At 42.3% G+C, this 138,994-nt stretch overlaps 19 protein-coding genes, 2 long non-coding RNA genes, 1 other non-coding gene and 1 pseudogene across 29 annotated transcripts in view; 11 read left to right on the forward strand and 12 right to left on the reverse strand.

The window, feature by feature from the left end:
* Nucleotides 1–6,647: 6,647 nt before the first annotated feature.
* On the reverse strand, nt 6,648–10,533 carry LOC4342232 (probable WRKY transcription factor 57). Its single transcript, XM_015790231.3, has 3 exons — nt 10,103–10,533; nt 8,892–9,035; nt 6,648–7,457 (listed from the first exon to the last, which is right to left on the reverse strand). Exons 1-3 carry the CDS (start codon nt 10,387–10,389, stop codon nt 7,016–7,018), a joined length of 873 nt encoding a protein of 290 aa, XP_015645717.1. The 5' UTR covers nt 10,390–10,533; the 3' UTR covers nt 6,648–7,015.
* Nucleotides 10,534–24,085: 13,552 nt separating this feature from the next.
* On the reverse strand, nt 24,086–25,004 carry LOC107281663 (uncharacterized). Its single transcript, XR_001547418.3, has 2 exons — nt 24,438–25,004; nt 24,086–24,364 (listed from the first exon to the last, which is right to left on the reverse strand). It is a non-coding gene; the product is annotated as an uncharacterized lncRNA (long non-coding RNA).
* An 8,458-nt stretch (nt 25,005–33,462) lies between these two features.
* On the reverse strand, nt 33,463–33,835 carry LOC107281557 (mitochondrial import inner membrane translocase subunit TIM17-2-like; annotated as a pseudogene).
* Nucleotides 33,836–35,049: 1,214 nt separating this feature from the next.
* LOC4342233 (probable inactive purple acid phosphatase 2) lies at nt 35,050–39,418 on the forward strand. The gene is made up of 2 exons (XM_015791999.2): nt 35,050–35,811; nt 37,925–39,418. Exons 1-2 carry the CDS (start codon nt 35,119–35,121, stop codon nt 39,191–39,193), a joined length of 1,962 nt encoding a protein of 653 aa, XP_015647485.1. The 5' UTR covers nt 35,050–35,118; the 3' UTR covers nt 39,194–39,418.
* A 1,231-nt stretch (nt 39,419–40,649) lies between these two features.
* On the forward strand, nt 40,650–43,284 carry LOC4342234 (flavin-containing monooxygenase FMO GS-OX-like 8). The gene is made up of 2 exons (XM_015789353.3): nt 40,650–42,326; nt 42,822–43,284. Exon 1 carries the CDS (start codon nt 40,865–40,867, stop codon nt 42,293–42,295), a length of 1,431 nt encoding a protein of 476 aa, XP_015644839.2. The 5' UTR covers nt 40,650–40,864; the 3' UTR covers nt 42,296–42,326; nt 42,822–43,284.
* Nucleotides 43,285–49,405: 6,121 nt separating this feature from the next.
* Nucleotides 49,406–52,583, forward strand: LOC4342235 (flavin-containing monooxygenase FMO GS-OX-like 8). The gene has a single exon (XM_015790181.3). The coding sequence runs from the start codon at nt 49,446–49,448 to the stop codon at nt 50,874–50,876; it is 1,431 nt and encodes a 476-aa protein (XP_015645667.1). The 5' UTR covers nt 49,406–49,445; the 3' UTR covers nt 50,877–52,583.
* Nucleotides 52,584–53,325: 742 nt separating this feature from the next.
* Nucleotides 53,326–55,237, forward strand: LOC4342236 (flavin-containing monooxygenase FMO GS-OX-like 8). Its single transcript, XM_015790302.3, has one exon. It carries the CDS (start codon nt 53,741–53,743, stop codon nt 55,178–55,180), a length of 1,440 nt encoding a protein of 479 aa, XP_015645788.1. The 5' UTR covers nt 53,326–53,740; the 3' UTR covers nt 55,181–55,237.
* A 6,447-nt stretch (nt 55,238–61,684) lies between these two features.
* LOC4342237 (flavin-containing monooxygenase FMO GS-OX-like 9) lies at nt 61,685–65,182 on the forward strand. Of its 4 annotated transcripts, XR_010742274.1 has the most exons (5): nt 61,685–62,427; nt 62,544–63,107; nt 63,211–63,538; nt 63,633–63,790; nt 64,336–65,182. XR_010742274.1 is itself a non-coding variant. In XM_015789946.3 (4 exons), exons 1-3 carry the CDS (start codon nt 61,744–61,746, stop codon nt 63,493–63,495), a joined length of 1,533 nt encoding a protein of 510 aa, XP_015645432.1. In that variant the 5' UTR covers nt 61,685–61,743; the 3' UTR covers nt 63,496–63,538; nt 63,633–65,182. The 4 variants fall into 4 exon arrangements, 3 of the variants coding, with proteins under 3 accessions (XP_015645432.1, XP_015645433.1, XP_025882478.1); XM_015789946.3 differs by having other exon boundaries at nt 63,633–65,182; XM_015789947.3 differs by having other exon boundaries at nt 63,639–65,182.
* LOC107275470 (3'-5' exonuclease) lies at nt 63,698–65,310 on the reverse strand. Its single transcript, XM_066312036.1, has one exon. The coding sequence runs from the start codon at nt 64,814–64,816 to the stop codon at nt 64,337–64,339; it is 480 nt and encodes a 159-aa protein (XP_066168133.1). The 5' UTR covers nt 64,817–65,310; the 3' UTR covers nt 63,698–64,336.
* A 993-nt stretch (nt 65,311–66,303) lies between these two features.
* Nucleotides 66,304–66,612, reverse strand: LOC136357275 (uncharacterized). Its single transcript, XM_066312316.1, has one exon. The coding sequence runs from the start codon at nt 66,610–66,612 to the stop codon at nt 66,304–66,306; it is 309 nt and encodes a 102-aa protein (XP_066168413.1).
* Nucleotides 66,613–67,815: 1,203 nt separating this feature from the next.
* On the reverse strand, nt 67,816–69,441 carry LOC112939625 (3'-5' exonuclease). Its single transcript, XM_066312131.1, has one exon. It carries the CDS (start codon nt 68,884–68,886, stop codon nt 68,143–68,145), a length of 744 nt encoding a protein of 247 aa, XP_066168228.1. The 5' UTR covers nt 68,887–69,441; the 3' UTR covers nt 67,816–68,142.
* A 40-nt stretch (nt 69,442–69,481) lies between these two features.
* LOC112939598 (uncharacterized) lies at nt 69,482–71,275 on the reverse strand. The gene has a single exon (XM_026026861.2). It carries the CDS (start codon nt 71,177–71,179, stop codon nt 69,689–69,691), a length of 1,491 nt encoding a protein of 496 aa, XP_025882646.1. The 5' UTR covers nt 71,180–71,275; the 3' UTR covers nt 69,482–69,688.
* Nucleotides 71,276–74,011: 2,736 nt separating this feature from the next.
* On the forward strand, nt 74,012–75,409 carry LOC136357322 (uncharacterized). Its single transcript, XR_010742575.1, has 2 exons — nt 74,012–74,838; nt 74,959–75,409. It is a non-coding gene; the product is annotated as an uncharacterized lncRNA (long non-coding RNA).
* Nucleotides 75,410–76,156: 747 nt separating this feature from the next.
* On the reverse strand, nt 76,157–77,103 carry LOC4342240 (mavicyanin). The gene is made up of 2 exons (XM_015792165.3): nt 76,821–77,103; nt 76,157–76,732 (listed from the first exon to the last, which is right to left on the reverse strand). The coding sequence occupies exons 1-2, from the start codon at nt 76,987–76,989 to the stop codon at nt 76,365–76,367; spliced, it is 537 nt and encodes a 178-aa protein (XP_015647651.2). The 5' UTR covers nt 76,990–77,103; the 3' UTR covers nt 76,157–76,364.
* Nucleotides 77,104–79,247: 2,144 nt separating this feature from the next.
* LOC4342241 (eukaryotic translation initiation factor 5A-4) lies at nt 79,248–81,733 on the forward strand. Of its 2 annotated transcripts, none has more exons than XM_066312290.1 (6): nt 79,248–79,333; nt 79,464–79,620; nt 80,706–80,828; nt 80,918–80,974; nt 81,069–81,216; nt 81,377–81,733. In XM_066312290.1, exons 2-5 carry the CDS (start codon nt 79,495–79,497, stop codon nt 81,210–81,212), a joined length of 450 nt encoding a protein of 149 aa, XP_066168387.1. In that variant the 5' UTR covers nt 79,248–79,333; nt 79,464–79,494; the 3' UTR covers nt 81,213–81,216; nt 81,377–81,733. The 2 variants fall into 2 exon arrangements, with proteins under 2 accessions (XP_066168387.1, XP_015647652.1); XM_015792166.3 differs by having other exon boundaries at nt 81,069–81,143.
* A 3,381-nt stretch (nt 81,734–85,114) lies between these two features.
* Nucleotides 85,115–95,043, forward strand: LOC9272471 (uncharacterized). Its single transcript, XM_015790969.3, has 13 exons — nt 85,115–85,269; nt 85,349–85,425; nt 85,527–85,588; nt 91,878–92,032; nt 92,122–92,395; nt 92,480–92,889; nt 92,960–93,038; nt 93,128–93,351; nt 93,437–93,591; nt 93,670–94,210; nt 94,297–94,376; nt 94,457–94,537; nt 94,628–95,043. The coding sequence occupies exons 8-13, from the start codon at nt 93,331–93,333 to the stop codon at nt 94,644–94,646; spliced, it is 897 nt and encodes a 298-aa protein (XP_015646455.1). The 5' UTR covers nt 85,115–85,269; nt 85,349–85,425; nt 85,527–85,588; nt 91,878–92,032; nt 92,122–92,395; nt 92,480–92,889; nt 92,960–93,038; nt 93,128–93,330; the 3' UTR covers nt 94,647–95,043.
* On the reverse strand, nt 94,685–96,444 carry LOC136357276 (uncharacterized). The gene is made up of 4 exons (XM_066312317.1): nt 96,147–96,444; nt 95,671–96,075; nt 95,166–95,372; nt 94,685–94,693 (listed from the first exon to the last, which is right to left on the reverse strand). Exons 1-4 carry the CDS (start codon nt 96,438–96,440, stop codon nt 94,685–94,687), a joined length of 915 nt encoding a protein of 304 aa, XP_066168414.1. The 5' UTR covers nt 96,441–96,444.
* A 2,649-nt stretch (nt 96,445–99,093) lies between these two features.
* On the reverse strand, nt 99,094–102,745 carry LOC4342242 (uncharacterized). The gene is made up of 3 exons (XM_015789732.3): nt 102,605–102,745; nt 99,822–99,934; nt 99,094–99,736 (listed from the first exon to the last, which is right to left on the reverse strand). Exons 1-3 carry the CDS (start codon nt 102,704–102,706, stop codon nt 99,598–99,600), a joined length of 354 nt encoding a protein of 117 aa, XP_015645218.1. The 5' UTR covers nt 102,707–102,745; the 3' UTR covers nt 99,094–99,597.
* Nucleotides 102,746–102,911: 166 nt separating this feature from the next.
* On the forward strand, nt 102,912–103,852 carry LOC107276909 (uncharacterized). The gene is made up of 3 exons (XR_010742607.1): nt 102,912–103,047; nt 103,195–103,316; nt 103,500–103,852. It is a non-coding gene; the product is annotated as an uncharacterized protein (transcript).
* An 8,379-nt stretch (nt 103,853–112,231) lies between these two features.
* LOC136357370 (uncharacterized) lies at nt 112,232–115,236 on the forward strand. 2 transcript variants are annotated; one of them, XM_066312608.1, is made up of 4 exons: nt 112,232–112,424; nt 114,381–114,460; nt 114,802–114,859; nt 114,921–115,236. In XM_066312608.1, exons 1-4 carry the CDS (start codon nt 112,287–112,289, stop codon nt 115,002–115,004), a joined length of 360 nt encoding a protein of 119 aa, XP_066168705.1. In that variant the 5' UTR covers nt 112,232–112,286; the 3' UTR covers nt 115,005–115,236. The 2 variants fall into 2 exon arrangements, with proteins under 2 accessions (XP_066168705.1, XP_066168704.1); XM_066312607.1 differs by having other exon boundaries at nt 114,802–115,236.
* A 3,917-nt stretch (nt 115,237–119,153) lies between these two features.
* On the forward strand, nt 119,154–121,362 carry LOC4342243 (pentatricopeptide repeat-containing protein ELI1, chloroplastic). Its single transcript, XM_015790226.3, has one exon. The coding sequence runs from the start codon at nt 119,203–119,205 to the stop codon at nt 121,105–121,107; it is 1,905 nt and encodes a 634-aa protein (XP_015645712.1). The 5' UTR covers nt 119,154–119,202; the 3' UTR covers nt 121,108–121,362.
* Nucleotides 121,363–125,719: 4,357 nt separating this feature from the next.
* Nucleotides 125,720–129,403, reverse strand: LOC136357382 (putative F-box/FBD/LRR-repeat protein At4g03220). Of its 2 annotated transcripts, none has more exons than XM_066312615.1 (2): nt 128,354–129,403; nt 125,720–126,193 (listed from the first exon to the last, which is right to left on the reverse strand). In XM_066312615.1, the coding sequence occupies exons 1-2, from the start codon at nt 129,389–129,391 to the stop codon at nt 125,843–125,845; spliced, it is 1,389 nt and encodes a 462-aa protein (XP_066168712.1). In that variant the 5' UTR covers nt 129,392–129,403; the 3' UTR covers nt 125,720–125,842. The 2 variants fall into 2 exon arrangements, 1 of the variants encoding a protein (XP_066168712.1); XR_010742720.1 differs by lacking the exon at nt 128,354–129,403 and adding an exon at nt 126,918–127,049 and having other exon boundaries at nt 126,056–126,193.
* Nucleotides 129,404–129,941: 538 nt separating this feature from the next.
* Nucleotides 129,942–138,994, reverse strand: part of LOC4342244 (suppressor of RPS4-RLD 1) — a 9,727-nt gene continuing 674 nt past the window's right edge. The window contains exons 3-23 of one of the 2 annotated variants that reach the window (XR_001547739.3): nt 137,188–137,783; nt 136,890–136,934; nt 136,706–136,807; nt 136,550–136,630; nt 136,383–136,449; nt 136,146–136,246; nt 135,686–135,793; nt 135,460–135,530; nt 135,309–135,365; nt 134,529–134,637; nt 134,250–134,330; nt 133,591–133,677; nt 133,308–133,514; nt 132,221–132,522; nt 132,014–132,100; nt 131,799–131,906; nt 131,291–131,382; nt 131,116–131,154; nt 130,946–131,036; nt 130,583–130,680; nt 129,942–130,495 (exon numbers count right to left, since the gene is read on the reverse strand). Coding sequence is in view for 1 of the 2 variants with exons in the window: in XM_015791940.3 (XP_015647426.1) it covers nt 130,207–130,495; nt 130,583–130,680; nt 130,946–131,036; nt 131,116–131,154; nt 131,291–131,382; nt 131,807–131,906; nt 132,014–132,100; nt 132,221–132,522; nt 133,308–133,514; nt 133,591–133,677; nt 134,250–134,330; nt 134,529–134,637; nt 135,309–135,365; nt 135,460–135,530; nt 135,686–135,793; nt 136,146–136,246; nt 136,383–136,449; nt 136,550–136,630; nt 136,706–136,807; nt 136,890–136,934; nt 137,188–137,783 (2,810 nt within the window). In the remaining variant the exon portion in view is untranslated. The remainder of the gene's footprint in view (nt 130,496–130,582; nt 130,681–130,945; nt 131,037–131,115; nt 131,155–131,290; nt 131,383–131,798; nt 131,907–132,013; nt 132,101–132,220; nt 132,523–133,307; nt 133,515–133,590; nt 133,678–134,249; nt 134,331–134,528; nt 134,638–135,308; nt 135,366–135,459; nt 135,531–135,685; nt 135,794–136,145; nt 136,247–136,382; nt 136,450–136,549; nt 136,631–136,705; nt 136,808–136,889; nt 136,935–137,187; nt 137,784–138,994) is intronic. The other variant, XM_015791940.3, reaches the window with a different exon arrangement.

The raw sequence follows: 138,994 nt of genomic DNA on the forward strand, positions 1-138,994 counted from the left end.
GTTGAGTCATGAAAGGTATTTTGGTCAGTTTGATTAATAATGTGATTTTTTTCTTTTCCTAAATGAAACCCTAACGGTATAATAGAAATAGGGTCAGACGGTAACTTCATTTTTGAAAAGCAGGATCAAATAAGCAAACTAAAAAAAAAAGGTCAGATTGGTAGTTAGGCTCTGAAATAGGGTGAAATGAGCAATTGTCCCTAAACTGATAGTATGAAAGACCTACATCCAAGGCCACCATAACGACTCAACATTGGTAGAATTCACCTTGTAATTGTCCTTTCAACTGGTGCCAAGTATCAAACCCTAGGATAGATAAACTGATACTAACTGGATTAAGGATTTGAGTTGTGATATTTCCTATGCTTTTCTCTATCCCAACTCTGCTCTGAGCTCTGAAGGACTGAAGGTGCTCAACTGTTGATCCATTATTTTCACTACAGAATTGCGACAACTACTCCCGCCCCGGGACGATCTAAGAAACCCTTGTAGCACTCCAGGATGAGGATGGAGTCAGGATGGGAAGGGGAGAGTACCTTCACTGGATTGGCGGTGGTGGTGGGTTCGCCGGGGCCGGTTGAGGGCGTGGCCGCCATGGAAGAGGCGCGGCGCGGGCACGACAGGGAGGCGGACTGCCGTCTGGATCTCCGCCGCCATGCCTTCCCTTGGGTGGGTGTGTGTCTCCGGCAACAAGGCGGCGGGGGCTCGCCGGCGGCGACGGCGGCGTGGCGAGAAAATGAAGAGGTGAGGATGATGAGAATCTTAAAGCAATCCCAGCCGTTGTAAATCGCTTGGTTTTTTCCCCTTAATAAAACCAAAACAAAAGGAAAAGCTGGAGAAATCCTTGTAAATGTATGGGCCTGGGCTGAATTTCAGGGGGCCACCTACAAATCATGCCTCGGTGTCATCATCGTGTTTGGATCTCCTATGACATTTCTTCCGCGTTTAGCTACCAATGTCGATTTTGGGGTTGGTTTTATAATAGGTAAAATGAAGCAAACAAAAGAAAATACACATTGATTGAGATAAGAGTACTAGAAAATTGTTGGCATGCAAACAATACTTTAATCCGTTCAAATGGGGCGCTGTTTCACCAAGTAGATCAGAATTGTTTCACTAAGTAGATCGAAATTGTTTCAATATTTTAAAAATCTGAAACACAACCAAATCACCTCGTGAAACATTTTGCTACAAGGTTTGAAACAATGGTTTCCAAAAAAATCGGGCATTGTTTCACTTTATATAAAAACAATGTTTCAGCAAATAGCGAAAGGATGTTTCAATTTGCTGCAACATTTGATCCATAGATAGTGAAACATCATGAGTACACTTGTAAAACATTGTTGGTGGAAAAAAATGAAACAGATTCACTTAATAGAGCGTTTCTAATACGTGGGTAATTTGTTGCAATGGCGCGTGTGGTGAGGCGCGTGGTAGGAACAGCGCGGAGGCGCGGGAAGCGGTGGGCGCCCGATTTTTTTTTGCCACTGATCGGGCGCCTGATCGCTGGCATTTCTGGGATTTCAGTCCAATCATATCTCAGTTCCAGATACATGTGCATCAAATGTACTGCTCTATTGGATAAACTTTCTTTTATAAAACTTATACGGATTAAGGAGTAACATTAATTTAAGGTATGTTAAAAATTGTAAGTTTAATAAAAATAATAAGAACAAAGTCTTGTCTATCTCTTTATTGATGGCTAGCTTACTTTATAGTTTATACAAGAGCTTCTCAATATAGAGATGTAGTAAGTCTTATTTATCAGGTCGTCGATAATTACATCGGTGATGCTAGCTTTAGTGTTCAGGACACCGACTTATTCCGAGCCATTCGTTGTGAACTATAATAGCGGAAGAATACATAAATTTACCTTGGGAGCCCTAACTTCTCTGTAATCTCATTCTCACTAACTAGGAACTCACCATGATCTACTGCCAATGGGAGGCTTGTCTAACTTTGCATTTGCTGGGCTTTGCACCATTTTAGTAGCAAAGCAACAAAGGTTTGGTCCATCTAACATAACACTTCTACGAGCTTTGCTACGAGATGATGCGTATTTTAATATTATATATATACTAGATAATGCTCCGCGCTTTGCTACGAGATATATGTAAAATCAAAGGTGTTTTTGATTATTATTCTGTGATGAATAATTGGCCATTGGAGATTATTGGTTTTGTTATTTGGAATTTATTCACGAAGTGGTTTTGGAGATGATTGGATTTCACAGGTGAATCTACAGGTTATCATTTTATGTGACCGGTCAGACTGGGCTGTGTATGCCGGTCAGACCGGCGGTGATCGAGCGGTCGGACTGGCTAGCCCGCGGTCTGACCGGCCGACACTGTGTCGGTTTCGGTGATGGACCGGGAGTCGGCTTGGGGATAAGACGACGTCCGTGGTGGTCAGAGATCATGCGGGATACTTAGGCTAGAGCTGATGAAAGTGGTTGATGGAGATTCCATATGGCATACGATGGAGTTATTGTGTGCGTATGGGATGCGGAGTCGAATTTGGAAGGAGTCCAAATTTGGTACGATTGGTCATGTAAAGTTTCTTTCTTGTATTAGTGGGTTTCCTAAGGTGTTTAGGACTCCTAATATGAGTTTGGTTCATGGCTTTAGGCTGCCTATCTCATGTATAAATAGAGGGGGAGCGTGAGTGTCACGCCCGGAATTTCTATCCAAAATTCCAAACGCTTACATGTGTGTGAACCCTCGTCCAGGAATCAGCCGAGGCACACAATAACAAATTGATAATAGAGTACAATTATTACTCTAATTAATAAGCGAATAAAATGTCATTACAGAGGTAGATAGTTCCTCTCAATCAATAAAGATCTAAGCAGCGGAAAAATAAGAAAAACGGCGCAGACGACTCCACTCCACAGGCAGCTTGACCAGGGCTACACCTAATCCTCCACACCATCAGCATCACTGTAGAACTCTTCCTCTGATAAATGATTGCAAGGTGAGTATATGACATACTCAGCAAGCCACGCAGCAAATATGCAAGTGCACAAGGATACCAAAGAATGGCATAATATATGGCTCATTTGCAAAAGCAGCATTTAGCAAACATTTGAGAATTATAAAACAGTAGAGTAATTAATCATTAATTTTAATCAACACTAAACAGCACACCCATGCTGCTCAGGCCCAACCATCCTGAACAACCATACCCGGCTGTACATATCTATCTCCAAACCAGGAATATACCATTCCAAACCAGGAGGCTAAACAAATTATTACCAGTTATAGCATCTTTTATTATGATGAGAAGTGTGAAACTAATCACGAAAGACATTGTTAGACCCGCCCATAACCGCGGGCACGGCTATTCGAATAGTTTTACTCTGGCCAGAGGTGTACCACTGTACCCACAAGACACAGCCCCACAACATGTCACCATGTGCCTCAATACCACCACGGTACCTCGGAAAGGAGCTGTGACAGTACCCCTCGCACAACACAATCCACCACAGCGCACCTTTCCTGGATCATAATCACCCTTATAAACAAGGCATGGACTCCCCAGCGACCCCCGTGGGCTTATCTCCGCCACTTCTCAGTCTGGTGCCCCGCAATGAACCATGTTATACAAAAGGTAAAGCCGTTGCCCACGCTGGCTTGTGGTTGGCACGGTTAATGTTTCACAACCGAAACTCGTGAACCGGTCCTTAATTGTCATGAGCACGACCATCAAAACCATGTGCTCACAACCCACCATTATCAAGTTTTAGTTGGCAAATTAATTAATTAACCAATCACGATTAACCATCATGAGCTATCATTAAGCCATCATTAAATAATAGTGAGTCATAAGTTATCCCAATAGTGTGCTAATGTTTCTAAGCATGGCTAAGCAATCATATCTACTATCTAGCTGAACCAATATATAAAGCTCAACTAGTCAAGTTATGATAACCCAAGGTATCAAGGAATAAAGTAATCAAGAACAAAAGGGCTATAACAAACATTAGGTTAATTCCACCCAATGACATTCGAAAATAAATGCAATAGTTGAATAGAAACAATAGCTTTAAACGGGATCAACATGCTCAAAGGGATGTTTGGGATCTGTGTGACTTGCCTTGCTGGCCTTGGAACTCTTCAAAATCTTCTCCTGCAAAAACGGACTCTCCGGAAACGTCGGAATCTAAACAGAAAGGAGCAAAATCACCAAAACAGCACACAAACAAGCATGAACAGTACATGTGGATATTTTTAACATGTAGATCTCTATTTTAGAAAAAATTAGAAACTTGAACCAACTAAATTCGAGCTAAGATGAATTAGTTATGAATTTTCAAAGATTAAATCAGATTAAATCATTTATTTAGATTTTAATTGAATTATGACGCAATAATGAATTATTTTTGAAAAGGAAAAGGGAATTATTGCGTCAGCGGCTAGGGTTCACGGTGAACCGGGTGCACGGCGGCGGCTCACGGAAACGAACGGCCGATATTGACCCATCCAAAACGGACGGCCAAGATCCATCGGTCCACGGCCAGACCACGAGAGACGACGACGATGACGTCAGCGGTGACGTCACCACCGGCGGCGGCTCAGGCGCGCAAACTCGCCGGCGAACGACGGCACGACGACGCGAACGGAGGACACCAACACGTAGAGGGCGACGCGGCGAACTCACCGGTGACCAAAACAACGGCGGAAGATCAACGGACGGCGATGGCGTCGAGGAAGAAGCGGCTGCAACCTTCGGCTTGACGACGGCGACGGTCCTCCGGCAACCTACGGCGACGACGGAGGGGCGGACGAGGTCGGCGACGGCTTGGCGATCACGACGGCAGCCTTCCCGAGCGACGACGACGACAGGATCGGCGGCGGCGCACGGCTGGACGAACGGCTACGACGGCGGCGCTAGGCTACACGGTGCTAGGGCTCTACCGGCGACGAGAGGCGAAGGCGAGGGTGGCGACAAGTAGCGGAGGACTTGGGGGGTCCTTTTATAGGGGTTGGAAGGCGGCGGCGAAGACCCACGGCGACCGGCGACACGAAGGAAAGTCTAGGGTTCGGAGGAGAGAGATCGATCCGAATCGAACTCGAATCCACGGATTTCCAAACGATTTAGCCGACGATTCCAAAAGAGAAAAGGTAGAGGAGATCCCGAAGATCTTTTCCCCTCTATTGATTTCACCGGAGAAGGAAAGGCACGAGCGAATTTGGAAGGAGACGGCGGCGCGGCTCGGCTAGGGTTCCGGCCGGGCGACGGCGCGAGGAGGACGACGAGTCCGACAGGTGGGACCCACCTGTCAGCGGCCGAGCGCGCGCGCGGGCGGCTGCGGGCGGACTGGGCCAGCTTGGGCCGGGGAGAGGGAGAGAGAAGGTTTTGGGCCGACTTTCGGCCCAAAGCCAAAAGAGGATTTTAAAAACCTTTTTCAATTTAAATTATTCATGAAATGCAATTCCATTTATTAAAAATACTTCCTTAGCTCAAATAAATCCCAGAAAAATCTAGGAATTATAGAGTTAAGCAAAGTATTTAATGAAATTTTATCTGGCCCCATTTTATATTGGAATTTATTATTTAAAATTAGATCTTCTTTTCTAGGCTTTTAAAATAAATTCTAATAATTCCAATTAAACAACAATTTATATGTTTAGGATTTTTAGGGTGTGACAGTGAGGCTTCCCGGTATCGCTTTAGAGAGCAATTGAGTTGAGTTTTGAGTTAGGGTTTCGAGTTTAGTCGAAATTTTTGTAAGGTGTGATGTTGGTGCACTTTGTAAACACAGAGAGAATCAATAAAGTCATCATCTACTTTAAGAGTTCTTCGATTTGTGTTTCACCGGGTTTCGGCGGTCTAACCAGCGGTGCACCGGCGGTCAGACCGGCGGGCACACGGCGGTCAGACCGGCGGCGACAGGAGTCGGCGGCAGGCATTCTCGACAGTTCGACCGATCGATCTACATCGGTCAGACCGACGTTCATCAGGCGGTCAGACCGGCGCAACTACTTCGGTCAGACCGCGATCCATCGATTTCGAGGGTAACTTTTATTTTCGCTAAAAGTTTTTGGTTTTTGGGTATACCAACCATTCACCCCCCTCTGGTTGGCTTAGTTCTTGTGATTCGTTCCTACAATATATGTTAGATATTGTAGAAATGATTAAATGATTTGAATTGAAATATTTTGAAAATGATTTAAGATTGATGATTTAGCATGTGTATGTTTAGCTTTAGAATGAAATAAATTATAGATATAATTACTATATGCTTGCATGTTGAACTTTGTGTGCTTAGTGGTTTTATAAAGATAATACCCACTAAACACATGCAAACATAGTATTTATTAGCACTTCTAGAATCAATATGTAGCCACATATTGATTCTAGAAGTGCTAATAAATACTATATTTGCATGTGTTTAGTGGGTATTATCTTTATAGAAAGAAGAGATATGAACATGTGTGTGGGAGGAAACTAGGATAATGTGGCCTACATGTCAAAGATTGTAGGATCAAATTTAATTTTAGAGTCAAACATGCATTAGCATGAATTATTTTATTATTAATTTTATCATCACACAAATCTGCTTAAGTCCGGGGGTCATATCAAAGGCTTACTTCTGCTCTTATATTACTTACCACTATACACACCACGTTTGTAGAACATCGATCGACATTCAAAAACCAGGTCGTTGTCATATTACCAATGAAAAATACAACTTATGGCTGTGCTAATCCCATCAAAGCAACTAATTCACCAATTAATAGAAATTACAATTAGAATGAACATCAAACAGACAACTATATATAAGTCAATTATTGTTTATTAATTTCGAACTATATTATATATATATCACCCATATTCATATATAGCTAATATATATATCTCTATGTACCCTATTAATTATTATCTTTCCAGTGATCTCAACACGAATAAGTAACTACTTACCGTGCTAATTAATCCATCGAAGCAGCTAATTAAGATTAATAATTAGGCTACAAATTAACCCCAAATTAAATCGATGGTGTGCATGCTTGTACTACCCATCATGCCTCATTGCCCTAGGCACCATGTCATCAAGGAGCCCCTTGTCGACGGGAAGAACACTCGCCGGCGGCGACGACGACGACGACGGGTAGCCGCCGCAGCTGGCAACAACCTGCAGCTCATGGTTGCAGTGCAGAGGCAGCTGTAGCAGCGACGACGACGACGCCGGAGTAGTAGCAGCAAGCGGCATCGTCGGCGGCGGCGGCTGCAGGTTGCTGTACAGTTGTTGGTGCGCGGAGAAGGGTGCGGCGGCCAGGGCGGCCATGGCGTGGATGTGCGAGAAGCCGGCGGCGGTGGCGGCGGCGCGGGGGAAGGTGACGGTGTGGTGGGAGTGTTGGCCCTCGTAGGTGGTGATGACGACGGAGGGGTCGTCGGAGGAGCGCTCCACCCGCTTCTTCACCGTGCACTTGCTGTTCGTGCACCTGTAGTAGCTCCTGTTTTTTTTTTTATATATACACACACATGTTAATTAATTAATTTAACCAAGAGATTGATTGATTAATTTATTTGCAAAAAAAGTTTGGGGGCTAATTAATTACATTTGCAGAAGAAATATATACATGTTGGGGGGAGATCAGCCAGCTTATATTAGCTTGTTACATTTTAGGGTTCAAGGGTTTAGGACCAATGCATCATCTAGAATACTACTATAGTAAGTAGTAGTAACTACACTTAACAGGTATACTCTCTCCACTAAAAAAAATATAAGACTTGGTTTGATTTGGTATGGTCTCCAATGTCAAACTTTGACCGTCAATTTCTCCCAAATTACATTATTATTGGTACTGAAACTAAAAAATAGATGAAAGTGCAAGCAAATACGAATTCAACGATTATCTTTTTTTTTGTTTCTAGACATATACATGATTAGACTACTTGTTGATCAAAAGTTGTAAAATTTAAATCTTAAAATACGTGTGTGCGCGTCTTATATTTTTAAACACAGAGAGAGAGAGTGTGTGTGTATACGTTATGAATAAAAGCCATCAAAACAACTGCACATGCTTTATATCCGACTAGAAAATTTGTGCACAAGAGCATATAGAAGAAAATTAATGGTAGTTGCCTAATAAGGTTATGGTTGTATTATTTAATAAAATTACAAATAGTCTTTACTCTAGTGCTGAAAGGAGTAATTTGGGGGATATTTCTAGCTTAAAACATCATTCACCGCCATTGTAACAGCCAAAAACCATTGGAGTTTGCATCATAACTTGAGAAAGATACGACTACCTAAGTCAATTTCTATTTAATTAGATTATGTGATATCATGTTATATATACATACTAGCATTCCTTTAATTATAGCAGTCGTCCTAGCTATACTTACTGCAACCAATAGTTATTAACATGATTGGACACATTTTTGTTGCATGCGTATGTGGCTCACCGAAATGAAATCATAGAAAATCAAAGTATACAATGTTAATCAAATCCAGAAAATTAATCAACGCATTTCATTCCCTGAGTTGCTTAATTTGCTTCGTTGGCATATTCATGTTCAGAATCGAAGTACCGTGATTGTAATTATGAAAAATATTGGAGTAGATACGCTTTTACAACACACGCATACAACTAACTAAAAGTACGTCGTCCTTTTCGTTCAGCCCACAACTTTAATATGTGAACCCACTGTGCTGATACTCACTCATAGTTGCTGCACTACTGTATCAATTAATCGAGAATGAATGTATATATGTGCTGAATTAATTATATTAATCATGCATATCAGGAACTATTACTTAATTAATTAGAAGAAGATCGAAATTAGAGAAACCAAATTAAAGCAAAGACATCTTATTACTACAGCATGCATGCATTTGTAATACTCCATATATGAATTTATATGTATAAAATGTAGGTAGGCACCTTGGAAAAGGACTGTTCTTGACGGCTTTCTGGCCATACTTTCTCCAGCGATAGCCATCCTCCAGGTGATCGATCTCGCTCTTCGTCATGAACGCGAACCGCGGTTGCCGCGCCCTCTTCTTCCCAGGCGTCAGCGACTTGCTCCTGAACATACATAACCACACGATGAAAATTAATATTGTAGAGAATTTCCGTCAGAAAGGTATATAGTTCAGATCGAGAATTTAAAAGTTATGAAAAGAAAACTACTACTATAAGCCATCAAGTAGAAGTAGCTAGGCAATAAGAAATTATGTTACTGACGACTTGCAATGAAAATGTCCTAACTCGATGCCTAATACTCCTATATATTCATGATCCTGTCTTAATTAATTAATTAATTACGTTTGTTCTCTCACCAGATCGACCTCTTTTGCAATTTAATTCGCAACCTAATTCCAACACGTACTCGTACGTACGTATTCGTACTTCCTTTTGTAGCTAGTGCGCATTATCTAGGCTACATGCATGCACCGATCGATTAATTGGCAAATAGTAGTATAAATTAATGAAACATAAACACTTCCAAGGTACTCATAGATTTTTGCTATATAATATGAGAGATTGAGAGTATATATATATACACGTATGTAGAGTACGTAGTACGTGTCTGAAAAATATACACTACTCCAGTACTTAATTATCTCTAGCAAAAAAAATGAACATAAGCTCACCTAAAAGCTAGCATATATATGTAAATAAAGACAAGACAATTCAATTTAAGAGGAACACATTAAATTAATTAGGAAATTATAAGCACATGTGCGATGGAGGTTTAGCACGCGAATCCCGGCGCAATGTTCGAAGAAGATTAACCACACAAACACACTCCCTTGGCTAGAAGCTAGTAGCGTCTTTTTTTACCGTTTTGCCCCTCGGAGAAATGCGTAAATTAATTAATTAATTATCCACGTAAACGAATTGGCCACCGTTAAATCATCTCCATCCAAACAAAATGCAAAGCAAAAAAAAAGAGGAAAAACTGAAAAGGAGATAGAAGAGACTTGAAAAGTTTTAAATTAATTAGTTCCTTGTTTCGAATTCAATTCAATTTTATAGTATGCTAAGAGAACCATAATTTGGATAATTTGGAGGGAAATAACAAGCGATTTATCGAGTAAATTAAATTAATCTCTTGCAACAAATTAACTGCGATTAATTATTGTACTTACGCTGCCTCGGTGGACGCGGCGGCCGGCTTCCCGCCGTCGGCGTCGTCGGTGGAGCACGACGACGCGGCGCCGTCCGCGGAGGACCCGGCCGGCGTCTCCGGCAGATCCAGCGGCGGCGGCGGCGGCGTGGCCAGCTCGCCCGGTGGATCCAGCGGCGGCAGTAGCTCCCCCACGGCGTCGACGACGGCGAGCCCGTTGGCCCAGCCGAGCTCGGCGAATATGGCCGACGAGTCGGCGTACGCTTCGTCGGCGGCGAACGGCCAGTCGCCGGCGCCCGCCATGGCCATGGCACACTCCGGCCGGCCGGCCAGCCGGAGGAGCAGCAGCTAGCTAGTAGTGCAGCAGAGAGAGAGAGAGAGAGAGAGAGAGAGAGAGAGGTCACTTCACTTGCTTGGCTTAATTAATTTCTCTGGATTTTAATCAACACCGCTTGGCTTGCTTTGCTCCCCATGAGCCTTTTTATTTTGTAGTAGTAGCAACTCCAGTGTCCTCCCTTGTGTCGTTAGTGAGCTGCTAGCTAGCTAGCTGTGGTCTCTGCATTTATTTCACTCCTCTCTCATACGTTCTCTCCGTCGTAAAATAAATAAATCTAATATATGATATGGTATATTTTATATTTTTAATATGGATAGACACACCGTCTAGATTTATAATACTAGAATATAGAATGTGTTACGTTCCGTATTAAGTTTGATCGTTTCAGAACGGAAGAAATACTTATTCATATTATTGTCTCTATTTCCTTATGATGAAAGTTAATCCAGCCTCTTTATATAGTCTGGTTCAATTGGTTGAGTAACCGTATATTAGTAAAATATACAAACAACGAAAAAAATATAATTAGAACTTTTATATCTATATTATTAGCACGGTTCAATTAAAAGATAAGGCTTGAAAATAAACTATGATAAAATAAATCTCTATCTAATTTAAATTTTTTATTGCGGTTAATAAAATCAAGCAGACGACGTCATCTCTACAATTATATATACCCTATATTTTCAATTAAAATAATTTCAATGCATGGAAATCTAATTAAACACTTTTAGCTAATCAGATGTTTAGGAGAGGAATTACAAAATTTAAAATTTAACAAGTAAGATAATTTAGATGGAATTTCCAATCTTATAATTAATATTTGCTAAACAACTTAAAAATATCTAAATATTTAAGAAGGGACGAAGGTGAATTGGTTATAGCTGGCGCGCGGTACTTTTTCTTCACTGCGAAACAGCGGTCATGATAGTGAAATAACGCAAGTATATATGTGCACCGTCGATCTTCATTCTGTTCACACAACTACTCAGCTATAGCTGCTACTATCATAAATTTATTCATTTTTACAATTTTCAGATACTGTTTGAATAGCATATTGGCTATATATATAGCACGTATACGTAGCTAACATTATTCTAGATAATTTATATAGCAGCTAATGCATTTATCAACTAGCTAGTAGCCTAGTAGTAGTATATTAGCTAGCTCTCTACAGTATTACACATATAATTAATTAATCAATCCGGTAATTGAAGTTGGGGACAAAGATATAGTTCAACTCAAATCGTTTAGTTTCGCTTAAGTCAACTCAAATCATTGTCATTGTCATATATACATCAGCTCTCGCTAGCGTCCACCGCTCGTCACTTAATTTTACTCCACTGTTAATTTTCATATACTAATATCATTCTGAAATTAAACTGTCAAACCCAAAACCTTAATTAGAACTAACTTGTTTGTATTTTGAGATAAATTACTTCAGTCTCTCGTCATCTTGCATCGATCTTTGGACCTCTAACTAGCTAGCTGGCTGGATCTCTGTAGTAATTATATTAATTACTACAAATACGTACAAGCATGGGACCAATTAAGAGCAAGTTTAATATTACATCCAACTACTAGCTTCAAATTATCTATAGTCAATTTAATAGCCAATTAATATAATAGTTATCTATAAATATATATTACAATATTAATATCTGGTCTCATCTGTCATACACACATTACGTCTGAGAGTCCGTGCTGATCGCTACAAATCTGTAGCCCGCTGCTTATCTCCCTCTTCTTTTATCTTCTCGATATATGTTTATAGCTGGCTTATCGTCCACTATTGTACCTGCTCTTAAAGGGGTGTTTAGATCCAGAGGTGTAAAGTTTTAGCGTGTCACATCGGGTATTATATAGGGTATCGCATAGGGTGTTCGGACATTAATAAAAAACTAATTACAGAATTTGTCAGTAAACCGTGAGACGAATTTATTAAGCCTAATTAATCCGTTATTAGCAAATGTTTACTGTAGCACCACATTGTCAAATCATGGAGCAATTAGGCTTAAAAGATTCGTCTTGCAAATTAGTCGCACAATTTTTGTAATTAGTTATTATTTTTCATATATTAATACTTCATGCAGATATTCAAACGTTCGATATGATAGGGTGTAAAGTTTTAGGACGTGATCTAAACAGAACCTAAATTAAATCATGCATGCAGTACTAGACCAGTGGACCAAACAGCATCGAGTATTTGCAGTTCATTCTAACGTAACGTACGTACTAGCCGATAATTATTAGTACGGTATTTTATGAGCAATTAACGCCACCGGCTACAAAGAATAGTACTACTCCCTCCGTCCCCCCCAAAAAAAAAAAACCAGTCCTAAATACGTTTCAGTGCCCTAATTGCGATCGATCGATCTAAGTTATATATATATATTGACCATTTAATTATAGTTGATAGGTCCGGCTCTTATCCGGAATCTCAGATTAATTTTCTGGATGTCGATCGCTTTGTCCTCACGTCCACCGATCGAGCGGCGCCACACGTTAATATTATCAAAATATTATAAACCGAATTTTTAACCATATTAAACAATTGGTGGAACCAATTGCCAGAACCCATATATAAGATCAGATTATTACTGTATATATGAACGTACGGCCACTAGCTAGTTCATCAAAATGGTCAGAATATATTGAGACAAGTATATATTGATATTCTCGTATGTCTTTGTAAGATTGTAAAGGGTCTATATCTTTGCACCATCATTAAGGGTCTTTCCCACACACGTGGGACTATTCAATAATATCCCCTTTTACACATTGGTGTCTCTTAACCGTTCATCGCCCCTTCACCGTTTCCTCAGGGTTCCTCAGGTATACTGGCCCCGCAGGCACCCACGGTCCATCAAGTCTTCACACACTTTGTCCCTTGGGTCAGATACGTTGAACTAGCCAGACTCTGATACTAATTGTAGAATCGTAAAGGGTCTTTCCTACCCATAAGCTAGTCAATTAGGTGAGAGGCTCTTCCACTTATATATTTGGTCTCTTACCCTTTCATAACCAATGTGAGACTATTCAATAGTCTTGTTATATATAAGTGCTCCCTCCATCCCAAAAAGAGTCCAATTCTAGAGATGAATCTGGACATGCTAGCTACTAGCTATATGTTTAATTTAGACATATAATTAGAATCAAGTTTGAGATTAAGTTATGGAATGTTTATTCCATTATTAAAAAAAAGGAATGTTTACACACGTCTATATATATATGTGATTTCGAATAATTGAATTGACCAAATTTAATAGGTCGTTGGAATTAATTTGCATTATAAATTTCTTATTAGGTACTACGTATGTACCATATATATAGAATTGTACTATATAGTAGTGTATATATATTAAGCTAGCTAGCTAGCTAGTGAATTGAAACACAACTACCTTCCGTTGGTAATTGTTAATTAGGGAAAATATAATTATATCATTTCAACGCTAAACAAAGTTATTGCTAAGACATGTACTCCCTCCATTTCACAATGTAAGTTATTCTAGCATTTCTCACATTCAGATTGATGTTAATGAATCTAGATAGATATATATATGTTTAGATTCATTAACATCAATATAAATATAAGAAATGTTAGAATGACTTACATTGTGAAACGGAGGAAGTATATATGTATATTTAGCTACAGCTAGCTTCTCTCTAAAAAGAATAGTACTCCCTCCGTTTCACAATGTAAATCATTCTAGTATTTGTACATTCATATTGATATTAATGAATCTAGATAATATTAATGAATCTATCTAGATTCATTAATATCAATATGAATGTGAAAAATACTAAAATGACTTACATTATCGAACGGAGGAAGTAGCTAGTAAGTATATATGTAGGTAACCGAATATATAGATATATAATGATGATTTGAATAGCTGAAGAGTACTGCGATTAAGCTGTTGCCTGAAAATTACATTCGTGAATTCTACTGAAATTTGATTAGCTGCAGAGAGTACGTACTGTAATCGTCGCGTCAAGCTGTTGTGTGAAAATTACACTAGTGAATTTTATCTGTGACGTACAATTATCTTCTAGCTAGAGGGGCGGCCGGGAATCTCTAGGTGAAGGATTCGATGCTTTCAGCAATCAAATCAAAGCCGACACTCCAGTAGAATATTGCTGTCAGGTTGTGCGCGCATTTTATATATTGAAAGTTACTGGAAATTCAACGAATTACTTTCACCCTCTCAAAATGTAAACCTTTCGAAAAAACTACTCCTTCCAACTACTTTTAATAGCCATTCTACTTAATTAATTCTACTTATCATCTATTTAAATATGCTACGAGTCATTACTCGTAAATAAGCGATTCATTAATATTTACATTTCTCAATGCCCATGTAGTCAATCTTGCGTGAAGGAATAGAGAGTCATGCATTAATCCGAGAAAGTCATTAAGATGATATGTTGTTGGATTGAAATATGCCTATCAAAATAAATTTTTCAGATTTGAAAATATGACTATAAAAAATAGATGGAGGGAGTAAGAAATAATCATTTTTTGAGTTACTTCAATGTGGTCAAATGTTGATCGAGTTGCTTTTCCAGGAAAAATAGTTGAATTGCTCTGATTTTCTTTCCAAGCATTTCATTGGTTGAAGATTTATATAGCTTTTCATGTATTGGAATTAGTATACAAAATACTTATATTGTGATAAAAAATTAAATAATAAAAATACTTATAGAACAGTGGGTTAATTTACTACTTAACACACACAACATTTACGTATATATACGGTTCCGGAAAAATCTCATCATTTAAAAAACAAGGATAAATTAATTGGCAGATATATATAGAGAGATAGCTTAATTAAGTAAAAATCAGTGATGCCTACTGGGAATTAAGGGATTATTTGGTTGTGGCCTAACTCAATCAAGGCAACAAATTAGCAAGTCAAAAATAGTGTCGTCTGTGGTTTTTAGCCGAAAAGTTGACATCGCCAAATTGTTTTGGTTTATTTGAATACCTATGCAACTTTGATAGCAAGCCAAATAAAAACGTAGCGAATAACTTTATCAAAATTTTTGGCAATCAAATAATCACCAATTAGTTTTTGCCATTGCCAAAAATTTGCAAAGGTTACAAATATTGCAAAGAACCAAATAAGCCCTAATTAAAGTTAACATCAACATCCATCCGACTCTTGTAAGATTTACATGCAATCGCCGGAAGGAGGAGGAGGAGGGGGAGGTGATTTAAAGATATTTTGCGGTATGTGATGGTGATCTTTTTACTACTACTACTATGCAAGTACATGTCCTGATGTCCATACACTAATTAATTAATCACCTAGAGAGGCAATGCACATGGCGATGATCCCGCGGCGTGAGCGGTGGTTAATTAAATTTGATTTGCTGTTCATTTGATGGACTAGAATTTAAATTAGTTAGTAGTATTACTACTACAAATCGATAGAGACTTGTTTAATTATGTGTGTAATGTAGTAGATTCGGGGCCTCATCGGTCGCCCATATATTCTGTAATAAGCTAAAACATTTTATTATAAGATAAAAATTAATTTATATGTAAACTTTTATATATTTGTTTGTAGTGATTAAATGCTAATATTAAATAAAAATTATATTGAAAACATCTTAAAATAACATTAAAATCAATTTTAAAAATTTTAAATTTTAGCTTATTAGGTGAGAGACGATGCGTGGGCGAGGGTGATGATATATGGATTTGATTGGTGAAGCGAATTGTGATGGAAAGGGATGTACAGCGCGATGGGGCCCAAGCACGAATCTTCTGGCAGCCTAACTTGCCTATCACGAAACCTTTCTTTTTCATTTATCCTTCTATACTTTTTTTTCCTTTCCCGAATTTTGCGCTACACTTTTGGCTCTATTCGGCTGCTTAGTGCAGCCGATCCACAATGCAGCTACAGACACAACATATTGTACAGCATCACGATAACAAGTGAGGAATAGGGCCTTTAACTCGATGCCATATAGGAGTATACAACTGCTTTAACCATGGTCCATGGTTAGTGATAGTATATTATGAGTATAAAAATAATTCATTTTCAAGAAAAAAAATGATGAAAGAGAAGAGGATGAATGAAGCTGTTTATTAATCCCATGTCCCTACAAAACAATATATGAGATGTGACGCATCTAATATTACGAATCTAGACATAAGTCTATTTAAATTTATAATATTATGATGTGCCATCTTCCGTACTAGTTTTTTATTTTTATGGGACGAAGGGAGTACTTCTTTTCTAAGAACTTATAAATACATATATCTAGTGATAAGCTAGAATAGTTAGAATAATTCAAATAGAGATGATGTACAACACTCGTGATGAATGTTAGTGAAAATAAGGGAAAATATTATATTAAGAGATGTATTGATCGGGGTACTATCTCTCTACACCACTTCCCCATCCCTTTCTCACCGATCTCCGCTCTTTCGTGTGTGCGTAACCACCGATCCAGTAATTTATCCTCAGTTCACCCCACCCAGCTAATCCTCAATGTTATGGGCATGACCTATTGTAAAGCACAGATATATTACTAACTATATTTAAACTACTACAATATTACTTTATGCCAGATGTCAAAAACAATTTATACACGAGTAAAATCAAACGCACATATACAGTCACATTATAGGCAATGGAAGGACAATCATCATCACTACATTATGCATGATAATTAGGAGTACAATGCAAAAGTGCATCATATATACTCTCTTCGTCCTTAAATATTTGACGTCGTTGACTTTTTGAACATACTTGACCGTTTGTCTTATTAAAAAAATTAAGTAATTATTAATTATTTTCCTATCATTTGATTCATTGTTAAATATATTTTTATATATACATATAGTTTTACATATTTTTTTAAAAAATTGAATAAGACAAACGGTCAAATATATTTAAAAAAGTCAATGGCGTTAAATATTTTGGGACGGAGGGAGTAGTGTGTGTGTGTGTGTGTGTGTGTGTGTGTGTGTGTGTGTGTATATATATATATATATATATATATATATATATATATATATATATATATATATATATATATATATATATATAATGCACGTATACGTAATATATTCTATCTCAGGTATATTCAGGTAGGATATTTTGGGACGGAGGGAGTAGTATATATATATAATGCACGTATACATAATATACTCTATCTCAGGTATATTCAGGTAGGTTAATTATGAACATATACGTACTGCCAGCAGTGTTGTACCAGCTATGTACATGTGTTTTTGTACGTAGAGTACGTAGCATGTCTAGGTTGGCCGAGTTGGCTTCGTGTCTGCCACGTACGTACTTTAATTTGTAATTATACCGGCCACAGACAGCTCAAAATAATTAAACACTAATAACTAGCTATGCATGGGTGTTTTTGTGTGGTGGTTTAATTTGCAATTTTTTTTTTTGCCCATGCAGTGATGTTTATTTAAAGGAGTAACATTGTTTCAATTCCCAACTGTATTAACTATATTGTGTTCTGGAGTGAAGTTTACACACATGATCAATCCATTCTTATTATATTTTTCTGGTTTTCCTCAATGTAATCGTTATTATCAAATGGCTAAAATTTCTCCGAGTTTTGGCTATCATTGGCCAAAACCACACCTCATCCTAATCTCGCTATATATGTTTTGCTACTAACAATTGTTCCTCATCAATGATTTATAGAGAGGAAGAGCCCAAGTGGACGCCTGAGTCCTGACCAGCCTGAGAGCTAGCTCTGCCGCTGCTTGCCCTCATAATTTCTCCTCACCGGCCAGTTGCTATGGCCCTCTTCTTTTCTCCAACAAAAATCAGATAAAATTTTGGATACTTATGACATATTTTTTGAACTGCTAAACGGTGTTTCGTGTAAAAAATTTCTATATGAAAGTTGCTCTAAAATATCAAATTAATCTATTTTCAAGTTTGTAATAATTAAAACTCAATCAATCATACGTTAATACCCCATCTTTTTTGTAAAATACTTAATCTTAATCTTTATCTTAATCTTCATATTAGTGTATATGTTACCTAACCTATTCATTGCTTTTACCTTCCGACTATGGCCCGATTTAGATCCATGGGTAATTTTTTAGCCCTCCCTCAAATAGCCCAAAAGTTTCAAACATGTGAGCTATTTCAGGGCTATTTGGAAATAACCTACCAAAAAAACTATCCTCCTCAAGGGGTGCTAATTGGGGCTATTTCGGATGGACCCACTGAAAAAAAGTGCCTTCTCTCTTCATGGAAAAGTGCATTAAATGCTAAATAGCTCTCAAAATAACCCTTGGATCCAAACAACTTAATTAGGGCTATTTTATTAAAGGGTTATTTCCTTGTGCTAAAAAATAGCTCTCAAAATAACTCTTGACTAGTTCTCCAAACATGCCCTGTATATCATTGCGCCGTCACAGAGAGTGGTAAAGCCTGGGCTTGGCCAGCATGAGCGGCTTCACATCCCCTGTCTTTGGGCATTACGGCAAAGTTTGCTGTTCCTCCATCCCAAACGTCCATTCCATACCTACAGCTAGATTTTGCTGGTCCATACATATATCACCTCAAAAACCGTCTTCTTCTCAAAGGAAGACCTCTTAGACGTCATGGTTGTGTGACCCACTGTAGTTCAATTTTGTTGAATGTGACCATCATGAATAGCTGAATCTTCAAGCTAGACTTTATTATCCACAATACAAGATCATTAGGGATTATATGTGTGTGCGTTTAACAAATGTATCAATTTTTTTCCCAGTAGACATGGAACAAATGAGTCTGATATCAAAGGCAACTCTAGCAAGCGTTTAATCAACGATGTGTATTTCGTTACGTTTTGCTGGAGAAGGAAAGCAATTTCTTAATTGGGAGGGCCAGCAAAATCCATCTGTAGGTATGGAATGGACGCTTGTGATTGACGAACGGTAAACTTTGTTGTTATGCCCAAAGGCAGGAGATGCGAACCCAGCACGGGCAAGTACGTGCCTAGGCTCCGCCTCATGAAGCAGCAGGATATATGATAAGTTATTTTACTGCTTAATTAACCTGCTATAGTGATAGTTCTAAATTCTAATGGAGTGCTTTATCTATTATTTTTATACTTAAATTGTTTGCACTCTGTTGCTTGAAATTAAAGTTAAAGCGGTAGGATTATATTCTCTACCACCATTGTTAGACTTACCTAGGCTCAAGAAAATTTTTGGATATTCACATATACTATATTATTGGATTATGACACATGCACATGAGCTAAATCGTTAGGAGATCCAGATCGAGGTAGGATCGATTAAATAATTATATATTAAAAGAAAATTTGAAAAAGTTAACCGCGAAAGGATTGACTTACAAGTTTACAAGCAGCGCTAGTACTCCTCAAGAATTCTGAGACAGATCAAATATATAAACCCGTCCAATTAATGCAGGCATTCGTCCAAATTAAACTTCCATTTTTGAACGGTTCGTGAATTCAAATCTTTTCAAATATGGCATATAGGAGTAACATGCATGTCAAATTGCACTAACACAATTACATGATGAGTTTATAGTACGAGCACTTTGTGTACAGGAGTATATATATATACGATATGATATCTAGAGTACATATATTTTTGCTAGTTAGATATATAGCCTCTTCAATTCACAGCCGCAGGTCCAGCCGTGCGTACGTACATGCGCATTAACATTAATGAAATAATTACTCGCTTCGCCGAGCCAAATAAAAAGGGTTTAAAAGTGAACAGTAATTTCGATACTACTCCATCCGTCCTTAAATATACGGGGTTTTAGGACACATCCTATATAATATGTGGGAGGGAGGGAGTATTTGCTATATATTCGATATGGCAGCACCCAGCGCCCGCACCATCCGCGGCCCTTTCAGTTTTCCGATCGATTATGGGTATAGTACTAAAACAACGAACAGAAAATTAACGAGATATACGGTAGTGATTGCTTTCGATATAGTATTAATTATCTCCGTTCCATATTGATTATAGATTAGCGTGCTTTTTGAAAGAATGAAGTGAAATTAGATAAGAGATAATTATAGTTAGTTGAGAATAAAAAAACAGGTGGAAAAGTATCTATATACTCACTTCGTCCCAAAATATATATAAGAAATTTTAGATGGATGCAACATATCGTACGACAATGAATCTGCTCCTAAATAGATATGGAGGTAACAAAGTTGATGATATATATATATATATATATATATATATATATATATATATATATATATATATATATATATATATATATATATATATATATATATATATATATATATATATATATATATATATATATATATATAGCAAACATCTATCTATTATATAATAAAAGTCCATTAAACTTCCTACAAACGCTTCTAAGCCGTCACGTGGCATCCTACAAATACTCCTAAGTCGTCACGTGGCACTATAATTTAGAGAATTCTCCAGTGGTCCAGCCATTAATTTTCATTAAATTAGTGGACCCATTATTTACCACCATTAGATTTATCAAAAAAAAATTTCCTAACCCCAAACCGGGCCCACCATGGACATGTACGTATTACTATATATTCCCTCCATTCCAAATTAATCTATATATAGTTTTATAAGGTTACTCCTAAATGATCTACATATTTGTATTCATTTATTAAGTCTATTCGTTATTTGTGCATTAGAGTAAATGGACATTGATGCATGCATCCATGCACACAAGTATTTATAACCCACATGTAATATATTGATTTGCTATTGGCTAGAAAATAGTGGGGATGGTGCATGCATCGAGTTTGTTGCTAGAGTAAATATAGTATGAGAGAGTTATTAGCTTTTCTTGGCTTTGGTAAACCTATTAAATATATAAATCGATTTGGAATGGAGGGAGTATATGTATACGTACAACTTTTTTAAGGATAGTACGTACGTACGTACTTTCACCCCTTCTTCCCTCAATTTCTTATATTTTTGCACATATTTATTCTCCTATTATCATACTTTATTAGCTAGAAAAAAAAACTTTTGTGCTGAACAATTCAACAACTATAACATCTAAATCATACCACAAATTTTTAATCCACCGTTGACAATAAAGTTTAACTGGCCTACTTACCGATAAAATTATGGTTCAGGCTCATCTTGAGGAGCACGACTATATCACGGGAATTTAGAGAATTCTCTAGCCATTGATTTTCATTAAATTAATGGACCAATTATTTACCACCATTAGATTTATAAAAAAAATTCCTAACCCCAAACCGGGTCCACCATGGACATGTACGTATTACTATATGTATACGTACATTTCTTTAAGGATAGTACGTACGTACGTACTTGCACCCCTTCTTCCCTCGATTTCTTATATTTTTGCACACATTTATTCTCCTATTATCATACTTTATTAGCTAGAAAAAAAACTTTTGTGCTGAACAATTCAACAACTATAACATCTAAATCATACCACAAATTTTTAATCCACCGTTGACAATAAAGTTTAACTGGCCTACTTGCCGATAAAATTATGGTCCACGCTCATCTTGAGGAGCACGACTATATCACGGGACCCATGAATAAGGCATTAGCGAAAACTCCTTAGCGGCAATAGTCGGCTTCACCCGATCGTCAGAGGAGTATTCATATATAAGTTTAATTGTTTTATCCAATTAATTGGTAGAAGTGGTATTTTTAAATATTTATATATAAATGTGGACATCTGTGAGACATGGGTATTTGGGTATGATGTTGTCGGTGACATGGGGCCGGGAGTATCGTGACTAGAGGCTTGGGTAGCCGCGGTCACCCACGTGGCCTGACCCCCTCGGGGGGGTCGGGCCCGAGGGTGACGTGGCCACCCCTCCCTCTGTCTCCCCGAGGGGTCGGGCCGCTCCCGTTTCGGCCCCGAGGGCTGGGGCGCCCCGACCCCCTGTGGTTTTGGCGCCACGTGTGTGGGTTAGGTGAGCACAGCGGGGCTCACCTAACCGCATTTATAGCGGGTTGGACGAGCGCGCCACGCCGCATTTAATGCGGCGCAGCGCACGCTTATCCGGTCCGTGAACAGTCGCGGCGTGTGACCGGTCACAGACCGGTCAGATCGCGGGTTAGGTGGCAACAGGCGGCCTGTCACACGCCTCGCCCCGTCCCGTCGGAATGATGAGAGCTTCCTGGCTCTCGTCCCTAGCCGGAGCCGGCGTGCTAACTCCTGGAGTTGGTATGTCAGTCCCGGTCAGATCCATTCCAGGCTTCAGCGCAAGCATGGCAAGGAAGTCGCTGGCCATTGAATGAAGGTTGAAACGGGCGTCCACCGGAGAGCTGACAAGCGGAGCAGAAGACGTGCGCTGTGCTTGTCAGAGGTCACTTCCGGTTGTAGACTAGCCCTCATTGTAAAAAGAATGTTTCTTTTCTTAGGCAGCTAGAGGCCCATGTGGTGACCCCTAACCAGATAAAAAGGAGGCCCAGGCCTAAGAGGAGGAGATAACTCTGGCCACTCGGTTCTAGAGTCTGAACTCTCTCTCGCTGTCGAGCTCTCTGTATTCCTTCACACACAGATCCACCAGAACACAGGAGTAGGGTGTTACGCTTCTCAGCGGCCCAAACCTGTCTACGTCGCCCGTGTCTTGTGCGATTCTTCTCGCTGACATTCCTTAGATCGAGGGCGAAGAACCTCACTTAGCGCCCCCGGCCGAACCGGCAAAGGGGGGCCTGCGCGGTCTCCCGGTGAGGAGCCCCAAGCTCCGTCAGATGTGGATATTAACTTTTTTATGGTATTAATAATGTATTTGGTTTATTTTTTATAGAGCTGCAATTCCATCTATGAAAAAGAAAATGAAAATAAGTTGTGGTGAATGCTGAATTTATATATAACCGGAATAAAGTGATTTTTGATTCGATATGATAGCCATTTTGATCATTTAGTACATATCAATGGTCTATTTCTTATAGTGAATATGATGAGATAATGCTTCTTTTAGTATTGTTTTTATAGACAATAAATAAATTGCCCGCGCATCGCACGGGCTTCCGTCCTAGTTGTAATAATAGCCAGTGAGATCTACATATATATTGAGTACTCCCTCCTTTTCAAGTTATAAGACGTTTTAACTTTGGTTAAAGTCAAACTGCTTTAAATTTGATCAAGTTTGTAGAAAAAGTAGTAACGTTTTTAACCTAAGACAAATTTATTATGAAAATATATTCAATTATTGATTTGATGAAACTAATTTAGTATTATAAATATTATTATATTTGTCTATAAACTTAGTTAAATTACAAACTTAGTCAAATTTGAAACAGTCATCTTATAACCTAAAAGGATGGAGTATATAATACATGGAGTAGCTTATCTTTATCTTTACCTATTATAAAAGTTTAAGATGTTTTTGCCAAAAAATTTTCGTACGTTGTCCGATTCCCTCCTCGCGATCTTTTTTTTTTGCGATTTTTCCGTGTTATTTTCCTGTCCAACTCCCTCCCCGTTCCCACTCGTGTCGCGCCACAGCGCCAGTACCACATAAGGCGGATGTTGCACAAATTCAAATACGTGTGGCGCCGGTACCACATAAAGCGGATGTTGCACAAATTCAAATACCGATACAAAATCCAATCGGACATTGAATCTAGAGAAAAAGAAAACGAAACAAGAAGATTAAAAAAACCGCACAAATAAAAAAATCGCACAAAAAAAGCCCACGACCGGCTCAAATCGATCCAATTTTCTTCATTGAGTACTTCAATACCCATTCCCAAATTGAAGATGAATATATGAACAACAAACAATAATCCCCATAACCTTATTTCAAGATATGAACAACACATACAAATCCTTAAGATTAAAAAAACATGAATAAACATGAACAAATCACATGAGTAATTTATTATCATCGCCATCATCACTGCTTCTGCTTCTGGTGTGGGAGGAAGAACAGGAGGGGGCGGCGTCACCATCGCACCTCCCAGATCGGCCCATCTCCGACCTCCAACACTAATGGATCAGACAAGCCACCGCCACCAGAGGAAAGTAGAGGAGAAGAAGGGTATTTGTCGCACCTGCAGCCCGTTGTCGCCGTCAGCTCGCTACCATGGCGGTCGTCGCCGGTTGATGCCGTAGCCGGTGGCGGGAGGAGTCCGCAAGACCGAGTCGCCATCGCCGCCGCCTCGAGTCGCCTCGCCCTTGCCGGGAAGGGTGAGTGCAGGAAGAGGAGGAGATGGAGTAGAAGAGGATGGATCTAGGACGCCGGACCGCCGCCGCCTCCCTTCCCACTGGATCCGGCAGAGGGGAGGGCGCCGCCCCTGCCCACCGCCTCCCCTCCCACCGGAAGGGAGGGCGCCGCCGCTTGCCACCACCCGTCAACATCGAGCCCTCCCGCGGCCCCATGGCGAGGGAGAGGAGGCGAGGGACAGAGAGGCGTCGCTGCGCGGAAGGAGAGCCGCCGACGCCGAGGAGTAGCTTGCCGGCGCTGCTCCCCGGCTCGTTGCGCACCGCTGCTCCTGCTCTCTAGGCATCATTGCCGCGGGACGGCGGGTCGTGTGTAGAGGGAGAGAGGAGGCGTGGAGAATGAGAGAGGAGAGGAGAGGATGTGTGGCTGGCGACAGGAGAGAGACGGGGAAAGAGAGAGAGAGAGTAAACGAGAGAGGGTGGATAGAGATAATGTTCTTTGACTAGAAACAGTCACGATATTTTCTAAGTAACGTACTGTACCAGCTTCTGTTTTTCTTATACTCCGTTTCGAAATGTTTGACACCGTTGACTTTTTAAGCACATGTTTGACCGTTCGTCTTATTCAAAAACTTTTGTAAAATATGTAGAATTATAAGCCTACATAAAAATATATTTAACAATAAATCAAATGATTGGAAAAGAATTAATAATTACTTAAATTTTTTAAATAAGACGAACGGTCAAACATGTGCTAAAAAATCAATAGTGTCAAACATTTCGAAACGGAGGGAGTACTAAAATGGAATCTATGACCTAGATATGCTATTGATTGAATTGAATTCCGCTGAAAAATTACAGTGGGCTGAGATACACATATATACTTAGTGTTGTTCTCTTTAATTATTATTTTCTACTAGCGAAAAGACTCGTGAGTTATAACGGGTGAAAAAATATTTAATCATAATATACGTTTTTCATGCATAACCATGTCAATAACAATGTTTGTATGGATCGTTTGCAGCTGAGACAATAAAAAAATTAGAACATCTTCAATGTAATCTCGCATGTTTTTATTTAATTTTTTTTACCTACGATGGAAATATTTTTTTTCTCGCATATTTTTTTATTATTTATAGAAGACAGAAAACATTATTTTAACGCTTTTTCTGACTTTTTTTCTTACGTATTTTTTAACCGTTTTTATTTTCTCATGCTTTTTTTAAGTTGTAGAATGAAAACTTCTCTTTTGAGTAGTTATATTAGATTAGAGATAGAGAAAGATATATACTGTCTACAAAAACGAATAGAAATCGGACTTCTTTTCCACACTTTTTTTTCCACCTTTTTTCACACGTGATTTTTTAGTTTATACGAGCCATTTTTTCGTCACTTTCTTAGGAAATCGGACAAACTTTTTTTTACATGTTTTTGTGGTTTTTTTATTTTTCGCCTTTTACAAAATCAGACTTTTTTCCATTTTTATGGGAATCGGATCTAGCTTTTTTTTAAAACTTTTTTTCACCTTTATAGGAATCAGATTTCTTTTTCGGTTCGGATCTACGTTTTTTTTTGCCACTTAGTGGAACCAGAATTTTTTTAGTTGTTTTTCGCTATTTTTTTTCTCAGATTTTTTCCTTTTTAGGGGGAATCGGATCTACGGTTTTTTTTCACCACCTTTTTAGGGGAGTCGGACTTTTTTTTTGTTGTTTTTTTTGCTATTTTTTTTATTTTGACGGACGAAGGAAACGTTTTGAAATTTTTTAAGTAGTAGAAATTGCTGACACCAAAATCACCAAAACTTTTCTACTATTATAAAAATTGAAGATAATTTTACCAGTACTCTGGTACGTCATTCGTGTATAAGTTGATTTTTAACCGTATTGAAAAATACAGTTCGTTCGCTTTTGAAAATATAGATCTATATTTGAGTCGGGTTTTAATTTCGTTCGCTTTTGAAAATACATAAGAAGTCGTATAAGAAATCTCTTGAAAAAAAACTCGCGTGCTAACTTAACATGATTTAATCTCTTGAAAAGAAAAACTTGCATGACATGATTTTCTAGAAAAGTATATATCCAAGCAAATTCTCACAGTAAACAATAATAAGATTATAATAGCCTTCACCCGTTGCAACGCACTGGCATTTGTTTTAATATAGCTCATATTCAGACTATATGTTTGCACAGTAGATGTTTATTGATTCTTACGTACACAGTACGTACATACGTATGTGCGTACGTGCATGTACGTACGGTACGCATGCTCTTCAATGGCAGGCAACGCATGTAATATGTATATATATATCCGGCGCCTGCTCGATCTCTCGTACTGAAATTAATTTAACCTCGACGTAAGTACGCGTACTGTTTATTACTTGGGCGCATATATGATGGCTCGTAATTAGTTAGTGGTGGTAAGTGTCAAAGTACACTCCTGTCAGTAGTGTACGTAGTAGTAAATCCACCGTGTGTATATTAACTCCAGTGTTAATTGTGCTATCACTTGTGGAGAAAGAGTTTATAGTCCCGGTTGGCAACCCTCTGTACGAATCCGGGATTAAAAATGTCCATATTTAGTCAAAAATACATCTTTTGTCCCGGTTAATGTAACCAACTGGGACTAAAGGCTTTTTTCTTTTTTTTCTTTTCTCACGTTCAATATCTCCAAATCATTATAAAAATAACAAATAACAAATCACACCACACAACACAAATAACAGATAGCATGAATCACATATAGTTCACATATCACATATCGCCCCATATCATTTACAAATCACAGATCACATCACAAATCGCAGATCGAACAGATCACAGATCGCATAAATTATAGTCATTCACATCACATTAAGAAGGAAAAAAAAGAAAAAAAAGAGTAAAATTTCCCATGCTGGCCACCGCCGGGGCAGCCCTCCGCGGCCCTCCGTGCCTCCGCCGCTTGCTGCCGCCGGGGCGGCCCTCCGCGCATTCACCGCCGGGCTTCCGTGCGGGGCAGCCGCCGCTGCCGGCCGCCGCCGCCAGGAAGACATGGGAGAGGGGAAGGGGAGGAGGAGAAGGACGAAGAGGAGAAGGAGTGAGGAGGAGAACTAATGGAGGAGAAGAAAAGCTAAGGATAAGACTGAGGAGGGACAGACAGATCGACGCGCCAAGAGATAAACATCGCGCCGGCTTGGAGTGATTTTTAGTCCTAGTTGGTATAAACAACCGGAACTAAAAATCCAACCGGGACTAAAAATAATTGGGGCTTGACACGACCTGACAACTTCTTCAACCGGGACTAAAAATGATCTTACCAACCGGGACTAAAGATTAAAAAATACCCCTTAGCTTTTAAACCGGGACTAAAGAAACTTTTTAGTCTCGGTTTTTATTGAAACCGGGACTATTGTGAAATTTGGCCGACCGACCAAAAATAGTTTTTCCACCCGTGTACCATACATGGACACCATCCATGTATACTCCATTATTATTATTAAGCTTTGGCCAGCAGTTTGTAGCCTACCTACCTCTTCGTAATTAATTTCATACTCTAAATTTAGTTAATTACTTATTAGAGGGCGTGCTTATTCCGTTCGTTTCTGATTAACATATAGATTTTACCTTAATTTTCATTAGTATATTTTTTAAATTGCTAAATGGCATATTTCGTATGAAAATTTAAAATATCATATAAATCTCGTTTTTAAGTTTGTAGTTAAAACTTAATTAAATATGTACTAATGACTTTCTTATTTTACATGCATGTTAGTACTTAATCTTCATATTCAGTATTACCGAATGGGGTCTCAGAGGTGCCTATATTGTCTTTTATTATATATATACATGGCTCATGTTGTATTATACTTCATGATGTTCGTTAACATATAGCAGTATTTTCCACCGTCAACTAGCTTACTGACCGCGGGGGGGGGGGGGGGGGGGAGATTAATGTCAGTAAGATATACACATATAAATCGTTCGTGATTTTTATATGACACTCTCTAATTAATTTTCTATATAAGGATTATATACTTATCTCTACTACTCTAAAAGATAGGTTTGTCCATCCACCCCTATCATCTGTTCTATTCAAGGCATTCCCTCTCTCACCATGCATATAGGTCACATGGAAATCAATATGGGTGCAGCTAAAAATTGTCACACACTATGATCATATTCAATCTATGATCGTAGATTCGTAGTGTGTTATATCTATAATCCTGTTACAAATCACGACAGACACCTTAGTCTTAGTAATTTATTTAAATAATATAAACCATTACAAAATGACTACTTTTACTCGGTCATTCGGTGATTGATTAGTTAATCGACTATAGATACAAAGCAATCAGTTTGATTAACTTTTAACCGCAGTCATCAAAACACCGACACTATAATAGGAGGGTTTTTACTTGTAAGTTTTATTCAGGAGAAATGTGAGTGGCCGGAGGAGTTCAGCTTGGAAGCTAGCTTCTGTGTTCCAAGAACCATACAGAAGACGAAATATTCGCCGCGTACTTAAACTTTTCTTAAAATTTTCTTTTACCACCCAACTTTTTATTAATACTCCCTGTCGATTGATATATATTTATTTTATCTTTGATTTGACTGCACACGGATTATTACTAGTACTGCCATTAGTTCCCCTCCTAGAGCAAGCAACATTGTCCCTCATTTCGGTCCCACATTTTGGAGACCTTGCATGGTGATGGAAGATACACGTACATTTGCTCCTCCCTTTTTTTTAATAGAAAACGTTATTGATTTTTCAATAAGACGAATGATCAAACGTGTGACAAAGAGTCATCGACATTATCTATTAAAAAACAAATGTAGTATTTAATTACTACTAGAAACCAGGAAATTACATGCATTTTCGAATGAATTTGTTCATTTCTCATGAAAATCCTTCAAAATTCCTCCTTTCTAATTAAGCTTCTATATGAAATATTTAACATGATTTTTTTAGAAAGTGTACTGATTAATTGATCTATAACAAATAAAAGCCATTTTGTTTTACTCCAAAGCTCTTTGGTCTATGTCTTCAAAATTCCTCCTTTCTAATTAAGCTTCTATATGAAATATTTAACATGATTTTTTTAGAAAGTGTACTGATTAATTGATCTATAACAAATAAAAGCCATTTTGTTTTACTCCAAAGTTCTTTGGTCTATGTCTATATATCTCTACTAATATAAAAATTGAAGATGCTTTTGCCGGTATTTTGGTACATCATCTATATTAATTTGAGTCAGTTTTTAAGTTATTTCACTTTTGGAAATAGAGATCCGTGTATGAGTTGGATTTTAAGTTCGTTTGCTTTTAAAAATACAAAAGAAGTCGTATAAGAAATTTCTTTAAAAAACTTGTATGCTAACTTGAAAGGAAAGTCAGACTTCTAATTGAAGCTCATGATTTTCTAAAAAAAAATCCAAATGAATTCTCATGGTGAATTTCATCCTAGCTAAACCGTATAACAATAATAAGATTAAAATAGCATTCACCTGTTGTAACGCACATACATTTTTTCTAGTTAATATATAAATGACAAACTAAAATATATATGCACGCATGTACAATACTACTAATTGGAGTACCTTTGTAGCTGTGTTGATCGGTAGCATAAGCCAGACACACACATATATGCATCCCTACATATACGAGGCATACAGAAATTATAGAGGCTATACGAACTATAGTACTATCGACAATATAAATATATGAATGTAAATTGAGAAGGTGATAGCCTCTACTCTCTGCCTCAAAATAAATAAATAAAATATAGAATTAATGTGACGTATTCTAATACTATAAATTTAAACAGAAATACTAAGATATATCACATCCCCGTATTAGGTTAATTTATTTATTTTGAGAGGGAAGGAGTTTCTTAGCTGGTTAATTAATTACTAGTAGATATTACTATATCCCTAATCCATGGCCATTAATTTACATCATAGTAGTATTGATCATGACAATCGTCCTTAAAAAAAAATATTGACTGTTACCCTTACGTGCAGTACATTGACAAGTACATGCATATCATGTATTATAATTATTGGGTCATCAATCAATTATATCGATCGATCTCATTACTCTCTCTCTCTCTCTCTCTCTCTCTCTCTCTCTATAGATTTGTTTTTGTGAGGTCTCTATCTCAGAATCTGTTTCATCCCGTAAAATTATATACGCTAGTAAGTAGCCTGCATATATGATGCATTATTCCCAAATCATATACAGAGATGGTGGACTGATGCACATGGGTACGTGTAAACTAATTAAGCCTTCTAGCTAGGTCCTTAATCAATTACCATGGGGGAACTGATGACAAATGAAAGAGAAAATCTTATCAGATCAGGTCTTTTTAGTCAGGGAGGTGTGTGACCTCATGACTGGACACGGAGAGATCTTAGTCAGAAAAATTCACCAATGTGTAAACTCAGCCAGTCATTCTTTAGCTAATAAGGCTCGTTATGAAGCTGGCTTAAAAGTTTGGTTAGAGAATAACTGTGACGAGTTACTACATCTTGTAAGAGTTGATTTAAATCCTGAATAAAGATCTCCCCTTTTACCCGAAAAAAAAATATCAAGGTGCTAGCCATCTTAGATATATTAATTATATATTTTTATTTTTTTCTGTTTGCATCAATTGGTGTAGGTATGGAAGGCGCAAAAATTAATTACTCTACTGAATAAATGTCCAGATTTTTTTTCTTGGTAATCATCAGCTGGGTTGAAAGTTGAAATTAACAAACACTCTATAGCTAGCAACGAGACGATCTCTGAGGCTCCCTATTTCAATATTTGTTGGCTAGCTAGCTTGCTTTCATATACATAAATTTGTCTGCCAATGAAATGAAACTACAGTTCGATCAACTACTTGCTGTTGTACGTGCAAAAGATCGATATATATGTATCACACATCACGTCGGTCGATCGAGAGCGATGTGCATCTTGAAAATTGATTGATCCACCATAGCTAGATGGACGGAGCAATAATGGGTGACAATCATAAAGGAGAAAATTCCATCGATCTATAGCACAAACATCTTATCAGTACCAATATATAGAATTGAGATCTAGTGCAGTCCTAACTGTGACAGCAAGTTAGGAACTACACATCATCTCAGCCATCCATTTTTTCAATGAACGGTCTAGATCTGATGCTATAGTATTGCTGCTACAGTAGTTATACAGTTTTTTTAGACGTGAACAGTATTTTGTAGATTTTGGACCCTCAGATTTGCATCAAAAGGTCCTAGTGTGACTGCTTAGGTTACAGTCACACTAGGTACTGCACCGGATCCAAATCCCAATATATAAATACCATAAAATTCCCCCACCTTTCAAAAAATACGATATGTATCACACATCATGTTGATGATCTATTGATTGAGAGTGATATACATATTGAATTGAAGTGCGATGTAATGTCCATGTATCGCTCCTTGTCTTTCTAGCTGATAATAAAAATTCAGGTGGGAAAACTCTTTCCTTCGATGATATATTGTAATTGATTGATCGACGGTAGCTATGGACTCATGGATGGATCAATATAATGGGTCACGATAAAACGTGTGCCTCGCAACAACGGAAGTAGCATCGAATTGCTCCAACTTCCATAGCTTCCTCACAGACTCCATAGATATGATAGCACGTACTCCCTCTGTCCCATAAAAAACGAATCTAGAATCAGATGTAACATATTCTAGTACAATAAATCTGAGCATATGTATATCCAGATTCGTAGTACTAGGATGTATCACATCCGATACTAGATTGGTTTTTAAGGGACGGAGAGAGTACATCTGTGGAGTAGCAAGCTAGGATGACGTGACGGCACTCACTTGATATTACTTTTTCCTCCGTCTGCGACTTTAGGATCGGATTTATGTATTTCAAACCCTGTTTTAACATTGTCAATATATATTATATGTACTACCTTCATATTTTAATATATGACGTCGTTGATTTTTTTATTTAGACCATTCATCTTATTTAAAATTTTTGTGCAAATATAAAAATATTTAAATCATGCTTAAAGAACATTTGATGATAAATCAAGTCATAATAAAATAAATAATACTTACATAATTTTTTCAATAAGATGAATGGTTAAACGTATCTTATTAAAAAAGTTAATAATGTCATGCATTAGAAAATAGAGGGAGTAATTAATAAAGTTTACACAAACTATTGGAAACATATAAGGTTGATTGTTACTGGATTTATCATGACTGAAGTAACATATTTTCAGACTCTGTCGATTGATGTCGCAATTAAACTCTACTTGTATTTCTTTCGGTTCGAGTCTGAGAGAGTATGCACCTGATAATTAAACTAATGAATAAGTGCATGAAATTATGGAATTACTTGCCCCAGGTGGGGTTTTAAGTAGTATATTATAGTGACAACATGGTTGTTTAAAACATTATCCCAATGACAACAACCATGGAATGATTGAGATGAGAAATATGATTAATTTTAATTAGTTAGCACTACTGTACTAGCATAGCAAATTTGAAGGGAAAAAGTCCACTTAGACTCCCTTAATTGTTCACCGAATCTAATTCGTGAATCTTAACTAGAAAACCGGGTAAGACGACTCCCCGAATTAGTGAAACTAGTCCAATTTGACTCCTCCGGCGGTATTGGAGGTTGGTTTTGCTGACGTGGCGCTGATGTGGCGGTGCTAACCCGGATTTCATGCCACGTGACGCTTACGTGGCATTAGAGTTAAAACAAATATCTATGGGACCTATTTGTCATTCAACCAAAAATTATTGTGGGACCCACCGGCCCACAAAGCATCATTTCTCCATCCTTTCTTCCTCCTCCCTCTCTCTCCCTTCTCTCTTTTCTCTCCCCATTCTCTCTCTCCCTTCCAAATCGGCGGCGGCGGCGGCCGGGGGCCATGGCGGCGGCGAGGTTGGGGTCATCGACGGGGAGAGGCGAGGACGCGGTTGAGCATGAGCCCGGCGCCCTCGATGAGGGCGAGGAGCATCCCGCCCATGAGCGCGGAGCGGCCGGCGGTGTTGAGGCCCTGGCGCATGGAGAGGAAGCCGCTAGTGGCGGCGCCGGCGATGATGGAGTTCCACAGATCCTCCTTCTGGTGCATGAAGACCTTGGTGCAGTCGAAGGCGGAGAAGAGGTCGCCCCACACCGCGAAGCTGTCGCCCACCCGCCGCGTTCATCAGCACGGCCTGCGCGCCGCCAACGAGGCGCTCGCCGTTGGGGGAGTTGTAGGTGCCCTTGAGGAAGTGGAAGAGGGAGCCCCTAACTGTGCCCATCCCGAAAGGCCTGCCCACGTCGTCGGCTGCACGGGTCAGACCGGGCGCCGCATTAGAGGGGGCGGAGTGGGAGCAGCGGCGGGCCGGCTTGGAGACGGGATAGGCGGTGGCGCGGCCGTCACCGGCACGCCGCCGTCACCGCTCTAGCCCTCGCCCGCGCGCCGCCGTCGCCACTCTGGCCCCCGGCCGCCTCCACCGCCGATCTGGAAGGGAGAGAGAGAATGGAGAGAGAAAAGAGAGAAGGGAGAGAGAGGGAGGAGGAAGAAAGGATGAAGGATGACATGTGGGCCCCACGTGTCAGTGGGTCCCACAATAATTTTGTGTTGAATGACATATGAGTCCCATATATATTTTTTTTAACTCTAATACCACGTAAGCGCCACGTGGCATGAAAACCGGGTTAGCACCGCCACATCAGCGCCACGTCAGCAAAACCACCCTCCAATACCGCCGGAGGAGTCAAATTGCACTGGTTTCACTAATTCGGAGAGTCGTCTTACCCGGTTTTCTAGTTAAGGGTCACGAATTAGATTAGGTGAATAATTAAGGGAGTCTAAGTGGACTTTTTCCAATTTGAAGCGCTGATATCAAAGTTGCTCAAAGTGTACAAGCATGTTGCCAATGAATTATGGGCCGTGATTTTATATCTAACTGGGCTTTAATTTGGTGTTGGGCTTCAATTTAGCTTCAGAGGTTGGGCCACTTCCAGATTTTTAATAAGTAAACTGTACTTTAAAAAAAAAAACAAGCAATACCATGCCAGATGGCAGCATTTTTTTTTCCAGAAGGTACACTAATTTAATCTGCTGCTGCCTAACCTTTGAATTCAAATTAGAAGCAATTCCACTCAATTCCACCCCCATTCATTCAAAAGTGGCTTAAAGAGTTGGTTTGAATTGTGGCCTAAATAGGCCTTACCAAATTTTGTCAATGCTAAATTTTGACAAGTTTTGACATAACTAATTTTGGTAAGGAAAATCGTGTTTGGATTAAAGTTAAAATAGCCTAAGTTTATACTATTGAAATGACTTATTTTCTTAGGCATGTCACTAAACACTATTGAAATTACGAAATATTAGTAAATCTAATTTAGGCTTCAAACCAAACCAGCCCAAGCCGCAAAAGTGGACAATTTGCCATCTTCAATTCGGTATCTCTTCACTTCATCCATTTGCCCTTCCAACTTCCAACATCCAAGGCATATTCCACTTGGAGCTGGACCCACTGACAGTGGGCCCCACCTCGTCAGTGACCTACTCTCCATTAATTACGCTAACTCCTCACGTCGTCTCGCCCGCAAAATGCTTCTCTTCCTCCTCTTCCTCCTCGCCGCCGGCGAGGCCGCGGCGGCGGCGGCGGCCACCACGCTCACCGCGACGCCGGCGAAGCTCACCCAGTCCGACCGCGAGATCACGATCCGGTGGTCGGGCCTCCCGGACCCGGACGGCCTCGACTACGTCGGCATCTACTCGCCGCCGACCTCCTCCGACCGCGACTTCCTCGGCTACCTCTTCCTCAACGGCTCGGCCACCTGGCGCACGGGCACCGGCGAGCTCACCCTCCCGCGCCTCCCCAACCTGCGCGCGCCCTACCAGTTCCGCCTCTTCCGCTGGCCCGCGAGGGAGTACTCCTACCACCACATCGACCACGACGGGAACCCGCTCCCCCACGGCCGCCACCGCGTCGCCGCCTCCGGTGAGGTCGCCTTCGACTCCCCCTCCCGCCCCGACCAGGTGCACCTCTCGTTCGCCGACGGGGTCGACGAGATGCGGGTCATGTTCGTCTGCGGCGACGGCGGGAGGAGGGTGGTGAGGTACGGGCCGGCGAAGGAGGAGGGGGAGGGCTGGAAGGAGGTGGCCGCGGAGGTGAGGACGTACGAGCAGAAGCACATGTGCGACTCGCCGGCGAACTCCTCCGTCGGGTGGAGGGATCCAGGGTTCGTCTTCGATGGACTCATGAAGGGATTGGAGCCCGGGAGGAGGTACTTCTACAAGGTCAATCACTTGCCTCTGCTTTGAATTGATTGTTAATTACTACACTATAAAGATGAATTTCTTTGTAGCGACTTCACTTCTGCTAATTATATGTGTTCAGCCTGCAATTGCAATTTGGGATTTAGGGTAGTATTGTAGGCACATGAAAATTTAGGATTCGAGTCTTGAGAGTGATCTAAAGCTCCTTTTTTATTTCGGATCCAGGGATTGAATTTTGTTGATTTAGCGAGTATGACTTATAGTACGTTTTGACCTACGAATTCAGTTTGAGGTGAAGATGGCTGAATCATCAAACTTTTAGAGATACTAACTTGAGCATGAGCACCCGCTTTGGAAATTATGTTTGATTATCCCCTTTTTAGAACTGAAGTTGGTTATAGTACTACACTAAAGATGAATTTTTATGTAGCGATTTAACTTCTGCTTTATATGTGTTCAGCCTACAATTGCAATTTGGGATTTAGGGTAGTACTGTAGGCACATGAAAATTTAGTGCTCGAGCCCAAGAGTGAGCTGGAGCTGTGTTTTTTGGGCTCCAGGGATTGAATTTTGTTGATTTAGTGATCGTGACTTGTAGTAAGTTTTGGCCTATAAATTCAGTTTGAGGTGAAGATGGCTGATGCATCAAACTTTTAGAGGTAATTACTGGAGCATGAGCACCCACCTCGGAAACTATCTTTGATTATTCCCTTTTTAGAACTGAAGTTGGTTGAAGTTTTTGTCTCAACATTTCATGGGTTATTACATGACTCGATTGGCAATACTTTCTTTAAGGAGGAGTTTAGAGATCAGTTATGTCATCTGAAAATCATGATTTTCTTTTTTCTGACTAGCTACTAAGCTTCTACCAATCAAACATGCTTCAGTTCTTTCCTGCAGTTAGAATACAACTGTATGTGAATTGAGGTTTAGGATTTCAGTTACAAGGGATTTCACTCAAATTTGTTGTTGCTCTATCTTAAGCTTTGGTTGTTATGTGACTTCCTTCTTAACTGTTTGCTTCATTTGAGTGACATATGCATTGCTTAGTTGCTCTTATGGATCATGATTGGATTTTTACGGATGCTCCATTTAAGCACTGTAGTTCATACTATTTTTGAATGTTGGGTGAGTTCTTAAAAGACCTGATGAGATACCTTTTAGGCAGAATTTCAAACGCCAGTTTTTGTTTTTGTTGGTTGGTACTCATTATTTTCAAAATTCTGGTTTTCTAGTACTTCTCTAAAATCAGTTTTGGTTGTAAGTACCTTTGTTATCTATTTGCCTTTTTGTTCTATTATTATTATGTATGGAAAGCATGTATGCTATACTTTTGATGAATGATGATTAATAAGATAGCTGTGGTTATGCGACTTACTTCTTCACTGTTTGCTTCATTGAGTGGCATGTGTATTGTTTAATTGCTCTATGAATTATAATTGGATTTTTACTGGTGCTCCATTTGAGCACTGTAGGTTATAATATTTCTTAAAGTTTGGTGATTCCTTAAAAGACCTGATGAGTATACCTTTTGGACAGAAATTCAAACGCCATTTTTCTTTTGTTGGTTGGTACGCATTATTTTCAAAATTCAGGTTTTCTAGTACTTTTTAAAATCAGTTTTTTTAAGTGCCTATGTTATCTATTTACCTCTTTGTTCTATTATTATTGTGTATATGGAAAGCATACATGCTATACTATTGATGAATGATGATTAATAATATTTGAATTTTTATTTGCTTCTTTTTGCTGACACAAATGAATTGTCATTTTCTTTTTCTTTTTTTTTTTGGGGGGGGGAGGGAATTAGATAAAAAATTTCTCTTATTTCAGAGTTTCAGCTTTGACTTCAGAATTTTCTCCCCAAATTAGCTTAATTTAGACTTACCAAATTAAACAAGACCGAGCCATGTTGTGTTTTTAACTGCCATCAGTTTCATGTTTAATCCCCTCTAAAAGATGTACAAGCTTTTGGACAATGGCTTCTAGAGCAAGTAGGCCCAGTAAAATATGCTAGGGTGCTATTGATGCTAGGCCCAGTAAAATAATAGTGAGTAACTGAGTAGTGACACTTGAGCATGTTTTGTATATGCCTTTTGTTGTTCAATTTGATTGACTGGGCTTTTCTGCATAGGTTGGTAGCAACTCTTCAGGATGGAGCGATACGTACAGCTTCATTTCACGTGACAACGAAGCCAATGAAACTATTGCATTTCTCTTTGGTGACATGGGCACTTATATACCATATAACACCTATGTCCGCACGCAAGATGAAAGCTTGTCGACTGTAAAGTGGATACTTCGTGATATTCAAGCCCTTGGAGATAAGCCTGCATTTATTTCACACATTGGGGACATCAGCTATGCTAGAGGTTATGCTTGGGTATGGGATCACTTCTTCAACCAGATTGAGCCTATTGCTGCCAATACCCCATACCATGTCTGCATAGGAAATCATGAATATGATTGGCCATTGCAACCTTGGAAACCTTGGTGGGCAACTGGTATATATGGAACAGATGGTGGAGGTGAATGTGGCATACCTTACAGCGTAAAGTTCAGAATGCCTGGCAATTCTTTTGTGCCTACTGGCAATGGAGCTCCCGACACCCGAAATCTTTACTACTCCTTCGATTCAGGGGTTGTGCATTTTGTTTACATGTCAACTGAGACTAATTTTGTTCAGGGCAGTGACCAATACAACTTCATAAAAGCTGACCTAGAGAAGGTCAACCGAAGTAGAACTCCTTTCATTGTGTTTCAGGGCCACCGGCCAATGTATACATCAAGCAATGAAGCTAGGGATTTTGCTCATAGACAGCAGATGCTCCAGAACCTGGAACCACTCTTGGTAACATACAAAGTGACCCTTGCACTCTGGGGACATGTCCACAGGTACGAGAGGTTCTGCCCCATGAAAAACTTCCAATGTGTCAACATGTCATCAAGCTTCGTATACCCTGGTGCCCCTGTTCATCTTGTGATCGGGATGGGTGGTCAAGATTATCAACCATTCTGGCAGCCAAGGAAGGATCACCCTGATGTACCTGTCTATCCGCAGCCTGAGAGGTCTATGTACCGTGGTGGGGAGTTTGGATACACAAAACTTGTAGCTACAAAGGAGAAGTTGACACTAACGTACATCGGCAACCATGATGGGCAAGTCCATGATATGGTGGAGATATTCTCTGGGCAAGTATCTAATAACAATGGTGTTCCTGAGGTGATCGATGATACAAAGCTCAGCACAGGGGTCAGCACCAAACTGAAAATCCCTCTGTTCTCCTTGGAAATTGTAGGCAGCGTGATGTTTGCACTGGTTCTGGGTTTCTCTCTTGGATTTCTGATCAGAAGGAAGAAAGAAGCTGCACAGTGGACCCCAGTGAAGAACGAGGAGACCTAAAATCACACACTGTATCTAATGCAAATGCAAATGGTTTTTGATCAACAACCTGTTTATAGGATCGTGCCCCATTTCTTGGGGCTCTACAGTGTTGTACTATAGTGCATAGAGTATTGTAACATGTGCTGTGTCAATCGTGGGCATTGTAGAGTTTGATCAGCATATCTGTTGCCGTGATTCTACGATACATAAAGGTTTCAATAAGTGACATTACGTTCACATCAATTGGTTGGTATGAGTGGTTAACCTGTTCCATAACGTAATGCACGATTCATTGTTTCATCTGTGTTTTTCTGTTTGGGACTGAATCGAGTAACAGAGAAAATGTATCATGCAGCAATTTACAAAATCAGTTTAACTGTATAAGCATTTTTACACCCTGTTATTTAACGCCCCCATTGTTTGGTTTATTTATGGAATAAGCGAAACGACATATTTGTAAACGAGAAATAATTTGTGAATATAACTTTTATATACATGTTCTTAGCAACCTACTCTCTCGGCTTCACAATGTAAGTCATTCTAATATTTCCCATATTCATGAATATATATATATATATATTCATTAATATTAATATGAACGTGGAAAATGCTAAAATGACTTACATTGTGAAACGGAAGAAGTAAAAGCAAAGGCTGGAAAATAAATTTCGATGAAAAAAAATCTTAAAATCAGCTACAAATTTAATGTTAAAAATTCAAATTTTGGCTGATAAGCATAAACGGAAATATGTGTACGTCACGATGTAAAGGTATCATCTTTATTCTGAATGATGATGATTCATGATGTAAAGGTATCATCTTTATTCTGAATAAAAAATGATGAATAGATTTGACACCGATTCAGGTAGGCCAAGAGGTATCCCCGGATTGGATTGTGATCAAATGCAGTAGCTACTAGGACTGCACGGTAACTACTGCACACAATCTGAGCCCTCTATATCAAAATCTAACGGACAAAACGGATTTGGCACAGTAAAATCAGAACAGTACCTTTCCACATTAAATCACTACAGTGTTTTGCTACAGTGCTCGGATATATCTGGGACGTCCATTTTAGATCATGCGATGCTAGTTTGACTGCTTATTTTGCAGTCCCACTGGCTACTGCACCTGAATCGGATCCCCCCGGATTGGGATCCTCTGACTTTACTCAGAGAGCTATAGTACCGTGACTTTGGGAGTATTTCTAGCCGTCCGATCCACAGCGAACGGACAAGATCGATCGCTAGTTCGCTACAGCGAATCGGTGAATAGTAATTCTGAACAGTATTTTGCACTGTTTGCTACAGTAAAACTACAAATCACTATTCCGCACTGTAGCGACAGGCTCATTTTACTGTGCATGTCTGCCGTTCGCTTCAAAAGTCAGAGGAGCCGCTTCCCCCATTTGCACACTGTGAGGACCATGTCTGCACTATACGAGCAGGTACAACAGAACAACAGACTATAAGCCAACTATGAGTATATTTTAAAGAGGTAAAAGAAGAGAAAGAAAAGCATCAGGCTACAGATATATCTGTAGCTAGCTACAGTATGGACTCCAAAACATAATGTATGTATAGCAGATGAGACTAAATATTAATAGTATAGTAAGAGCTAGTAGTGGGCTATACTATTAAACTTGCTCTACTACCATCCATTTATAAAAAAAAATATCTATATGTTCAGATGAGCACGCCATTGAATTTGGAGTTGGAGAGACTGTCCATGTTGAATCCAATCATGTCGTCGGATCGGAGCTCCAAGAAGGTGTGTGTCGTCGGCGCCGGGATGGCGGGGCTGGCGGCCGCGCGCGAGCTGCGGCGGGAAGGCCTCGACGTGACGGTGCTCGAGCAGCTCGCCGGCGTCGGCGGGCAGTGGCTGTACGACGCGGCGACCGACGCCGGCGACCCGCTCGGCATGGCCGGCGTGCACAGCAGCGTGTTCGCCTCGCTCCGTATCAACGGCCCGAGGGAGTCCATCGGCTTCTCCGACTTCCCGTTCCGCCCCACCAACGACGCCGGCGGCGACGCGCGGCGGTACCCCGTCCACGGCGAGCTCCTCAGGTACATCAGGGACTTCTGCGACGCGTTCGGCCTCATGGACGCCGTCAGGCTCAACACCACGGTCACGCGAGTCGCCATGGCACCGCCGCGGCGCGACGGGTCGCTGCGGTGGGCGGTGAGGAGCAAGCGCCACGGCGAGGCGGAGACAGAGGAGGTGTTCGACGCCGTCGTGGTGGCCATCGGGCACTACTCGCAGCCAAGGCTCCCGACCATCGACGGGATGGATAGGTGGAGGAGGAAACAGCTCCATTCCCACTCGTACCGCGTCCCGGACTCCTTCGCCGGCGAGGTCGTCGTCATCGTTGGGTGCAGCGTGAGCGGCGCAGAGCTCGCCCTTGAGCTCCGCCGCGTCGCCAAGGAGGTCCACCTCAGCACCAAGTCGACGGAGGAGACCATCACGTCGGCGATGTCCAAAAGTGTCGCCAGGTACGAAAACCTCCACCTGCGACCACAGGTCGAACACCTGCGCGAGGACGGGACTGTGGTGTTCGACGACGGCTCGTTCGTCGTCGCCGACGCTGTCATCTACTGCACCGGGTACAACTACTCGTTCCCGTTCCTGGACACGAACGGGAAGGTCACCGTCGACGACAACCGCGTCGGGCCGCTGTACGAGCACGTGTTCCCGCCGGAGCTGGCGCCGTCGCTGTCGTTCGTGGGCATCCCGGGCAAGGTGGTCCTGCCGGTGTTCATCGAGGTGCAGGCGAGGTGGGTGGCGCAGGTGCTGTCCGGGCGGAGGACGCTGCCGTCGCCGGAGGAGATGCAGCGCGCCGTCGAGGAGCACACCCGCGGCATGGAGGCCGCCGGGTTGCCGAAGCGGTGGACGCATGACATGTTCTTGAACCTGGAACGCTGCGACGACTACGGCGAGCGCATCTGCGGCTTCCCGCGGATGGAACAGTGGAAGAAGGAGATCTTTGTGTCATCCCTCTCCGACATGGTCGACGACATCGAGAACTTCCGCGACGGCTACCACGACAGCGACCTCGTCCGCGACGCCCTGCGCCGGCACGGTTGGACTCCCGCCGAGGAGGACGACGACGCCCACAAATAAAAGCACTTGGATTGGACTCCAATAAATTCAGGTTAAGATGAAGCAAACCAAATAAATACACGACAATTCAACAAAAAAAATGCTGGCCTGTCTGTCTCAAGAGGATTTTTCATTGTACTAAAAACTGAACCTTTTTATTTTCGGAATTGCTATAAATATGCCGCCATCTTTCTTCTCGGATTACATTCGATTTTCTCACCATACAATTAGTTTAGAGATATGTGCGTGTCCGAAGACTGATAATGCCATCGTTAAGTGCTGATACTGTACGTTTATGTGCATCCCAGTCTCTAGTTATCGCTGGCCATTACTGTTGTAGCAGGGGGTGAACACCATCCCCTATACTCGGCCAAAAACTCGCATGATGAGGAAAGTGTTTTTGAGCTTTGCTCAAATCAAATTCTAATATGTAGCCGTTTCTGACCAAGAATTTGCATTCGCCCAATAGGGCCTGTTCCAAGGAAAATGTGTTCGAACAAGATTACTTGCTCGAATTGGCATCACTAAAGGCATTGTGTTTGAGCAGGTTCTTTGGCTAAGACAAGTGAAGTGACGAGGAGCTAAAAGATGGGAGAGTATTCAAGTCCAGGCACAAGTGTTCGACTCGAGCAATCGAAGTTGAGGAAAAGTACCATCCAGCAAAGCATATATTTTAGAAAAGTGTTATGGGAACCACGTCAACTGCTCTCACCAGTTAGCATCAAATGTTACTTGGGGACCACTAAAATGTTTTAATATGCCCCTAAGGTCATAAACTTTATAAGGGTAATATGATAACTTCATGTAAGCCTGCAATAGCAAACTAGTGAATCTTGGGTACATGATAACTTCCTACGGTCATATTGACTTTGTACCATCTGTAAAGTTCCTTTCTGTTAGATGAAATGTGTTGTTGTATAGGACTTTAATTACAAACGCGCGTGCGTTGCAAACGGTGATTACTATGTACAATTAAAATGTGATTACTATGTACAATTAAAATTATATAACTCCACTGGTGGAGAAACCATCTTTGGTCGGTCCGGCAAAATCCATAATAGTCCCGGATCCAAAAAGAACCGGAACTAAAGATTGTTTTTAGTCCCGGTTATAAAAATTTTGATCTTTAGTCCCAGTTCATCCCCTGTCAAATGTGTGTCAGGAGGCCGAGGATCTTTAGTCCCGGTTGGTGTAAATAACCGGGACTAAAGATCACCACTTTAGTCACGGCTGGTACTACCAACCGGGACTAAAGATCAAGATGATGTTTAGTCTCGGTTGGGAGTACCAACCGGGACTAAAATTAAACACGTAGTATATAATTCCTATCCCTTATCCTCTCCTCCACAGTTACAACGTAGACAGATCGAATCTCACCCCCTCTCCTCAGATCTATCCTCTCTAACTCTCTTCTCCAACTCCTCCCCTCATCCTCTCCTCCCCCTTCCTCCTCCCATTCCCAGCCGGCCTCCCCTTCCCATCCGGCGGGCCGGCCGGCGGCGGGGCCGCGCGCGGCGGGGCGGCGCCCGACGGGGTCGTGCCCGGCGGAGGGCGGCGGGGTGAAGGCCGGCGGAGCCGCGCCCGGCGGCGGGCGGCGGGGCTTCGGGTGGCGGCGGGCGGCGGGGCGTCGGGCGGCGGCGGGCGGCGGGGCTGCGGCCGGCGGCGGGCGGCTGGGCCGCGCCCATCGTTCATGGCGACCGGCGGCGGCATTCTTTTTTTTTAATTTGTGATGATTCACTGAGATGTATTTGACTGAGAAGTTACAAATTTGTGATTCATTGTTTGGATCTGTGATGTATTTGAGTAATTTCTTAGGATATTGTGATGTATTTGATTTGTGAGTATAAATAACTTTATGATTTGTGATGTGGATTTGGTGATGTGAATTTGGGATGTTAGTTAGATTTGGGGATTGATTTGGGGATTTGCCTACTTGATTCGGGAGAAAATGAAAAGGAAAAAAGAAAAAGAAAAAGGGACCATTTGCACTGCCGCTATTGTCTCTTTAGTCCCGGTTGGTAACATCAACCGGGACTAAAGATCCCCTCTCTTTAGTCCCGGTTGGTGGTACCAACGGGGACTAAAATACATCTTTAGTCCCGGTTATTTCAACCGGTCCATCTTTAGTCCCGGATTCTTACTCCCGGTTGGAGAACCGGGATTAAAGGGGTTCCCAACCGAGAGTAAAGATGGTTTCTCCACCAATGCTCATTGCAACGCATGGACATATCGACCCTAAAAATAGGAAATAAAAAAATTCTATTTTTCTTCCGTCCTCCGACTCCAGTGCAAGCCATGAGCTTTCCGATGGGAAGTGCGCAGCCAGTTTCATCATCCGCCACGCCTAGCTCTAACTCGATCTGTTTTTTCTAAGTACATAGGGAATATAAATAGAGGCTATATACCCTAGATTTTTTTCTAAATCCTGCACTCCTCCCGCACCTCTCAGCTCTCTCCCGCACTTCTCCCCTCCCCTCACCTAGCTCTCCTCCTCTCCCCGGTGCTGACAGCGGCGGAGGGCGTGCGGCGGCTACCGGTGGAGGAGGCGGCGGCGGCTACCGGGGGCCACCGGCGCTCCCCTTCCTCGCTCCTTCCCAGATCTGGCCTGAGGGGGGCGGGGGTAGGACGGTGGCCACACGTGTGGCGGTGGCGGCGGCGGCGGCGGGAGGTTGCCAGCGGAGGGCCGCGACTACCGACGGGAGGCGGAGGTTGGCGGCGGGTGGTGGCGGAGGAGGGCGGCGGCCGCTCCCGGACCCTCCCTCCCTCCCAGATCTGGCCCGAGGGGGGCGTGGGGAGGGCAGTGGCCGGCGGCGCTCCCCTCCCTCGCTCCCTCCCAGATCTGGCCTAAGGGGGGTGGGGGGAGGGCGGTGGCCACGTGTGCGGCAGCGGCAGCGGCGGGAGGTTGGCGGTGGCAGGAGGAAGGGGGCCGTGCGCGGCGGCGTCAGAGGAGGTGGAACCAATGGCCTGGTCGGCATCTCGGCATGCGCAAGGAGGAGGAAGCGGCGGTTCTGGGCACCAATCCTCTCCCTTCCTTCGCCCCAGACGTCGGTGCCGGCGGCGCAAACAGCACCGGCCGCTCCCTTCCCAGATCTGGACGGAAGAGGGGAGCCGGCTAGCAGCTACGGCAAAGGCGGCGCTCCCCTCGCCCTCGGACAGCAGCGCCGGACGGAGGTGGAGAGCCGTCGGCCGGAGGGGGATGCCGACGCCGGCGGGTAGCACCGGATTTTTCTTCTGTTTCCTCGCTTTATTTTCGCAGTCAGGCCGCGGACCCGTTTGGATTTTCGCAGGCGTTAGGATAGCGGCGGATGTCTCCCTCACCTACAAAAACTGTTTTTGGCCGCTGTAAAAACTATTTTTCTAAGTAGTGTACCCATCTCACTGGAAGCACGAGAGTCGAGTCCGACTCCAACAAAAACTAGATCGGATCTCCTTGCGTCGGGCACGCGAGCAGGAGCACGGATGCCACGCTAGCTCCGACGCCGGCCAGGAGTGGTGCTGGGGAGGATTTTTTTTTATTTTTTTTAAATTTTTAATTTTTAAAAATAAACCATTTAAAAACTTATTTTTCAAGATCTAAACCTTTTGGCCACGCCAGCCGGACTGACATAGCAAAACAACATTATCACGTCGGTCTGGTTGACGTGACAATGCTATTTAGCCTCATGGGTTTGGCTGGCGTGGCACCGTTATTTGATCTCATCATTCTCGTTGCGTGGCAGGATAAAATTATCACGCCCGTTGTGTGACCAAAAGGTTCAGATTCTAAAAATAAGTTTTAGAATGATTTATTTTTAAGATGTAAAATAAAAAAAGTTCAAAAATCGCTGGGGAGGCAGGCTAATGAGGTGATGAGGGCGGCCAGGTTGATGAACCCGATGAGCCGGACGTACTGGGTGCTATGGCAGTAACACGATGGCTCATCCTCCGGGCAGAGAGAGAGAGAGAGAGAGAGAGATCAGAGAGAGTCCAAGGGGATTGATCGGTCATCCTCTCCTCCGTTCTGCAGCTAGCGTGAGTAGACGACCAGACAAATTAAGTTACGATTGTGAATTAATTTGTGATTAACGAGAAGCATCGATCGTTCCCAATTGATCCAACGCGTTCAAGATATATTAATTGCCGCCGTGACCTAGGCCCTTTTTGAAAGATTAGCACAGGGCTAATATTGAGAGCTAATGTTTAGTCATAAATTGGTAGGATAAACATTATTCTAGGGTGGTATGTTTGGATCCATGGGCTAATTCAAGACTAAAAGGTAGAGAGAGAGAGCTGCTTTTTGATAGTCCCCACACAAAACTAGCCCCATTAGCACCCTTTGGAGGAGCTAATGTTTTGAGGAGGGCTAATTCACTTTAGCCTCAAATTAGCCCACCTGTTTGAATCCTTAAGAGCTAATTCAGAGCTAAAAGGTGAGGACTAGTAATTAGCCCATAGAACCAAACAAGATCCTAGCAACCTATCCACCTCGCCGCCGGCTGCCGTGAATACGATCGAGGTGAGAGCAGCAGCCAATTGATCAGCACACCACGTTGTCTACTTGCCTTTGGCTAATTTGCCTGATTGGATTCGTCAGGTTAGCGTAGAGCCTTGGAGGCTACGATGAATATCACTGAATCGATCATGCAACCACCAGCGCCTAGCGCGTATTGCCGAAAGATTTATATTAGTTTCAATTATTATTAATATGATACTGTTGTACTTTTATAACCAATTCATAATTTATATGAAGTTAACCATTAACGTGTTAATCTTTTCATTTATCAGTTCATCCCAGATACCATGTCATCAAGTGATATGTACAAGGGTATACGATGAAACAACAAATAATATATATTAATTATTACTTTGATATTAATGTCTCTGTCCTAAAATATAGTTATTTCTACCACAGTGCCTTGTTCTAAAATAAAGCTATTTTTTCACCTACCTCTTCTCAACCAATCACAACCATTCTTCTTGACATGCTTTCTCTTTTCACTCAATCACACACTTCCTCTAATTTTCTCACATATTTTCTTAATATCCGTGTCAACTTTAAAAATAGCTATATTTTAGAACGGAGGGAGTATTAAGTGTTTCCACTTTTAGTTTTGTCCTGGCCACTCAAATCTCTGGATTGAGACTGAACGGGGCTACACACGTGAGAAAGGAGGACGAGTAGAGAGGTCGCTGCTACTAGACAGGGAGGCGAGCTCGTCGTGGTACGGTGACAGGGTCATCGCGGCCCACGAAGATGGTGATGGCACCAGCAAGTTAGCTTGGGCTGATGAATTTTTATTTTATTTTTTTTGAACTTTTTTAAATTTTTATTTTAAAAATAAACTCTTCTAAAACTTATTTTTAAAATTTAAACCTTGTAGCCAAGTCAGCCCATCTGGCGAGGAAAAATTACTATCACGCTACTTGCTGCGGGTGTGATAATTTAATCCTACCACGGCAACCAGGATGGTGTGGTAGTATTATTTTGTCACATCAGTTCAAGTTTCATATCTTAAGTATTGAAAAGGTTTATTTCAAAAATAAAAAAAATATGGGTGACTAGCAGACGGTCGAGTGTGGCCATGAAAAAGGAGGTGAGGACGACTTGACGGGTTCCTTTTTCCTTAGATGCATTTTATAAGAACCTTTCCGTGCAACATCGTTCGACCATGTCAGCCATCATGACTACTACATCGGCGCGAGGCATACATCAAACACTAATACCAAAACGATTTTTGTTTGCAGTTGAAAGGGATTTTCGCGTGCGGATCTCACGCCCGTCTACAACAGGGTGCCTGTGAAAATATGAAACTTTTCGTGCGGGTGACGCACCAGCACACGAAAAATCAGATTTTTCGTATGCGGGTGGCTTATGTCGCCCACACGCAACAAAAAAAAAGACCCCCAAAAAAATAAAATAAAAAACATAACCCTAGCCGCCGCCCTCCTCGTGGTTGCCGCTGTCGTCGTTGTCGTCGTTGTCACCGTTGGTGGCGGTGCCATCGCCACCTTCCACCGCTGCCCACCGCCGGATCTGGGCGGGAGAGGGGCGCCGCCTCTAGACCCGGCCGGGCGGGCGAGGGGCGCCGCTGCCGGTCACGGCCGCACGCAAGGACGCGCTAGCTGCCGCCGCCCGCCGCCGCTCCCGGCCGTCGCCAGCCGCCTCGCGCCTGTTGCCCCGCGCCTGTGGAGAAAGAGACGAGAGAGAGAGATAAGAAATAGGATAAGGACAAGTAGGTGGAGAGGATAAGATAGAAATTTTTGAAGTAGTTGAGAGGAAAAAATACCTGAGGAGGGAGGGGATTTTCGCGTGCGGTACTCTTAAGATGCTCGGGTCTTCACGTAAAAATTGGCTTATTTTTTGCGTGCGGACCTCTTAAGGAATCTTAAGGATCCGCACCTAAAAATAGGAGGACGATTTTTCCAAACTCGGTCAGTTATGGACCATCCGGAATCTGACGAGGAGTTCGTCCAGGAAAATCGTTTTTATATTTGTGAAATGCAGACTTGTCTTGTCGGAGCAACATCTGCTTATTGGACTGGAGAATTTAAGGAAGTAACTTTCGTCATTGTCACTATCACCTTCTCAAACGCCGTAACTTGGTTGAGTTTATGTTTTGGATCAAAGTTGTCAAACTGTAGCACATCGGAGAGAAGAAAATTCAGCGAATGAGTTCTGTGGCTAGGCTTCTGCAATTCAAATAGATAAGGATAACATTGATGTAAACTCTAGAGTAGAGGTACAACATCCGACATGAAGGGGTAGCATCACATACCTTGCGCAGAGCAATTTCTAACCTTTTTTTTTATTTCCCGTTGCAACGGACAACTGTGTCTCGCTTACTTGGCCTCTGTTTCTAAATAATATTTGACGCCGTTGACTTTTTTAAATATATAATTATTAATTTTTTTTCTATCATTTGATTCATTGTTAAATATACTTATATGTATATATATAGTTTTACATATATTTTACAAAAGTTTTTAAATAAGGTGAACAGTTAAACATGTGTTAAAAGGTCAACGGTGTCAAATACTCCGACCACGACATATAAAAAGTTAAACGGTGTCAAACACATGTTAAAAAGTTAAACATGTGTTAAACATGTGTCAAATACGTATTTAGAAACGGAGGGAGTAGTACGTAGGATCTTATATAACTGTCTCTCTTGCTCTCGTCGAGAAGGGAAGGATGGTGTCCGACCACGACGACGGCAAGCTGCCGGCGCAGTGGAAGAAGGTGTGCGTCGTCGGCGGCGGGATGGCGGGGCTGGCGGCGGCGCGCGAGCTGCGGCGAGAGGGCCTCGACGTGACGGTGCTCGAGCAGCGCGGCGGCGTCGGCGGGCAGTGGCTGTACGACGCGGCGACCGACGCCGGCGACCCGCTCGGCATGGCCGGCGTGCACAGCAGCGTGTTCGCCTCGCTCCGTCTCAATAGCCCGAGGGAGTCCATAGGCTTCTCCGACTTCCCGTTCCGCCCCACCAACGACGCCGGCGGCGACGCGCGGCGGTACCCCGTCCACGGCGAGCTCCTCAGGTACATCAGGGACTTCTGCGACGCGTTCGGCCTCATGGACGCCGTCAGGCTCAACACCACGGTCACGCGCGTCGCCATGGCGCCGCCGCGGCGCGACGGCTCGCTGCGGTGGGCGGTGAGGAGCAGGCGCCACGGCGAGGCGGAGACGGAGGAGGTGTTCGACGCCGTCGTGGTGGCCATCGGGCACTACTCGCAGCCAAGGCTCCCGACCGTCGACGGGATGGATAGGTGGAGGAGGAAACAGCTCCATTCCCACTCGTACCGCGTCCCGGACTCCTTCGCCGGCGAGGTCGTCGTCATCGTTGGGTGCAGCGTGAGCGGCGCAGAGCTCGCGCTTGAGCTCCGCCGCGTCGCCAAGGAGGTCCACCTCAGCACCAAGTCGACGGAGGAGACCATCACGTCGGCGATGTCCAAAAGTGTCGCCAGGTACGAAAACCTCCACCTGAGACCACAGGTCGAACACCTGCGCGAGGACGGGACTGTGGTGTTCGACGACGGCTCGTTCGTCGTCGCCGACGCCATCATCTACTGCACCGGGTACAACTACTCGTTCCCGTTCCTGGACACGAACGGGAAGGTCACCGTCGACGACAACCGCGTCGGGCCGCTGTACGAGCACGTGTTCCCGCCGGAGCTGGCGCCGTCGCTGTCGTTCGTGGGCATCCCAGCCAAGGTGCTTCTGCCGGTGTTCATCGAGGTGCAGGCGAGGTGGGTGGCGCAGGTGCTGTCCGGGCGGAGGACGCTGCCGTCGCAGGAGGAGATGCAGCGCGCCGTCGAGGAGCACAGCCGCGGCATGGAGGCCGCCGGCTTGCCGAAGCGGTGGACGCATGACATGTTCTTGGACCTGGAACGCTGCGACGACTCCGGCGAGCGCACCTGCGGCTTCCCGCGGATGGAGCAGTGGAAGAAGGAGATCTTTTTCTCGTCCCTCTCCGACATGGTCGACGACATGGAGAGCTTCCGCGACGGCTACCACGACAGTGACCTCGTCCGCGACGGCCTGCGCCGGCACGGCTGGACTCCCGTCGCGCCGCGGCCGCAGGAGGAGGACGACGACGCAAAAGCAATTGGAGTGGCGAACATATAACAAAAATTACCGGGTGCAATACGTACTCCCTCCTTCCCTAAATATTTAACGCCATTGACTTTTTAAAACATGTTTGACTGTTCGTCTTATTCAAAAACTTTTGTGAAATGTGTAAAACTATATGTATACATAAAAGTATATTTAACAATAAATCAAATGATAGGAAAAGAATTAATAATTACTTAAATTTTTTAAATAAGACGAACGGTCAAAACATGTTTTAAAAAGTCAACGGCGTCAAATATTTTGGAATGGAGGGAGTAGTAATTACTCTCTCCGTTTCGAAATGTTTGACACCATTGACATTTTAGCACATGTTTGACCGTTCGTTTTATTTAAAAATTTTGTGAAATATATAAAATTATTTGCCTACATAAAAATGACTTTTTAGCACATGTTTGACCGTTCGTCTTATTTAAAAATTTTGTGAAATATATAAAATTATTTGCCTACATAAAAATATATTTAACAATAAATCAAATGATAGGAAAAGAATTAATAATTACTTAAATTTTTTGAATAAGACGAATAGTCAAACATGTACTAAAAAGTCAACGGCGTCAAACATTTCGAAACGGAGGGATTATCTAATTATTAGTTAGTATATTAATTAAAATGGCACATTTTAGTTATGATTGGATAAAATATCTAGGATCCTGTGATTGAACGTGGAAGCGCCACTGCTTATTAGACTCCAATAATTTCTGCTTAAGCCTAAGGAAACAAAATAAATACACGGTAATTCGAAAAGAAGTGCTGGCCTGTCTGTATCAAGAGGATTTTTTTTTTGACACCAGGTAATACACCTTCATTAACCAGGGGCTCTAGGCAAATCGCCAGAATCCAGCTGGTGGAATACAAGCTCAGGGACTTGGTTGACATGCACTGTGAGAGTTAACAGAACTCACCCCATACTTAGCTAGGCAGTCATCCACTTTCTTGCAAGACCTCGGACAATACCAAATGAGACAGCTAACGAAATGAGAGGAAACAAAGACTTTTATTTGGCGAAATAAGCATCCATCTTGATGACGATCAAAGTCCGCCGATGTGGCGATGTGAGAGCACGTACGCTGCAGTTCTGTGGCATCCGTCTCCAGTATGATTCTTGTCATCCCAAGCTGCACAACTTTCTCGATACTGTGGAGCGCCGCGGTAGCCTCAGCCTACAACGGTGTTCGTACGTACTCACATCAAAAGATGCATCAGTGTTGATCTTATATGTATAAATAGCAGTGGGGGTCTGAGCATACTAGGTAGAGTTACAGTCCCTCCTCCCATCTGCATATGGTAAAAAATTTTAGTGGGGTCTTCGTGGGGTCTCTCATAGTTTTCACGTCAGTAGTGGGGGCTCGAAACTCCGCTGCCCCATGCTGGATCCGCCACTGCGGCCGGTGGCGATTCCCATTTTTCATTCATCATCATACGTGGAGCTCGATCCAACTGCAGTTTTTCAAGGTCCATTGTATGGTAAATGATGGCATCACACACCTCTGAACCCGTGAGCTTCTTGTCATCCGCATTGGCCTTATTCCCTGCATACCACCACTCAAGAGGATTTTTCATTGTACTCAAAACTGAACCTTTTTAGTTTTGTTCAGTTTATCCAATTACTGCTAGTAGTTTATTTCTCCGAGGGGGTGTACCATAATGTAATAATCTGTTCGATCATTGAATGCAAACTAATTAAGCATTTACAAATTAGTATAACTAACTTTTTTATGACATAAACGATTTACATCTGTTAGTATAACTGAATATATATCATATTTGTAGTCGATCGTGTATATGACCATATATATATCTAACTAAAAAATACGGAAGGATTCGGTACTTTTTTGGTTTGTCTTTTTTTCGTTGGTTTCTTTTTGCCCGATCGCTTCCAGGTTTTCTGTCCATCTGGTTTTTCTCAACCGATCCGTTGCACGCACGCATAGCGCGCCTCCCGTCATGGGCTCATGGCCACGTCAATATGTCTTCACGTGTGTTTTCTCCTTTAATTGACTACAAAAATCGATTCTCACTTTCCCTTATCATTTTCCTCATGATTTACCCTAATAGCGATCATAGTGCTTCACTTTATCGCTAAGCTCCTACCAACTATTGTATCACTGAAAAAATATCTTTAACTGTTGCAACGCATGGGTATTTTTTTCTAGTGTATTTAAAAGGATTGTATTTGTTCTTTCTGAAGTATTTAAAATGGATGATGTAATCTTATCTTCTTCATGTAGCTGGTGTTGAGTAGTTTCTTTGTCGAGGGATAACTATGTCTAGTCAATTCTAACATTTATCTTCCCCGCAAAAAAAAAATTCTAACATTTATCTTAGCAATATGTTATTATGATTTGTCTGTGCAGAACTGCAGATATGGGTTCATTTGCACTAAAGAAAAATTAAACCACTCCTGCATGACATTAGGTAGCAGCATCTTCTTGTTGGAAGACGACTGCTAATACAGTAGTCAAGATGCGAGTATTAAGTTTATGACCTCAGAAGGTCAAGATGCAAATGTTACTAAACAATTAAAGAAAGCAGTTGAGCAATGGGATGTTCCAAGATTAAAGAAAGGTGATTACTACTCCTTTGAAGAGCATCTTATATTAACTTTGTGTTGTAAAAAAATGATGAGCAGGTAAGGCATCTCTGACTCTACATGAGAGCACATACTTTGGTCATTAATGGTGATTATAATGATATATTCTGTATTTATTGTTTGCTGCATTCAGTTTGATTGGTTGCTTTGTTCAGAGCTGTTTCTACCAAATCCATTCAAGTTGAAACATCTCCAAAAAAAAATCAATTTTAAACGGACTGGGAGCTGTCCATGCTGACCCATGTTGCTCTGTACAAGCTTTATTTAAATGTGCTGCAAATTTGATTGCAATTCCATCACGATGGCATCCTGCAAGAAGGTGTGCGTGATCGGCGCCGGTGTGTCTGGCCTCGCCGCCGCGCGCGAGCTGCGGCGAGAGGGCCTCGACGTGACGGTGCTCGAGCAGCGCGGCGGCGTCGGCGGGCAGTGGCTGTACGACACGGCGACCGACGCCGGCGACCCGCTCGGCGTGGCCGGCGTGCACAGCAGCATGTACGCGTCGCTCCGCCTCATCACCCCGAGGGAGGTGATGGGCTTCTCCGACTTCCCGTTCCGCCCAGGCAAGGACGGCGACTCCGGCGCCGGCGAGGTCGACGCGCGGCGGTTCCCCGGCCACGCCGAGTTCCTCAGGTACATCAGGGAGTTATGCGACGTGTTCGGCCTCATGGACGCCGTTCGGCTCAACACGGCGGTCACGCGCGTCGCCATGGCGCCGCCGCGGCGCGACGGCTCGCTGCGGTGGGCGGTGAGGAGCAAACACCACGGCGAGGCGGAGACGGAGGAGGTGTTCGACGCCGTCGTCGTGGCGTCCGGCCACTTCTGCCAGCCAAGGCTCCCGACCATCGACGGGATGGACAGGTGGAGGAGGAGGCAGCTGCATTCCCATTCCTACCGCGTCCCGGACGCCTTCCATGGCGAGGTGGTGGTGATCGTGGGCTGCGGCATCAGCAGCAAGGACATCGGGCTAGAGCTCCGCCGCGTCGCCAAGGAGGTGCACCTGAGCGCAAAGTCGCCGGAGGAGGCCATGACGCCGGCGATGTCCAAGATTCTCGCCAGGTACGACAACCTTCACCTCCACCCACAGATCGAACACCTGCGCGAGGACGGGACGGTGGTGTTCGTCGACGGCACATGCGTCGTCGCCGACGCCGTCGTCTACTGCACCGGCAACACCTACTCGTACCCGTTCCTGGACACGGACGGCAAGGTCACCGTCGACGACAACCGCGTCGGGCCGCTGTTCGACCACGTGTTCCCGCCGGCGCTCGCGCCGTCGCTGTCGTTCGTGGGGATCCCGGCCATGGTGGTGGTGCCGCTGTTCAACGAGGTGCAGGCGAGGTGGGTGGCGCAGGTGCTGTCCGGGCGGAGGGCGCTGCCGTCGCCGGAGGAGATGGCGCGCGCCGCGGAGGAGTACAACCGCGGCAGGGAGGCCGCCGGCGTGGCGAAGCGGCGGACGCACGACATCCTGGACCTGGAGTACTGCGACGACTACGGCGAGCGCAACTGCGGCTTCCCGCGGCTGGAGGCGTGGAAGAAGGAGCTCATGTGGTCTTCCTACCTCACCATGTGCGACAACCTCGAGACCTTCCGCGACGACTACCATGACAGCGACCTCGTCGCCGACGGCCTGAGGCTGCACGGCTGGATCTCACCGGCGACGACGCTGACGCAGCAGGGCGACGATGACAAACGGCCCCATCTTTTATGAGAAATTCCGGCTTATTACCAACTTAAAATAATAGTTTGCGAATAAAATTTTTATATATGTGTTTTTAGCTATTTAAAAATAAATAATATAAAATAAACTATAATGAAAAAAAATCATAAAATCAACTTCCACATTAAATTTGAAATTCAAATTTTGACGTATAAGTATAAGCATAAACTAAATGATGGGGCTCAAAGATGTTGGCTAAAAGTGAACGGAAATGAGTTGAGCTGGGTGTACGTGAGTGTGCGTGTGTTATGAGCGTCTGCGTTTTTTTTTTAAAAAAAGCACAATATTTAGCAGGAAAAGGCACTCGATTCTAATCAGTTCAGCTTAGCATTATTGAAAGAAAAAGGAGGGAATGTATAAGTATATTAAATAATGCAACGCAACACATAGGAAGTATAAGCATAAACTAAATGATGGGGCTCAAAGATGTTGGCTAAAAGTGAACGGAAATGAGTTGAGCTGGGTGTACGTGAGTGTGCGTGTGTTATGAGCGTCTGCGTTTTTTTTTTTAAAAAAAGCACAATATTTAGCAGGAAAAGGCACTCGATTCTAATCAGTTCAGCTTAGCATTATTGAAAGAAAAAGGAGGGAATGTATAAGTATATTAAATAATGCAACGCAACCCATAGGATACAGTCTCAAAATGTTGAAAGGTTATGTATGATCGATCTTTTCACAAGATCAACTTTATCTCGAGATAGAACAATACGAAAATTTACGCATGGTTCTACTATTACTATATAGTACTAATTCATAACCGGAGTATATGTCAGAAACTGAGACGATTTAACAAGATTCAAATTTCAAAATAGATCAGGTTCAGTGATTCACACACCAACATCAACATACAGTGCAAACTCTGGCTGCACATACGCACGATGTCGTTGTTTTTTATTTGTTTGTTGTTCTTGTTTGTGTACTGTACTGATGGGCTGGCCATCTAGAGATAGGTCTAATCACATTGGCACCATACCAAACCTGAGCTCACGTGCTGACAACCAGAGGTGAAAAAGGATCGGATTCGAATGGATAGTAGTCATACTATCTCCTGAACCATTATTTTGTAGTAGATTTGGAGCGGGTGTGGATGGTATATGGATGTGGAGAGAATCATTTCGGATTTCTAAAACAATGCAAAGCCAATGTAGGCTCAACTCATAAATGGATTAAAATCATCGGATATGACGTCTATATTCAATCAATGTAACATTAAGTCATCAATTCAACAGGCAACAATATAATAACAATATCCTAAGCATTTAATAATAACATCACACAACATATCGATATAGGACAGCTGGTATCACATTTTAGGTGTCATGGTGGATGAACAAGAAATCAAATTCTAACTTACTATTGATATATTTTTCTAAAATGAAATCTCGATGTCTAATCGCTAAACTTTTAAATCCTAAATCCAAGACTTAAAAAAAGATCCAAATAGAGTGGATGAGCTAAGGAAATTATCCCAAAATTTACTGAATGGGTTGTCTGATGTGAAATGGACCAAATAGAGTGGTTACAAGATATGGGCCAAGAAAATCGCATTGTTTACCAAACCCTCCACCACATAATCTGCTTAGAATATCGAATAATCTGCATCCATCGCATATCATCGGTATCACATCCGGCTTCGTATCCGCATGCTACCATTCAAATCCAACTCTATATGCACCAAATATCTATGAACTCTTATCATATCCTTGCTTCGGGAGGATTTGGAGCGAATAATATCGTCTCTGTTTTGACCTTTATTGACAACTAAAAATGGGCTCTAACAAAATATCAGGGAAATTGTAGCTACATTAGCATGATGGCACACATTCGTGTAGAGGCATAGTTTCAATGTCCAATGATGGCGCATGATATGATTAAATAATCATCATGTGCTAAGCTTGCCCCCATTAAATAGTCACGTCGTTCCAAGGATACTTTATATATATGCATGTTTATTTAAATAATACTATTTCTTAGGGCAAAATGAGCTTTTGTTAGATTAAAGCAGGATTTGCAATATTTGCTTTGTATCCGCATGCTACCATTCACATCCAACTCTATATCCATCAAATATCTATCTATGAACTCTTATCATATCCTTGGTTCAGGAGGATTCGTCAGTTTTGACCCTTACTAACAACTAAAAATGGGCTCTGACAAAATCTCAGAGAAATGGTAGCTACATTAGCCTGATGACACACGTTCGTGTAGAGGCATAGTTTCAATGTCCAATGATGGCGCATGATATGATTAAATAATCATCATGTGCTAAGCTTGCCCCCATTAAATAGTCACGTCGTTCCAAGGATACTTTATATATCTGCATGTTTATTTAAATAATACTATTTCTTAGGGCAAAATGAGCTTTTGTTAGATTAAAGCAGGATTTGCAATATTTGCTTCGTATCCGCATGCTACCATTCACATCCAACTCTATATCCATCAAATATCTATCTATGAACTCTTATCATATCCTTGGTTCAGGAGGATTCGTCAGTTTTGACCCTTACTAACAACTAAAAATGGGCTCTGACAAAATCTCAGAGAAATGGTAGCTACATTAGCCTGATGACACACGTTCGTGTAGAGGCATAGTTTCAATGTTCAATGATGGCGCATGATATGATTAAATAATCATCATGTGCTAATCTTGCCCCGATTAAATAGTCACGTTCCGAGGGTATATACGTGTGATCAGGAATAATAGCCAGAGTCACACCCTTTTGACAATGATCTTGCAACAATATATACATTTTTATAATATAATAGAAATAAATTACATCTCCGATATTTATCATAAGACACACGGTCATAAGTTTGTTAAATATATAAGATTTTTTTCCGGTCCAACAAAAAATATCTCACGGTATCAAATCGTTTCCGATTGATGGATCTAACACTGCTCATCCTGCCTAGCTAGATCTAACGATTAAATACGATTTAGTACCGTGAGGGACCAGTAACTTTGAGATATTTTTTACTGGACCGAAGTAAATCTCTAAATATATACATAGAGATATATAGCTATTCTCGGCTCTTTTATAATGTAGAGTAAAGTATAAAAGGCTATTTTTTGTTTACATCTGCATGTAAATTAGGTGAAATATATTTGTCACACAATAATATATTACCCCTCTGCTAGAATTAATATAGAGTACTTTTCTTTATCTTATATTTCTTAGGGCAAAATGAGCTTTTGTTATATTAAAGCAGGATTGCAATCTTTGTGCAAAATCTCAGCTAGGTCTGATGTGGGCTTCTTGCCACACGTACGCACTTAATAAAACCCATAATCGAAGCAGCGATACTTGCTTGTCACTTGTATCATGAGTTGTCATTACGATGATCGACTTACGAAGTTACGTTTTGTTTGGCATAATTTCACATTCGGTTTCTGTAGTTGGGTATTTTTAATTGAAGAAATCCACGTATATGGATATGTTGATAATATTTGGATGGAGCACTTTATTTCTATTTAAGGTAAAATAAAGAATTTTAAGCCGCTTTAATTTAAATTGCAAAGCTCAAATTGAACGTGGGATTTGAGATTAAAACCGTGTCAACTAGGTTGTAATATCAAAGATATAAAAGGGCCCCGTTAATTAAGCCCCTTAATCTCAGCAACAATGGCAGATCTCCGATCTTAGGCCGCTTGAGGAAGCCCATTAGTTAACTGATTATGTTTGCGGTGGCTCATGAGATTGTTTTCAGCCTACCACAAGGTCCACATTCATCTTTCAAAAAAAAAAAAAAACAAGGTCCACATTCCACACAGTTTTTGTGGCTGTCGCATTTAAACACAAATCTCAGCATCAAGCATCTAGACCAAGTTGTTGGATTCAGCTTAATAAGGAAGTGTTCCCTCGGTCCAAAAATATGTTTTCTTTTCTTTTCTTAAAACACAATACAAATACAGACACCCACAACGCACGCATACTCACCCTGTAACATGTTCTTTTCACATTCCATACAAATTTTGTGACTGCCTCATCTTTATCACAAAACTCACCATAAAGCGTCTAAACCAAGTTATCGGATTCAATTTAGGGAGTTAGTACTCCCTCTCTGTATCTCTAAATATAGTAACTTTATTTAAACTAGAAATGTTGCCATATTTTAGAAATAAGGTAGTCCATTAGTTAGTGAAATTAAGGTGCCATTTTTCAAAACATGAAGAATAGATTCTTCTGTAGCACCACAGAATACGAGATATATGCACAGAGCCAGTGGCGGATCTTGTCTTGTGATGGCGTTGGGATTTGGGCATTGGACATTTGGACATTGATTTCAGATGCTAATCATGTGATCACTACGTTAGTTGGCCACTAATTTAAAGATTTTTGGTGAGAAGATTTGTTGATCGACCTAATTGTCTAACACTAAAGCAAAGGCACAATCGGACCAAAAAAATAATAGAAATAAGAGCAAACACATCTATATAATCATTGTTGCGAAAATTATTTCACTGATAAAAATATTACATGACAAATTTAGTACTATTATAGTTCTCCATTTTATTTAGTGCCATGCATAGTAAGTACAATTGTAGTATAGTTTGTGTATATATAAAAAACAATTCACTAATTGAAAGTACGTTTGTAGTATAGTTTTGTACAATTCCTTTCACTAATTGAAAGTACAATACTCTTCATCCCAGTAATATATAAATTCGTCATAGCTAAATTTTAATGTTAAGTCTGGCACTGCACAGAGACAGAGCTGGCAAAGTTGTCTTGACACGTTCTTTCCACATTCCAGACAAATTTAATTAAGCATCAAAACTCTCCTTACCTTAAATATAGCAACATTTCTAGTGCAAATTAAACATGAAAGTTACCGTATTTTGGAACGAGGACGTCTAGACCGTCAATGAAATTAAGGTGACATCTTTGAAAATTGAAAATATGAAGAACTTTGCAGCACCACAGAATATATGCACAGAGCTGATAAAAGTTGTAGTAAGAATATATGCACATATTATCTTTTTAAGAGACGATATAGTATAAATGCAGACGCACACTACTTGAAGTTAGTACCATGCACACGTGAGACATGTGGGCATAATTTGGCTGATTGCTTCAATTACTAGAACATTAGCGTGCTGGTTGGCACGCTTTCCTTATAGCCCGATACATTGTTCAGTGTGTGTTTGAAACATGAAAATTTTATAAGATATTTTAGCAGTTAGTTCAACTTTCATGTTCCATTAAATATTGTATTCTCTTGCATATCATTCTGAGCATAATCTCCTGTAATGTTAATTTGGGATTGTGTGTTCTCTACGTTTCCGGTGGACGATTAATTATAAATGTTGAGTTTCTAATAATTTCTTGATATAATTAAATACTATTAAGTATTAAAAAAGTAGAAAGTAGGTGGAGTTAAATATTAGACGGACTCTAAAAAAAATATTAGAAGATTAATAAGTTTTCTTAAAAAAGGACTGATTGTAGGAAAAAAAAAGTTATGGGAAAATTGTAAGCTTACAAAGCTTGCTCTCGATGATCTATAATACTCGATCCAACTCCTAAATGCTAGAAGCAGAATTTGAAATTAAGTTTTGGCCTATGGGCGGTCTTTGTGTTCACTCCACCCCTCATTTTTCTAGGTCACTACAGTCTGCTCCTTTCTCTTTTTAAGTAAAAGCAGCAAAAACTTTGTTGGGCTTGAGCTACAGAAAAGCTGAAAAGCCCTGCCAAATTGATCAGTACGTGTCGTAACACTCACCTCTTATTTAATTTTCTTCATGTCTTACTTCTAACCATTCTGTCATTTTCCAACCATATTTTATTTAATAAGGGGTATTGTAGTTTTTTCACTCCATACTTGATCTCCCTAAGAAAAAGGGCAGGAATATTTTATACTTTTGGAGAAAGTACAATTGATTCGCAAGATATGATGATAACAGGAAACAGAAAAACGGAGGAATTGAAATGGTCGATTGGCTTGGTGCTACACAGTGATACGGTAGCCGAGGAGCATGTAGCTCTTTTTTTTTATTTTCCTTTTTTAATAACTCTAAGTTTTCTTCTATCGGATATTTGAATGCATCTAGGAGTGATGTTGCTGCAAAGGGCTATAATCTAGATATATAAATTTGGATCTAGATACTTTAACTGGACTTATTTTAAATTATGATTTTTATTTGATTGGTTCTAGAAGTCTCTATGTTTATTGCAAGTGATGTACAGTTTAGAAGCTAATCTGGAAGCTTGCTTAACTTTTTTTTTCTACCGCATTTATCTGAATATTTAGCTGTGACAAGTGGACCAATAGGCACACATGGAATGTAGATTAGGCGTACATGGGAGCTTAGTACTCCTAGGATTTGCTCTGGTCCAACAAAAAGTATCTCGAAGTATCGGTATCTCATGTTATCAAATCGTTTCCGATCGTTAGATCTAGCTAGGTTGGACAATCAGAAACGATTTGATATCGTGAGGTACCGGTACGTTGAGTTACTTCCTGTTGGACGGAAGCAAATCTCTTATATAAGCTAGCTACTCCAACTCCAAGCTCATTACTGTGTCTCGCTTGCTCTCGTCGACAAGGAGAAGATGGTGTCCAACCACGACGACGGCAAGCCACCGGCGAAGTGGAAGAAGGTGTGCGTCGTCGGGGCGGGCATGGCCGGCCTTGCGGCGGCGCGGGAGCTGCGCCGGGAGGGCCACGCCGTGACGGTGCTTGAGCAGGCCGGCGACGTGGGCGGGCAGTGGCTGTACGACCCGCGCACCGACGACCCGCTCGGCGCGTCCCCGGCGCCGGTGCGCGTGCACAGCAGCATGTACGCGTCGCTCCGCCTCATCAGCCCCCGCGAGGCCATGGGCTTCACCGACTTCCCCTTCCTCCCCGTCGACGGCGCCGGCGGCGGCGGCCGCGACCCGCGCCGCTTCCCCGGCCACCGCGAGGTGCTCCTCTACCTCAAGGACTTCTGCGACGCGTTCGGCCTCATGGACGCCGTCCGCCTCAGCCTCAACACCAGGGTCCTCCGCGTCGCCATGGCGCCTCCTCAATGTCGCGCCCCCGCCGTCGCCGGCGGCGAGCGGAAATGGGTGGTCAGGTCCGTACGCGTCGGCGAGCGCGACGACACGGGTGTTCAGGAAGAGGTGTTCGACGCCGTCGTGGTCGCCACCGGGCACTACTCGCAGCCCAGCGTGCCAACCATCAAAGGAATGGAGGCGTGGAGGCGGCGGCAGCTGCACAGCCACTCGTACCGGCTGCCGGAGCCGTTCCGCGACGAGGTGCTCACGGCCACACATTTCTAATCACCTTGGATGCTCGCTCTGCCGCCACCAACCATGTCAGTAATGGTAACCTTGTATTGTCTTGTGTGCTCCATGTCTGCATCTGCGTGAAGGTGGTTGTCATGGTGGGCTGCGGCGACAGCGGCAAGGACATCGCGCTGGACCTCATCAGCGTCGCCAAGGAGGTGCACCTCACGGACAAGTCGACGGAGGAGGCCACGACGCCGGCGATGTCCAAGCTGCTCGCCAAGTACGCCAACCTCCACCTGAGGCCACGGGTCGAACACCTGTGCGAGGACGGGACGGTGGTGTTCGTCGACGGCTCGCGCGTCGTCGCCGACACCGTCATGTACTGCACCGGGTACGTCTACTCGTTCCCGTTCCTGGACACGGACGGGGTGGTCACCGTCGACGACAACCGCGTCGGGCCGCTGTTCGAGCACGTGTTCCCGCCGGCGCTGGCGCCGTCGCTGTCGTTCGTCGGCGTCCCGAGGAAGGTGCCGGCGCCATGGTTCTTCGAGGCGCAGGGGAAGTGGGTGGCGCAGGTGCTGTCCGGGAGGAGGACGCTGCCGCCGGTGGAGGAGATGCTGCGCGCCGTCGACGAGCACTACCGCGCCAGGGCGGCCGCCGGCGTGCCGGTCAAGTACACGCACGAGCTCGGCGGCATCGAGCCTCAGGTACACAGAAGCTAATATAAAACGGATCTCGAATTGTTCTTGATCGATGATTAATCTTGTTTAATTTGTTGAATGATTGATTTGGCGCGCCATGGATGAGCAGAAGTACATCGAGTTCGGGGAGAAGTATTGCGGGTTCCCGCGCTACGAGGATTGGAAGAGGGAGATGATCGTGTCCACCATCAGTAGGAGGGATGACGACGACATGGAGACATTTCGCGACCGCGTCGACGACGACAGTGACCATGTCCGGCTCTGCCTCAAGAGCTGGCACTGCTCATCACCTGCTCGACATCAAGCCTCTCTTGCTGTTTCTGCTGCTGATGGCCATCCTCCTCCTCCTCGTCTTGCACAGACGGCCAAGGCCATCGCTGCTGATGCTCTGTAGCTCTCAAGTCTAAACGATTGGGGTGTATGGTTTTAATCCTAAGGTTCTGTGTTCAATCCTCAACACGCTTACAATTTCTTTTTAAAAACTCTCCCTCTAAATCTCCTTTTTTTTAAGTCTAAACTGAACATGTTCAGGTTCAGGTTCAGGTTCAGGCCATGGCTGAATTTGAGTCACCCAGATGATATAAAATATCAGGCCATTAAGTTTTCAGGAAGAACATTGGCAGAGGATATACAAGAAATTTTGGCATCCCGTCAGTCATCACTGCTGATGAACAAGGCAGCATTGTAAGGTTTGGTCTCGCTTCTTCTTAAAACGGGGCATCTTCTTCTTATATACAAAACGTCGGCAACGGCCTGACCGTTCGAAAAAAATGCTCTCTAAAGGTAAACAGCTAAACAGACGGGAAGTTGAGAAAGTATTTTATGAACCTAGATGCATGGCAAGTTTGCGTTCAGAGTTTCAGCATTTTGCTGGCTTTTTCATGGCTGCTAATCTGGTGAAAACATTAGATTAACTTTGTGCAGAAAGCTCAGTGAAAAACCTGAGCCTCCAGCCTATGTCACAAAGCTTTTCTGACCCAACAAAAATCTCTAATATACTAAAATTATACTTCATTAGACAGTGTGTGCACTGCAGTATAAGACTTAGCTTGTGCAGATGTAAGACATCTGGTTCTGATTTCCCTCACTGAACACAAAGTTGGCTGCTAATATAACCCAGGCACACGTACACAAAGAAAATAATTGGAACTCAATAATTTAATCCACCCTAATTATGTCTTAACCATATAAAAAACTTTCAGAAACCAAAAGTATTTCTTCTCCAATGCATCAGATTACTCGGAAGAAGAGGTAGACGACGTCGCGTCCGGCTCCGGCGCGGCGACGACATGGACGGCGAGGCGGAAGGAGAGGTAGGCGTCGACGCAGGCGTACTGCACCTGCTCCTTGCTCAGCCTGCGCGCGTCCCACCTGCTCGTCCCGACCTTCCTCGGCTTCGTCGTCACCCCGTCCCACCCGAGGTGCTCCTCCGCCATGCGCTGCATCGACGTGTTCCCCATGCCGGCCAGCGACCGCAGCTCCACCGTGCGCGCCACCTCCAGCCCGTGCTGTTCCTCCAGCTTGCGGCAGTCGGACCGCACGCCGTAGCCGACGAACACGACGCGCTCGTCGGCCAGGAACCGCCGGAGCGCGGCGGGGACGGCGGCGTCGGCGTGCGCGAGCTGGAACACCAGGCACCGGTGCCCCGCGCACAGCTGCAGCGTGCCCGGCCGGATCGTGGCGCGGCGGAACGGCGGCGTCCACTGCACCCCCATGCCGACGGTGGCCACGCCGTCGGCGCGGAGGCGGGGGCCGAGGCGCCACCGCGTGGCGTGCACCCACCGGCGCGCCGCCCGCGTGCGCGGTCACCGTGGCGACCACCTGGCGGCCGCCGACGCGCACCACGTACTCGTCGTGCGTGCGGGTGGAGCGGTGGAGGCGAGTGGACACGGCGGTGACCATGATGGCGCGTCGCCGGCGTGTCGAGCAGGGAGACGGCAGCTTTCAAAGTTGAAATCACACACCGGATTGGATCCAAAATTCCGGGAAATTTACGGTTTCTGTGAAACGTCTATATAACTTGAAATTTGCAAAGACAATTATACATTTTCTCGGTGCGTGTTAAGGCACGATTACAACCCTATTTAATTGCGATAAAATTAAATTAATTGTGACTAACTGACTATGATTATGTGTTGGTGCAATGTACGAATGTGTAACAAAGCTAACACTTGGCACTCTATTTTCTATTTTCCATATATAAGACATACTTATACATACGATTGCCTTACAAAAGTCAGTTACATACTGACATTAGTACTTTATACATGACACATTTCTATGAACTTATTAAAAATTAGTAAAAATATGGTACATTATGGTGTTCACGGACTATCATTAGGATGGCTATATATGTAGGGGATATGTAGAGATTGTTGCCTCAACATCAATACTGTTGTACCGTTTGAAATGCTGCTTTCTTCCCTTAATAAAACCGGCTGGCGTTTCCTTTTGCCGACATGGCAAAAAAAATTGCTATATATTTATCGATAAATTTTCTTCTAAAAATTTAAACACAGTGTAATTACATTATAATTTGCAAATAATACAATGTAATTTATATGTAACTTTCACATAATTTTAAACCATTCGATTTGCTTTAAAATTTTTGCAAGGGAGATAGAAAAAAAAATCACAACACACACATGTGAGGGGATTCGGTCCTATTACCTCTGTTTCACGAAAATAATGTCACCTAGGAATTTTAAAAGTTATATACAAGTTGCACTATATTTACATGCAAGTTACAAATATAATTGCATCACAATTGTAATACATTTACATATGTCAAATTATTTGTTAAAATTTGATGACAAATCTATAGCTAGTCCTAGAAAAAATTACAATTTCATAATACCAAGTCATTCACAATTACATCACATTATTTTCACTTACGTTTATCCACCAATACGAAGTGCAATGAATTAGCACGATTAATAGATAATACAATATACAAGCACACTGCACAACACAAGCGCAGACACAAATTCTCAAACACAAATTATCACAGGTTGGGTGTACAAAAATTCATCTGCACCACTGCATCTAAATAAAAACATCTTTTCTTACATCTATCCACCAAAAGACGCTTGTATTATAGTACTCCGTACATAGTTTTTACCGAAAGCGATCGAGTAAATTTCTCTTGTAGTAAAAGTAAACTGCCCGTACGTACGTCTCACCGTCGTCGCCGGCGTGGGCTTCAGATGTCGCCGGCGTCGAGGTGGACGCCGAGGTGGAAGGAGAGGCATGCGTCGACGCAGGCGTACTCCACCTGCCCCTTCGTCAACCTCCGCGCGTGCCACCTGCTCGTCCCGACCCTCCGCGGCTTCCACACCCCGACCAACCCGAGGTGCTCCTCCGCCATGCGCTTCATCGACGCGTTGCCCATGCCGGCCACCAGCCGCCGCAGCTCCACCCCGCGCGCCACCTCCAGCCCGTGGTGCTCCTCCAGCTTGCGGCAGTCGTGGCGGACGTTGTGGGCGACGAAGGCGGCGCGCGCGTCGGCCATGAACCGCCGGAGCACGGCGGGGACGGCGCCGGCGCGCGCGAGCTAGAACACCAGGCACCGGTGCCCGACGCACAGCTGCAGCGTGCACGGCCGCCGCGCCGCCGCCGCCGGCGCGCGGAACGGCGGGGTCCACTGCACGCCCATGCCGACGGTGATCCCGTCGCCGGAGCGGAGGCGGCGGGCGTGGCGCCACAGCGTGGTGTGCACCCACCGGCGCGCCACGCCCGGGTGCGCGGTCACAGTGGCGAGAAGGCGGCGGCGGCGGCGGCGGTGGCTGCCGACGCGCACCACGTACTCGTCGTGCGCGCGCATGCAGCGGCGGAGGCGCGTGGACACGGTGGTGGTCTTGGCGGCGACCATGGCGCGGCGGCGCCGGTGTGCTTCTTGGCTTCTTCTTGGGGTTTCTTGGGAGACGACGTCGTTTATTTTAGCAATGGAAGCAGAAAATCTTTACCTTTTTATAACTATTGATTGATTGACTTGCCACTTCCAATTTTCAAAACACAAACCTAATACAACCCAAAATTCCGTGAAATTTTTTCAAGTTTTCTAAGAAAGGGGAATATGAAAACCTTTCACAGCACGCGGCCTTGAATTTGCAGAGTATATGTGTTAAGCCGTGTTAGTGTGTACTGTACGTGTAGTATTAGGTTTAGCCCCGTTTCTCGAGAAGATAAGAGACATCCCTATTTCAGTTTATGCATGTACTACCACACTGTTTTACTTTGTGATAACTTTTACTTATCACAAAACGGATACGATCCAAAATCCCAGAAAAATTTTCAACTTTCCTCATAGAAGGGGAGTTTTGCATCTTTTATAGAGTTGTAAACTAAGTATAAATAGGCTTGAATTTTGCAAAGAGAATAACAACTCATCATGGTAGTATGTGTTAAGGCACGTATATGAATGCGTAAAACATTGTTTGCATATGTTCCAGTTTTTAAGTACTCCCTGCATCCTTTTGTTTAGGAAGTTTCTGACAGTGACATGTTTGACAAAATGAAAGAACATTTGAAATGACTTTTGGAAAATGATTTTCAGTGTATATACCAACGTCAAATATTAAAATATTTTTTTGAGTTGTATATCAGCGTCATACAAAAATGGAAGAAGGGAGACAATATTCCCCGTGCAAAAGGAAAAAAAAAACCTTGTAAGTATCAAAACACGATTCCAGATTATGGTGACATCATAAATTTAGAAGCTGGTACTCTAGTTACTTTGATTTTTATATCAAACGTAGTTATATACAAATAATGGTCTTACTATGATCTATCACATTATACTTAAATCACACTCCACATTTATCAACTTAACAATTGTTGAATTTTTTTTAGATAATGTAGCAATTGGTGATACATGACACATCTAAACATTACAAATTTACAATACCAAGTCACCAACAATTACATCAAATTATTCTTCACTTACACTTACACTTATTTTACCACTAGAGTAGCAATTATTATTATTAACTAAATCGGCATAGGTTTACTTGGATATCATATCACTTGGCCTTGTTCTGCTTCACGCCGAGTCGGAAGAAGAGGTCGACGGCGGCGCGGCGCCGACATGGACGCCGAGGCGGTGGGAGAGGAAGGCGTCGACACACGCGTACTTCACCTGCTTCTTGGACAGCTTCGGCGCGTCCCACCTGCTCCTGCCCACCGCCGCCGGCTTCTTGATTCCGGCGAGCCCGAGGAGCTCCTCCGCCATGCGCGCCATGGACGAGCTGCCCATGCCGGTCACGGCGCGGAGCTCGCGCGTGCACGCCACATGAAGGCCATGGTGAGCGGCCAGTTTCCGGCAGTCGGAGCGGATGCCGTAGCCCACGAACGCCGCCACGCCGCCGTCGGCGAGGAACCGCCGGAGCGCGGCGGGGAAGGCGTTGCCCTGAGCGACCTGGAAGACGAGGCACCGGCTGCCCACGCAGAGCTGCAGCGTGCCCGGCCGCGGCTCGGCGCCGCCGGCGAGCGCGCGGGACGGCGGCGTCCACTGCACCCCCATTGCGACGGTGAGCCCGGCGCCGGAGCGGAGGCGGCGGCCGTGGCGCCACCGCGTGGAGAACACCCACCGGCGCGCCACGGCGGGGCGCGCGGTCACGGTGGCGACGACGCGGCTGGCGCCGACGCGCACGACGTAGGTGTCGTGCTTCGTCTCCGAGCGTCGGAGGCGCGCCGACACGGTGGTCTTCTGCCGGCGCGCGGCGGTTCTCGCCCTCTTGGCGGCCGTGTCGCCGGCCGGCGCGTCTCCCGGCCTCTTGCCGGCCATGGCGCGCGCGGCGAAGAGGACGCCAAGAGACGTCGCTTGGTTTCGCAGGCAGGCAACTGAACAAGAACGAGAACCAAACACACTGAAGAAGAAATGGTTAGAGACAGAGTGTGTCACAAACTCACAATTCACACCACCATTATAAACTCCATAATTACGTGTAAATAACTGGCGATAACTACCCCATTAACCCCACTACGCCCAGAATTATGCGGCGGTAAATTTGTTCGCCGGTTGCTGCATGCAAAACTACCACAAGGATTATCTATTAAAAAAAAAAAACTACCACAAGGATATCAATCAAACTGGAGTGGCTGCCAAAGAAAACAGGGTTGCCAGAACACCAGTTGCGTCTGTGATCACTGAATAGAAACAAGTGAAACAAATTGTGCTCATCATCACAGGTTCATAGCAGTTGGCCAATTCCAAATTAGTACTATCAAGCAAGCAATTTATATAGATATTAGCAGAATCAACATATGTTCATCCAACAAGAGTATGAAAATCTGGGACTGGCATATAAAACTCATCATCACAACTTCATATTACCACCAAGCAATCCCTGCAGCAGCATTGTATGTTTTTAGGCATCATATAAGAAGAAGGATCTGAAATCCAGTAGTAGCATATACTACAAGAAAGATTAAAGATGACATGAACAAAATTCACCTAAGAAGATAACCAAATTGGCCAAAGCCAAAATCACCTCCATCACAAAACATAAGGAGCAGATATAAATCCTTCCTAACTAAAATCCCTTGCTTATCATCAGTATCAGCAATGAAATGTGGGTAGAAAATAACTAGTAGAACCCTCCACTTGTATCATAATCTAAAAGCTCCTCCTCATCCTCATCGTACCAATCATCTTCTACATACCCGCCCTCCTCGACATCGTCGAACGCCTGACTGTTCCCCTCAAATGCTTCATACCCACCACCACCCTCATCGACAGTGACCGTGCCGGCTCCGGTGACAATGTCATCTTCCTCCAACTCCTCAAGCGTGGCCACTCCATTTCTGACAAACATTTCTTCAGTGCCAGCCATGTCGTAGTTCTCAACAGTCAGAATTCCAATGCTGCTGTGCTCGTTGTAGCTCTGAACAGTCAGAATTCCGATGCTGCCAGTGTTGCCATTGTAGTCATCGTCGTCGTCGATGTCGATGTTGAGAGCTCCCATCCCCAGGACGAAGTCTTCATAGCCATCCTCATCGTCCGACGAGAGCAGTCCATGGCCGACGAGCTCGAAGTCATCTGAAGAGAAGACATGGTCATCTGAAGCATAGCTTGATGAGTGGATCATGGAGAGGCCATCGTCGTCTTCCTCCTCAATGTCCGAGTCCGACGCGGCGACGCGTGGGCGCACGTTGTCCGTGATCTTGCTGCTGTACTCTGACTCTGACGCGTCGTCGTCCACGGCGGTTGCTACCAGCGCCCAGTGCGTCTGAGCAGCAGCGGGCTCGGCGCGCGCAACCGCACGGTACACCGGTGGCGCCACACGGGCGCGCACGGGAGCGTGGCGAGCGGGCCGTGGCGCGGGGGCGGCGAGCACGGCGACGCGCGGACCGAGAGGCAGAGGGTGGTGGTAGACGGGCGCGCGCGGAGCGGGCGGCGGCGGCGGCGGGGCGCGGAGGACGGGCTGGCGCGCGGGCGCGGGGCAGAGATGGACGGCGAGGCGGAAGGCGAGGTAGGCGTCGACGCAGGCGTACTCAACCTGTTCGATGGAAAGGTAGGGCGCGTGCCAGGCGCTCATGGAGACGTTCGTGGGCTTGGCGATGCCGGGGTAGCCGAGGAAGCGATCGGCCATGGCCTCCATGGAGGCGTTGCCCATGGCAGCCACGGCGCGCAGCTCGCGGGCGGACGCGACGTGGAGGTCGTAGTAGGCGGAGAGCATGCGGCGGTCGTTGGAGGCGCCGGAGCCGACGAAGGTGATGCGGGGGTCGGCGAGGAAGCGGCGGAGGGCGGCGGGGATGGCGTCGGCGTGGGCGAGGTGGAAGACGAGGCAGCGGTGGCCGACGCAGAGCTGGAGGGTGGCCGGTGGCGGGGGAGGGGAGCCGCGGTGGAGCGGGCGTCGGAGGGGGGTCCACTGGACGCCGAGGCCGACGAGGAGGCGGCCGGAGCGGAGGAGGCGGTGGTGGAGCCAGCGCGTGGTGTGGACCCAGCGGCGGGCGTAGGCCGGGTGGGCGGTGACGAGGGCGATGACGCGGCGGTCGGCGACGTGGACGGTGTAGGCGGCGTGGGTCTGGGTGGAGCGGCGGAGGCGGGTGGAGACGCGGGTGGCGGCGGCGTCCATGGCGGCGGCGGCGGGAGGAGGGGAGATGGGCGAGGGTTTTGGGTGTCGTCTTCTCCGCGTCTGCGTGGTTAAGTTGCGAAAACCTCGTGGTTAGGCGGTTTCGCTAACTCGCTTCATCATCACATACTTGGATATGAGATTTTTTGGTTCATTTTTGGCACGCTTTTAGATCCAAGATTCATTATGGATTTAGATTTAATAAAGTTTTACTATTTTTTTTCTCTAAATAGAGACAGCATGGTTCATCCAAAACTTATGAAAGTAATTTTAGATCTAGTTAAATTATCTTTGGATTTGGAAATATACCAAATAGATACATAAAATGATTTAAAAGATATTTATGCTACTCTTAATTAGAGATTGTTTGGTTATCCAGAATTAACGTGGAAGTCATTAATACATACTATCCATGAAGCATTGAGAATTTTACGATCTTCCTATTGGTATAATTGAGGATTTTGTGGTTTCACGCCTTGCTGGAATATAAGCTAGTGTCATATGAGACGTAAAGTCTTAATCATATCGGTATCGTATAAATAACTTAATTATCAAATAGATTATCATATTCTCTTATATTCAGTGACGGAGCTAGGTTTGGAGGAGAGGAGGGGCTCAGCCTTCTTCTTCCTCTTTCAGCCCCCCCCTCTCTCTCCCCCTATTTTCTTCATCCTCTCCCTCTTTCCCCCCCTCCCGCCCCCACGCTGGCTCCGCCGCTGCTTATATTAGGTCAAAATTTACCAAATAGACGCTAAAAATGATTTAAAAGATATTTACGCTACTAAATAGAGATTGTTTGGTTATCCAGATTTAAAGATATTTACGCTAATCCTAGGAAGCATGGTTCATAATATCGATAAACTATTTTTGGTTAATTTCGAATGAATTTTGACAAGTTTTAAATGAAATTCATTAACTCTCAATAATCGAGATGCACATTTCGAGTCGGATCAAGATGATAGTCGAGGTTGTGAAAGGTACACCCTAGAATGGAGCTAGTCATTAAAATAGGTTATCCACAAAGGTTGAGAATTTCCGAGACATGTTTGCAATTGAGGACTCATTGAGTCCTTTTCTCATACTCCGTATAATGGCCTTGTTCATACGTGGCTCTTATCCCGTAAGTCAGGTATAAATTCCCAGTTATCAGTTTCACCAGAAAGAAATTCAATTATCATTTGTCAATTAGATTACGGAATTTTCTTAGTATTAGCTCAATTTTTCAGTGTTCATGAAAATAATAAATCACGTTCTGATGTTCATGTCTATCAAAATACCGGGGAAGGCGCAAGGCTCATCGTACGAATGCTACGACAACATTTTACCAAAGCACATTGCGGCTTACAACTGTAATTAATCTGCTAGTCTTTTTTTTTTTGTTCTTTTCTTTTGAAAACTAGAGCACGTACACCGGTACACGTATGCACGACAATACAAGTGTATTCCCTTTTTTATACATCTTGACATTTTAGATAATAATGATATGGTGTCCAAAATCTATTTATGACTATGTTTTTAAATATATTTTTATTTTTGCTATAGTACTTTGTAAGACAAATCTATATAAATTGTTCTAGTTACTTTAAACTAAACATTTTTGAAAGGGAGTAGCTATATTTATGGCGCCATATTTTTCACTAAAAAATAGTCGGTATGCATTTACATTGTAAGTCCATAAATTACATATGTAATTTTAGTGTATTTACAATGTAAGTTTTAAAATTACATATGTAAGTCAAAAAATTACATATGTAATTTTAGTGTATTTACCATGTAAGTCTCAAATTACATATGTAAGTAGATATAAATAGAAGAGATGCTAGTGCAAATTCAATGGGAAACTAATGTATAATAGGAGCAACATGTTCGTAGTACAGAGAGATCAAATAACTAGAGACTTAGCAAATCAAACGTTCGTTAAGTCAAGCATTAACAGTGCAACACGAATCTACATGATATCCAAGGGTCAAATTAACCGACTGTGATCAAGCTAATTTTGTGTCGCCATAAATATAGCATTGTCCATTTTGAAATTATTGATAGTTATAAGAGTTTCACCCTATTTTTTAAAAAACATTGCTTTTTCACCGAAATTAAATGGAGCTAGCTGGTTAGCTGCGCCCTGAGTGTCATCTTCTGTATATGACGAAAAGGAGTCGGGCTTTTTATAAGGGGAACTGTTTTAATCCCTCGAGGGGATATCCTATCGTTCTTTGCATGTCACTTAAATGGTTATGAAAAAATTTGAAAAAAATTGGAAAGGTGTATTAACATTTGATATAACACTTTACAAACATGCAAGTTCAAATTCAACTTTACATCTCGTAACAAAAAAAAACAAATTGAACCGCAGCTAGTTAACGTATATTCAGAGTCAAATTTGTTTTTTTTCGTTGCAAGATGTAGAAGTAGAATTTTTACTTGCATGTTTGTGGAGTGATATATCACATATTAATACATCTTCTTAATTTTTTTTTAATTTTTTTCATAACCATTTAAGTGATATGCAAACAACGAGGGGATATCCCCTCGAGGGATTAAAATCCTCTTCCTTTTATAAGGCCTTTGTTTGTGGAGGCCTCGATCCTAGAAGGAAAAAGTACACCGAAGGTCTCTCAACTTGTCATCGAGTTACAAAATTGTCCTTCAACCGCAAAACCAGATATCGGACATCCCTCAATTAACAAAACCATTCGCTTGATGTCTTTCGGTGGTGTTGACCCCGGTTTTGTCCGACATGGCAGCTGAGTCAACAGCGGGACCCACGTGAGCCCCACATGTCATACTATCCACGTCATTCTTCTCTTTTCCCTTCTTCAGCAGGTAGGCAACGCCGACGGGGCCGAGACGGGTGGCAGTGCGAAGCTAAGCAGGGGGCGGGCGCCACCGGAGTTGGGCTGCGACGGGGCACCAACAGCAGCCGCCGCCGCCGCGCTCGCCTGCCACACGCTCGCCTGCTGCCACCGCGCTCGCCTGCCAGACGCTCGCCTGCTGCGCTCGCTGCCACACGGACGGCGATAGCAGGAGCGGCGAGTACGCCGCCGCGGCTAGCTTCTTGGCCCCGTCCCTCGGCGGCGGGATAGCCTTCACGATGAGCCAAGTCGGCGTCGGCGCCTTGATCTGGTGGCTGTGGTGGTGGTGAAGCGCCGCCATGGACATCAATCGATGGGGGCAAGGTCGACGGCGACGGAGGCGTTCTTGCGGAGGGAGCAGGCGAGGAGGAGCGGGTAGGAGGACAGGTCGTCGGTGGAGAGGCGGAGGACGAATTCGAGCTGCTCCTGGAGCACCTCGAGGGAGGAGGGGAGCTCGACGGCCTCGAGCTCGCCGGCGGGGTCGGAGGAAGTCGAGCGCGAGCACGCGGGAGACGAGCCACTCCTTCATCGATGGCATCTCGTACTCCGGCGGCGCCGCGGCCGCCTTCGAGGAGAGCGGCGCGACGGGGAGAGCGACGCCTCCGTCGCCCCCTATCGCCGTCGACCTCGCCCCCATCGTCAATGGGGAGGCGCGGGCGTCAACGGGCGGCGGGAAGGCGTGTGCGTCGTGGGTGGCGCGGGCGTCGACGGGGCGAGGTGGGAGACGATCTTTTTCTTCTCCCTGAAGGTTTGAGATCGATCTGCGACGAGGAGGAGCGAGGAATCGCCAACTTTCTTTTCGAGGAAATTGTAAGATCTCGCGCGACCTGTTCTTCTTGGTGTTCTGTCTTGTACTTGGTTTACTTGGTTTGTTTTGTGTTTGATCTATAGTCTTAGATGATCTGTGAAGAATAGTTGTTTTCGGTACAGATGGTAGGAAAGGTAGAGGAGGACGATGCTGCGATGGCCGGCGGTGCGGAAGCACGGCGGCATCCCGGTGGAGCTGCACGTGGCGCGGGCGTCGACGGGCGAGGCGGGAGAGGAGGAGGACGGCGGCGGCTGTTGGCAGGCGAGCACGGTGGAGGCGGCTGCTGTTGGCGCCCCGTCGCCGCCCAACTCCGGCGGCGCCCGCCCCCTGCTCAGCTTCGTGCCACCGCCCGTCTCGGCCCCGTCGGCGTCGCCTACCCGCTGAAGAAGAGAAAAGAGAAGAAAAGGGAAGAAATAGGAGATGACGTAGATAGTATGACATGTGAGGCCCACGTGATCCCACGCTAACTCAGCCGTCACATCGAATAAAATCAGGGTCAAAACCAACAAAGAACTTCAAGCGAACGCGAACGGTTTTGATAGTTGAGGAACGTCTGTATCTGGTTTTGTGGTTGTGGGATGGTTTTGTAACTCGATGACAAGTTGAGGGACCTTCGGTGTACTTTTTTCATCCTAGAATATCCACGTGACTAGGCTGGGCCACATCTATAAAGGGCCGTATTAGAGGCCCAACAAAACGAGGCCTAAAAGGGCTTCACAACTGAGGAAATAGGACCCATTTCTCATTCCGGCCCAATACATTCACAAGCTAACCGACGCAGGGATCCTACAACTGTCGGTTGGTAACCAGTAACAAAAATTACGGCTAGTTTACCATTAATTCAATTGCTGGTACTGGTAGAGCAGCAGTTGTTTGATCCCTGTCACTCACCGACTACATCCTCTTAAGCTTAAGCTTGGTTAAGTAAACCAAAATTAGTGTATAACACAAGCTAACCACCATTAATTAGAGTAATTAAACTAGGACTAATCAATAGGAGTAGTAGGTAGGTAAGTTTACACAAGGTGACAGAAGATGCCAAGCAAAATGAGCAGCTGTGAAGAGAGTGAAGACATGGAGTGGTGGAGAAGCAAAGTGTACAACCTCTTCTTTAACTGTAGCCTGCACATGGCCACATCACATGCTGCATCACTCACTCACTCACCCACTCTCTCCTCTTCTTTTCTTTTTCTTTTTTTTGCTGGCACCAACAATCACATGCACCTCAAAATAATAAAAATAAAAAAGGGGAAAATTACTCTTGCTGAACTCGTGTGAGCTTAAGAAATTACTGCTCCGATATAGAGGGGGGGGGGGGGGTAAAAAATGTACTCTTCTTAATTCACACTTGCTACCTAATGGTAGATCTTTGCAACACAAACATCTCAAAATAATTTTCGATCGATCTCTAGGAGAAAGAAAATCCAACCGGCCGGACAATGCTAGAGAAATCAAGAACAAATGAACTTACAAATTACAAACCGAGCAAGAAAGGAGGCGAGCAGAGGTAGATCAGATCAGATCAGAATCAGAGCATCCTGAGGAAGATGATGGCGACGGCGAGGAGGGCGGCGTAGGAGGGGTTGGCGAGAGAGGAGGCGGCGGCGGAAGACTTGGACTTGGAAGAGGCGGTGTCGGACTTGGAGGAGGAGGAGGAGTCGCCGGAGCCAGAGGAGGAAGAAGATGCGGAGCCCTTCTTGGCGGTGACGGCGAGCTTCATGCCTTTGTAGCAGTAGCCATAGCTGCAGATGAAGTAGTAGTCCTTGGCCTCCTTGAGCTGGAACGCGTAGCTGTGCCCCTTGCTGTAGCTGCTAATGGCGTTCGCCTTGTCGCAGTTGTCGTACCCGACCTCGTCCACCTGCACCACGTCCGACCTCCCGTTCTGGTACTCGAACACTGCTTCCCACACCATTGCGTTGCGTCATCAATGGCGATCGATCGAGACAGATCAAGAAGAGAGAGATGAATCGATGGAGGTGCTTACGGAGCCAGTCGCCCTTGTAGAAGGGGCGGTGCTTCTTGACCCAGGCGGTGTAGTCCACGTCGGGGTTCCACCCCTTCTCGTCGCCCACCGTGTAGTTGGTCGCCACCGCCGCCGCCGGCAGCAGCGCCACCGCCACCACCAGCAACGGCAGCATCCGGTGGCACACCATCTCCAGTGGCAGATCGATCGATCTGAGCTCTGAGCTGAGCTTGCCTTGAAGACGAAGGGGACCTTGCCTCACCTCACTCTGCTCTGTCACTCTGGTTGTCTCTGCTCTGTGTTTGTCTGCAATGATAGCAGCTGTATGTATATATACCTCCATATCTCTTGATATCTCATCCTCAGCTTCAGTAAAAGACAGTAAACTTCACTGTCAAAGGTTGGATGCCCAGCTGCAGCTGGTAGATTTACAGCTTTGTTGTTGTTGTACATTTTGTACACATATGCAAACAGCCATACTCTGTCTCAAGAATATAATGTGATAAATTCACTGCCTTTTTTTCTATTAGGGGGTAATTAACTGAAGTTTGGTGATGATGTACAGTGAGACAAATGCACTGGCTTTATTAGGGGGCTATAAATTATCTTCAGTTTCATGATGCTGCTACTCATTTGTAACTGTATTAGTTACTCATTGCTGACTAAACTTGCGCAATTGAACTATGCACCTTTACAGTAGTATAAGCAGTGCTAGTGTGCAATTGAACTATACTCAAATCATCATTCTATGATTATCATATATGGATACTGAATAATTATGATATCAATGGAGCTAGCCAGGGAAAGTAGTAGCTGCCCAGCTGTATTATTTGAAGTGATTTAGAAGCAAAAGCCCTTTCTTATTCCTCACAAACATTCTTAGTCTACCAAAAGGATTCATAGTTCTCCCTATAAGAAAAGGCAAAATGCCAGCCGTGGTGGTTGCGAAAATATATATTGTCAACTTATGCATTCAAGATTGATAATATAGGCAAAACGACAACTGTTAGTTGATTGTGACAACACGATGATCATATGAAAATCCAATTCAGTGGAAAGCTTTCTGCAAAGTTGGCCTAATAAATACTATACTAGTTTTTTTTAGAACAAATGCTATACTAGTTTAGGTAGCTCTAATCATACAATAAACAGAAATGGTGAAAAGCTCAAACAGCTAGCTAGCTGCATATAAACAATATGTTCAACCATTTTCTATTGACAAAAATGAATTCTAGACCTTGTGCTAGCGTTTCGTATTTTCCAGTACAAAACATGAGTAAAAAACTAAGAACTTCCTCGCATTCCAGATTTTACTCTAACTGTTGTACTAGTAGCCCCATTTGGAGAACAAAGTTTAACTAAAAACTGTATGAAGCAATTAAACTCTCACACAATCAAATCAAGATAGATATACAATTGTAAAAAAAAACATATCTTTAACCTGGAAGTGAGGAGGAGATCCAAGGTCAATGAAAGAAGACAGGTAGGGAGGGCCATGTGAGGAGATGCCTCTCCATTTGCCCCTTTATTTCCGACAATGCCACTCAAGTTGATCAGTATCTTCTTCATGGCACCAGTAGCTGTGTACTCCATGAGTGTAATTAACTTTCTTCTTCTCTCCAACTGCTTCAGCTAACTTTCTTATTAATGAGCACCATTTTTCTGCTCTCATTATATCATGTGGTTTGCTTCTGTTACCTGCTGACCTGTGTTTGTGTGTGATCTACTATCTGCAGACTGCAGCTACCACTTGGGCTTGCTTTGTCACATGCAGTTTTACACCTTTTATTTCTCCTTAATACAAGGTAAGTGTTGGATCAGTAGCTTGCTCAATGCTCACTCATCCTGCCAAAGAGAGACTACAGACTTGTTCTGAACTGTAAAGTCTGTTGTTTGGATCCTCTGCATATTGTTCAGTCTTGTCCTTTTGCTTTACAGCCCTTTTGCAAATGCAGGAACCGTGTGATAAAACAGTAGTAGAAGTTTCATCAGGCTCATGGTTGAAGTAACAGTGAGGATGGAGCCAGGGCGAAGCCATGATTCTTCGAGTGCATGGCTAGAAAATAATAAAATGCATTTTTTTCATTTAGATATTCTTAGCTTAAAATCGCTTACTCTGCATTGGAAAATTCTGCTGCCACATGTAGTGTTACTCTGCATTAGCCAAAAAAAAAGAAGCAAAAGCAAAAATTAACAGGTGCCTCAAGATTTGTGTTAAGTGATATCACAGTAATGTTAACCTATCCAATGTAGTATTAGTTAGTCATATTCTAACTGGATGATTGGATTGATTATGGACAGATTTAAATTTGCTCGTATGGATGAATAAAGCAAGGGACGTGTGAAAATTGTACAAAATTTTGATGGGCCTGATCTGGGCCACTTTGGGCCTTGACACTCTAGGCGGACTAGTGCAACATATGCCCCGGCCCATTTACACCGCCCCGCGATAAAAACTGGGTGAGGGCGACCAAGAACCCTAGGCTGTCGCGGATCCATCCCATCCCATCTCTTCCTCGTCTCCCACTCCTCCGGTGAGCCTTGCCTCCCTTTTTCCTCGATTCAGTTCATCAGATCTTTCGGTAAATCCAATCGAGTTGATAGGGTTTGATGTCCTAATCTATCTATCTCTCTCTGTGCTGCTGCTGTTGTTGGGGGTGGCAGGATTCTTTCTGTTCTTGGTTGATTGCCGGAGATGTCGGATTCGGAGGAGCATCACTTCGAGTCCAAGGCCGACGCCGGCGCCTCCAAGACCTACCCACAGCAGGCCGGCACCATCCGGAAGAACGGATATATTGTCATTAAGAACCGCCCCTGCAAGGTTATACACCTCTGAATCTTGTTATTGGGATAAGACTTTTCAGGACTTGCATCTAACTGTACTGTAGTGTATGGCGACTTACATTTGTGTATGGCGACTTACATTTACTGTATTGTATTGTATTGTATGGTTGTGTTGAGTGTATGGCGACTTACATCTAACTGTATTGTATGGTTGCGTTGGGTTAATGGAATTTGTCATGGTTTATGTCTGCCGTTAGCAATTAATAATTGTAGATTTGGATGTGTTAAAGGTATTAGATCCACTACTCATAGCAAATGGACTCTCTGTTGTAGATGTGGATAGAACAATAGATGTACAATAATCTTTTCTTTTTTTTTATGAGACCCCATTTGCTCACATATTTCTCCTATGCCCATAAAAGTTGTCGTTGGTTGGTGATGTATGCCGTTCTTTAGCTGATGAAAAACCATCTGAATGGTCTCCTGTCTCGCGATATGCTGCACAATTAACTTAAGAATTGTTTTCAATAAATCTTTCTGAGGCATAGTCCTGCATATTTTTTTTATTGAAAATGCAATGCAGAGATAACTCTGTATGTTTGGAAAGAATTCTATTTTTCCTTAGGCTTTTTAATCGTAAAAATTATCATATCTATGGTTCTTGTTATAAGTTAATGATTCACTGATACATTAGTGTTGCTAAGTTTGAGCTATGCCCATGTAGTAGTGCCAGGTTATATACCAGCCAAGTGATCTCTTTCACTTTATAACCTCTGCCTTTACTCTGTCTTTTAGACGTTTTATGCAGTTTTGTCGATGTACTGATTTATTCTTGTTATGTACCAGAATTTGAATACGCTGGTATGGTTTTGCTTGTAATTTTCTGACTTGATTGATTACGTGTTGCCTACTGAGTTAAGGTTTATTTAATTTCGAATTGGACAGATGATGGCAAGAATGATATTTTCCCTTATTTGTACATCTTATGGACAAATAAACTGTCACTTTTTGACCCATCATTTTTTGACCCATCATTCCCTGCGCTTTTCTGCCATAAGAGAGCCATTCGTAGTATAACATGTATTATGGTGATAAGTTTGGTTTAATCTATATTATATATAGGTGGTTGAGGTCTCTACTTCCAAGACTGGGAAGCATGGTCACGCCAAATGCCACTTTGTTGGTATTGACATTTTCAATGGAAAGAAGCTTGAAGATATTGTCCCCTCATCCCACAACTGTGACGTAACATACATACAGATCATGCTCTACAGATCATCCCCTAATCCCACAACTGCTTGCTTTAACTATTTTGTTATCCATGTATCATGCAGGTTCCTCATGTTGATCGTACTGATTACCAGCTGATTGACATTTCGGAAGATGGATTTGTATGTTTGCTTTCAACCTTTCCCTTGCTTTATTTGTTTTTATGAAAAGCCTGTACAGTTTCTAACATGGTAATAAATTAAATGAATTTTACAGGTGAGCCTTTTGACTGAGAGCGGCAACACTAAGGATGACTTGAGGCTTCCCACTGATGATACTCTGACTAACCAGGTCAATGATTTAGCTAAAACTCTTTATCATCAATGTGTGTTATCTCTTCAACTACCATACTCTGACTAACCAGGTCAATGATTTAGCTAAAACTCTTTATCATCAATGTGTGTTATCTCTTCAACTTCCATTATATCTTAGTCGCTTTCATGTCTGAATCTCAGATCAAGAACAATGTGTGTTATCTCTTCAACTTCCATTATATCTTAGTCGCTTTCATGTCTGAATCTCAGATCAAGAACGGGTTTGGTGAAGAAGGCAAGGATATGATCTTGACTGTGATGTCCGCCATGGGTGAAGAACAGATCTGTGCCGTCAAGGAGATTGGGGCCAAAAACTAAGCGGCTTTGCTCGATTGCCTGCCTGCCTACGATACTTTGCTATCTTAGTGTTGAGAGCTGAGACACATAAATAGAAGTTTTTTTTATGCTACCTGTGGATGAAATGACGATCAAAACCTTCATCGATTTTATGTTACACTGGATGGTCATGAGATACTTGTTAATGCTTTTCATTATCAGTTTCAAGTATCCTTTGAATCGAGTGGCAGCTGTAATTCGTATAGTAAAAGTGGGAAATCCATTCTGCTATGAGATGTGCCATGGGAGCAGCCGTCCAAGCTCAATTCATCAAATTTTATGTTACACTGAAGATTAAACTGCAGCAGGTGGGGCAGCCCAAGCTCCTAAGGAAACATTCTTGCTATCATATTCTGGTTTTCTTCTCATAGAGAATTCTAGCTTTGATCTACCATCAGCAAGTGTGTATTAAGAAGAGTACATAGAGATAAAAAGAAAGGCAACAACATAGATGTGAAATAAGAACATGAGGAGAGTACATAACAGGGGAAAACAATATACCATCCTGAAAATACTATGCATCTATACAATCCTACGGTGAACAACTAGCCACTAAATAAAAGGTGTTGACAGCAAAAAAAAAAAAAAAACCATAATCCAGATGCTAAAATTACTCCAGCTGCGTTCATCACTGTTAAAGAGCCACTGATTTTGATTCTAAAACAAAGTTAATTACGCCTGCTTGAAAGCGTGTGCGTTGGATATGACTTCTTAAGAGAGAATTTCCTGCACATAATTTCATGCAACATTACGCCTGTTTGAAAGCGTGTGAGTTGGATATGACTTCTTAAGAGAGAATTTCCTGCACATAATTTCAAGGTTTAATCCGATGAATGATTAGGTAGAAAAAGAAAGCAACATTAGTAAACTCCTGTACCCTGTCTTCTCCATCAAAGGTGACGACCCTGAACGGGTTCCATCCTGAATTACTGATTTCAGCTTTCCCGTTTGATCAGAGAAGTGCAGAAACAACGTCATCTTCTTCAGATAGTGTTTGGTTGCAGGCATTGGCGAATGCTTTGGGATCAAGCTCTCCCATCCTCTTGATGCCAATGCTGGCTCGATCACTTGTTAACTAACTCCTTCAAAAGCCTGCACTTACAATAGATATTGATGTTGATCATCAGACAAAGAAATCAAGAAAGGAAATTCGATGAATTGAGTTACATGTACGAGTTGTTTCCGGACGGCCTGCAACTTGTAATTGCTTGTTCGTTCATTGATGAGCAATTGAGCAGAGCTTGGTTTGAGCGACTCCATTGCTCACACATCAAGTGATTGATACTCCTTAGATAGCAAAGCTCAAGATAATTGACTTTCTTTTCCTCCGGACGCGTAAAAGTAGCACATCAATATATTAGGATAATTGACTTTCTTCATGCTTAACTAAATCTATTTCTTCACGATTGTGTGAGTTCGCAAGATATGTATTTTTTTCTTCATGGTCCTGTATCGAGTCTATGTTTTATGTCTATCAAACATATGTGACCAAGTAGATTTATAGTTGTAAATCTATTTTAGAACGGAGCTAGTACTCGAGGAGTATAGGCAGAGTCCTCATCAGTTGTTAGATGGTGATCGATCTCCCCATGAAAAAAAAAAACTACAACTAATTAGACTCCAAACCCGTGTACTCCATGCTGATGGGAGTATAACTTAATAATAATAATAATAATTACGAATTTTCAAAATATCAAATCATGAAAATATCTCATAATAATGTTTTTCCTTAAGTATCAAACGATACTGTAAGCAACAAATTGCAGCACACACACACGTCCATGGGAGCTCAACGCTTCCTCGTGTGTCCTCCACTGCTTAACGACGAACTGGATGGCTTCCTCCAATGTCGCCTTGCGCTTCTCCTTGTAGTTCCACAGCTCCGGGACCGGGCATCGTTCACTGGGATTGTACTCCTTCATCTCACGCAGTGCCGTTGCTACCAACCTGTAAACTTCTTCACCGTGTTCTTCTTTCAACTCCCTGAGCTTGCCATCATCCCCACAGAGAATTTCCTACATTGGAGGATGCAGATCACATACACAACCGTTAATCCTAATCTACACAATGAAATTGGTACTGTATGTGCTGGTTCGTTAAAAAAAAGAAGGTAATTTTACCATCCTTGAAAAGATACTTAGAGGTACCACACTTTATAGACTAAAATTTGATACCTCCAGGTAAGGTTGGAAATTTCGGTCATTTTGGACCCCTCCAATACGATATTATTTCAGCCGAAATTTTTCAATTTTTTTATTTTTTTTCATGAATTTTGGTAATATTTGTTCAAATTCAACTAAATTTTGTTCAAAATTTCGGACCCAAATCGGCTAAACCAAAAAGTTTAACCTTGCCTCCAGGTACTAAGTACCTCGAGTTACAAAAAAAAATTAATATAAAATTTAAGTATTTTGAGATACTTTTATAAGGACCATAAAATTTCTCTTGAAAAAAAACATACACAATCGTTGGTACTATGAGCTTGCTGCCATTCTCAGAGAGAATTTCCTACATTGAAGGATGCAGATCACATACACAACTATTGGTACTACATTTTCATCATCCATTTGTCATCAAGATATGGCATGAATCAAACTGATTGATCATCGTCTATATGAATACTGACTCCTGTTTGCTGCGCTCACAGCGTTTCGGGGGTGGCGTGCTCGCTTCCGGCGCTATCCACGTCGACGCGGAGCGTTAGAGCGGCTGGTTTTGCTGCGTCTCTGTTCGCCTCTTTCTAGCCGTTGGATCGTGGATGGACGGCGCCTATTTGATGTGGCGTTTGGCCCTTCCTTTTAACCATGTTGATGGGCTTGCAAACAGGAGATCGACACGTTAGTCTACGCACCTATGCGTGCCTATGCGTGTGTTCGTTTCTTTCTGGCCGTTGGATCGCGGATGGGCCGTGCTTATTTGATGTGGCGTTTGGGCCTTGGTTTAACCGTGTTGAGGCGTTTGCGAACAGGAGATCGACACGTTGGTCTACGTGCCTATGCGTGTGTTCATGCGTGGACATCTCCTATGGTCCATAACTCTATGCCAATGTGGCTCTAACTGAATGGGTCCAGTGCACTCGGTGCTGGCTGTTTTGGCCAATCGGTGTTGTGTGTCAGGGCGGACATGCATGCGAGGTTGGAGCAGTGGAGTGTCAGGGCAGACATGCATGCGAGGTTGGAGCAGTGGACCAGTAGAGATGGCTTTTGTGAGCATGGTGCACATGATCTGTGTCAATGGCAGGCGGGCCCTCACCACAGTTCTTTGTGGGCCGCCATCGTGCGCTCTTCCTGCCGTAATGGTAGTGGAGATACGGGATCCTAGGGTAAAACTTGTGTATGGGATGTGTCCATGGACCAGTGTGCTTGCTACGGGCACTGGGATGTGGGGCTTGGCCAATGTGTCTGTGGTGCGCCGGGAGTTTTCTCGAGCCGCGTGTGCTCCTGCTATGTACGACGGAACGTGGCACGGTCAGTGTGTGGTTTGTTGCGTGCACTCGGGTGCACTCGGTTCACGGATATTGGCTCGCTGCTGGGTGGGCCATACAGCTGGTTGGATAGCGCTTGTGGTGTGGGCAGGGTTTACACAGATACGGGTCGAGGTACAGGCTGAACTGTTCATGTTTCACGCCGGTGAAAGAGGAACACTTTCCCTATGCTTGCTGCAAGGTTTTCTGCTCCCTCGCCTTCTGCTCCTCGGCATTCGCTGTTCCTCTTCTCCTTCGGTGTGTTCGTCGATGTGCTTTGCTGAGCGATAATGGCGAACGCGAGGTTTGTACGGATGAATTACTTACCGATGGTTTGCTTGGGTGTTGCCATAGATCCTGAGCGAATTGCATGTATTTTGTAGGTGATTTGAGAAGGGCTTTGCTGCTGTGATTGGTTGTTCTTGGTTTACTTCACCCTGTTGCTTCGGTGGACTTTCTGGTGATCTAATCTAGTATAATAGATCTGGCAAAAGAGAGGTATTTGCTGTCGCTAGCATTTTGCAGGAACTTATTTTCCTTTTTTGGGGTTGCCTCTTGCAGTTCATCTAGCTGTTTGGTCTTGCTGGTGGTGGTGGGTGAGTGTTGGGTGCGCAGGCTCTGGGGTAAGAAAAGTTTCTCTTTGCATTTTATCTGTTTGGTCATTTTCTTTGCATGTGGTTTGGTTTTCTTGTGTTGGCTGTTGTTGTGTGTGTGCTGTCGTTTTCTTACGTGGAGTCACGTGACTGGGCCGTGCCACTTTTTTTTATTTTGGCTTGGTATGCACTTTGTTTGGTGGCTGTATACTACTACACTGTATTATATTATCCTGAGTATTTATTCATATAGATACCCTACGGTAGTGTGTCTGTCCATCGTTGGACACATAAGAGCAGAGTGGTAGGTCGAGTGTCTTCTTTCCTTGAATGCTTGGCTCTGGCCTTTCCCCTTATTAAAATCTTCTAGCCGTTGAACTTGGGATGTGCTTTTCTGTAGTCTCTTCTCTGGACAAACTGTTCTCCTCCACTTGCCTATCTTATCCTCTCTTATTTTTTTTCCTTCTCCCATTGGCAGTGGTGTAGCCGCGATGTTCGCCGTGGGAGTATCTCATGTCTCGCTGCTGAATGCCGCTGCTCAGCATTGCATGATACCTAGCATTGCGTACCTGTGGGAGTTTAGCTCCGATGGTACGTTGTTGGCTGGTATTGAAGTCAGTCTCCCGTCGATTGGTTGTGCCAGTCATCTGGACACTATGTTCTTTTGGGAGACGGCCTTAGCTCCACTTCAGAGCGCACATGAAATGGTTGCTGCAAGAGCACTGAGGTGTCTCCAACATCGTTATGGTTTTGTAGTGCATGACTACAATTTTAACTCTATGCTAGCTTACAGACGGCTGGCACGTGATGCTGTGCAGGCTGCATTGTCTGCTTCTGGTTGTGTGGCACATTTCAGATCTTCTTATGGTGCATTTGTTCCTTGGTGTGATGATGTTCTTAGGACATGTAGCTCACTGTATTTTAGTTTTTTCGTAGAAGACATGGAACAAATGGGTTCTTTTGAAATATAGGTGTTTAGAAGTTCCTATCTGGTTTTAGACTGTGTTTGTATTGCTCTTGGCTATTCGGAATTGGCAGTTTGTATTGTCAGCTTTTCATGTATTGTCAGTAAAATGATGTTTGTGTTGCTGATCTGTGCTGATTGTATAGGCATGTTATACTGATGTTGAAAAGGCCATGCGATAGAGTATCCAGAGCACGTGCGAGCCGTGAAAGGCATAAAGCGCGTGCTTTGACATAGGAAATATGCATGAGGAGCGCCCTGGCTTTGCCAGGTGGGACCAAAAGAGCTCGCTCTCTTATGGATTTTAGCCCTGCATTGGCAGCTTCTAATAGACAACGACGCCGTCTGCTTCGAATAGGAAATTCTTCCTTTCTTTCGGGTGAGGGATGGCACAAATCGTATATTAATCTATGTCACACTAGGTGCCTTGCTTAAAACTAATATCTGATTCACTGCAGCTAATGTTGAGCTTGATAGAGGTAGTTCTTCACGCTCTCACAAGGATCATGTTGAGGCTTTAAAGGGTTTGTGTTTATTTAGATCCCCTATAATTGCGACGGCTGGTTTAGCAATGTTATGTTAGAAGTTTATTGATTGATGATCTTGCAGCATCGTACCCGGGGAGGTCGTACTATGGTGCACCGACGTACGAGTGTTTGTACTGTGGTGCTGTGTTTTGGTTCTAGGAGAGGGTTAAAAGTCTTTCTGCTATTTCAAAACGAAAAATAGTTTACAATTTGTGCTGCAAAAGTGGTAAAATAGAGTTGCCGAAACTACGTGAACCTCCAGAACCTCTTAAACCATTGTTGAAATTTAATGGAGATGCACGTTCAAAGAGATTTCTTAGGCAGGTGCGATCTTACAACTCTATGTTTGCTTTCACCTCTATGGGTGCAACTGTCGATAGAACGATAAACAATGGAAGTGCACCTTATGTTTTTAAAATTAATGGTGTTGTTCATCACAAAATAGGTAGCCTGCTACCAGCGCAAGGGAGAAGGCCTCAATTTGCACAGCTCTACATCTACGATCCAGAAAATGAGATACAAAATCGAATAAATATATTTGAAAATGATGGCAGCAATAGTGACAAGGCTGATCCTGCTATAGTTGATGCTCTGTGCACTATGTTAGATTCGCATAACACTCTTGTGCAGAAATTTCGTTATGCTAGAGAATGCTTGAACGAGCATGGGAATCAGCATTTGACGTTACGGCTGATGGGGTGCAATGCAAAATCTGATGTGCAATATAATTTACCAACTAGCGGTGAACTAGCAGCGATTATAGTGGGCGATTACTCAGTAGCTGAGTATAGTTATGATATACTTGTCCAGGAAAAAGATGATGGTTTGCGACGTGTGTCCTCTTTGCACCCATGGTATATGGCTTTACAGTATCCGTTACTTTTTCCTTATGGCGAACGAGGATTTCACCTTGGTATTGCATACAATGATTATGATGGAATTGGAAGAAAGTATGTTACCATGCTTGAGTTTTTTCGATGTATGATCCACTATAGGCTGAATGAACCTAACCCATTTACTTGCTATGGTCGTCTTAGTGATCAGGCTGTTGTTGATGCATACTCAAGTATTGAGAGCAGTAGATTAAAATTTATAGCTGATAATCAGGCTGATATAAGATCTGAATGTGTGCAAGGTATAGTTGATGCTATTGATCGAGGCATAACAAGCGGTGATTCTGTAGGCAAACGAGTTATCCTTCCTGCTAGCTTTACTGGTGGTAGGAGGTATATGGTTATGAATTATCAAGATGCAATGGCAATATGTCGTGTTTATGGATCACCTGATTTATTTGTCACGTTTACATGCAATTCAAAGTGCCAAGAAATAGCTGAATCAATACGATTTGAGGATGGCCAGCAACCATCTGATAGAGTTGACATGATTGTTAGGGTCTTTAATATGAAGGTGCATGATTTTATTACTGACATCAGGGAAGGTAGAACATTTGGGTCTGTGCTTGCAGGTAAGAAGTTGTCTACTGTGGTTTGCTAGGTTATAGGCTATGATGGTGTTGTCCTGACTTTTTTTTCTCTGTTTTAGTTCTCTACACTGTTGAGTTCCAAAAACGTGGCTTACCACACATACACTGTTTGGTATGGCTTGCTGCTAGCAGTGCTCAGGTATCAGCATCTATCATAGATGGATTTATCTCAGCTGAGATACCTGACTTTGAAACCGATGAATTATGTTATGAGTTGGTAAGCGAGTTCATGATGCATGGTCCTTGTGGTAATGATAACAAAAAACTGTCCTTGCATGAAAGATGGCAAATGTTCAAAACATTACCCTAAAGATTTTTAGGATGAAACATTTGTTGATGAGTGCGGTTTTACGGTTTATAGGCGAAGAAACGATGGGCGATATGTCATGAAAAATGGTGTGCGTTTAGACAACAGATCAGTTGTTCCATATAACATCAATTTGCTTAAAACATATCAGGCACATATAAATGTTGAGTGGTGCAATAAATCTAACATGATTAAGTATCTTTTTAAATATGTAATGAAAGGTCATGATCGATCAAAAATTTATTTTGAGACCACTGCTCAAACAGGAAATATTTCACCTAACCATGACTTGGCCCCTCCAGATGAGATTCTAGAGTACATGGATGCTAGATTTCTTTCCACTTGTGAGGCACTGCACAGAATATATGAGTTTGACATACATTACAGAGTTCCACCTGTAGAAAGGTTAGCTGTCCATTTGCCTGGTATGAATTATGTTCGATATGAGAAAGGATCAGATCTGAGAGCGTTGATTAATAGCCCTGCTGCTAAACGTACAATGTTAACAGAATGGTTTGAAGCAAATGCAAAGTATGAGGAAGCACGCACCTTGACATATTGTGATTTTCCAAAACAATGGACATGGGATTCGTCGTCTAGATGTTGGCGCCCGAGAACACCGGCTCCTAAGATAGGAAGGATGTATTATGTACATCCGACGGTTGGTGAACTATACTACTTGCGAATGTTATTGATGATTGTCAAAGGTGCCCAGAGCTATCCTGATATACGAACATACAATGGTGTTATATATGAAACATATAGAGAAGCCTGTGAGGCGCGAGGCATCCTTGAGGGGGATAACGAGTGGCACCTTCTTTTTGATGAGGCAATCCAAAGTGCATCTTCGTATCAGCTTAGGCAATTGTTTGTTACTGTTGTGCTTTATTGCTCTGTTGGTGATGTGCGTGCTTTATTTGATAAATATTGGTTGTATATGATAGACGACATACACCGTAGGCTAAAAAAGGCTCTTGATAATCCGCACTGTATTGTTTCGCATGAACATTTGCTTACTTTATTGTTACATGAGCTTACTAATGTTTTTGGAAAAAGTGGTGGCAACATAAAAGACTACAACCTACCCCAGCCAACTTTTTCTCTACAAGTTGCTTTTGGTAATAGGTTGATTGAAGAAGAACTTGCAACTGATCCATTAATGATGTCTATGCATGCAGATTCTTTGATTGCGCAACTTAATGCTGACCAAAAAACAATCTTTGACAGAATTGTAGGGTCTGTTGTAGCTAACCAGCCAGGATTTTTCTTTGTGTGTGGTCATGGTGGTATTGGGAAAACATTTATGTGGAATGCTATAATTGCAAAAATAAGATCTTCAAACAAAATTGTTCTTGCTGTGGCCTCCTCAGGTGTTGCTTCTCTGCTTTTACCTAAAGGAAGAACTGCTCACTCGCGTTTTAAAATACCCATAGATATAAATGAGACAAGCCTTTGCAATGTAAAAAGAGGAACAATGCTTGCTGAGTTGCTTGAAAATACTTCACTTATTATTTGGGATGAAGCTCCGATGACACATAGACGTTGCTTTGAGGCATTAGATCGCACGTTGCGTGATATCCTGTCTGAAATAACCCCTTCAAATGCTATTATTCCTTTTGGTGGTAAAACTGTTGTGCTAGGCGGTGACTTTAGACAAATTCTACCTGCTGTGCCCGAGGGTTCACGGTCTGCGATTGTTGATGCTTTGATAACAAACTCAAAGCTTTGGAAACATGTTGTTATGCTTAGGCTGAATGTAAATATGCGGTTGCTTAACCCATCACTTCCAAGTATGCAAAGAGAAGAGCTTAGTGATTTTAGTAAATGGGTCTTGGCTGTTGGTGACGGCTCTTTACCAGCGACGAAAAGAGATGGTGAGAGCCAGCCTTCATAGATAACAATACCTGATGATTTACTCATCATGACAGATGGCGATAAAATAGCTACTGTTGTTAGCGAAGTGTACCATGATTTCTTGGCGTGTTACAAAAATCCCGAATATTTGGCCTCGCGTGCAATTGTATGTCCTAGCAATTCAGTTGTCGATGAAATTAACAATTATGTTGTGAGTTTAATTCCAGGAGATGAAAAGGAGTATCTTAGCTGTGATACAATCTCAAAATGTTCTGAGCAAATCCCAGATTTTGACCTTTTATATCCAACTGAACTTCTAAACTCAATTGATACAAATAATTTCCCCACGCATAGACTTGTGCTTAAGGAGGGTGTCACAGTAATGCTTCTTCAGAATCTTAATCAGTCAATGTGTCTATGTAACGGGACAAGGTTATTAGTCGTTGGGCTTGGGCAGCGTATCTTGCACTGTGTCATATTAACTGGCTCTAACATTGGTGAAACTGTGTGCATTCCTAAAATTTCTCTTAGCACTGCAAAATTGAAATGGCCATTTACATTGCAAAGGCGACAATTTCCTATTCGAGTTTGCTATTCAATGACTATCAATAAAAGTCAAGGTCAGACATTACAGAGAGTTGGTGTGTATCTTAAGAAACCTGTTTTTACTCATGGTCAGTTATATGTTGCCTTCTCAAGGGCAACTTCTCGATCAGGCTTACGAATATTGATTGAAAATGATGATGGCTCATGCGGATCAGAAACAAAAAACGTAGTTTACCATGAAATTCTGGATGCTACGTTAGAAGCGGTAATATGTTGCGTCTTTCTTAACTTCTGCAAATCCCCTTCATTGATATGCTTGACTTTTTAACAGTACACCAACAAATTTTCAGGCTCATCTGCCGCTGCACTGATATCTAAGTAATCATGTATGCGCATACATTGCGCCTTTTTGGAGTATTTTTTTGGGCATAATAGTAATGGCCATTTTAAGAGTAGCTTGTTTTTGGTACTTGCAGTTGCCATTGTGGTATTCTTTTGCTCTTATAGTGGTAAGTGTTTTTCTGATTTTGTTAACGTGTTGTCTGTTCTTTTTTTTTTTTGCATTTGTTTTTGTTACATTCATCTCTTAACTTGCTTTCTAGGTCTTTACCATTACAGTTCTAACATATGTATGGCAGTGCAGATTACCATGGGTGATACTTCAATTGATAAGCTTTTTGAAGGGGATGACAACTCCCGTCTTCTTGCCCGGGTATCTAGGCTCTGGGAATTCACTGATTGCAAGGATGCTACCAAAATTTATCACATCGATCTTGTACTTGTTGATGAGAAGGTAAGATTTGGTAACAGCCCTGCAGACCTATATATTGTCATGGATATAATTATGTAGACTTGCTTATTTCCATGCTCTGTACTGTGCAGGGTGGCAGCATTCATGCACAGATATTCCCTCCACTTCTCCAGGTGTTCAAGCCTTTGCTGACAGAAGGAAAGGTTTATTATTTGGATTCATATCGTGTGAAAACATCCAACAAAAGCTATAGGCCAGTGGCCAATCCACTAATGATGACTTTCACTAAGTGGACATCTGTTGAGCAATGCCTTGATGTGCCTTTCAATTTCCCTACTGTTGTATACACTCTGACTCCTTTGAACGAGGTGTCAAACTTTGTGGACAAGAATGAGTCCTTTGTTGGTAAGACCTCCTGGGGTTATTTGTTTTATTAGCTATTTAGACTAATCAACTTAGATTGTGTTAATATGTTATATCCTTGTGTAGATGTCATCGGGTTCATTACTGAAATATCTACACCTACGATGCTACGTCCTAAGTCAAGGGATGCTAGCAGCTTGAAAAGGATAATTCAGATATGTGATGCAAAGTAATGTTTCCTATATAGCTCAATTCTTAGTTCATGTTTACTTAATTTTGTTAACTACTAATGTCTAACGAAAAAAGTTATCAAACAAGGCTAACATCCACTCTAATAAAGTTTACCTATCTTCTTAACATATCTGCCACATTATCTCCTTCTATCTTTTACACAAATAGCAATTCTACCTTGAATGTATCTCTGTGGGCTGAACAAGCACTGGCATTTGATGCTGAGAGTATACACAAAGCTGGACAAAGTGAGCCTCAAATTGTTCTGTTTGTTGGGACCCTTGCAAAGAACTATCCTGGCATAGGTAAAAAATATAACTACAGATGTATCTTTGCTTATGTAGAGCACTGCAACTAACTATTTTAACAATACAGGGTTAGCTCTGTCGAGAGGCTCTGCATGCAAGTGGTACATTAACATAAATGTACCTGAGATGGTTGATCTAAAGAATAGGTTGGTACTAGATACTAAATGTACTATAACCATCTATATGGTCAAATTTATTTAAATGTTCTCTGATACATGCATTCTATTTTTTTCAGGATTGGAGCAAACTTCCAGCCAATCAAACTGCTTCAGGCACCAACCACAAACATTGCTGATGAAAATGCTGATGACAAAACTGTGAGAGAACTCTTGGACATGAATCCTCATAAAAACAGGGTAAGTGTAACTGCTTCAGGCACCAGCCACAAACATTGCTGATGAAAATGCTGATGACAAAACTGTGAGAGAACTCTTGGACATGAATCCTCATAAAAACAGGGTAAGTGTTCATTTGACGGTCCTAGAGAGCATTTGTTACATCTCACTACCTTCTCCTATTCTCAGTATTTTGGTTATTGTAACAGAGGACTCGATTTCAAGCAAATGTGACTATTCGGAAAATATGCAATGATAGCTCTTGGTGGTACAATTCATGCGAAAAGTGTCTTAGGGTTGTCAAACCATTTGGTTACACCTACAAGTGCACTGGTTGCTACAATATTGCAATGGCAGTACCAAGGTAATAGATCCTTAATTTTTGTTTTATCACTGTAACTACTTGTCACCCTGTTTACCTAAGCGAGATCATAATGTATAGGTACAAGTTATCGGTCTTAGCTGGGGACGATACTGCGGATGCTGTGTTTATTCTCTTTGGGAAAATAGCTCAGCGCATTGTGCGAAAGCCAGTTGAGCTTCTTGTCGAGCAGACACCCAGGGAGAGCAAATTTATCCTTGATGCAATAACAGCTCTGCTTGAGATATCATTTACATGGAATGTCAGCTTCACAGAGAATACACTTAGGACTGGGGATGTATCATTCCAGGTTAACAGTGTGATTTCCATGAGTGTTCTTGGGGAACCTCTTATGCTAATGTCCCCAGGACCAGCAGATTCTCCTGGTTCTTCAGCTATCATGTCACCTGGACCAAGCACTTCCATCATGTCACCCACAAGAACATCTGAGATTGCCATTTCCTCACCTCCATTAGCTACAATAGCTTCTCCAGTGACCAGGCGTGCAGCACCTCAAACACCAACTAGCATACTTTCTTTGGCTACCACAGAGCAAGCAAGTCATGTTGATCCACTGTCTCCACCCATGACTCAAGCAGTGGCCTCTGAGAGTACAGAAATGGTACTGCTTTCCATGCTTACAAATGTTTGCTCTAAACTATAAGAATATGTACATATCACAGTAAGAAGCTAACACTTTACTTGCAGAAACAGAAGGCTATTATTATTTCTGATGACATCACGCTGCCACTGGCTGCATCTATTCCAAACAGCTCAACCAAGAAAAGGTACATTCTTTAGACCCATTCAGATGCTATTTCATTGTTTTCATCGCTTCTTTGCTCAAACTACTTGTGTTGCTCGATAGAACCCGCCCACTTCAGGCTTCACCAACAGCTAAAAAACTGTTCACTGATGATGGTGCTCAGGAAAAGGAGGTTACTGACAGGTATTTCATGTTGAACTGCCATATCTACAGATACATATTATATGTTATATATAAATTAAATGTTTACTCAAGCATTTCTTGTTGTTGCAGCCTGTCAGATACCGCTTGATCATATGCTCATCTGGCTGAAGTATTTTGGGCATTGACTTATGGAATCTTCATGGGCATGAGAAAGGAACAATAGCATGCTCACATGTCTAGATCTTTTGCTCCAGACTTTACTCCAGACTTTAGACTTTTATCTCTTATTAATTAGTACCAAGTGAAAATGTACTGCGATTTCTTTTGGACAACTACCTCTATGTATAAGTGCACCTATTATTATTATGCCAGCTATCATCCCACCACATGCTCAGGGTCCATTACTATTGCATCTGCGATAGCATGGCAATGAACTCTGAACAGTTGGCTCGGGCAAAGCTACATGGCACTAAACCATGTTAAGACTCATCGTTGTTTCTCTTATGTTGCTACCTTGCTATCAAAATTGAGCATATGCTCCATGGTTATATACTATTGTGTGACTATATGCTCCATGGTTATATGCTCTATGGTTATATACGATAGGGCGCGCGAAGCGCGCTTGATGTCTAGTGTAAAAGAAAGAGCTAAACTGAAATAGGAGTACCTTGTTTTTTCCATTGATGTTGATGACCCTGAAAGGGTGCCAGGATGAGTCGCTGATTTCAGCTTCCCACTTTGAATAGAGAAGCGCAGAATCAAGCTGTTTTTTAGTCAGTGTTTGTGTGCAAGCATTAGCAAATGCTTTTGGATCAAGCTCACCCATCCTCCTGATGCCAATGCTTGCGCGGCCACTTGTCAGCTCCTCCAAAGCCTGCACCCAAGATCAATTTGACCGAATAAATACAAAGAAAATTGATACAAGTTGGTCAAAAAATAAATGAAAATATAATTTAGGGCTCAGTCTTTCGTTTTCGGCATTTGTATTGGGGGTGCCGATATGGCAAAATTTCTTACGGAAATTTCGGTCTGAAATTATTTGAACTTTTGAACAAATATTGCCAATTCACAAAAAGTACAATCAAAATTTAAAATCGGCCAAAATAATATCACAATGGGGTCGATAGAACCGAAATTTCCGAAATTCGTTCCGGAATTTCGAAGCAACTTACATGTATGAGCTGTTTGCGGATGGCCTGCAACTCATCGTTGATCGCCGGAGCCTGGTTGAGCGACTCCATTGCCGGCATTTCATCGGTCATCTTGCTCTTGGTGTCGTCGTCGTCGTCTTGGTTGAGCTTCTTCGACGTCGCGGCGATCCCCTGCATCTTCTTGCTCACCGCCGGCGGCGGCGGCGGCGCAAAGAGATCCGGGTTCTGCGCCCAGATGAGCCTCTGCCAGTAAGCGCCGTTGCGGCACGCGTCCGTACGCCGCCATCTCGCCATCTCCCTCATCTCGTTCTCCGCGAGCTCACAGAGGAGGGTGGCCCAGTCGACCCAGTGCGCCTCGCCGCGCCTCACCCTCTCCGCGGCGCGGTCCACCTCCCGGACGAGCCGGTCCGCCGTGTCCAGCTTCACCTGCGGCTCGACGTACGCCGCCATGAACGCGCCGCGGCGGAGGCGGCTGCGGCGGCGTCGAGGTCGGCGGCCGCGCGGATGTCGGGGCGCGTGCGCGGGAGGGCGAGCGCCTCGGCGAAGGCGACGCGGGAGACGACGATGCTCCCGCCGCGGACCTCGCTCCGCTTGGTCAGCGCGTTGTAGTTGGCGACGAGCTCGGCGACGAGGTCGGGGCGTGGGGAGGCGAGGTCGAGACGGACGAAGTCGAGGAGGCCGAGGGCGCGGAGGCCGGCGTCGTGGGTGGCGGACGGCGGAGCCGGCGGGTCGAGGAGGCGGAGCGGGGGAGGTGCGGGAGCCGCCGCTTGGTCCGAGCCCCGCCGACGCATTCCGCCGTTTGGCCGAGTACGGGGAGGAGGCGAGATTGACATTGGCGGCGGCGGCGGCCGGCGAGTGGTCACGATCAAAGCGAATGAAGAAGACGACCGACGAAATGGAATCAAAGGCGCGATTCTTATTCAGGTTCAAAAATCAAAGGCACGATTTTTTAGGGATATTTTGGTTCACTGCCATATCTAAAAATTCGTAAGCGCTAAAATGCAGGCAACTTTTGCGAAGGACTCGCCTTGAACATCTTTGGTTTCTTACCAAATGGATTCAAATCAGGGAAAGTGCATTCCTCCGTCGAGCAGATATCTTCTCGTTTTATGTATATTATCTAAATAGTCAAAAAAAATTAAAATAAAATAACAGTATAGATTAATATAAAATATATCACTCTATAAACATGTGTAAGTTAAAATTCAACTTATATAAGTTATAAAAAAATAACAAATATAACTGTAGATAAATATTTGTGAAGTGATATATTTTATATTAATCTATGTTATTATTCTTTTTAAATTTTTTATAACGGTTTAAATGACATGCAAGTGATGAGAGGACAAATTGTGATACAGTGTTAGTAATCGGTAGCCGGAAAGTCGCCAGGCATTTGACTTCAATCCAGACAACTCAAGAATACTTTCGAGTTACCGAGCCCTGCTATTATTTTTTTGGCAAGAAATATAATTGATATCAATACAAAACACTGTCAAGAAGTACAGGTGTATTTTTTTTGCCTTTTTATTTATTTGTCGATTAAAGTTGAACATTAAAAACAACGGCAAAAAAAAGTACTCCAAGGCCCAAGCAAATTGTTGCACAAATATAAGCAACTAATAATGCAAAACAGTTTAATAATTTATCTCTCCATTCAAACAACACCACAAATAAAAAAAAAGTCAATCTACTAAAATCTTGAAACTCGTGCACAAACTTGGGTTAAAAAATTATATTAAGATAAATTAATTATTAACCTCATACGTCTGGAATGATATTTACGAATTTTTTGAAAGATCTACTAGTTTAACATAGAAGGGGACAACATCAATGATAACTAGGTGGTACCCCGCGTGTTGCTGCGGGATACATGAATAAAGTAAAAAATAGGCACGCCTGGCAGGATCTGTAACAAAAAAGGATTCAGTAATCATCATAAGAATATTTTAATAATAATAAAGTAGCTATGGGTGATTGCTTCTTGGTGAACGAATTATGTTGGATGCAGCTGAGTAGACCCACATTGTCTATGAATTACAATCGATCATCATGTCAATGAACTTGGATGAAACAATTCAAATAGAAGAAAAATCTATAGTTTGCAAGGTAACACACTTGCAAATTGCAGAAAATCCCAAGTTAAGTAAGACAACAACGAATCCAGATACTCTGCAGGGCCCACATGTCAGTGAGCAGTACTGCAGATTACCCTCGGGTCCACATGTCAGTGAGCAGTACTACAGGTGCAGTACTGCAGAGGACCCTTACTCAACAACAACAGTGTTAAAATATAATGAAAAATCAACCTACGTTGACATAACTTTTGAGTTGTCACAGTATTTACATGACCTCGCCAACATGAATGGCAAGTATTCCAAAAGATTGCACAACAACCGTGATGTACGGTGTTGCTAGCTGGACTTAGGTGCATATAGTGGCGATTGAGTACATAGTATCCATGTAGCAAGTAGCAACAAAATGAAAAAGGAACTAATGCAAAGAACAGGAAGTGATACTGCATATCTGGGTGAAATAAGAAAGAACATGGGCCACTTTTTATTCGTAAAAGTGTCATCAAGTATTGATACAGACCCAAGGATCGATCTAGACCGGCGTACGCGAGAGACATCAACCACCTCTCTCGTTAGCTAACAATTATGTACATTGTAACTGGGCCAACTTGGCTGCTCGCACAGGCCACGTGCGATGAAGGGCCTCCTCGCCTAATGGGCCCGACACCGAGCCTTGTGTATTATCGAGCCAACGCAGCTGTTGTGGGTCGCCGCGGCCTTATTCATTTTCCCTATATTTTTCACCCAAAAATATCATTTAATGTTTACAAAACTAATTTGTAATCACTTTGAGCCATCATTTTAAGATATAAAATTGCTGAAAAATTTGTGTGTGCATTTTAATTTATTTCTAACTAAATGGAACCAAGGAAAGAACCTAGAAAAATAATTAAGGCTTCCAGTAAAAGTTTTTATCCATCATTCATCACACGCGGAATCAACTTCGGTAATTAGTTTCTTTTGGCAATATTTAGTTTTCTATTTATAATCACATCCATTTCCTAATCTACAAGGTATAAAATTCAGAGATATTTGTGATGTATATACAAATTTGAGTTGCACATGTGTTATAAGTACACAAGCAATCTTAACCATCCAACCATATTTGTTTGATATTCAGTTCCAACAGACATATTTGCTAGTATACACACATGTATGCGTGTGTGAGAAAAAAACATTTAATATCTGTGTGTTTTTAGCGGTTTAAAAGCCAATGCTTTAAAATAAACTACAGCAACCCCCTCCCACCTAAAATCGAACTCAGACAAATAAGTTTTAAAAATTATATTTTCTCTTTCAGCTAAATGATGATCCTCCAATCCATCCTTTCATTAATATTTAACTTACACCACGCTAAGACAAAAGGATATTAGGTGCAAGGACTGTGATAGCCTAGCCAGCAAAAAGTCATCACAAACCACACGATAATAAGAGTATCATATAACAGGAGTACATGTGCAGATTCCAGCCGAAGACAGGACAGCAATAGTTTACAATAGTTTAGTGTGCTTACATAACGCACAGAAGCATTTCCACCAAAGATTTTTTTTATTTTTTTTGAACTTTTTTATTTTTTAATTTTAAAAATAACCCCTTTCTAAAACTTATTTCTCGAATCTAAACCTTTTGGCCAAAACAATACTGAGTTTTATCCTGGCGTGGCCAAATAACGCTGTCACGCCAGCTAGACCGGCTTGACCAAATAACGCTATCACGCCGGTCTGGCTAGCGTGATAATGTTGTTTTGTCAACCCAGTCCGGCTAGCTGGGCCAAAAGGTTCATATCTTGAAATTAAGTTTTGAAAGGATTTATTTTTAAAATTAAAAATTGAAAACGTTTAAAAAAAACCGTCTTCCACCAAACTCGGCATGCTTACACACTCCCATCTATTTTAATTTTAGCAATCAATGACCCAACTGCACCGGATGCAACAAATATGGCAGCAACATTACAGCCCCACATTAGCTTATCTCGAAATTCCCCTTTGGGCATCCCACAAGAAGTCAACAGCCTGTGTATATGCATGCCAGTACATATATGAAGGTGAATCTAGGGTGGAAAACAATAATAAGCCTTAAACTCAAAAGCTAACATACCGGTTGATACAATCTCTATCTTCAGTCTTCGCTCTCTCCACCTTCTCCACATCCTCAACAATTTCCCTTTGCACCATCTCCTCAAATTCATCAAATCGTTCGATCCTTTTGACCTGATTATCATTCAGTAGCTTGAACATCAAATTACAACAAGATTGATCAAGAAGTTGTGAATTCCTAGTGTTAGAGAGAAGCATTCATAGACTCAACATCAACAGCTGTTTCCAGCATGTCTTCCTAGTATATTAGGGAATAAAAAATATCTTCCTAGTATATTAGGGAATAAAAAGAACCAGCAGCATACTGCAGGGCTTAGAAGTTAGAAGCAGAGTTAGGGCTAGTGCTGCATAGCGCTTTGCAATCTAGTGAGTTATAAGAGTAGCCTTTACCAATGCAAGATATATTTTTCTGTTAGTAACTCTTCAAAATGATTGCATTCTCTGCACATGCTTTTATTACAAAGAAAAGAGCAGATTGATCTAACGTGAATCACACCCACATTTCTTTTAACTGTGTAGTTGTTTTTTTAGGTGTACGTATTTGAGACTGATGCATGTATGGGTATTATGTTTGCATTCTTAACATGTACTTCATAAACGTAGTTTCCTAACTTCGATTTGTGTTGGCAACTCGGCATGAACAAGTAAGCAAAAATCACATCATTCCTATAACATATCCTCCCTAAACTTTGAATAGAAGTCCATTTAGCACTTCAAACTTTAAAACAGGTCTCTACACCCTCGAATTTGCAATACCTTCGATATAACCCCCTAAAGTGAACTTTGTGGTTTTACTTATGTGGGATATACATTTGAACAGACACTAAAATCTACCGGAACAATGCCACCATGTCAACACAGTGTCGTCCTCCTTTGCCAAAATAAGGAGTGAGAATTAATGAGGCACCAAAGTGTCGTCTTAATTTGCCAATACCGCTCAAAGCTTCCCCATAGGCAAAACCACCATGAAAAAAAGAACCCATTTTAAGGGGTTATATAGATGGACTTGTATGTGGCCATCTTTTTCCTTTTTCTCTTGTATGTGGCCATCCGATGCTAAGGTTTGCCTAAAAAACACATCGATTTCCCATCAATTGCTTCCTTGTCGCTGCTAATTGTAACTCCGTCTTGTCTGATCCCACTGCAATGCATGCTTCTGGAGGCAAGGAAGTACGATCCTAACAAGATAATGCAAGTGTGGGCAAAGATGCTGAGATGGAAAGGAAAGAGTTTGGAGCTAACATGATCTGGGAGGTGTTAGAGATTTAGAGACCATTTTAGATGATAGGTTACAACTTACAACGTCTAATTAATTTTTGGTTTGTTCTTGATTCACTATTGGGTTGTTGTGGTCAGAAGTTTAAGTTCGATGAACTCAAAGACATGATCGAGTACTACCCTCAGAGCTACCATGCTACTGATCGTGAAGGCTGACCGGTGTACATCGAGAAGCCTGGCAAGGTTGATTGAAACAAGCTGATGCAGATCACCTCAGCGGATGTCCATGTTGTGGTATATATACCAATGACAGGGCTCCAAAATTCTGAATATTTGTGTATTGTCTGTACTATTGAATTTGTCATTCCATCAGTTTATTTCTACTGTTGTTGCGTTGTTTGTTGTTGCAGGGGCTAAAGAATTTCTCAAACACCGCAAAGGAGCTTGTTCACCATATGCAGAAAATAGACAATGGCTAGGTAATTTTATATTTCAACGGATGTGCTGTGTATGGTGTTTTTTTTTTTGAGAAATGCCAAGTTGGAAAGGAATGACATGAGCAACTACATTTGCCAATTGCAGAAAATATTGGTTTTGAGCTATTGCTGTATCAAGCAGACATACTGAAAGGCATATGACTTTAGTAAGGGTTGATATTGATCTGTTCTTTACATTGGCAAGAAATTGACCAGGATATTTGCAGGATGTTGATGAAGGAAGATAATTGCAATAGTTTTTTTGCAAAAGTAAAGTTGGATCAGATTATTGTGATGGTCTTCAGTGTGTTGGCTTCAGTTCTTCAGTTCCCTTGCCTGCTAATGAGTTCTCTCTTTTTTTTTTGAAACCTACTAATGAGTTCTATAAATGAATTTTTAGGAGGAATAGAATATTTGATCCTTGATATGCTAATGAGTTCGGGCATTTTTCAGTATCGAAGGGTACTGTAGGATATACTATATAAATGATTATTTTAAGAGGCAATTGCTATCGCTTGACTTCAGTTCTTCGCTATTTATAAAACACATTCTATAGTGTCCTTGTTAGGGACAACCGGGAGCAGTTTTTTTTTTCAAATGAACCTGGAGCTATGGTTGATGAATCATGAATAATAACTCGTGTTTAATATTAATCCTTCTATTTTGTGCTTGTTTGAAAAAGCATATATTGTATTCTTTTGGTTGTTTAATTTGTATTACTGAATGCTATCGTAGCGTTAGCAGTAGCACAGGCAAATTACTAGTGTTGAATAATTTAGGCAATGAGCAAGGCAAGGCAGAGGCACAGGAAGAGATTGGTTTAGATTGGCGCGCGTCTTTAACAGCTAGCACATCCTCACTCAACAATCAAAAGTGACAGGTAAATTGGTCGGCTTAGTTGTAGTTGTAGTATATATACTCCGTTGTCAAACTAACTAGTACGAGTACTAGGTATATATTACAAAAAGAAGAGAGAAAAAAAGGGAGGGGGCTAGTAGTGGAGAGGAAAGGGGAATAATTTGATACTCTTGGAAGCGCCGGTCACCAGAAACATAAACAGAAAAGGGAGGAGGATGATGGTAACAGATACCTTTCCCGAGGAGGAGGAAGACAAGCTGCTGCAGAAGGATCGGGAGCGGTGGCGGAGAAGCCTCTGGGACACGGCGCGGCTGAGCATCCACGCCGCCGACATCGCTAGGGTTCGGTGGTTTCCTCTCTTTCGATTCGAGTTGGAGGTTTTTTTTTTTTTTTTTTGGATATAGGATATTATGTGCATTATGCAGTAGGCTACCAAAGATGATGGGCCGGGCCTACCCAGGCAGAGTTAAAGCCCAAAACCGAGTCCTCTCCCCCTCTCTTTTCTTTCTAGTCTACTACGAGTAGATCTCTCTCTCTCCGTGTCTGTGAGGTGCAAAGCGTGGAACCCTAGATCTGATGGCGTTGCGATCGGTGTTGGCCGGAAGGTTGATGGTGGCGGCTAACCGCGCCTTCCGCGGCAGGCCCGTCTCCACCACCACCAAGGAACGGCTGGAGGTAAGTAATTGATTAGCTTGTTCATGTTGTTGCTTCTAATTTAATTGGGTATCACCTTTTGATATCGATCGATTAATTTGTTGTCTCTCTCTCTCTCCCTTGCCCTCGAGGAATTTGATCGATCGATTTTTTTTTTGGTGAATTAAGTTGAAGATGAGCAGCTATCCCTGGACGCAAAACGCGATGGACAACAGGCTGCGGGAGGGCTGTGCCATGGCTGTCGATAACCACAATCGGAGGATCATGAGGCTTGCTAACCCTTACAGTGGGTATGTTTGTACCTTATTATATATTCTCTCTCTTCTTAACCTTTAATTAATTCGAGACTACTCAATATTATAATGTTCGCTCGCTGCTAATTAATCTCCTATTATCCCCAACTCAACAGCACAATCGATCGATCTACGCGTTGCATGAACTAATCTATCTCCATTCACATACATTGATCGCAGGCCAGCTGATGGAGACATCCTGTATAACTGGGCTTGGAGTAACAATATTTCTTTCCTTATCATTCTCTGCTCGTGCTTTGGATTGTGTCATGCTGTGCTCCATCTGCCGCATCACGCGTCCAACAATGTGTCCACAGCATAACTAGCTAGGAGGTTTTATTATGCTATAACTACACAAATGTAATGTCCTGCTGACCGAAACTAGTTAAAGCCACCATTGAGGTTCTGTTGGATATCATACTCTCTATCTCTTAATGTACTCTACTCCTATACCTACTATACCGCCTTAATTTGTATGCTATCGTGATAACTTGATAGTTGCTTTCTATGTTAGCTTTATATATGTTTCTGGATTTTCTGTTGTGTCTGCCCCAAAATACAACTTGCTCAGTTGATATTTCTCATGCTATCTTTTGATGATATGTTCACTACGTCGGTTAACATGGCAGCAATATTTTACTTATTATGCAATGAACATAATGGATCTCTTATTGCAAAATCAATGTCTTACTTCATGGATATGAGAGAATAGGTGAACAGTCGGAAGGATCAATAAATCTCTCTTTTTTTCATATACATTCATGGTTTAGGCACATCTTTCTTGTGTTATTACTTATTAGACTGGAATATCATCAAGCTAGAATGTGGCCACCTACTACTAGTATCTTACAGCATATTATAGATTCATAGTACCCTACTATGATATTGAGCTTGGATTTGGCACACTTCGTGCCTGCATGACTATTTAACATGAACAATAGTAGAATGTGTGGCTTCGAAATTAAAGCTACCTCCTTAGGTCCCTCTTACCTGATAGGGCAAATGTTTCCAGTAATTTTGACTCTCTTGCCCTGCTGCTGAAGATGAACACAACATGTTTGTTGTTATTTTGGTTAAGTAGTAGTGCATGTGCAAGGCATGTTTTTACAATATATATTTACATAAGTAAAATCACAGGGAAAAGCAGTCCTTGCAAGGGCATGTTCATACACTGAATTGAGAAACATGGCAAGGGTATGTCTACACACTGAAGTCAGATACATTCCCTGTTTAAGTTCAGACAATAATCTGGATTTTATAAGTGCCTAGCAATCCAAATCGATTGTTAAGTATGAGTTCGTATAATACAAATGCAGTATGAACTTCTAGAGATCAAATGACCTTGAATGTTAATAGGAGTATATTGTTTACACATATTGCAAGGGCCAAGATTAGACACTAAACCCGAACAAAGCTTACATCCGTTGGTGAAATCGTAAACTTTCGGTACTTGATCTACTGGAATTCAAAACATAACATTAATTAGCTCGGCAAATTAAAACATTGAACAACATTTAGATGCTTTTCCAAGCTCAGATTCTAAATCAGATACTCCTACATCATGAGGATAAGCCTGAAACTAATACGCCAAATGCTCAGAAAATAATATAAGAAATGTTCCTACATCATAGGGATGGCAACGGGCTGGGTCAGACACCGACAGAGCGAATCCATGCCCAGCCTGAGACCCACGTGCCTGCATCCGATCCACATCCGCGAGGTCTATCGGGCAAAAATCCATGCCCATGCCCGTGCCCATCGGGTACCCGTGCGCCGTCGCCACCTACGCCCAGCCCGCTGTGCGCCGCCGCTGCCTGCGCCCCGCATGTCGTGCGCGTGCACCCAGCCCGGCGCCGCTTGTGCCCACCGTCGCAGCCCGCGCTAGCACCGCCAAGTGGAGTGGACGTGGGGATAGGATTTGGGGATATTAGGTTTAGGGTTTTATGTGGATATATATTGCTGCTGCTATTGGGCCAAATGAAGGGAGGTTACTTGAACTATTGAAGTTACATGGGTCAAACATTTTCGGGTTGGGCATGGGTTACCCACGAGCGAAATATAAAACCCGCGTGTGACCGTTAAGTTCGCGGGTATCGGGTCGGGCATTCCCACGGGCAAAAAAAAAGATGCCTATGCCTGTACCGATCGGGTCGGGTATCTGCGGATACCCGAACCCATGGGAAATACTGGCATCCAGTGAAGAGAGGGTTAATCCGGTGCAACGCGAGAAAGATATGATATGATCAGGCGAGGCTAGCACGGTGCGGTGCCAGGCAGCGGCATGGGCTGCGCAGGCACGGAGGGCGCTGTGGAGGGTGGCCCAAGCAGATGTTGCATGGCACGGCTAGGGAGGCATGGCGGCCGGGGTCCTACGCGGCAAGCCGAAGGGTGGCGTGGCAGCCGGGCGGGTGCGGCACGACGGGCGGCGACCGATGTCATCATCGGTGCCCTCTTTTTTTCATTTTTCTTTCTTGTTCTTCTCTTCTTAGAGGCAGCGCTCGCAGCTGCTTGGGCGTGCGGCGAGGCGGCGAGCGGCACAATGTGCAGCGCCGCGGGCGGCTGCTGCAGTGCTACTTTTTTTCTGCTTCATTTCTTATTCGTTTTGTACTTCTTTTCTTCTTTCTCTCTCCTGTCTTGCTGGTGCTGCCATGACGGCCGACGTGGGCTCGCCGTTGGGCGCGGTGGCGGTGCTTAGCACGCCATCCTAGTGTGGCCTCGGGCACGGCTGTGGCGCGGGTTGCTGCCGGGTGCACGACGGCGCGGGCCGCGGCCAGTGTGTTTTGTCGGCAGGCTTGCGGCCATGATGTCGCATGCGTGAGCTCGCAGCCATGGCAGGGCTCGGGTTCGCCACCATGGTGCGTCGTCGGCACGCTAATACCGTGTTTGCCGACCGCGGTTTCTACCAATCGGCATACGCCGCTGACTCCAAGTCAGCTGTAGTAGATTTCGTCAGGAATGGCAGAAGTGGAACGAGAATGACGAGAGGAATTCATTTTCGTGATTAAATCTGCGAGTTCTTACCCATCTTTTTTCTAGGTCTCCGGTAAAACGTCGTGCTGCCCCTGTGCTACGTGCGTATTCCAAAGGGGTTACATAATGTCAACCAAAAATGGTGACGCAAGATGTAAGGGTAGGACATTCTCTCATTCATTTATCCATTGCTCAAGCGAACAATATCTTCTCCTCCCCTCTATTTATAGAGATAGCCATAGGTAATTTCCATATTTAGTGATGGGTCTAATTAGTGAGTAACTAGGCCAGGCCTTCGTGGACCACCGGTTTCCTAATGGTTCCTTAGTGCGGTACAATCTTCCCAAAATCGCATCAATAGTGTGAAACTTATAGTAGTATAGTGTTGATGCGAAAAACACACACTGGCCTGAGAGATTTGCTTCAATCTAGTGCAGGTCCAAAGATTTGCTTTCGGGTTCTGAGCGTGCCAGTTGGTTTGATCCTGCAACCAACAAGAAATAAGAGGAAACAAGGTTAAATCCCTAAACGATAGCCGATCAGCTAGGCTGCCGATAACGTATCGTCCAGTGTCATGCCGATGTAGTATGGGTCAGATCAGCAATAAAAACATGTAAGATAAGAATAGATAGATCTACTCAATCATCTGCAGATATCAATGATATATAATCTATGCCTCGAAATATGCTTGAACTAATTGATTGGCATAGATCATATAGTATGCCGAGACAGTATAAATCACTTATGTCTAGACAGTATAAATCACTTATGTCTAAAGGTACTTCAAAGCAAAGATTATATATATTCATAGGATAGCCGATGAAGCAAACCTAATGTGTATCGGCTAGTACTCCGATACCACTCTACACTAAGATGTCAACGTAGATGAACATACTGATCATGAATCAATCTAATATTAGGAAAAACTTAACAGATTGACAGCAAGCTTAATATATTTTAATCAATTGAGATCTTAATATAAAGGGCAGATTTAGCATATCAAGTAAACATATAAGAAACAAAGTAGCTAAATCAGGTAAGATCGGCTGAAACCCTAATGCTATCTCTATTAGCAATTATAAGACAAATTAAATGTTATGGTTCTAAACATTACTTAATAGATCAAACTTAACTGATGCAGCATTAAGCATAAGGAGAAACATAAGATCTACACGAGCTGATAAAAGCCTTTCTGAGATGGTGGATACACTGTATAATCTAATTCAATGTCGGTATCTAACCCTATCGGCTGTTTTTGATGATGGAGGTTAGCCGATGGGGTTAGATAATGATATTGATCTAGATTATACCTCATATATGATAACTCGGCGATTTAGATGAGCGAGATTAGAGTGTCATGAAGATGTAAGCACTAATCTCGAGAACGCAAGCCGCCATAACAAGCTTTACCTTTTCGTCGGAGATCGAACCCTATGCAGCCCAACTTGAAAGCAAGAACTCGCCGAAACAATGAAAGTAGAAAAAAGGTGGCGATGTGCCGAAAGTATTATTGAACTGTCCTTTTTTTTACATCGTCTCGGATCATATTTATACCCAAAATACATAAAATGTCTTTGTCGGACACGACTCTACCTCTATTACAACTTAAAAATATGAACAAATCCTTTAGGTGGACTCTTACCGAATATATCTATAAAGAAACTACTAAAAACATCCTAATTAATAGATACAGTTGCCTTCTTTGGACTCTTTCCATACATGGCATTAATTCTTGTGCGGCGTCTCAATCGATCCCAACAATGATTCTAGAACCACCTTCCTAGAATTGTCTAGTTTAGTATCAACTGATGCTGCAGACGATAGCCAAGATGCTTCCCGTAGCCGGCCGATACGGTTTCTGCTTCTATGGACACAGACCTTCTCGTTTCTGACCTTGGATCCAATCTATGATTTATCAATTTTGGTCGTTAAATCAAAACCTTGTGCTACGGTAGGCTCGAAAGAAGGCTGGTCCGGTTTGTATCCAAAGATAAAGTGAATAGGACTTTTAGTTTCCTCTTCTTCTTGAGTTGTAAGACGTCGAGAAAAGAAAAGAAAAATGATTTTTCGAGCAAAAAAAAAAAGGCTATCAGAATTTTTAGTTGCTGGGCCGAGTTCTGTTGAGGGTCCAAGAAGAATAGGCCTGTAGAGTAAAAATAAGACGATGGCGGGAGAGTGATCGAATGAGATGAGGGTTTCCAATATTAATTAGGGATAGTGCTCTCATCGGGCAATTCCGCACCCTAACCCTAGTCGCCGGAAGATGCTGCGACGACCAGCCGCCACGGCGGCGGGCAGGGCCATCCGGCGAGCCGCGTACCACTCCGACGGCGGCCCTCCTCCCCGCAAGCTCCGGGGCCCCCGATTCAGCCCTCTCAACAGGCACAACCACGAGGTACCATACCTGGCCCTCACATTGTTCCTGCACCCCTAATTAAGTTCATTCCTTGGTTTCGATCTAGAGTTTACCACCCCAAATATATAGGGTTCATGTCTTGTTCAAAGTTAATTATATATTATTATAGTCCCAAATCCTCCTGTGTCATCTGTTTATCATTGCACTTGTTTCCTCCTAGCTTGAAAAAATTTACCTTTTTCATGTGCTCCCAACCTTACCCCGCGCACACACACAAAAACAACAACTATGGATTCAAGTATTTAGTTACTGCCTCAAAATTCATGTGCAACTTTCCAAAGTATTTGGTTCGCCTTTTGGGATTGCTCTATACGGTTGTTAATTTATGTGGCAATCAAAAGCACACTCCTCTTGGGTAAGAGATGGCACGGTCAAATTTCATTATTGCATTATGCCATAGATTGTCCATGCTTATTTATGATGAATGAATTTGTACAATTGAGTTATATAATTTCATAAGGTTTTAGGCGTTGTGATGTTTTTAAGGTGTGTTAAGCATCTGTCACTTTGCACTAGATTAATTCTGACTCTTGCTGTTACCACAGATTAAAAGCTTGTCTTTTGTTCAAGCCTCCATCTCTAATTTATTTATCTCTATAACTTAAATACCTTATCTTAGAGGTTGAATTAAGAACGCTCTCACAAGAAAAGGAAAAGCTTTCTTGTGCACAGTGCAATGTGCCAAATGATGCATTTAAAGCCTTCATCTTTTGTTCCTCCTTCCTATGTTGTTCAAAGTTAGTTTGGTGAAACCCTCGTGGCTCGGAAAACAATCACTGTACTTGTTCACAGTTACACCTGTTTTCCCTGCAAACTGGGGGGGGGGGGGGGGGGTCACCTTTTCCTTTTTTTTTTACAAAATTTTACCTGTCCTCCCATATTGTCAGGGCTTAACCACTACAAATTCCCAAATATTTGGTTCAAGTGCCAACATCAAACTTCACTCAATTTTAAATTCAGTATTTCTGATGATGCTGCAATGTTATAACTAATATGCCAATTGAAGCTCACCCCCCTTGATGAAAATAAGGCACTGTCAAGAAAGAACGGAGCTGCAAGTTTTCCTTCTATTATGGCCCTCTGAATGCATGTTCCCTAGATTATATATCATTGTGTACACTTATTTATGATAAATGAGTTTGTGGGGTCGTGTTCCCTAAGATTTTGGTTGTGCTCACTGTGAAGTTGTAAGAAATCCAGTAGTTGTTGTGTGCTTAATTATGTAGTAGCATCTGAACATCTTACTCTAAAATTTTCAATTCTAAGTTGTTCTTTTACAGTTTATACACATATGATTAGCTTTTTTTTTTTGCGCAAGCATTCATATACAATGTTTTTCCTTATCATAGTGGTTGAATCAAGAAACTTTCACATCTTAAAGAAAGGTTTTGTCGGGCACAGTGCACTTGTTTAAAAAGGATAGATGCTAATCCTTCATCTTTAGTCCTCGTTCGGAAGTGATGAAATGTGGATGAAATCAAATGGATGGTCTGCTTGATTAACACAAAAAATTAATATTTTGAGAAATGAACTTAACAAATACTCCCTCCATCCCAAAATATAAGGCACAACCACTTTTCTCTTATGTCTCATAATATAAGGCGTGCATGCATGCTTACATTAACTACCATCTTTTGGATCTATAAAATTGATTTGTTTTAAATCTTATATCATTAAATCTCCCAATTACATTGCTTGCATGTATCAATGTGATATAACCATGAAGTTGATTAAATGTTTTCTTAGTTTTTGTGCTATGAGTGGTTATGTCTTATATTTTGGGATGGAGAGAGTAGCTAGAAACAAGTGTTCTAAGCAATACAGTAGAATAAAGTTATTTTAAGGAATCGTATTTTCAGAAGTGTGGAGCAAATAAATTGATCCAGGGTAGATTATAGTTGATCATCACTTCAAAAAGGGGCCTTAATTAGTTTTATGGATGACTTAATTATGACTCTGTGGGTACACTGATATTGTGCCAAATTTTATGGAGAACTGCAGTTAAATATAATTCTTTTGTGTAAATCTGATAGCAGATGTGGATGTCTAATATTACGCACGTTGATATATGTGCAGGTTGATGCGTTGCTCGAGGAAGTCAAGAATACGCCGGTTAGCATGATTTCCGATTACTTAATTATCAGAACTGTGCGGCAGTACGTAAACCTCTGAATTCCAGCTTATGTTATTTTTTGTTCTGTGTCTTGTTAACCATCCTAAATTCCTTGTCTGCTTCTCTAGTTCTATTTTGGCTCGTCAGCAGATTCTGGTTCAAAATGTTCTCCGGTCATGGGTGATTGCTGCAGCGGTTATCTCAGGCTATTGCTGGGGGTACAACAGAGTGATCACCAAACGTCCTGTGGCTGGCTCTGAACCACCAACAGAAGGTGAGGTGGAGTAGAGGACTGGATAGTGTTTTCTTTTGGAGATGGGAGTCTGGAAGTCTGGGAGAATCAAGAATGCAGTGAAGATATGTGGCATAATCTATCCTGTGCATAATAACTATAACTAATTTAGTCCTAGATCTAATTGGTGTGGGAATTCTATAATAGTACTATTATATACATAGATCTCACTCGGTTTGACCGGCCTGTACATGTGTTCATGTGGTTGGGGATTCTCTGTTGCTGAAACTGATATATATGTGCACTGGGAGATCTCTCTTTGGGTTGATCTGTGCTTCAATATATTCACAAGGTTCTTCCATTCACCGCTCCACTGCCACCACACATGATAACAACGACGTCACCCGCTTCAAGTTTGCCTCGCTAGCTCTACCGCAAGGCTGAACATGTGCGAGTCCCAGCTCGATCCACCATGTACTCACGCTCACAGTGTAGAAGTGGCTCCCCACGAACCAGGGCCCCATCATTCTGCTCCAAATTTTAAATTTTAAGTTTATTTCATAATATATACTTTTAAATAGCTAAGAATGTATATATATACAAGTTTAATTTACTCACAAATTATTTTGTCATTGATAATAAACGGCTCGGATAAATATAAGCGAAAAGATAGGGCACTAGCTGCGCCTGAAACCGCAAATAGTACGTACACAAGTAGTAGCATATGTTTAGGTTCATAATTACTAGAATTGGATTTTATTTATTTATTTACTACCTGAGTGGCCGTGAGTTTCAACGGGATAAAAATATATTGAAGCTAATAATATTTAACAATTTGCTAAACTAAATTCGAATTAAAATCAGGGAGAATCTAACTCCCCATCTGATTTGCTCTCGATTTGTGCTTCAGTGAGTTTCTCCTCGATCTAAAATTTGCTCCTCCTATGTGCTCCAGCGAGTTTTTTCTCCAACTTGGGTGACCTTGATGAAGACTCAGTAATTACCTTCACCGGTTAGGGCTATGACTTCCGATCGAGTTGAGGTCGAGGTCACTTGTGGCAATTTTGCAACAAGGATAACAATATTTTATAGTGGAAGTAAATCAAATGTGTTATGCTTTTCTAAAAACGACCCCTTGTATATATAATTATCCTCGTATATAGAGAGAGAGAACAAGACAGAGAAGAGAGGAGAATAAAAGAGAAAAGAAAAAAGAGCAAACCCTAGGGAGCGGGGATGGCGGTGGCGGCGCGGAGGGCACTCTGGTACAGCGGCGTGTCACCGAAAGCGCGGCACATGAACAGCGGGCGAGGGCGAGGCCTCGACATCTCTGAGCCTAATGGACCTCTCGATAGCTACATCCGGAAGTTGATGGTGCGTGCGTACTCCGCAAATTAAACCCGCTTCGATCTTAATTTGCTACACTACAATTTTGGCCTGAATATCTGCTATATGGAAATCCTTTTTGCTGTGCTGTACAAAAGTATAACTGCCAACCTGCTTGTCAACTCCCAGATGATCTAATAAATCTCTGGATCGTCAGGGTGCCGTGCTACTCTTTTTTATTTTTTATTTTTTGAGGGGAGGTACCCTTGATTTTTTTTTCCGGGATTTGGTCGTCGACCTAATTTCATTATGAAGGGAAGTTCAGTTACTACAAATTACAACACTGTGCTTAATTACAAGCCTCAGTCCCAGCAAGCAAAGAACATATATAACAGCCCGAAGGCTTAGACGCTAATGGATGCTACTATATATTACACGCCGTGAAAACTCCTGCGGCCTTCCACACCATGCATGATTTCCTCTTTGATCTCTTCCACCAGCTGCATGCTCAGTGTTGCGCTCCTTCCACAGAAATTAAGCTACTCTTGATCTAGCTGGTTTTCAGTTAAGCAAATAGCCTCCTGTCTAATCGTCCTGGAACTTGGTGTGTGAATCGCCTTAGCTTGTACTCACTCAAACCCCCTATTCTATGTGGGGCAGCTGCTGCTTAATTTTCTGTTCTTGATTATCTTGTGTGATGAGTTCAGGTAGGAATTCAGTCCAAACATTTATTTGAAATGCTAACCATCAAACTCACTGCAATCAATTGATTATTATCTTACTCTTTCTTGCTTTTTCTCGTATGAAGAGTCGATCAGATTCTTTTTTTTTTGTGAATAATTGGGCTCCATGTATTTTCCCTGAAGTGGGCCTCTGAGAAGGGGATAGTCAGTTTTTATAAAGTATTCCACAAGTGCACCGAGCCTGAATTCATGGAGAAATACATTGAGCTAAAACTGTGTTTTGTTCGGTGGAATGTGGAAATACCAGATGTTCCCGAACATACTAATGTCAGTATATCCTTGTTGTCTAGTGTTCTTTTTCCCTTAGTTATATCCACCCTATAACTAGGTCTGGATTGAAACTTAACCTGTTTTGGGAATTTTTTTTCTCTCTTGAATTCTTGGGATCTGGGTTTGAAATTTACACTGGTACGTCGTTTGCAGCAATTTATCCAAAGTTCCCAACAGAACAGTGACAGTCATAAATCTCTTTTTGAGTATGATAGCTTTCTGAATGTGTGAGGCAATACGAAATCTTAAGTGGAGCAGACTAGAAGAAGAGGAAAATTAAAGCTCCATATGCATTTGTTAACTGGAATGCACCAACACGCAATTTATATTACCCAGTGGATTTATTTCAGTAGGACACTGCTGGAGTTCTTTTTTTCTTGTACCATTTTTTAATTGGGATGGAAGTTTGGAGAAATTTTAACTTTGTTATGTTCTTGTTTTTCTTTTTGCACCACTTACCAGGATTCTTATTTCCCTGCCCGTACTAATGTCCTACTAGCGAAGTTTCTTGTGTTTTTAGGGCTGTGGATTTAAATGTGCAGATCAATGAAAATTGGGATATGGACTGAATTTTACCTGTCTTCCAAATTTAGTCTTGATTGCTTTGGTTGGGTATCACAACTATCATTAGTTTTGTGCAATACCAAGTATGGCCCCGTGTATTGGTATGGTTTGCTTTGTTGAGACTGAACATACAGGTGAGTTGTGAGTGTCGAAGAACTTAATCAAAAAATAAAAATGCACAGCTGACACGAACGCAATGGCCTTTTTGGCTATCTGACAAAATTTCGAATAGAAGAGGGACAGTCCTACACTTGTACAAAATTCGTTCTTATCCTCCCCTTACGACTATGATATTTATCTGAAGTAATACGGATAATATATATTAGTACATTACATCTTTGGCTTGTCTGAGGTTATCGCTCATCTAAGCCTTCACCATACAGCTTCTGGCATAGAAGGTTTGTATATTAATCATGTTGCTTTGCAGGATGCAGGAAACCTGGAGGAAATAAACAGAATAGGGAAGATTTTGTCAAAAAGGGATATGGTGAAACAAAGCTCCGAGAGGTAGAACTTGGGATGCAACATGCATGAATTTTTCCTCACTAATGTACCCTTGTCTCTGCACACATCATAATACTCCATCCGTTTCTAAATATTTGATACCATTGACTTTTTAGCACATGTTTGACCGTTCATCTTATTTAAAAACTTTTGTGAAATATGTAAAACTATATGTATACATAAAAGTATATTTAACAATAAATCAAATGATAGAAAAAGAATTAATAATTATTAAAATTTTTTGAATAAGACGAACGGCCAAACATGTTTAAAAAAAGTTAACGGCGTCAAATATTTAAATATTTAGAAACGGAGGGAGTATAACACTTTTCAATATACTGCAGCCTGATCTTTAAGCGCAAGAAGAAGATGGGCACACACAACATGCAAGATATGTGGAAGGTTGCTGGCATCACTAGTTCCGCGTTCTTGTTCGGGACAGCATTCATTTCCCTTTTTGCAGGGAGCCTGCATGGAGAGGAGGAAGAGGATGGAATTCTACAAGACAAGAAGAGGCTTGGACTTGAAGAGTAGTAAGAGGGTTTAAGTTTAACCTTAAGACCGAATATAATGGATTAGAAATAATGCTTCCATCCATCCATATGCTTAAATCATTGTTGACTTGAGACCTCCCCTTTTATATCATGTAACTGCAGTACTTAGGGGGTGTTTGGGTGAGCCAAACACCCCCTTAGCCATTCCAGCGAGTGCCGAGTGGTCGTGGAAAAAGGCGTGATTTTTATTCTGATACAAAAATCAAAGGCACGTTTTTTCAGGGATATTTTTTTGTTCACTGCCTTATCTAAAAATTCGTAAGCACTAAAAAGCAGGCAACTTTTGCGACTGACTCACCTTGAACATGGTTTCATACCAAATGGATTCACATAAGGGAAAGTGCATTCGTCCATCGAGCAGATATCTCCTTGTTTCATGTATATCATCTAAATAGTTATAAAAAATTTAAAATAAAATAACAGGATAGATTAATATGAAATATATCATACCACAAACATATAAACTAAAATTCAACTTTTATAAATTATAACAAAAATAATAAATATAAATATAAATGTAGAAAACTATATTTAGTTTAATTTATTGTTTTGGTTGCAACTTGTAAAGTGAAACTTCCCTTACATGATACGGTTTATTGGTAGCCAGAAATGTATGTCGCCAGGGATTTGACTTCAATCCATACAACTCAAGAATACTTTTGAGTTACCGACACCTGTCATTATTTTCTTTTGGCGGGAAATATAGGCCCTGTTTAGTTCGCGAGATGTAAATGAAGGGGTTTTCGGACACGAATGAAAAAACTAATTTCACAGCCCGTACAGGAACCGCGAGACGAATCTTTTGAGCCTAATTAATTCGTCATTAGCACATGTGGGTTACTGTAGCACTTATGGCTAATCATGGACTAATTATACTCAAAAGATTCGTCTCGCGATTTCCATTATAACTGTGTAATTAGTTTTTATTTTTATCTATATTTAATGCTTCATGCATATGTCCAAAACTTCGATGTGATGTTTTTGGAAAAAACATTTTGGGAACTAAACGCGGCTATAATTGATATCAATACAAAACACTGTCAAGAAGTACAATTGTTTTTTTTTTGCCCATTTTTATTTATTGTCGATTAAAGTTGAAAATTGATTTACATTAAAAATAACGGCAAAAAAAGTACTCCAAGCAAATTGTTGCATAAATATAAACAACTAATAATGCAAAACAGTTTAATAATTGAGTAAAGTGCATTGGCGGTCCTCAAACTTATAGGGTTGTGTCATATATGTTCCTAAACTCTCAAAATACATATCCAGGTCCCAGAACTTATCAAAGTGTATCATATAGGTCCCAAATCGACACATTCCCTTTAAGATCCTACGTGGCGCTGATGTGGCATGCCATATGGATGTGACATGTCATTTTCTTTTTTCTTCTTCTTTTCTTTTTATTTTTCTTTGTTTTCTTCTCATTCTTCTTTTTTTCCTTTCTTCTGTTTGGGTCACAGAGAAAGAAGAAGAAAGGGAAAAATAGAGAAGAAAAAAAAGAAAAAGGAAAAATTTTAAATAGGATCCATTTGTCAGTCAAAATGATGCCACATCATTCCGTGTGGCATGCCACATCAACGCCATGTAGGATTCTGAAGGGGTTGTGGTGATTTGGAATCTAGATGACACACTATGATAAGTTCTGGGACTTGAATATGCGTTTTGAGAGTTTAGAGACCTAAATAACACACCACTACAAGTTTAAGGACCGCCGGTACACTTTACTCTTAATAATTTATCTCTCCGCCGTACCGGGCAGGACGTACGCCGCCATGAACTCCTTCGCGGCGGAGGCGACGGCGGCAGGGTCGGGGGAGACGAGCGTCCGAGGGAGGGAAAGCGTGGCGGTGAAGGCGAGGCGGGAGAGGGTGATGCCGGCGCCACGGACGTAGCTCCGCCTGGCCTTTGAAGTGTTAGTTGGAGACAAGTGCCGCGAGGGCGCCCGAGGGCGGCGAGGTCGAGGCGGACGAAGTCGAGGAGGCCGAGGGCTCCGAGGGCGGCGTCGTGGGTGGCGGGCACGTCGACGAGGCAGAGGTGCGGGAGAGGCTTGCAGTGAACCATGCGGGCGGCGCGCTCCGGGATGCGGTCAAACACCTTGTGCGGCAGCGCGCGGTGAGCGTTGGAGGAGGCGAGGAGCTTGGCTTTGGCATTCACATCAGATTTGGCATCCGTTTAAGGAGGGGAAAGGCAAAAATATTTTGTCCCCCACATGTCACATCGGATATACGGGCACACATTTGAAATATTAAACATAGTCTAATAACAAAATAAATTACAGATTCCGTCTGTAAACTGCGAGACAAATTTATTAAGCCTAATTAATCTGTTGTTAGCAAATATTTACTGTAGCACCCACATTATTAAATCATGGCGCAAATAGACTTAAAAGATTCGTCTCGCAATTTCCTGGCGAACTGTGTAATTGGTTTTTTTATCTATATTTAATACTCCATACATGTGTCCAACATTCAATGTGACAGCGTGAAAAATTTTGCTTGGGTTGTCATGAATTCATCAAATTGCTATGCAAGAGGGAGTAGTTAAGCATGAAACTAAGCATTATATTTCTCCATCATGATGCCATTCACAAGTTATCAGAGGCACATAATAGATTTCGGCTCCGCCATGCATATGTTATTTTCATTTGTTTAGAGAAGGCCATGAGTTTAGGACGTTTTGGATCAATGAAGGTTTCCAGAATTACCGTCATAGAATACAATTTGCTCTTCTTATGAGATTCGTAGAAATCCACCCTGTTCCAACCACCAAACAAGCATTGTTCTGTACTGAGAAGAGCACAACACCCCATACATAAAATTCACTTTGAGAAATTAATCAATTTTTGACAAACATGAGTTCATCCTCCAGCAGTCCAGCACACGGCTCGTTGGACTTTTTCACTGAGAAATAAAAAGGAAATCCATTTTACTCCCCCCAAACTTTTCGTTGAAATGCTTGACCCCCTAAATAATTTTTCAGCTCATTTTACACTCTTAACTATTGAAAATAGTTCATCTTACTCCCTAACGATATTTGTCCTTTTCGTTTTTCTATATAGGTCATATTATGCAATGAAATTTGGTGGTATTGATATTCATTAGAACTTATCTCTCAACATCTTTTGGAATTGTTTTCGCTGTTTACATAGGTTGAAAGCAATAAAACTATTTTTTTTTTGCGGGGAGCAAGAAAACTAATTTAAACATAGAGGTTTTAAATATCAAGCAAATGGTCGTGAAAAAAAATTTAAAATTATTTTAGAATTTTAATATTGGTGTTATTTATGGCACTACAAAATCTAAAGCTGAAAATACGACTCATATAAATAGAAACAAGAAAATAACGAGTAAAATGAATCGTTTATAATAGTTTAGCAAGGTAAAATGAGAAAATAACTAGTTTACAAAGTTAAGTGATCCATCACAATAGTTCGAGGGAGTAAACTTGACTTTTCTTAAGATACTAGTGTATTAAGTTGCGTATTCGCGCAGCTATAAACTCCCTCTCTAGATTGCGGTAGTAATAATAAGCTTAAATTTGTAATGATGATTAATCATAACCTCTTTAAATGGATGCATAGCTGATAGTTATATCAGTATATCACACACATATACATATGCTCATCACTGTTAGATATACTTTGAATGATATAAAGCTTAGTCGGATCATATTAATCTTTATTAAAAGATGAGGTTTATTCGTAAACCATGTGAATTGTAAAATTATATGCACAATATTTGTTGGATCTTTCTAAATATAGGTTAATGATCTATTTGCAATTTTTTTCCTCGCAGGAAAGTTGCATAGTTTTTAAATTAAAAGTGTACATTGTAAAATTATATCCATAACCTTACTGTTTTTTCTTAGTAGGTTAAGAAAGCTTCTAGACAAAGTGAATCCAATGGCTCATATTTCTTCTTACTATTTTGTCTTCATGTGGATTCAATGGCTATTATTTTGTTAATTATGTAGATCATCCTAGTTAATTCTTGGGATTCATCATTCACTTATAGATACTACTATTTGAGGGTGTCCAATTGGACTTTATCCCCGTTCAAAGCCCTATTGCGTCCACAGATGGGCCTAATAGCCCACAAGTGTCCCTTTTTTTTTTCTTTTTATATTTTTTGCGCGCGACGAGGAGGATAAGGAGCTCGCGAAGCCGCGCGGGCCACTCCGCCGCCTCCCATGTCCACCGCCGCCGCCGCCGCCGCCGCCGCCGCCGTGCAGCCCGTGCTCCCCTCCTCCTCCGCCTCAACCGGAGGCCAGCAGCATGGTGTACTCACGGCTGACCGCGTGGCGGGGCTGCTCACCGGCTGCGCGACCCTCCGCCGAACCGGCGAGCTCCACGCCGCGGCGGTCCGCGCCGGCGTCGACGGCGACCGGGCGGTGGGCTTCCGCCTCCAGCGCGCCTACGCCGCATCCGACCGCCTCGACCTCACCGTCACGCTCCTCCGCCTCACGCCCGACCCCACCACCGTGTTCTACACCTCCGCCATCCACGCCCACTCCTCCCGCGGCCTCCACCTCGCCGCGCTCGCGCTGCTCTCCGAGATGCTGGGTAGGGGGCTCATCCCCACCTCGCACACCCTCTCCTCCTCCCTCCCCGCCTGCCACGGCCTCGCCCTTGGCCGCGCCCTTCACGCCTACGCCTTCAAGCTGGCGCTCGCCGGCGACTCCTACGTCGCCACCGCGCTGCTCGGCATGTACGCGCGCGGGGGCGACGCCGACGCCGCGCGCGCGCTGTTCGACGAAATGCCCGATCCGCACGTCGTGCCAGTCACGGCGATGCTCACCTGCTACGCCAAGATGGGGGCACTCGACGACGCGCGCGAGCTGTTCGACGGGATGCCCAGCAAGGACTTCATCTGCTGGAACGCCATGATCGATGGCTACACGCAGCACGGGAGGCCGAACGAGGCGCTCCGGTTGTTCCGGTGGATGCTGCGGTCAGGTGTCGATCCCGATGAGGTGGCCATCATTCTTGCGCTCTCTGCAGTCGCGCAGCTCGGCACAGCAGAGTCCGGGAGGTGGCTTCATTCCTATGTCAAGAACAGCCGGCGAGTTCAGCTCAATGCCAGGGTTGGCACGGCGCTCATTGACATGTACTGCAAGTGTGGCAGCCTGGAGGACGCCGTGTCAGTGTTCAACAGCATCGGCGACAAAGACATCGTCGTCTGGAACGCCATGATCAACGGCTACGCGATGCACGGAGATAGCAGGAAGGCACTGGAGATGTTTTCGCAGCTGCGGTCACAAGGCCTCTGGCCAACTGACATCACCTTCATCGGCTTGCTCAATGCCTGCAGCCATTCTGGGCTTGTCGACGAAGGCCACCAATTCTTCCAATCAATGGAGGAGGAGTACGCCATTGTCCCCAAGATCGAGCACTACGGTTGCATGGTCGATCTCCTCGGTCGTGCCGGGCTCATAGAAGAAGCATTCCACCTTGTCCAGAGCATGACGATCGCCCCTGACACCGTCATGTGGGTGTCACTGCTCGCCGCGTGCCGGCTTCACAAGAACATGGCGTTAGGCCAGCAGATCGCCGACTATCTCGTCGCCGGTGGACTTGCCAACTCCGGTATGTACATCCTCCTGTCGAACATCTACGCGGCTGTTGGTAACTGGGAAGAAGTTGCAAGAGTAAGGTCCATGATGAAGGCCAGTGGCATCCAGAAGGAGCCCGGGTGCAGCGCCATCGAGGTCGGCCGCAAGGTCTACGAGTTCGTCGCCGGCGACATGAGCCATCCTCGCACAGATGAGATATACGCCATGCTGGAGAAGATGAACGGGATTGTGAAAGAGCAGGGACATGTTCCACAGACCGAGCTGGTGCTACATGATCTGGATGAGGTGACCAAGGAGAAGGCATTGGCAGTTCACAGCGAGAAGCTCGCCGTTGCGTTTGGGCTCATAAGCACGGCGCCCGGGGAGACGATCAAGATCGTCAAGAACCTGAGGGCGTGCGCCGATTGCCATGCCGTGCTGAAGCTGATATCGAAGATCACTGGGAGGAAGATCGTGTTCAGGGACAGGAACAGGTTTCACCATTTCGTTGATGGGTCATGCACTTGTGGAGATTACTGGTGATGCCGCCATGGCGTCTCACAGCTCATAGGATTGATTTGGTTTTAGCATTGCTACTAGATTTTGGTAGAATAGAATGAAGTGTTGATGTTTGGCTTTGCTAAAAATCGAGTTAGTATAGGTTACATTTTACAGTCTGCTTCCGGCTTTCCTGATCATGTTTGCAGCCATGTTGGGAAATCGGAGGCAGGCATCTTATTATAGAAAACAAAATCAAGTTGTACCATTCAAAGTGTAATTCTAAGCATCATTCTACAATTTCATGCGCCAAGGAGCCAACAAACTAGCATCAAAACATCTACCAGTCCACAGCAGCTAGCACAACCTGTTCCATGGCAAGGATCAGTTGGCACATTCACACCTGACCTGAGGGTATTCATTCCATAATAATTAAAAGTTAGTAACAGGATACTCACAAAGAACCAAAGGAGTTTTATTCTAACACAAAACTCCACAATAAATTTGTTGGTTTGTCTGTAATTGTCCAATTCAATTACATACTCCATCCATCCCTTATATTTTAGGATGGAGAGTGCCAAGGCTTTTGCAGCTTCTAACATTATGTGGTCTGCCTTTCTCTTAATCTTTTTCACGCCATCGTGAGAATTTCATAGTACAGTTTTGTGTGTATTTGAGTTTACTTTTATTAGTACAGTTTTGTGTGTATTTGAGTTTACTTTTATTTTTTTGTATGATTATTTCTTAGTATATTTGATAGGTTGATGTTAGGAGAACTGTGCATAAATAAACCAAGCAATCTCCTCACCTGCAAAGCTCAAGATTAATATTTCTTGCACGCATAAGTTTATCTTGAGAGATTTGGCACAATAAGTGTCTCCATGTATGATAAGATTATAAACAGATCAAGAAACGAAGATACTTTATGATATGTTTCATAACTTAAATAGGACAGATGACAACTAAAAATTGACTTTTGGGTGCCAAACTAGTATAACATAAATAAAATCTAATTAACATAAAGTGCAGAAGATCTTAGTCTTCGCAGAGCATAAGATATAGTGGTTTGATGTCATGTCAATAACAGATAACTCGATAGAGTTGTTTAAACACTAACAGCATTCTAACCGCAAAACTTGATAAACACAAATTATTTTCATCCAATCTCTCAATATGTTGTATAAGTTTCTAAACATTGACATCGGCACCAAAGTGCAGAAGATCTTAGTCTTCAAAGCAGAGCATAGGATATAGTGGTTTGGTGTCATGTCAATAACAGATAACTCGACAGAGTTGTTTAAACACTAACGGCATTGTAACCGCAAAACTTGATAAACACAAATTATTTTCATCTAATCTCTCAATATGTTGTATAAGTTTCTAAACATTGACATTGGCATATGTTGTATAAGTTTCAAACATTGACATTGGCACCACTAGCAGGCTTCACATATTTTTGATTAACTCTCTCTATATATATACCCGTTGTTATGAATTCATCAAATTGATGTGCTAGAGGTTTTGGGAGTAGTTAAGCATGAAACAAGCATTTCTCCATCATGGTACCATCCACAATCACAAGTTATTAGGGGTATTAGGTTCTGGCTCCGGCATGCATATGTTGTTTTTGTTTGTTTGGAAAGGGCTAAGAGCCTAAGATGTTCCGGATCAATGAAAGCTTTCCAGATTACCACGAGATAATTCTATTTGTACTTAAGTACAAATCCACTCTATAGTGTTAATGTAGATGGTGACTCTATAGAGAAGGAAACAAGTCACCATCTACGGTCTGTCCTTTAGACAAACTTGCTTTACTGTACTCAGGGAGCCTGTTTCAGATTTTTCCTGACCGCATTTGCGGTAATATATGTGCATTGAAGGCATATATATATATATGTACTACTATAAGTAAGAAAATCAAGCTGTATCATTCAAAGAATAATTCTAAGTAAGCATCTTTATACAATTTCATGCACCAGGTGCCAAAAAACTAATATAAAAACATCTATGTGAAATAACTTGAAACAAAACACCAGTCGACAGTGGCACAACCTGTCCCATGGCAAGGATCAGTGGGCACATTCAACACCCGAATTGGTAACTAAATAGTTACAAGCTACTCATTCAAGAATAACTAAAAATAGTTACAATTTAATGGAGTTTTCATCGGCGAGCCCGGGAGGCTGCCCGGGCTAGCTGGGCGGTGGCTCCGCCCTTGCTTCTAATCAATGGATTATTGTGTGATGCTTGTGCTTCCGTCTAGTAAGCTGGTCTGCTGGCTCATATATCCCATCATCACATCATTATTGTCGTAATTTCACATGGCTTCTAGGGTGAGAGAAGCTAATTACATATCTTACACAAGGAAGTGTGCACCTTGGCCAACGGATCAAAAGTTATTGCTATCATCCTGAGATCAGTTGCCCATCGAAATAGTTACCTCGGAAAAACAACTTCAATTCATGTTTCACTCCTTCAATACCATGTACTTTCACTTCTTGAAAATCCAAGGAGATGTGCTTAGTTTTCCAGTCATCTGGCTGACCACAAATACTTTACCCATCAGTCACCTAGTAATAACCATGCATAATACTAAATAAGGAGGATGCAATTTTACCTTCCAAGGCTGTAAGTCCACTATCAGTACATCCGTAGCACATGAAATACACAAGCTCCATAAGCATGGGGTCCTGATGATAACCGCAGGAACAGTTTCTCCGCATGTGGAAGTATAGTTATGTAGTCCATCATGTATTGCTTGTCATCAAGGTTCTGTTGCAGCAAAGTTTCGATTAGTCAAAAAGAAAGGACCACATATACATCACATAGCCACGGAAAAACCACAGGCATCTTTTTGTTAAAAGAAAAACAAATGCAAGGGAACGAGAACAAGAACAAGTCAGCCTTGTCGTAATGCTAGAGGAAGTGTCGCAACATGTTCTAAAATATTAGCTATCATTATGCAAACGATGTCATTACCATCATATCACATATATATGTCCAGAACTAAGTCATAGTGTTACTTTCTAATTTTACTCTATAATCTAAACACCGAAAACCTATTAAACAATATTTTTTCTCTTTTAAAAAATTGAAGTATAGGTAATGAGGTTTAGTGATAAGGAAGCTTGTTAAGACTTTATTGAAGGGCAATTAGTTGGAATATACTCTATTCGTAAAAAAAAGAGTAATTGTAGCATTCAAAACATGGTAATTGTAGCATTCAAAACATTCAAAACATGAATTAGTTGGGAGGGAAAAAAACCTAAATGCCTCTCATTAAATCATTACTCAAATAAATCATTTTGAGTCTTAGATTTGAGCTGTGCATGTGAGGAAGTTGTCGGTTTGCTTATGCACAATTCTCTTAACATTGACCTATCAAACGTATAAATAAACTGTTATATGTTTATTCAAAGATTCATTGAGTTATACAAGAATATCAACAATAAGGAGTACGTAAGTTATTCTGATAGATTTGGCATCCAATCTCTCGATATGTTGTATAAGTTTCTAAACATTAACATTTGGCACACCACTAGCAATCTTCATCTATTTTAGATTGACTATATATATGCACACGACACACGAATTGTTATGAATTCATCATATTGATGTGTAAGAGATTTTGGAAGTAGTTATGTATGAAAAAAGTGTTTCTCCGTCATGATGCCATTCATAATCACAAGATATCATAGGTATACCAAAGGTACAGGCTCTGGCATGCATATGTTGTTTTCGTTTGTTTAGAAACTGGTAGAAGCCTAAGACATTTAGATCCTAAGACGCTCAGATCAATTGAAGCTTTCCAGATTACTGCGAGAGAATCCAATTTGTATTTCTTGTGAATCCAATTTGTATTTCTTGTGAGATTTGTACAAATCCACACTCTGTTCCAACCACCAAACAAGCATTATTATGTACAAGTACCACATACATAAAATTCACTTGAGAAATTCATTGAAATTTGGACGAATAATGGTCCTTCAGCTCATCAAAGTAAAAATAAATAAATAAATAATAGCAAAACAAATGTTACATCCTCCAATATTCGGCTTTCTACGCCGCTCCATCCATTATGGCCTATTCAAAACCCATTACATTGAGATATGAGCCGACTAACCTATACTGGGATTTTTCTTCTACGACAAGTTTACCATTCACAATTTGAGTAGAAACAGAAAATTGAGGTTTGTCTTTGCTTTAAAAAAGAGAGCAAATATAGAGATGGAAAAAAGTTCCCATTCCCAAACTTAAAGTCAGTCTTTGCTTCCGGTTTTCCTGACAGTTGCCTTGGAAACCTAAGTCAGTCTTTGCTTCCGGAAGTAACTGAGACTGAAGCGAGAAAAACTGAAGCAGAAGCTGCTTGGTGTGCCTCCAAAATGACCCCAACGTCACTACTGTATAACATCCCACGTTCAACTCCATTTTACCCTCGAATCTAAACACTAAAAAAGCTATTAACACCAAAAAATTGTCCATAAAAATTTTTGACCACCACACACATATTTTGAATCAATAACATAATAACTATGCAGAAGAACACAAATCATGGTAAACGATCATAGCAAGGTAAAATCAGAGTACCAAAGCTCTGTATACATAGTACTGCAACCAGGTAAAGGTGACACTAAAAGTGTACATAGTACTGCAACTAGGTAAAGGTGACACTAAAAGTACCAGCAACAACAACCGTTTTAAGTTTTAATTGCAGTTTTACCACCACAAGGTATCACACCACCAAAAAGTATCAGATACCAAAGATCAAGCAACATACTTACTAACCATAATAATGATCATCAGGTGTCTTGGTGAAATTGCTTTGCCGAAATTCATAGAACACCCCACTCGTATTCTGGTGTATTTCAAGGCAAGCCCCAGGGTGGCCTGCTACAATCTCGCGTAGCTTCTGGCATGATTCCTCACTTGCATCAGCCATACAATCTAAAGTTATCGTCATTTTTTTAAGCGCTGGTGACACCAGGAACAGTAGCGCCACAAAGTTAAAATCATGCTCTGTTCCTCTGAAGCTGCGAATTTCTGCTTCCTCGAGACCATGCACGATGGCTTCCCATTCATTCCAGTCTGGGTGCTCATCACACTCGCAATTCGAATGGCAAGGACTATTCGCCTGAAATCAGTAGACAATATACTCATGGCTGATTGATTGGTATATAAACAAAATGAGGTGTGACAGGAAATATCACTAAAAACAATGTAGTGTAACATTTAAGCCTAGAGTATTGTGCCCATAGTTGCAAGTTTGCGCATTTAATAATCTTTACAATGGAATATCTTAATGTTCATGCCTCATAGTATAAAAGTAGGCCTTCTCAAATACACCAATCATATGACAAACATAACCAATCTTAGAATTATATCCTAACAACGCTTTCAATGTTGACGTACCGAGTAACATATCAGCCCAATTACCACGAATTCAAATATATTTTCTATCTCAACATGACAGTGATAGAGATGAAATGGTTTGTATCACACCGGTAGTCACCTATGAAATCACAGGTGCATGGCGCAACTACCAAGGATAATACCTATGAAATCACATGTTCAGGAACAACTACCAAAATGGATGTGAACATAAAGCCAATCTAAACGACAGAACATTATAGAACAGGTAATGCTACACCCCCTGAGTCAGCAAAAAGAACTTCTAATTTGGAGTTTCTTGTGCCTTTGCGCATACATCAAGTTTTGTTATAGTTTACAAGCTAGCATACATATGAAAATAGGCACAGTTTAAGGTTCCCAACGAACCACCAGAAACATCAGAGCTAAGTATCATATTCAAACCAACATGGTATGTGCTATTAGGAAATAAAGCCTTAGTAGTTTACCACTGTTCCATCAAGTAATGTCAGTTGTAATCTTTTAACACTGGGGCATAGCGAGAGCAAATAGAATACTGAAGTTCCAACTGAATGTCCTCTTGCGTACAACCATAAAGACATGGTATTCATGTTGGGAAGCTTGGTTATGTATTCCATCAAATATTCATATTTATCTAAATCCTGCACTAAATTAAAAAAACAGTCAAAAATAAGAAGGGTCATATAAGATAGTACAAGAAATGCAGAAATATATAGTTTTATTCATCTGTCATAAGGAATGCTTTATAATTTAAAATGAGCATTTAAATTGACGGAAAGGTGAAAGGGGTGTTATCTATTTGGATATTCCATGGTCACAAACAAACAGTTGCATTGCTAATTCTCTATAAACAAACTCTGAGCATGAGTATCAACACTGAAGATTGATATGACACGGAGGGGGAGGGTGGAATACAAAACATGGGACTTTCGAATTCAGCTTTTAGTGCTATGCTCTACACTTCTTCTTTTTTTTATCTGTTTGGCCAACAATAAGGAAACCTATACTTGAATTCTAGGCACATGATGCTTGATCATGAATAAGGAAACCTCTATGTGGTAATGTAATACAATTTGACCAAATAAACAAATACTCCATAAAGATAGGTTATATTTCTCAACTCTCGAGTTCTAACATAATAATTTCTTAATTTTCCACGTTTGAACTATGTGTGTTAATGATAGTTATTTTTTTAGCTTAAGCTACGCATCTCAAATACTCTCCCTATTCCACTTGCCAAATTCAGAACATGGATGCATGCCGATGTCCGACACTCGCATTTACATCTCGTAAGCATTGCAAACATGCAACGACAGTACCAAAACAAGAACATATATAATAAAAATATGCCATTCATGTAACTACATACACTTAATCCTCCCGTGGTCCCCCTTAACTAATTTTGATGGTTCGATCTCGCAAAGAGATTAAGAACCGTTTAAAGCGTTTTCGCGGGAACTACTTGCTAACTTATTTCCACATTAGAGTGTTTTCGCGGGAACTACTTGCTAACCTATTTCCACATTAGAGAACAGGTGTTATGTTTTCCATGTTTGAACTATGTGTGTTAATGATAGTTTTAGTTTTTTTTTAGCTTTAGCTACGCGTCTCAAATACTCTCCCCATTCCACTTGCCAAATTCGATGCATGCCGATGTCCGATACTCGCATTTACGTCTCGTAAACATTGCGAACATGCAACGACGGTACCAAAACAAGAACATAACAAAAATATGTCATTCATGTAACTACATATGCTTAATCCTCCCGTGCTTCCCCCTTAACTAATCTTAATGCTTAATGGTTCGATGTCGCAAAGAGAGTAAGAACCGTTTAAAGCATTTTCGCGGGAACTACTTGCTAATCTATTTCCACAATAGAGAGAGCAGGTGATAAGTACTCACTCTTTCATAGCTGAGCAGGAGGTCTAGACGGTAGACAGCCGAGAAGCGCCCCAAGAGCAACGCGAATTCCTGAATGATTGTGTTGTCCGGCCGACCAAAGACAGGAATGGTGAAGGCGGCGAGCTGCTGGAGGCGCGCGAAGCCGACGAACCGCACAGAACCTATATTAAACCGATCGCCCCATCGAAGAGACTCCAGATCCGGGGCATGGATCGAGCAATTCCACTCCTGGATGTAGTAGAAGCAGGATAGCAGTTCGAGCGTCCTGAGGCCGGGCGCCATGAGCGTGAGCTCCATCAATCCGGGGACGAACTCGAGCTCGAAATGGTGGAGGGAGTCGGAGTAGATGCCCATGGTGTCAATCCCGGTGCACATGGCGATTCGCAGGCGGCGCAGCAGCGGGCAGCGCGGCGTGGAGAAGGTGTGGCCGAAGTCGCCCCTGCCCCTGTGGTTGAAGTCGACGTGCTCCAGGAACATCTCGGTGAGGTGGGCGAAGACGCCGGATCGGGGGAGCTCCAGGTTGAGGAACTCGAGGCGGAGCCACAGCTTGGCGGCGGTGGCGAAGCAGGGGAGCTCGAAGGTCGGGGAGGGGGAGGCGAGGCCAAGGCCGCGGTGAGGGGCCATGAGGCGCCTCCGGGACATGGTGTTCCTGAAGTAGACGACGCCGTCGTGGGCGAGGCGGGGCGCGAGGAGGTGGAGCCAGGTGGCGGTGGCTCCGGCGGGGGAGTCGCAGCAGACGACGTCGACGTGGCGAAGGACCGGGGCGGTGTTGGCGGCGATCCCGGGGCCGACGCAGGGCGGGGTGGAGGGGAAGGGGAAGAGCAGCCTGGGGAGCTTGGAGGGGAGGCGGCGCCAGCGGCGGGAGAGGAGGCTGGTCTGGCCGGCGGCGGGGGTGGAGCCGAGGCGGAGGAGGATGGAGCAGAGGAGATCGTCTGGGAGCGCGCTGATGCGATCCTCTCCTCCGCCGTCTGTTTCCATGCCGGCTCTCTCGACCTCGCCGTCGCCCATCGGAGGAGGAGGAGGCGGAGGCGGCGGCATTTTGGGTTTCGGCTCGGCGGAGGGGGGGTTTGCGAAATTTATCGGTGTTCGTGTCGCCATTTAAAGAAAGTAGGTCGAAACCCAATGGGCCTATCCAAACTTGGGCCGCACAGAGGCCCACGTTTGAATCATAACGGGCCTATCCAAACTGGGCCGTAGCAGGCCACGTTTGAATCATATTGAACTTTTAGATGTGGCAATTAATTATTTGCCACTGGACCCATATGTCATAGACACATGTGAACCCACATATCATTGAGATAGGTATGGCAAATAGTTAATTGCTAAATCTAAAAGTGGCAAATAGTTGAAAGCAGGGAGACTGAACTTTCGAACGTAATATTTTCAGTTTGAACTAATATGCCCAGGAGTCGAACAATCCTTCACTGAATCTGAACAGTTCTTTTGACAAAAACAAATTCCACCTTCTTGGCAAGGGGATAATACTATCAGGACTGACAGATAGGCCCGAAATCTCAAACCAAAATTGCGAATCCATGAAGAAACAAGGCTAAATCTGAACCACCCATAGCATAAGAAACAAGCTCCGTTTGTCAAACGTTTTCATGAATTATTGGTAATTATTATTACAAAGCCATCGTTCAAGGGAAAAAGAATGACATTATTGTGTCAAACAAACAGCATTACAACATACAGGTATACAGCTCTATGAAGCAACTGAAAAACTGTAGCAAACCGAAAAATGCTCGACAATCTAGACAAAGCTGTTTTAACAGTTCATGGGGGTATTATGGTGAAACAAAGACGCTAACAATTCAGCCAACCTATAGTATCCGCTGAAATCAATATCAAACTCATGTGTCAACACAAGTTAAGGCCGCTACAACCGATCCTGTGGTGCTGAATGCCACGCTGACATCTGCATAGTCTTTCAGGTTCCTGCTTGTTTTTATTGATGGATACAGCCAGGGCTTGATTTTATCAACAAATGTGTCAGGATCTTGAGACAGAATGGCCTCCCAATCTACCTGAACCCCATGAGGGATGCTAGCAGTGACATCCATGTTTGCTGCCAGAAATAAGCCAAGCAACACCACGTAACCAACGACAGCTGAACCTCTTGAAAGCGGCATGAAGTTGTACCTGCAGCACCCCACAAAAGCAATTGTCGTATCTTTTACGGGAGGAGAGAGAGAGAGAGAGGGAAAGAGAAGAGGTTGCAGTAAGTACCAGTAATATGTCATACGCAATATTGCTGCCTTCACAGCATCAAGCATATCAGGGTCACGCGTCGGGTTCGTGTCACTACAATATGCCTCGCAAATGGCCTGCAGATCACAGAGCTATTAGTTTGTCTGAAACTGTAAATATTACAGAAACCTAAACACAAGTTGTCTGCTGCAGCATCAACTCTTTCTATTGCAACTCATGTGAAGTTCCAAGGCTCCCCATAATGTAATTCAACAGTGTACAACAATAAATTTAAAAGCATGTCATGGTTTCTAAGCTCTTCCTTAGAGAACCTTCCCCGATACCGTGTAAACTCAAGAGACCATAACCAACAAAGTTACAGTACAATAAATCTAACTGTACCTCCCAAGCTGCAGACATTTCTTCATCATATTCCTCCCACCTTGATGGTGTACAAGGTGTTCGTATTGCAAAGTCGAATCCTGTCTTGCCCCTGCGATGCCATCATGATACAAGTAAGCAGGAAAGCAGGAGGGTGTAGCAAAACAAAGAGAACTGATTAAGCAACTTACATGTTTTGAGTGGTAATTCTTGTCCCTTCAAGACGCCTCCTGAAAGAGCCCAAACTTTGTTATTAAATAAGCACAAGGGTAGTGCAACACTGTTTGTAAGTACTTTGCTGCAGTTTCACATGGGAGAACAACAAACACATCCTAGTAAATATCCGAGCAAGTAAAAGGTATTTACCCCTGAAATGCAATGCTGTCGCATCTAGTAGAGACCCAGTAGGTCTCACCAACTATATGGTACAACTCCGAGCACGACGATGCAACTTCTATCTGCAGGTTTAATTATCATGAGAAAATAACACATTAAGCTTCATGCTATCTATTGGAAGAAGGAAAATGATGCAACAAAGAAAATATGCTAGAATCAATCAAAGTGCTGTTGAACACAGAAATTCATCAAAATGAAGCCCATCCTTCACATCTGCTTGATACCACTGCTTATGTAACTTATATTAGATATATGTAATGAGAAATACTAATATAGCATATTATACAAATGCTACATCACCCTGAATGCCCTTTTGGAAACTTTCCTCAACTCCAATGTGGAATGCTAGAACTTTCCCTTTGTTCCTCTTAGGGCTTGGAATTGTATTGTATAAACTTACTCTAGGTGCAAAAGAAACATTGATATGTCATGACTCATGCATGAGCTATGACATTCAACAGCCTATTGTATAACTTACCAACTTACCTTCTTCAACTTTTCAATATCTGTAAGGAAGATTGCACGATCCTCCGCATTATTGACATATTTCAAGTCAAGCATGATATTCTTTGCAGCTTCCAAAACACTGCCATGTTATACAAAACAAGTTAAGACCATTACTGACCCAGACCATTACTGACCCACTGCAAATTGCCACACGTCAAAGTAAAAAGATAGTGGTCATTTCCTAACCTTTGGTAATATGGATAGTAACGAATTATTTTTGCTTGGCCTAGAAGCATCGGGGTATGAGAACCAAATCCAGAATTGAACTCTTCACTGGTACCAGAAAAATTTAAGCAAGAGAATGATTGACAAAATAAAATTTGTAAGCATGAGAATGATTGAAAAAATAAGAATGATTCAATAATTAATTCTTTTCACCAGAAATTAACTCACCTTAGCTTATTGATCCAAACAACTGGGTCACAAGGTTCAGAAATTTGTCTCCATTTAACAGCAATATTATAGACATCATGCCAGGAGAGAGAAATTCCAGAGGAAATCCTGTCTTCATTTGGACTGGATGTTGGTGATCCAGACAAAGTACTTGTGCTGCAATACCCTCCCCTGTTCTGGCACGCGTTAAGCTTATCCCTTCTCCTAACTAACTTTGCATTGTTCTTTGGATTTCTCAGAAAGCGCCATGCTTTGGAAACTTTCTGGGCAATCTCAATAGCAGCCAACCCAGCCATTCGGTACTACAAGAAAAAATATACTAGTATTAGATCACTAATCAGTAAAATGTACTTATAAAGCAAAATTATCGGAATCGGGATCATTTTGTTATTCATGATTCATGAAATGCGTTTAGAAACTATATGACCAGATTAATCAGCTGAATCATGAATTAAAAAATGAGGCACGACGCTTCGACTTAAACTGGAGAAGGGACAAATTATGACATAACAAGGCACAAACAAGGAGAACTGAAGTGCATACCTACCCAACATCAAGACAGGATTTCTCACTAGCATGTACAGAAAGGCAAAAAGGAAATGACCATTCATCAAAACAATTTTATTCCTCAAAAGGAAAGAACCACCAAACTTAGGAGCATTAGTTGGACTATTAAAAAATATTGGCATATTGCGATTTGTTCAAGTTCAAAAGGATCTTCTACATAGCTTTAACACAATATATTTTATCTTTCAAACCAACCTTTAGGCACCAAAATAAGAAATTGATAAAAAGAACATAGTAACATATAAGCCTTATTTACTCTTTTGGTGATATTCTCCACAAGAGTGTAATGCAATCAGACGGTGATAGAAAAATGAGATCATTCTACAGAAGTAGAGATGAACAAAGTGGATACAAATATAAGGACCAACATGTTTTGCCTTCATCAAATGTTTGATCCCATTCACACTTACGTCCCCCTTAATTGTTATGAAACATCACACCAGTGATGTTGATCATTTTAACAAGGTAACTCAGATGATGAAAAAGAAATACATAATCTGGAAAGCTCGGTGAGTGATACCTGGCGTTGATTCGGCAAGAAGCCACGACAATTATATTGTATCTTCTTCCCAATTGAATCTGCAGCTAGGATAAGAGTTGTCTGATGCTTTGTGAATTTGAAGTCTTGCTTGTTAAGGCGTCCACTTCTCAGTGAGATCCGTAACGGTGGTTGCCGATAGACCTTTTCAGCCACATTTTTAGGATGCAGTCGTTTGCACCAATATTCCTATATTTCACATAAACCTTTAGTTAGTGCATCACAAAGATCAAGGTTCTGCAATAGATTTTAGAGAAAACTCAACCTTGAACAGTGGGTCAACATCATCATCAATGTTAAACTGAGAGAACTCTAAATTGGCCTTTGAAGCAGTATACAGAGCGATTTCCTTCTGCAAGGAATATCAGGCAAGAAAACCAGGGTTAGTAGCAAAAGAAACAATGACATGACCCCAGATATAGAACAGAAGATAATGTTAGTTAGTAGAGAACCCGGGAGTCCAAGACTCCAAGATAAAGAAGTGCTTGTGTTCAAATAAAGCTGCTTGATCTGAGGCAAACAGACAAAAGTTTTGATTATGCATCATGCTAGTGCTAGTTGTTGCGAGAGAACAACAATAGTTATGTAAAGAAAACTTTGGCCCCGTTTGCAAAATTATAAGATAACTTAACAATCACAGTAAGTTTTGGACTCGATGTGAGATTTGCATTCCTAATGAAATATAGGTATCTAATACTGTAGTTATAAGCTCGTTAATTATGGATAGCCTGTAGCTTTAAAAACTTTCTGTGGATTTCTAAGGCGAAAGAAAGGGTTGATACTCTAGTCGTAGTGGGATGCAATGCCTATATTCCTTTTCATCTCCTCGAATGGATTTCAGATCTTTAGACCAGGGAATTCATGGTATTGGCATAAGGAACAAGCTCCATGGAAAAAGCAATTGAAAGGGAATAAATTATGTACCTGATAGAAGGCCAAACATTGTAGCACAAATTTATCCATGGAGTCAAGCTCCAAGTCGAGGACATCATCATAATCTTTGATCTTCAAAGGAAAAAGGATTTTTTTTGTTAAAAAAGCGCAAAATGTAGTAGTATATACTAGTATAGATGACAAAATAGACATAGATGCAGTCATGCAACTGATGGCAGAATGATAGCTTTAGAGCAGTCACAATCATTATCATCCCTAATAAAGTTTAAATTAGCATTTGCCGGTTCACTAAATTAAACAGTAACATACCGCGGCCTTGTACTCTCCAATCGCATGATGACAAGAGGCACGCAAGTATAGGCACTCTATATTTGAACTCTCATGTTTTAAAGCAACCGACAGATCTTTGATAGCACTCCTGCAAAACCAAAATTAGCTTTAAGGGGAGCTTAGAAGATACAAGTTTGAGACAGGAACTAGGACAGACAGCACTTGCCCAAGCCAATAAAAGCAATCAATGTGGGAGGGCAAACAAGTAAATATATGTTACATTTGAGTTGAGAACCAAATTTCCAGATGCATATCGTAAAATTTACAGAAGACGCATAGAAATAGGCTAAAGTAGAATATGAACCAAGACATTTTCTGGTTCTAGCTTAAGTTGGTAATAAAACAGGAAACCCAGAACTCAAGATCATGTAAAAGTTTACAAGTATTAAATATGGCAGCTTCTACGTAACTAGATCACATTTATGGTCTGTATGCCCCATTAATCTTGGGGCCATTAACTAATAAACTAGACACCAAATACTATGGCACTAACAGGAGAGTAACTACGCTTGGAAATTCATTATCAGTAATCACATCGACATAAAACAGTATGCCCACTAAACTAAAGGGACCTAACAATTATGAATAAATGATGAAAATATGTCATAGATGTATGACTTAGACAGGAAAAAGAAGTAAATGAAAATAAGTGTGGACATAAAAATGTAGATGTAGAGAGGTAGCATATGTCTACTCATTCCATGGTACAGAATTCATGTTATTATACCATGGGAAATAAGCAACAGCAGAAAGGGTTACCTATGTCTACCCATTCCATGGTAGAGAATTCCACGTAGATGGTATGCTTTTCCAAAGCTAGAAGCAATCAAGAAAAATACATAAATGGGCAAATAAATAAATAAGCCAATCACGTAGATGAAAGAAGGAATACCAAATACATGAAATTTACCTGACATCAATTTGAAGAACTTTCTCAACATTATTCAACATCTTCTCTGGACAACCTATATCAAGGTAAAGCTACCACACAAGACACCCAAGTAGCCAAATATCAGTTACTTGACACAAGTATGTGTATAGAAATATTAACATGAATGAAAATGTGTACAAAAGATAACTTGACAGAAGAAACTATAAGACATGGAATTGCACGTCCATAAGACAACAGAACTCACCTGAGATAGGTGAGCCCAACTGTCAAGGAAGTTCTCATCATATTTTATGCCAAGGAGATGCTCATCTTCAGCACGTTTGTACTCCCCAAGTGCCGAAAGAGTTAGTCCCTGAAGCAATAAGAAGATTAATACTCTGCAAATACATGGCAAATTTCCTAAATGTTGTATGTCATTTAAGATGGTTAATTCCAACCTTAACATATTTTTAGCATGCAAGTTAACTTAGTCAAATTACAAATCCTGTGTTAATTACTTAAGTGGCAGGAGTCCCTACAGAAGAAATCCAATGGATAATCCCAAAATTATTGTATCAAAAATGGTGGAAAAGTGGAATAAAGTGCTGTTTTGGTGCATAAGGAAAATATTTCCATATGGTTATTGGATGAGAGAACTTGAAGTTTGTGGGTAACCAAACCTAGCAGGAGAAAACAGATTTTTCAGTGGAAACCCATTTACTTACTAAGTAGGTGTGTGCAGAACTGTTTTTCTTGTCACGCTTCACGCATGTTGAGAGATCTTCCACTGCCGCATTGTAGTCCTTGAATTTGAAGTTCACAATTCCTACCACAAGGATATGCTATCAGAATACAAGAGTAGGCAGTATGCTCTTGCAGTCTAGACATATGGCTTTATTACTAGGGTGCACGAATCAAGCGTAAATGCGAAGTGAGATTCAACCATCGGTAAAGAAACTAACCTCTTTCATGTAAAATATCAGGAGAATTTGGTTCAAATTCCAATGCTTTAGTCAAGTCTTCAACAGCCTGAAAAGAACAGAATTAATGAGTTTAGATAACCCCTACTGCTTTTCTCAATATTGAATCCATGTTAGTGTTGATATTGTGACAACTACAGCGAGCTTGCCTCGGTGAACTCTCCTAAAGCAGCACGAGCTTGTCCCCGCCGCTTCCATGCCTCACCAGCTGATGGGTTTGATTGTATAGCCTGCCATCAAGAAAAGGCCACAAGGTCATTTTTACACAACTTGAAAGGAAAGAGTTAAGCATATAAAAGTTCAACCTTGGTGAAGTCAGAAATAGCAGAATCCAATTCTCTTTGAAATGCATAAGCTGTTCCTCTTCCAATCAGTGCCTCTGGATATGTTGGAGTTTCTCGCAGTATCTAAAGAGATCACAAGCAAAATTTCAGCTCCCTTTCCAATTACAACAAATACGCCCAAAAAAAACTGATATTAGACAAATACCTGATCAAAAATGGATATTGCTTGGTCATACCTTCCTTCATTCACCTGAATATGTATTGTGCAGAGATAATAGTCAGACTATTGAGTATAACATATCCTCCTAGATACTTTTAGAACCTTGAACATCAGGCTGTCAAACTCTAACGATTGTTTCTAGGGTAAAAAAATGCAATTGTTTTAAATGCAAAATGTGCCATCTGAACATGGTTATTCAAATGTTTACTGAGAGTAGTACATACTAACCGAAGCCATACTATTTGATAAACCGATAGTCAGAATTATAACAAATGGAATGTACCTGTGCAATGCCTCTGGAAAGGCGGAAATCCAAGCTTATGGATTTTGATGATTTTGATATTTTTGAAGCAAATAGTGTTTGATCTACTGCTACAGTTTCACCGGAACTTATGCTATCTGCCACATCTTCGATTTGGCTGTTTATTTCTTTTCTACCTTTTGCTTTGCTTTTCTTATCTGGCTTTGTTGTTTTCTTGGGAGTATGATGTGTCCCTGTTGTATCTTTTGTTGGACTGCTGCATTCTTTATTGTTGTCCGCTTTATTATCATTAGCCAATATCACAGCACCATTCGATATAACTCCAGAGTTCCCGATGTTTTCTTCACAAACAACAGTTTTTGTATCAGCCATTGTAGTTGCAGTGCATGATGTGTCAACAACACGATCTTCGGATATAACAACTTTGGTATCACATGGTGATGCATCCACGACACGGTCTTCACACTCGATCGTCTCACAGATTTTAACAGAGGAAACCAATTCTTCCAACTCAAGCAATTGTTTCAGGTCCATTGTATCACGAACAGCAACCTCATGTCCTTGCTCCCAAACAGCCAAAGCTTCCTCTCTTTTCCCTAATGCAGACAATGCCTTGCCTGAACCAAAAATATATATCATCATACAAAGTTTGCTAGAGGCATTTGCCTCAATAAAGGAGTATCTGGTTATAGAAAAGATGGGTCACTGTCTAGGTAAGTCTCATTGCAGATTTTTTTTTTTCATTCAGGTGTTCTTGGATCACACGTAAAGATACTAGCATGAAGAAAAGAAAAATTCAGAAATGAAAGAAAGCATATATAATGCAGACTCATATCAAATCCACGGGCCCTGCCTGGTCATCATTATTCACTCCCAAGGTACTTGATAGAATAAATAATAATCATTGAACTATACCTAATAACAATATAGTCACGCACTCACACTACATTTTTCTATCAGTTGCATGCGCTGATGAGAACACTGAACTCCAATATTCATGGGTCCATGAGCCCTACCAGACAGGCACAACAAGCAGTTATCAGGGGCATGCTTCATGCTCATCTATTAAAAATAAATGTTCTTTACAGTAAAATGCACTTAAACAAAACATAAAACTATCAGCATATGTCAAATAAGTCTTGTTAGCTATCTGCAGATACTTGTACTGTGAAATTAAGGGCATATATATGAACCAAATGAAATCTTGATATACTCCTAAAGACTAGATTTTATCTTCAAAAGTTAGCTATGATACCCTTGCAGGAGTCTACAACAAGGTTTACAAAGAAACTTCACTTGCCCATTCTAAAGTAAAAGAAAAGAACTACCGCAGAATGGTAAAATGGCATTTCAAAGCTAGCTTGCACTACACCAGAAATTATTGTCACTTCAACATAAACATTAGCATTTGCAAGGAGGGTTAAACTTTCTATATTAGAAGTAGATAAAAGGGCATTCAATGCTAGCTCGCTCATGAATCAAAAGTTCAGATAAGCTCAAGTTCTCAACACCCTGGTTTCCTGGAACATTATAGCTATTACTTGTTTAGGATGGCACGCTTTCATTACTTTGTTCATAATAAGTTAAGGCCTTAATGGATTTGTCAGTAAAGATGCGGTCTTTCTCATCACTGAAAAGTTGATCCAGAGAGACCAGAAGACACAAAGATACTCAAGCTGGCTAGAGAGAGACAGATTTTTCCACTCATATCATTTGGTTGAAAGAAGATATTTTTGGTCAGAGATCAACTTCAATTCAGCAGTCCAACTTAACCTTGTACTGCTAACCAAAGGCGTGTCTTTGTTCCATTCAAGAAGCAAAGAACATT

Source organism: Oryza sativa, chromosome 7 (assembly GCF_034140825.1).
Source record: "Oryza sativa Japonica Group chromosome 7, ASM3414082v1".
Taxonomy (NCBI): domain Eukaryota; kingdom Viridiplantae; phylum Streptophyta; class Magnoliopsida; order Poales; family Poaceae; genus Oryza; species Oryza sativa.

Excerpts from the sequence above, each read along its gene's own strand:
- LOC4342232 (XM_015790231.3), bottom strand. The coding sequence starts at position 10,389 with ATGGCCATGGCGGGCGCCGGCGACTGGCCGTTCGCCGCCGACGAAGCG. Across the intron at positions 9,036-10,102 it reads GCCGCGTCCACCGAGGCAGC|GAGCAAGTCGCTGACGCCTG; the intron begins GTAAGTACAATA and ends ATGTATGTTCAG. Across the intron at positions 7,458-8,891 it reads AAGAACAGTCCTTTTCCAAG|GAGCTACTACAGGTGCACGA; the intron begins GTGCCTACCTAC and ends AAAAAAAAACAG.
- LOC4342233 (XM_015791999.2), top strand. The coding sequence starts at position 35,119 with ATGCTTCTCTTCCTCCTCTTCCTCCTCGCCGCCGGCGAGGCCGCGGCG. Across the intron at positions 35,812-37,924 it reads GGAGGAGGTACTTCTACAAG|GTTGGTAGCAACTCTTCAGG; the intron begins GTCAATCACTTG and ends TTTTCTGCATAG.
- LOC4342234 (XM_015789353.3), top strand. The coding sequence starts at position 40,865 with ATGAGCACGCCATTGAATTTGGAGTTGGAGAGACTGTCCATGTTGAAT.
- LOC4342235 (XM_015790181.3), top strand. The coding sequence starts at position 49,446 with ATGGTGTCCGACCACGACGACGGCAAGCTGCCGGCGCAGTGGAAGAAG.
- LOC4342236 (XM_015790302.3), top strand. The coding sequence starts at position 53,741 with ATGTGCTGCAAATTTGATTGCAATTCCATCACGATGGCATCCTGCAAG.
- LOC4342237 (XM_026026693.2), top strand. The coding sequence starts at position 61,744 with ATGGTGTCCAACCACGACGACGGCAAGCCACCGGCGAAGTGGAAGAAG. Across the intron at positions 62,428-62,543 it reads CGGAGCCGTTCCGCGACGAG|GTGGTTGTCATGGTGGGCTG; the intron begins GTGCTCACGGCC and ends ATCTGCGTGAAG. Across the intron at positions 63,108-63,210 it reads TCGGCGGCATCGAGCCTCAG|AAGTACATCGAGTTCGGGGA; the intron begins GTACACAGAAGC and ends ATGGATGAGCAG.
- LOC107275470 (XM_066312036.1), bottom strand. The coding sequence starts at position 64,816 with ATGGGGGTGCAGTGGACGCCGCCGTTCCGCCGCGCCACGATCCGGCCG.
- LOC136357275 (XM_066312316.1), bottom strand. The coding sequence starts at position 66,612 with ATGGCCGACGCGCGCGCCGCCTTCGTCGCCCACAACGTCCGCCACGAC.
- LOC112939625 (XM_066312131.1), bottom strand. The coding sequence starts at position 68,886 with ATGGCCGGCAAGAGGCCGGGAGACGCGCCGGCCGGCGACACGGCCGCC.
- LOC112939598 (XM_026026861.2), bottom strand. The coding sequence starts at position 71,179 with ATGGACGCCGCCGCCACCCGCGTCTCCACCCGCCTCCGCCGCTCCACC.
- LOC4342240 (XM_015792165.3), bottom strand. The coding sequence starts at position 76,989 with ATGGTGTGCCACCGGATGCTGCCGTTGCTGGTGGTGGCGGTGGCGCTG. Across the intron at positions 76,733-76,820 it reads CTACAAGGGCGACTGGCTCC|TGTTCGAGTACCAGAACGGG; the intron begins GTAAGCACCTCC and ends TGTGGGAAGCAG.
- LOC4342241 (XM_015792166.3), top strand. The coding sequence starts at position 79,495 with ATGTCGGATTCGGAGGAGCATCACTTCGAGTCCAAGGCCGACGCCGGC. Across the intron at positions 80,829-80,917 it reads CCTCATCCCACAACTGTGAC|GTTCCTCATGTTGATCGTAC; the intron begins GTAACATACATA and ends TGTATCATGCAG. Across the intron at positions 81,144-81,376 it reads ATGATACTCTGACTAACCAG|ATCAAGAACGGGTTTGGTGA; the intron begins GTCAATGATTTA and ends TCTGAATCTCAG.
- LOC9272471 (XM_015790969.3), top strand. The coding sequence starts at position 93,331 with ATGAATCCTCATAAAAACAGG. Across the intron at positions 93,352-93,436 it reads TGAATCCTCATAAAAACAGG|AGGACTCGATTTCAAGCAAA; the intron begins GTAAGTGTTCAT and ends TTATTGTAACAG. Across the intron at positions 94,377-94,456 it reads AACAGCTCAACCAAGAAAAG|AACCCGCCCACTTCAGGCTT; the intron begins GTACATTCTTTA and ends GTTGCTCGATAG.
- LOC136357276 (XM_066312317.1), bottom strand. The coding sequence starts at position 96,440 with ATGCGTCGGCGGGGCTCGGACCAAGCGGCGGCTCCCGCACCTCCCCCG. Across the intron at positions 96,076-96,146 it reads CGCGCCCCGACATCCGCGCG|GTGAAGCTGGACACGGCGGA; the intron begins GCCGCCGACCTC and ends GTCGAGCCGCAG. Across the intron at positions 95,373-95,670 it reads TCCGCAAACAGCTCATACAT|GCTTTGGAGGAGCTGACAAG; the intron begins GTAAGTTGCTTC and ends TCTTGGGTGCAG.
- LOC4342242 (XM_015789732.3), bottom strand. The coding sequence starts at position 102,706 with ATGTCGGCGGCGTGGATGCTCAGCCGCGCCGTGTCCCAGAGGCTTCTC. Across the intron at positions 99,935-102,604 it reads CTTCCTCCTCCTCGGGAAAG|GTCAAAAGGATCGAACGATT; the intron begins GTATCTGTTACC and ends AATGATAATCAG. Across the intron at positions 99,737-99,821 it reads GATAGAGATTGTATCAACCG|GCTGTTGACTTCTTGTGGGA; the intron begins GTATGTTAGCTT and ends GCATATACACAG.
- LOC136357370 (XM_066312607.1), top strand. The coding sequence starts at position 112,287 with ATGGCGGTGGCGGCGCGGAGGGCACTCTGGTACAGCGGCGTGTCACCG. Across the intron at positions 112,425-114,380 it reads GCTACATCCGGAAGTTGATG|GATGCAGGAAACCTGGAGGA; the intron begins GTGCGTGCGTAC and ends GTTGCTTTGCAG. Across the intron at positions 114,461-114,801 it reads GTGAAACAAAGCTCCGAGAG|CCTGATCTTTAAGCGCAAGA; the intron begins GTAGAACTTGGG and ends AATATACTGCAG.
- LOC4342243 (XM_015790226.3), top strand. The coding sequence starts at position 119,203 with ATGTCCACCGCCGCCGCCGCCGCCGCCGCCGCCGCCGTGCAGCCCGTG.
- LOC136357382 (XM_066312615.1), bottom strand. The coding sequence starts at position 129,391 with ATGCCGCCGCCTCCGCCTCCTCCTCCTCCGATGGGCGACGGCGAGGTC. Across the intron at positions 126,194-128,353 it reads TCCTGCTCAGCTATGAAAGA|GCGAATAGTCCTTGCCATTC; the intron begins GTGAGTACTTAT and ends TACTGATTTCAG.